Source organism: Rattus norvegicus, chromosome 5 (assembly GCF_021556685.1).
Source record: "Rattus norvegicus strain SHRSP/BbbUtx chromosome 5, alternate assembly SHRSP_T2T, whole genome shotgun sequence".
Classification (NCBI taxonomy): domain Eukaryota; kingdom Metazoa; phylum Chordata; class Mammalia; order Rodentia; family Muridae; genus Rattus; species Rattus norvegicus.
This window is the reverse complement of record NC_141538.1, coordinates 164,719,889-164,841,307: the sequence shown is the minus strand read 5'-3', so window position 1 is coordinate 164,841,307 and position 121,419 is coordinate 164,719,889. Positions and strand designations below refer to the sequence as shown.

The following is a 121,419-nucleotide window of genomic DNA, read 5'->3' as shown; positions in this document are numbered from 1 at the left end:
GAGTGTGTGTATGTGGTGTGTGTGTGGTGTGTGTGGTGTGTGTGTGTGTGGTGAGTGTGTGTGTGGTGAGTGTGTGTGTGGTGTGTGTGTGTGAGTGTGTGTGTGTGGTGAGTGTGTGTGTGTGGTGTGTGTGTGGTGTATGTATGTGTGGTGTGTGTGTGTTGAGTGTGTGTGTGTGGTGTGTGTGTGGTGTGTGTGTGGTGTGTGTGTGGTGAGTGTGTGTGGTGAGTGTGTGTGTGGTGTGTGTGGTGAGTGTGTGTGTGGTGTGTGTGTGTGTATGGTAAGTGTGTGTGGTGAGCGTGTGTGTGGTGAGTGTGTGTGTATGTGTGTGTGTAGTGAGTGTGTGTGTGGTAAGTGTATGTGTGTGGTGAGTGTGTGTGTGGTGAGTGTGCGTGTATGTGTGTGTGGTGAGTGTGTGTGTGGTGAGTGTGTGTGTGTGGTGAGTGTGTGTGTGTGGTGAGTGTGTGTGTGTGTGTGGTGAGTGTGTGTGTGTGTGCACTATGTGAAAGGCTATCTTGTCACCCTTTTCCTCATTGCTCTGTCTCTCACTGAACCCAGAGTTTATATAGATTCATCCATACTACCCGGCTCTTGGAGGCTCTGCCTGTCTCTACTCCCCCTTCTTGGTGACAGACATGTCTAGCCATGCTGTGCTTCTTACGTGGTGCTGGGTACTTGAACTAGGTAATCATGTGTACAGACCAAACCCTGTCATACACTCCGCTATCTCCCTCGAGTTCTGGAGCTGTACTCTGCGAAGGGAACACTGCTTCCTGCCCCTTCCAGCTGGGGCTGCTCCATTCCTTGGCACGTGGGTGTATCCCTCTGTGTGTGTTTCTGAGGCATCTCCTCTGTGTCTGCCTTCTCTTGACTGCCTTGATTCTTCCTCTCCCAATTCTCTCTTAGAAGGACATGTGACTTCGGTCTTGGGTTCAGATCACCCAGGGATGCTCTCCAGCTCTATCAGATCAGGGATGCTGACATGTATCAGAATCCTTAAGTTTAATCACAGCTACAAAGACCCTTTCCTCAACACGATGAATCACTGACTCCAAGGTTAGGATGTAGGGATGTGTTTTGGGGAACACCACTGAGCCCCGTTCAGACTTGAAGAGTATCCCTCACTCACTGTAGCACCACCATGGTCCCTAGCATGTTCTTTTACAGTATCATTTCTCACTTTTCTTCAGAAAAACATCTCCCAGGGTCTTCATTCAGCAATGATGTCCCTGGCTACCTTCTTAAGATTCTGTCCTGTTGCTGTGATTGGATACCTGAGAAGAAAGCAACTTAGGGGAGGAAGGGGCTTTTTTATGCTTCTAATTCCAGGTTACAGCCCATCATTGTAAGGAAGTCGAAGCAGGAATTTCAAGCAGCTAGTCACATCACACACACAGTCAGGAGCAGACAGAAATGAATGCATACTTGCTTGTATGTCCTTAGCTTGATTTTTCCACTTTCACACAGTTTAGAACCCCTGGCTAGGGAATAGTGCTGCCTATGGTGGGCTTGGTCTTCCCACATAAGTTAACTCCCTTAAAGCAATCCCCCTGCAGGACAACCCAATATAGGTAATCCTTCACAGAAGCTCTTCCTGGGTGGTTCTAGGTTGTGTCAAATTGACAAAGCCACCATCTCTCCGTTCTTTACCACTCGTGCTTCATTTTCCCCAGCACATTCACTGCCTGTTAGAGAGATGGCTTTATTTGCTTATTGCTCCCGCTGTCTGGGAGAATGAACCTCCACCAGGACAGGGACTTCGTCTATTTAGTTCATTGATCTGACTCTGTTGTCTACGATCGAGCCTACACATACTAGGTACTCAAAAAACATTTGCTGAGTGAATGACTGAGTGAGTGAATGAATGAATGAGTAAGTGAATGAATGAGAGTGAATGAGTGAGTGAGTGAATGAGTGAGTGAGTGAATGAATGAATGAATGAGTGAGTGAATGAATGAGTGAGTGAGTGAATGAATGAGTGAGTGAGTGAATGAGTGAGTGAGTGAATGAATGAGTGAGTGAATGAATGAGTGAGTGAATGAATGAATGAGTGAGTGAATGAATGAGTGAGTGAGTGAATGAATGAATGAATGAGTGAGTGAATGAATGAGTGAGTGAGTGAATGAATGAGTGAGTGAGTGAATGAGTGAGTGAGTGAATGAATGAGTGAGTGAATGAGTGAGTGAATGAATGAGTGAGTGAATGAGTGAGTGAATGAATGAGTGAGTGAATGAATGAGTGAGTGAATGAATGAGTGAGTGAGTGAATGAATGAACGAGTGGACTAGAAGAAACAGAGCGAGGCCCTTGGGGCTGATGCAAGGAGCTTTCTCTTCCCCTCTGGTAAACTTGTGGCTGCAACAAGGCCAAGAGGTAAATGAGATGTGATTCAGGAATGTGACTTCCTGTCTGTGCCAGCTGCCACTTTACTTATGGCGCCCGGCGCTTTGCAGACGCTTGGCAGAGATCCGTTGAATGAGTGACTCACCCTGCACAGATAATACAAGGTCCATAAAGTCACGTATGTCAGCGTGCCAGGGCCCTGTCCTAAGTGCAAAATACGGTGCCTAGGTACCTCTTTGCACCACAAAAGCAAACCCTCCTGAGAAGTACCTGTGCCACCAGCTGATGTCCCCCCTGGGGAATGCCAATGACTATGCAGCAGCCCAGACCCTCCTCTGGGCAAACCCCCAACACCCAGGCTTCTGTGGAGATGGTCTCTCTGTTGGGCTGGCGGGCAGTACACCCACCCAGCCAAGAGGACTATCGTAACTGTGGACTGCTCCTGTTCAGGGGACAGCACCATGACCTGGATCAAGAAATCAAGAGGCACATTATTCAATAAGGACAGAAGTTCTCAGGGATGCACGGACCACCAGGTCACCTGTCACTTTTATGCCTCCTGGGATTCCCACCTGGTGCTTCTGCTGGCAGTGCTGACCCCCACAGGAGGAGAGGACAGAGAAGTAGGGTACAGTCATGGCGTTCTCTGAGGCTTCTCACGAGGGGTATGTTCTCTGTCCTCTCCCAGGCTTGTATTAACACCGATACCCAGAGGAATCTAGACAGGGCCATTGATCAGAGACACCTGGGACTGAAGCCAAGAGCCAGCCTGGATGTCGGCTCCTGAAGGTACTGGGCCGGTGGGTTCCCAGGCTCGTTCCTCTTCTCAGAGCCTGTCTCTGGGATAGAGGCTCCTTCTGGCTGTCTGGTGGCAGCAGGGGTGCAGACTTCACATGCACTTGCCCACCATCATCTGCCATCTGTCTTGTCCCTGTGTGTCCCAGGTGGGTGGGTACTGCAGGTTAACCTGCTAACCCACTGAAACCAGCTTGAACCCAAGCGATAACTGTCAGGAGAAATTTCCCAGTGGAATGAAATAAGGAGCAGGAGGGTGGAGTGAACAGGAGCTGTCCGTCGGAAGCTCTCTGTAGACATTCATTCATTCCCGTCAGGAACACAGGGGGTTTCTTGTCATAGGAACCATAGCCTTCTCATGCCTGAGAAGGCCAGTACAGTGTGAGAGACAGGAAGATGGGGCTGGGGACTCTTTCCTCCCTCCCTTGGACTGTCTCTGGAGACACTGTTTGAAGCTTTCCTATGGCTTAGGACCTCCCTCCTTCCCTCCACCCCAGCCAAGTGGTTTCATGCCAGGCCCAAGGATTTAGAGGATTTTGTCCTGGACCCCTAAGGGCTTCTTGTGGATTAAGGGATAAATCTCGGGGACAAGTGTTAAGAGTAGGGATGAGCACAAGGAAAAGAATTTTAGTCAGCTCCTGAGATCCTGTCTCTGCCATCGCACCTCGGCCTCCTCTTCTCCACTTCCTTCCCCCTTCCTGCCTGACGGCATGGGGTTCCACTTCTCTGTGAGATGTTCTCCCAGTGACGGATGTATTGTGAATGACTGTCCGAGGAGCCCCTCCCACCTACCCTGCCAGTCCCATGTGCTAGCCGTGATTTCTCATCCATTGACTGAGGGCGTTCCAGATGGCAGCTGACGGAATCTAGCAGACACACGTCCATAAGCGCACCCTTTATGAAGTGCAAGTGTCTTTCTAGCTTGAAAAACAAACAAACAAACAAACAAACAAACAAACAAACACAGTCTTATGTAGATGGCCAGACACTTCTTTTATCTAATTTACAGGTCATTGTGAGTGGCACACGGAAGGACTCCTTGTCATCAGGCTATGGCCTCTTGGGATCTGTGGCCAGCATGGGTCAGGAGGGAGTGATGAGGCTGGCCCGTGCTGTCAGTTGGTGTCTGGGAAGGGATGGACGGCTTCAACCTGCAGTGTGACCATATGTTACATTACGATTTGCTGCTGGGGCTGTTGTTTGTTTTCTGCCTGTGATTTTTATTTATTTATTTTTTTGACAGGGTTTCTCTATGAAGCTCTGGCTGTCCTGGAGCTCACTATGTAGACCAAGCTGGCTTCAAATTCAGAGATCTGCCAGCCTCTGCATCCCCACTGCTAGGATTAAAGGCATGTAGCACCACTGCCAGGGCTTTGAGTGACTCCTGATCTCTCCCTGGCCTCTCTCTGTCTGTCCTTGGGGTGACCTGACCAGGAATCCCCTCAGTCATTCTCTTACAGACTACTCATGTATAGGTTGGCACAGATGAGCTGCCTGGACTGAGGAGACAGAACGAGGGCAGGGAAAGCATGATGCTTAATAGAGGGAAACAGGGTAAGGCTAATGGCCAAAAAGTCATAGAGACGATGCCTTCCTCAGTGTTTGACTAGGGCCGAAGAAGAACATAGTCTCTGTGGCAGGCTCACCAATCTCACCCCCTCCTAGAAAAGAAAATCCTGTTTAAAGTGGCCCTAGTGGAAGGAGCATCCTAACACCAAATGGCTTGCGGTGCTATCCAAAACCAAAACCAACCAGACAAAATAACCAAAACTGAAACATCTCTTGGTGCTGCTTCTCAAGATTCGTTCAGCCCCTGCCTCTTTTCTCCATTCTACTTTTTGTTTGCTTGTTTTTCCTATTTCATGAGATTCTCCCTCCTGCTGAGGCAACCCATATTTGTTAGAGCAGAAGTAGATGAGTGAGAGGCATCTTAGAACCTGCAACTGATTGGTTGCAGGTAGACTGGGAGAGGGTGTGAGTGTAATATGATCTTTGGAGGAGAGAGGGCTATGATTGATTAGTAATGTCTGCTGTGGACAATAGAAGTAATGGTGCGTGTGCTATATATCTGCCATACCAGGTTGGAAGCTCCTGAAAATAAGTTAGGACTTCCTTGAACTGCTTGCAGAGCCCTGGCAGCTGGTATAGGCCAGCTGTCTCCTCATTCTTGATGTTGGCTGACTAGCCAATTGGGATGGCTCTACTTTGAGGACTAGGCTCATGAAGAGACAGGAGAGAACATCTAAGCCATTAGTTTTCAATTTTTCAGAAAAATCCTCAGTGTTCTTTCTTCAAAGGACATCTTACTTGAAGCACGGTATATTCTCAGATGAAAGCCAAGCAGAGTTGTTCTGGCCCGAGTGGGGGTTGGGGCTCAGAACCTCAAATGCTTGCATGTCCTCTACCAAAGGTTTCTCTGAGATACTGCAGAGGAGCACCATAGCTCCCTAGAACCCAACCTGGGAACCATAGGGGAGGAACCCAAGGTCCAGAAATGGGAAATGACTTTGCCAAGCTCACACAGTAACTAGAACAATACAACACCAGCAACAGGGTCCCAGATCAGAGCTCCTTCTGTTACAGACCCAGAATCTCCCTGAGGTAGGCAGCCTTAGCCCTAGCCTGAACATTGAGGCCAAGAAAAGGGATCTCCCATCACCCCCACTCCTTGAGGTCAGATGCGAGTGGCCACATCACCCAGACCCTGTGGGAGGGGCACCTGCCTGTCTTGACTGGTTATTTTGCTCTTGGAGCCCCCCTCTTCCCCGGGAGTGTGTTTTTATTAATTAAACATCCTCTCTGGTAGCAGCTGCTTAGAAAGCTCCCTCGAATGTTTAATTCATCAGTTTTCTGAGCTGGTCCTCCCCCAACTCCCCCCCTCAACCCCAGACATCCCTCCTTCAAAGTGCTTTCCCGGGGAAACCCTCCTGGCGCATGAGGTCTGCTGCCCTGCTTCCCGCACCGCCTTGCTGCACACTGGTGCCCCTCCCAGCGGCTGTGGTGATCTGTTAGGCAGCTGGAGACATCTGTAAGGAGCGAGCAAGCGGAGTGCCTGGGTGCACGCCTTGAGTTGCCTCCCTCAGACGCTGTAAAAGGCGGTGATTTGTTGAATTACTACAAGAGTATTTAATGACTGTCTTCCCTGGCCGCTTACAGGCGAAAAATGAAGGCATTGATTAGTCAATGATGCTGATTAGAGGCTCAGGCTTCCTGAGGTGGTAAACACACACACACACACACACACACACACACACACACACACACACACACACAGACTCCATAGGATTCTGCAAGGGGATCCAAGGCGAACCCTGCCCTCTTCATGACCGTCAGAAGAGAAGGCCTATCATCGAAGGGCTAATGGGGCCCCGGAGAGATAGATGTCTTTTCTTACATGGGTGCCTGTGGACATCAACTCTCTTAGTCCGTGAAATCTCCAAGGATGGGCTTGTCCGAACGTGGAACCTGGCCCTACTCCAACTTCCTGTTCTCTTTGGGGACCCAAGTTGAGTTTAGAGGCTGATTCAGGCTGGGAGAACCCCTTCCATTTTCCTGGCTAGTTCTGCTGTGCACAGGGAGGAGAAGCCCATGTCTTAGCCCTGCTGTCTTTACAGTGATCCCTCTCTGTCTGTCCCATCAATGTATTCCACAGCCACATCCAGTCTGAAGTGTGTACATCGTGACGTAAACCGGAAGCAAATCCTGTGTACTGTGGGAAACTCAGGGTTATGTCATGAGGAACAGACTTCCTGGAAACAGCAGGGTTTTGTACCCTGGGGTCTCCTGAATTGGCCAAGCTGTCTCCATGGCCCAGTCACCTATCTCGGTTGTCACCACCTTCATTTCTTTTTTGTGATAAAATACCCTGACAAAAGCATCTTAAGGAAGGAAGTGCTTATGTTAGCTCGAAGTTCAAGGGTCAGTCCCTTGTGACGGCAAAGTGGGGCTGTGAGGGGGGCGGGAGCTGCAAGAGCTGGTCGTGTTACATTAGCAGTCAGCAATGCATGCTGCCGCTACTTAGCACACGCTCCAGGACTCCACTTAGGGAATGGTGCTGCCCATAGTGGTCGGTTTTCCTACATGAATTAACCTGATAATCCCCCATGGGCATGACCAGAGGCCCATCTCCTAAGCTGATAGTTGACCCTTTAGAGTAGCTTATCCCCGCCCACTGACCTGGTGATTCTACCCAGTGCCACTCAAAGCATCATCACAGCGATGCCATGTCCCTTAGGAAAGGTGGTGAGAAAAGTCCTTGCCCACTGACTGTATGTAGGTGACATCCAAGGGAATGGCTCCTTGACTCCTCCCCCACTTAAGGGGAAGGTGCCATTTTCTAGATAAGTAAACCGAGGTGGGTCGGTCAAGACTTGGTAACTGCTCAGAGTCATTCAGGATTGGGTAGTAGATGTTTCCGGATGAGTCTGACTGACTCCAGGCCAACAGGGACAGCACCACCACAGCGGGGCATGGTTAGATCACTCCAGCTAGACAGGGTCTCAGCTGCTAGGGCCCACCATACCCGAGCAGTGTTGGGGTAATTCAGATTGGCCTCAGGCCTCAGGCTTGTTATCCATGAATCACCCAAATGGACAAATCCCAGACTCGGTCTCATAGCTGGAGACAGGATATACATACTGAACAAGACGATGGCTTGCTGTGTTAAAAAAAAAAAAAAAAAAAGAACAAGAGGAAGAAGACACGTTAGGAAGGCCCCGAGGCTGGCAGCAGGCTGGGTCGCGTGGGTGTTGTAGCTGGAGCAGCATGGATCGCAGGATTAAATGAGAGAGGGGCTTGGGTAGAAGGCGGGTACTGGAGGTGGAGTGGGAGGTAGAGGTCTGAGGTTCACATGGCTGAGCCTGAGAGCCAGCGTCCTCAGAGATGGAGTCAGGCAGGCTGGGGTGGGCTGGGGGCCGGGCTTTTCTCTGAGCGCAGCACTGTGCCTGTTGCATGTTTGTTATTCCTTCAGGGTTTTTTCTTCTGTAGTCTGGAAGAAGGGCCTCTACTTGCTCCAGAAACAAACATTGCCCAATTAGATGCTTGCCCCTGCTACGGGAGTTCCTTTTCCTGTTTTTGCCATGGAGACGGGCTCTTTGGTCCTGCTTCCCCCTGAGAATAAGTACATTTAACAAAGTGAGGACTCGAGCAGGAGTAGCCTCTGGGCGGGAGGAGGGAGGCAGAGGAGAGAGAGAGATAGAAGAAGGAAAGAGAGGAGGAAAACAAAGAGAGCAAGCTAGAGAAGGAGTGAGGAGAGCCAAAAGAGGAAAGGAGGGAGGAGCAGGAAAGGAGTCAGAAAAGGAGGCGACATGGAGAAGCAGGGGTTGGGGTGGGAGCAGAAGGGGAGCACCACAGAAGGGGAGCATCACAAGAAGGGGAGCACCACCAGAAGGGGAGCACCGCCAGAAGGGGAGCACCGCCAGAAGGGGAGCATCACAGAAGGGGAGCATCACAGAAGGGGAGCACCATCATGGGGCCATTATCATTCAGCACCCTCCCTCAGCTGAGGATCTCCATGTGTCCCTCTCCCCAAGGAGCTTCTGTGCAAGTGTCAAAGAGGCGGTTATTTCTGGTGGCAGCGTGATTGGAAGCTTGGAAAGCAGGAAATTGAGTGGTGATTAAGGTTGTAATAAGTTGACAACATCAAATATCATTACCCCCCAGAACATGCAAATGATCCCATCTTTGCCGGGATTTGCCGTGCAAATACCAATTAGCAGGGAAAGTAGCCGGCTCGATGGGGGGTGGGGCGGCGGCTGGCTCTCCTCCCAACACACCTCTGATGTCTCCACGGGAAGGTAAACAGATAGGAGAGGACAGTTCCTTACAGACACCAGTGGAGGACAGAAGATTGTGGGGCTTCGCCTGCACAGGAGCTGGGACCAGTGGCTTAGAGGAACTCTGCCCTCGGTGGCTCTGACTTCTGCGCCACAGCTCAGAGGCTGCTAAATGTTCCTGCACGTGTTTCTCTGGGTGCTCTTTACAGTCTAGGATAATCAGTACCAAAAGCTCACGGTCTCAGAGCTTGGGGTCTCGTCCCTACCCTCCTGCATTATGGCTATCGGCCTTGAAGGCTTCAGTGCAGATGACAGAGAGCCCCTGGGACATCTCCTTCCCTTTGACCGGATTTTATCCCCCACCCCGCCATACTGGCACAGAGAGGGTGCTGGTGCACATGCACGCACACACGCATGCACGTACACGCCACACCGAGAGGAAGATGCAGTCCCTGTCCTCACGAGTCCCAGGGTCCCTTACAGCAGAAGTGGCCAGGAAGAGATGAGGTGTAGCAGCATCAGGAATGGCTCACACTGCTACAGAGGAGAACTCGCCATTTGCCATGGTGGCACGAGGCGGTGGCAAGGCGTCTGTACTGAACCTGAGGGAGTCAGAACGGGAAGGGGATGGGGGTGGAGGGCCTGATGAGAACAGAGACTTTGGAGTCCAGAAGACACGGGCTGTGCACTGGGAACCAGTGAGCTGTGTCTGCCCATCCTATGTCACTATTCACCTCATCCTAACCTACTTATCCAGATCTGCCAGTTCACTCACAGTCACTAAACCCATTCACCCACTACCCCAAACCAGCCTCTTGTTTTGTAACCTATCCACCATTGCCCCGCCCACTTCCTGTCTCCCTAACACAAATCATCTCTTCCTCCCACCACTCAGCCCATAACCCTGCTTGGAGCATCCACTCAGGAGTGGGGAACCTGGTCTCCATTCCCGACGCCACAACGTCCCCTGAGTCTCCTCATCTCTTCAATTCGTTTTTTTTTTTCTTTCTGATTCTGGGTTGGGGTCTGTTTGTCTGGAATGAGTTAAGATGCTTCCAGCATCAAAGGCTGCCCCATGTCGTTCCTGGTGCGCTGTCTGGGATTGAGAGAGCATGGTGGTACTTGTTATCTAGAGTAATAAGGTTTATTCCAAAAAGCCAGAGGGGTTCCATTAGGCGGAGGGGAACTGAGGTTGGAACTGGGAGGCAGGCGTTGGCCCTCAGGGAGATGTGAGTAGGACCAGAGTGGGTAGAGTCCTGGACGGGGGTCCTAAGTGGCCATTAGAAGGGGGAAGATGGATGGACGATAACCTTTCTGTCATCTCATCCCTCCATCTAGTCTCAAAGGAAGGACGCACTAGGGAAGAAGAGGCTTCAGTTCTCAGCAGAGGTGGGGGTGGGACTTTTCATTAATGCCCCATCCTTAATGCCGGTTGCCTTTTGATGATAGCCTGTAGCCCCAGAGAGCCATCCAAGGCTGGGCAGTGGGGACCAAGTCCCGATAAGTCCACAGCTCTTTGTACATTCTTCAGAAGCCCCAGCTCCCCTGTCTCTCCTCCTACACAATTCTACCAAGGCCATACACAGAGAGGTTTTCTATAGCCCTATCCTGCCAGAAATCTCCAGTGGCCTCCATGCTCCTGCCTCAAGACACGTTTTTTGATCATCTGGATCTAGCTTATATCGATTGGCCAAATCCCTTAAATTTCCCGAGCCTTTTTCTCTGGTGCTTAGTAGAGAGCCCTCTCTGGGCTCCCTAGAGCGTCCTTGTCTGTGGCTTCCCAGCTTCTGGGCCCTGGAACCGCTAAGGCTGTGGGAAGTGGCTGAACCTGAGAAAAGGTGCCACACAGGAGCCAGCAGTGTGACCTGTCAGACTGGGTGTCATCTGGGTGTTGGAGTGCTTGCTCTGTAGTGCAGGGCAGGGTGGGGCCCGAGCTGGTGGGCTATTAGCCCCGACCGCCCGGCTGGCAGAGCTATTACAAGGCATAGTTCAATTTCATGCCCTGTTTCTCTCCTCCTTGGTCTGCAGTTTCTGCTCTATTTATCCACAATGAACAGAGATGAAGTGAGATGAATTACAGCATTCGTCCTCCTGGCTGCTCTCTCCCCTCCGCTTGCCCACAGCCTCCTCGAGAGCCCCCGAGATCTCTTAGCCCGCCTCTGCTGCTCCCACCCAGGGCCCTTGAGCTCTGCTTTAGTGCTTCTCCACACCGTTCCATTAAAATACAGATTCTTAGCCAGGCGTAGTGGCTCATGCCCACGGTCCCGGGTACTTCGGAGGTTGGAGTAGGAGGATCTCTGCAATCTAAAAATTAAAGGTCTGACTGGGTCACACAGTGGGGACCCATCTCAGAAAAACTCAACCCTGCCTTTGCCACCTGCTACAGTTTGAATCTGAAATGCAGGAGGTGGGGCATGAGACAGAGAAAGAGAAATGGACACAAAGAGGCAAAGACAGAGACAGACCAACAGAGAGACGGCGGGAGGGGTGAACAGAGGGGATAGGAGGGGTGAGGAAGGGGGAGGTCCACACGCAAGGCAGGAAGACCATGAAAAGAAGCTGTACCCCCTGTCTAGTCATCAGCCATTCAGTCCCCTACTTCCCCCTTCTCGATCCCATAAGGAACCTTTGAAATTGTCTAACAATTCCCTTTCTCTTCAACCTAGGAGGGCTTGTGGCCCCAACGTTAGTGTCTTAACGTGACGTTGATTCCCTTGATCTCACACAGGGGACACAGCTGATGCCTGCTACGGGGACCCCGCACTGTCTCCCTGTCCCCCTCGCCTGTCCCTCTGCCATCTCAGTCCCAGGCTCTCGTGGGTTTTCCCAGTTCACACAGTGTCTTCCCTTTTCAGACTCTAATCGGGCAGGTCTCATCTGGCGTCCAGTATCTCTCGGCACTGCTCATGCGGAGTGCTGGGCCTAAGGTTGCAAGGCAACGTTCTTAACCAACATGGATAGCAGCTTCCTCACTGCTGCATAGATGGAGTCCTCTTCAGTTGAGCTCCCCCAGCCCGATGTTCTAGCCCCTCCAGAGTGTGTGTGACTCTGTTAGACAGGTAGCTAACGTGGACAGAGGGGTGGTTGTGCCCTGGGAAATGTCCACTTCCAGTTTGCCGGCGTCCTTGTTCCTCCCTGTTATCTCCAGGAGGAGCGGGTGGATGCTTTAGTGAGGGTCTAATAACCCTGCCCATCCTTGTCACGTCGTGTGAGGAATGTGCACAGGCCACAGCCACTCTTGGTGGACGCTTCCAAGTAGGTACAGATGTTGTCACCCAGACGATGGCAGTTCTGCTTATGGGAACAAGTTCTATGACAGTCCACTGGGTGCCACAGTGGACTTGGTGGGGTGAGCTGCGGGACCTCTCAGAAGCCACCAACTCCTGAGTGAAATGGAGAGTCAGAGTCAAGCAGGTGTGATGTCCCGTGGGCAGAGATCCATGTAGGGTGTGACAGCTAGCTGGACCGCATGGGGAAGGGGGAGGGAACTCCAGCAAGTGACAGGTCATCCTAGACCATATCGTGTGTTCCAAGACAGCCTGGGCTACTGAGTTGAGACCCTATCTCACAAAACGTCAAGAGGGCCAGAGGGCCTGTCCCAAATGCGGGGAGGAGATGGTAAGGGGAGGGAAGGAGTTATTAAGGCAGGCTCCCTCCCTGGTATACTTTTGGGGCTCCTGGGACCTGGCACTTAGCTTTGTGGCCCCACTCTTTTTTGTTGCTGAACTCTCCTAGTTTTAAGTCAACAACCTCAAACTCAGACGCTGATGACAGGAACCACGCACCAGGGCAGAGCATGAAGGATCATGATGGAGGTGACAAGGAGGAATGGGACAGTGGCAGACTGGAGGTGGACATTTCCAGGGCACGGCCATCCCTCTGTCTACGGTCAGCTGTAGGACGGTGGCCTGGCACGGCCATGTTTTCTTGTTGTTCAAGAGAGGTGAGAGGGAGCTAGACAGGTGGCTCAAGGGTTAAGAGCATATTGTGGGTCACAACCACCATCCATAATTCAGTTCCGGGAGAGCTAACAGCCTGGATGTACCTTCTGGCCTCCATGGGTACCAGGCACACATGTAGTATGTAAGCATTCAATCCTGCAAACGTTCATGCACATTTGAAGGGGTAGATCTGGGTCGTGTGTGTGTGTGTGTGTGTGTGTGTGTGTGTGCGCACACACACACATACAATATTGTTTTGTAGTGTTTGGGGTTGAGCCTGGGGTGTCATGTATATGAGGTAAGCACTCTGCCACTGAGCTACAGCCAGTCTTTGTTTGTATCCTTCACAGGGAAACATGGCAAAGGCTAGAATTTACGAACAGGTCTAGGGACCAAATTGGGCCCCTGTGTTGTCCGTGTGTAACCCTTCCTCTAAGGGCCTAGAGTTCTACAAGCTCCAGAACTCTCCAGGGCATGAGACCTTCCCCTCTGTGCATCAGCATTCAGGATGGATGGATCCCATTTGCTGGGCCAAGACTATTTCCACATCACTGCCTTCGACACATGGGTAGTAATTACACTCCGACATTAATATTTAAGCCACAAACAGAGTTAGTGTGCTAATACCATCCCTGAAGGCTTCCGACTCATTTGCGTTTCATTCTTAGGAGACTTAATTATTGTCAGTAGTGAATCCTACAGGGCTGCAGGGTTAGGCGAGGCCAGGAGATGGGCAGAGGCCTGAGGCAGGTGACCTTTGGGACTGGGACCCAAGATGTCCCCAAGATCAAGAATAAATGCCACAGGGCAAATGAATCATTAAAGAAGCCTGAAGGGTAGACTGCTCAGCTACCTGCACCAACCTGCCATCATCAGGGGTCTTGGTGCTAATGCTTCCCAGGCCTAGGATAGAGACTTCAGCACCTCAAGCCCTGACCTTTGACCCTTTGGCTCAGGACCCAGGGAGAGAAACCCTAACCCACTTAGGATATATGGTAAGGAGGAAATAAATGGGCAGTTTATATTTCCTATGCTTGTCTGGAGAAAAGGATGGGTTTGTGAGGCAGAAGGTAGATGGCAGAGGGCAGAGGGCAGAGGGCAGAGGGCAGAGGGCAGAGGGCAGAGGGCAGAGGGCAGAGGGCAAGGTCAGCGGTGTCCTAGGCAGTGGAAACAAACTGCACCTTCCCAAGCTGGATTCCAGAACCTCCTATGGCTCCCACCTCCTGCCGGGGTCGGTAGGTTTCATCCAGTTGATGATGTTTCTGCAGCGTTCACCTGCTGGCGGTCAACAGCCCCTCCCCTCAACACAGCAGGGGCTCACAAGCTGTGTGGCTGTGAGGAGCAAGGAGAACTGTGAGGAAACATTCTGGAAGCTTCCAGTCCGTCCGCCCGCAGTGTGGGAGAATGGCCTTGAGAAAGCGGGTCTGGGTGAGGAGGCCAGGGGGGAGAGAAATGACCAAGGGGTGGAATTAGTTTGTATTCTGGGTGCTTCTGTTCATTCTCTCGTAGGACAGGGTTGAGACACGGAGCCCGGGGACCCTAGGTCAGATTAAGTTCTGCCTGCTTACCTAACCTGCGGTTGTGATGGACAGGCTTCAGAAGCCTTCATTTCTTGCCTTGTAAAATGGGCTGTCTTCCGGGGTATAGAGTTTGGAGGAGAATTAAATGAGGAGATACATAGGGGCTGGAACCAGGGAAGGCTCAGTGAGCATTCCAGAGGGGGGGGCTCACACTTTATTGGAAGCAGAGCAAATAGGCTGGGGTCCTTCCCCTGAAGGCCCCTGGGGTTCACATGCTGGCTGGCCCCACCCTAGCCTGGTCCCCGTTGTCTTCACACAGTGACCTGATGTCCTCCCAGGCCAGTAATGCCTCCCATTCCCAGCTTGCCCTAAAGAGCTGCAGGCTGTAAATTTTCTCCATTTATCTCAAGGAAAGAAAGGCCCGAGATAAATACCCTTGGATAAATCCGCCAGAGGACCGTGCAAGCTATAATTCAGCCAGGGCCTCCCTTGCAATCATGGGAGCCGTGGGCTGCAGGCTTTCAGGACCGGCCGTGGGGCTGTACCAGCCAGCCAGACAGGTCTTCGGGCGTAGGGACCAAAGTCTGAGAAAGGCAGCTATGTTCCCGGGAGGGATGGATAGAAGCCAAGCCAAGCTCTCTAAAGTAGAGTCGGGAGAAGCCAGTTCTGACCTAGTCTCCAGGCTTCTGTCTTCTGTCCTCTTGGTGTGTCCTAACTATTCCTACCATGTGTGACGGGGACTAGAGGAATCTCCAAGGATGGGCATTGCAATTCTGCTCCAGAGGCACATTGGGTACACAACAGACTGGAGACTCTGTGATGCTGGGATATCCCACACAGTCTTAGGGATCTGAACGCTTGGTCCCCTGTGGGTGGCGTTGTCTAGGGAGTTTAGGGTATACAGCCTTGCTGGAGGTTGACTTTGAGATTAAAAGCCTCATACCACAAGCAGTTAGTTCTCTCTCTCTCTCTCTCTCTCTCTCTCTCTCTCTCTCTCTCTCTCTCTCTCAGCTTCATGCTCATGGTTGAGATGTGAGCCCTCACCCTCCTGTTTCTACCACCATATCTGTAACCTGCTGCCCACGCTCCTCTGACACGATGGACAGGTCCCTCTGGAGCCACAGGCCCCAATAAATTCCTCCTTCTACAAGTTGCCTGAGTCGTGGTGTTTTGTCACAGCAACAGAAAAGAAACCAATATAGATGCCCCTGTGGTGGACTGGTTACTCAGCTGCACATCAGAAAGGAGGTAGAGGTGGAGAGATAGGGCACTGAGTCTGTAGGAATTGTGACCAGGGTCCTATGACCAGGGAGGCAGGGCTGAGAAATGTCTCTGCAGCTGTGCTGAGCTCACAGTGCTGCAAGACACAGCTGAGGACCACGCGGGGTTGAAGGACAGACCTCCAGAGCCCTCAGATGCACACAGCTCACAGTAGGAAAGAGACTTCTAGGGTGAGGGAGGGAGAAGTTAGTGTTGAGGCAATGGCACAGATCCAGCTTGGAGAGATGAGAGGAACCGGAAAAGGATAGTGGCGAGGGCTGAGAAACCACAGACTGTCCATAGTCCACGGTCTATGGACTTAAGAATGGTTAAAATGGAACTAGGGGTGACTGAGTCAGTTAAAGCACTTTCCATGCAAGCACGAAGACCTAAGTTTGGACCCCCGGAACCCCAGCATGTGGTAGCATGCATCTGTAACCCCAGCTCTATGGCGAGATGGGGAATTGGGACAGGAGATTCTCGTAGACTTGTGGACCAGCTAGCCTGTCTCTAATATAACAGAAGGCTTGACGGAGAAATATTTCATCTCAGTCTGAACTCCTTTTAGGGATCTCAACTTAAAACTCACATCCCAGTGTATATTATTTTAAAATGTTGTACTATGGAGACCCTCCATATGGCACATCCTGCTCCGGGCTGGGGTAGTAGTTCAGGAAGGCCAGACTTTGATAGTTTGGCACAAGATAAATGTTCTTAGAGCTGATGTTTGCTGTGTGAGCTGGGAGGGACCTGAGAAATCTCTGGTCGTGCCTCTCTGGGATTTAAAGTTCCATGTATGCAAAGAGGAGGCTTGTGCTGTCCTCCTGGCAGCAGCCATTGATTTCCCAGCCATGGTTAACGGTCATCAGGGCACGGTTGAGCAGGACGAAGGCCAACGGGCAGCAGTTTGGCAGGGCAGAGCATCCTTGGGGGTCACGTGGTCTGCCCTCTGTCTGGAATGGGCAACAGCCTCACTGACAGCTCTGATGAGAAATCACAAGCGATCTGTGATAGCCGCTGCTAGCCAGCGCCTCTCCTTTCTAGCTGACTCCTTTAAGCCCTGCAGCTCCTGCCAGGTCACATCTGTCCCTGCCTTCCGCAGCAGACACTGTGCTAGAAGCAAATTCTACCTCAAGTGGAAACTGTCATTTTTAGTTTCCTGGCAGCTCCTTGGGGTTGGCCAAGTAAAAGCAGGCGTCCTTTCCACAGGCCTGATGCTGCTGGGGGTGTGCGTGTCCTCCCTTGCAAGGACAAAGTAACGGGAGCTCCGAGAAGGAAGCCATTTGTCCTAGGTGACCCAGTTATATAGCAAGGATGCTGAATAGAGCTCTGCCCCCAAGATCGGGGTGATGGCATGCAATGGCTGTTCTACCAGGACAAGGAGTGATTGGCAGGCTGATGGAGGAGGTCAGGGGAAGGAGCTTCAGCACTTCCCCTGAGAGACAGACAACTGGGGCTGAGAAAGATGGCTGCCTCTGCTCTGCCTCAAAGTCACTGCTGCCCACTGCCTTGGCCTCCTCATCTGTAACCTAGCTGCAAACTCGGACCTCCTGGTCAGAGTCTGTGAAGTTAGAATGAGTGATGGCCAGGGCCGGGGCACCCTGTGCTCCTCCCTCCCGGGAGAGCGCTGCCAGAAGCTATGATTGAGACTCCCTGGGTTGCCCCTGGAAACTATGGATTTGGTAGTGAATCTGGAGAGATGGCAGGGCCTGGGATCAGGCTGGGGTGATGGTGTGACAGGGGCAGCTGGGAGAATGGTGGTGAATTTGACTCTTGACTTAGGGGCATGATCTGGAAATGGGTCTCAGGGACCCTCATCCTTCATGGGTGCCACCCCTAGAATGGATGTTACCGCTCTCCCTGGCCCTGTTTTTCTATCTGTCCTGAATTGTCCTCTGTCCCCGGATTCACCCCCTTTCCAGGACATCTGCATAACTCCCCCCTGGAAGAGTTTAAACTGGAGGGGGGATTAATTGGTAGGGAGTGGGGGCCGCCTTGCGTGCTGCGGTTAGGAGCTGCACCGGGAACTGGCAGACAGGCTGATGGCTGAGTGTAGCTGCTGTGCTCAGAATCACCAAGCGCCCTGGCCGTCTTTCCCCTCCCAGTATCCCGCTTCGATTGCAAGAGAAATCTCAGCCTAATGACAGACTCGGCTTGCAGCTGGCACAAGCCCATAGGCAAAAAGCAGCACTTGGTGAGCTGAAGGGGAGAGAGAGGATGCCAGGGCCAGGAGCCCCAGCTTCCTCCTGCCATCTCTCGGAGCCTTGGCAACTTAATCAGGGATGGCGACTGGGAGGCTGCTCACCAAAATCATCATGGAAGGCGGGGTGTCCTCAGGGGAGCTGCAAGGTCTTGTAAAATAGCAAAGTATGTCTCCTGAATGACTGCTACCACAGAAAGCAGCTAGGGGGAGAGGAAGCAGACTCCACAAGACAGTCCCCGACTCTCCTTACTGGCTGGCTGTGCCTGGACCACATGGGCCCTTGACCTAGATTCCCCTCCTAGAACATCGATGGCAATGGAGAAGCCACAGTTCACACCTAGGCGGTGTCACCTGCTGTAAAACCCTGGAGGGGCCACTCTGTGTGAATTGATGTGAACCGATGCCCTCACCATTAACATTTTATAGATAGGTGAATGCAGGAGCTGTGAGAGCCCAGTGGCTTGCTCAAGGGCCTTCGGGAAGTGGAAATTGCTGGGACTTGTACCTTGGTGGGTCCAACTCCAGAAGCTTGGCCAATCATGACTGCATCTAAGCAAGCTGAAGGAAGTGGCAGAAAGAAGGCTGAAAGTGACAAGTGTCCCTATTCCCTAAATCTGTTCCGAGCCACATTTATCATTGTCCCAGCCCTGCTGATTCATGACTCCTGCCCTGTTCCACTGGATGTTGAGAGGTTTCCTGTGACAAGGAATGAACTTTGGTGTGGGACAGACCAGGCGTTCTTGACTCCAAATGGCAGCTGTGATCTTGGGTGGCCTCTTCTTGACCTCACTTTCCTTATCTGTAAAATGGGGGTTGTGTCCTCAGCTCAGAGGGGATGGTAGTTCCAAGTGCTTCGGAAGGAAAATCATCAAATGCTCACTGCGTCTAGCAGTTGTTGTCAAAGGGCCACAAGTCTCAAAACCACGACTGTGTGTAGGCAAGGGGGAGAGGCAGGACTCTGGTGAAGCCCTGTGGTTGTAGTGTAGCCTCTTCTCCATGCTTGGAGAGGGAGGCTCACATGTAGGCTGTCCTCAGATGGCCAATCACTTTTGCTGACTCCTGCCCTGAGTCTGAGCCTGAAGCTGCTTTGACTTCTTGCTGTTTTTCTTGTTGACCAGTTTCCCTAGGCAATTTCAGCCTCCCAGTCATCCTGCCTCAGCCTCCCAAGTATTAGGTTTGCAAATCATGCCAGGACAACTGACCCACTGTCATCTCAAACCCAGAGTTACCCTCTGTCCTGTAGGCTCCTGAACTGGTCATGGAAAGAGCTGGAAGGAACAGGGTACACAGTGGTAGACTGCTCATTAGCTCTTGCCTACCTGGTACGCCAAGTTAGGGAGATAGGCATGCGGGGTCAAGCTCCAGTCTGACCACTATCCTGCCAGGATGGCTGGACTCTGCTCTTCTGAGCTTCAGCTGAAGACAAACCTAGGCAGAGCCTGCATGCAGTGGGCAGCTGCCCAGAGAGCTCACTGCTGCAGCCCCTTATCTGGAGCTCAGCAGAGTCCCAAGCTCCATTGCTCGGAATTCTCCCTCCCACCCTTTCTTGCCACCGGCTCCACATCCCTCACCTGCCCAGAGTCTTCCGCACGCTGGGAGTTCCAGACAGAGGGAGAATGCCCACACTGGTGGGACCGCATCCTCGGAGGGCTCCTAGAGAACTCAGGAATGGGGTGAGCCATGTAGCTGGATGGTGGCCGTGGGAGGACTAGCCGACCTTACCCAGACATCGCAACCGCATAGCTTTAATTTATTTAATCAATTCCGGCCCCCAGGCTGAGGAAGGGAAACGGCAGGATATTAAATCTGTCTCTCTTGCTGATCTGTCATAGGGATGTCAGCACACATTGATTCTCCTCCTCCTGCTTTTATTAACTGTCTCCTCCAGGGGCTGCGGGCACCACCGGTCCCAGCCTAGACCCTGCTGGGAGCAGGGAACAGATTGCAGGGGGAAGGAGGGGCGTGGAGGGGGCTGGATGGGCCGTGATGATCTTTTAGGGGGCAATTACAAGAAGAAAACTTTCGGTTTGTAATCTATGCTCTTCTCTTGACAAAGAAGATGTGGAGTTTAGAGAGCAGTTGGGGAGCTGGTTGCATTGCTCAAACCCCGCAGGAACAGAGCTGACACTTACTGTTCGTTGGGCACTGGATTAGGTTCTGCTGGCTGTTGTAACCAATTACTATAAGCAGGGTGGCTTAAAAAAACAGCACGGGTGAAACATGGCCTGGTGTCACACAACTGTAATCCCAGCACTCATGAGATAGGAGGAGGATCAGGAGTCTGGGGCTAGCCCGGGCTACACAGCCTGAGATACAGGAGACCTTGTCTCAACAAACTAATACCTGTTGGCCAAGAAGATGGATCAGACCTCCCCTGCATACAGGCAGCAATCCACGGGAGATAAAAAAAAGCACTAGCCATAGAAGGCTGAGGGCATTGGTTAGATCCTGAGAACTCACAGGAAGAGGCAGATACAGAGGCATGCATCCGTAATCCCGGCGCTCCTGCCGTGAGATGAGATGAGGGCAGATACAGGACAATAGTCTGGGAGCTCCGAGCCAGTCAGCTTGGAGTGCACTGCGGCAGAAGAAATGAGGAGACAGACTCTGCCTCAATAAGGTGGAAGGGGAGTGCCAACTCCTGAACATGCATGTACATGCATGCATAACACAAATACGTCCCCAGCATAAAATGAGTCAGTAACACAGCGTTGTTCAGCAGCTCTGGGGTCACTAGTCCTAAGTGGGTCTTGCTGGGTTGGCATTAAGGTAGGGCTGTACTCCTGAAACGATCCTCTTTGTGAGCCTGTTTTAACTTCTAGAGGCTCCTTGTATTCTTCGGCTCATGGTCCAGTCCAAATTCAAAGTCAACGAGGCTACTGAAGTATATCTCATATCCAGTACAAACTCCTCCTCCCGGATCCTCACCTACCCAGAACCTCTCCCCATCTGAAGGCTCATTAACCTGATCCTTAATTTCATTGGCAGCCTTGATTCCTCCCCCTCCCTGCACCACCCCTTACATAAAGTGACATAAAGTATGATGTCCACAGGTTTCAAATGTGGACATCTTTTGGAGACCTCACTGTGGGTCGTACACTGGCAGGAAGTCTCCCTCCTTCATACCCACAGCACCTCCAAAAAGCTATGTCCCATCATGCAGTAAGAGCACCCCAGCGTACATATGGAGAGGCTGAGCTTGGGCAGGTGGCGGCTGTTGCCGGGATGCAGGAACGCAGAAGCCAAGCTCCTCCACTCAGCTGCCCTGGGGAGCAGGAGTGGGGAGCCATCCAGGAAGGGGGACCTGGAATTACATGCCAGGGATCCAATGGAGGAAGCCAAGAACCTGTAAGTGACCTTCCCCAGCCTTAGCCCATATGACAAAGCAAAAGAACAAGAGTGTGCTTTCAGAAAGGGGGACTTGGGCTGGGTGGTAGTGGCAATATTGCATGCCTTTAACCCCAGCACGTGGGAGGCAGAGGCAGGTGGATCTCTGAGTTCAAGTCTAGCTGGGTCTACAGAGAGAGTTCTAGGACAGCCAGGGCTACCACACAGAACCCTGTCTATGCAGTCCTGTGTAAAACAAAACAAAACAAGAAGAAAACAAAACAAGAAGAAAAAAACCAGAAGTGGGTGTAGGGGACTTGAGCAGCCCCTCCAGACTTTGGGAGGAACTTTCTGCCTTTCTGCTCTAAATAACTGAGGCCCTGCCCGGCTCCCTCTTCTCAGCTCATCTCCTTCAGACGATTTATTTGCTCATAAAATTGAAGGCCTTCTTTGGCACCATTTTCTGTTCTGCTTAGACAAATATTTAGCAGCCAGACCTAACCTTAATTTCCTTAAATATCAGGGAAGGGGGGTGGTAGAAGATGGAGTGGTTTGCCCGGCTTAAGAGGACATGTGTGTCCCGGGCAGAGCCAGGGTGGGGAAGCTGCATCAAGTCTAAGAGCTTAACTACCTCTCTCCCTGACCGTCCATGTCTCCTCTCCAGTGCTAGACTCACAGGGGTTCCAGGAAGAGCAGGGAACAGGTGGCAGAGTGCCAGGTATTTTATACCCAGCACAGCGGGCATTCTGGGACAGTCCTTATTGTAGGCGATGGCAGAGCAGTCACGGATCCCTCCCTAACCCCTGGGTTCCTTCCTCTATACAGAGAAAGACTGGTACACATGAGGCAGAAGCAAGAGGCCGGAGCAGCTAGCAAGGGAAGGAGGGTCTGGTGCCAGGGCTACAGGGACTGGTAACCCTCTGTGTCTCCCACGAAGATGTTCAAGGACTTACTTCATTCACGGATTCTTGGAGAGAAAGTCAAACCTGTGCTGAGCCCTGGGGCTAGAGAAAGAGTCCAGGGACAGAGGGAAAGTCCTGCCTCAGAGAGGCAGAGGTCTAAGAGGCTGACGGACGGAGGAAGGACTCATATGGGGGGAAGAACAAAAGTACAGACAGTCCTCATAGAAAATGGGGCACGGGCAGATGGGTCCCAAGGACAACAGGGTCCCTGGAAATGGACAGATGGAAGGTCAAATGGTTGGCGTCCTCCGAGCCAGGGCAGAGACTCCTAAGTAACAGGGACTCCCAGGCACCAAGGAGCCCCAGGTGCTGTTGCTGTCCACCCCGGCCTCTGTAATTCCCTCCATCTCACCCCTCCTCCCATGCCTGTCTCTCCCTCCTCCACTCTCTACCTGTGGGGGTACGGGGAGCAAGCGGTGCCCTCCCAGACACCCAGGCAAGTAAGCATTCCGTGTCCTCTGATAAATGGTAACAGCCACCCTGCTCAGCGCTTCGGGCACATTACCTTATTTAATTCTCACAGCGGCCCCGCAGGGGAGGCAGTGTGCGTTCCCCACGGTACAGAAACCAGAAACCAGGGTCTAGAGATGGAATTCACAACACCAAGTCAGCCCAGCGGGTTGGATCACTGAGCTTTTGTGGTGATAGGGGAGGGGGGAGGGGGGAGGTCCTCCAGGGAGGGGTGAAGTCTCCGGAAAGACCCAGAGGTGAGTGGTGAGGTGGGGCACACTGCAGAGCAGAGCAGAGAGCCTCTCATCAGATGACACCTGTTATGAAGGATGACGGCCTTTTAGTCTAAAGCTGTGGTCAGCTTACTTCATCTACTTTGGTCCATTGTGCAGAAAGTCACCCAGAGAGGTGAAGATGGGGCCCAAGAATGAATAGCTGAGACATGTCAGACTTGGGTCCTATCCCTCTAGGGTGCTTTGGAAGAATGGCCAAGACAGCAGGAAACCAGATCTGAGGAATCAGACCAGGAGCCCTTCATGGGGAAAGGGAGGCAGAAACAGTAGCAACAGAGTTACTGTTCTGTTGCTGTGATGAAGTACCATGACCAAGGCAACTGACAGAAGGAAGGGTCAGGGCTCCAGAGGCTTAGAGCCCATGATGGCAGAGGAGAAGTGTGGTGATTGGAGTGGGAAGCTGAGGTGTTGACGTCTTTAGCAGCAAGCATAAAGCAGAGAGGGCGTCCAGGGAATGGCGGGTGGCTTTGAAACTTTGAAACCCACCCCCAGTAACATACTTCCCCCAGCAAGGCCACCCTGCCACATCTAACTGACCACTGACCCTGAACCTGCCTTCCCTTTAACTGTATTACCTCCAGGAAGTGACTTTGGTCCCACTCTGGCCCCAAATGCTTGCAACCACTCCTCATTCCCACATCTTGCTAATATGTTCCATGACTATATTGTACCTTTCTGGACCTATGTCTAATATTAGCCACAGGCATATGTACATGTATGTGCACATGCATGTATACATATGTATATGTATGTGCACATGCATGTATACATATGTATATGTATGTGCACATGTATGTGTATGTGTATGTATGTATATGTGTGTATGTATATGTATGTCAATGTCTATATATAACTGTGGGTGGAATCCAGGGCCTTGTGCATGGTAGACAAGACATCTACCACTGAGCCTCACTCCTCCAGCCCTAGCTCTGTGTGTGTGTGTGTGTGTGTGTGCTCTCAGTGGTGGTTTGAAAGAAAATGGCCTCTATAGGCCCATAAGGAGTGGTTCTATTAATAGGTATGGGCGTGGGCGTGTCCCGGTTGGAGTGGGTGTGGCCTTGTCGGAGTGGGTGTGGTCTTGTTGGAGTGGGTGTGGCTTTGTTGGAGGAAGTGTGTCCCTAGAGGGTGGGCTTTGATACTTCAGCTGCTCAAGCCAGACCCAGTGTGGCACTCTCTTCCTTCTGCCTGCTGATCGAGACGTAGAATTCTCAGTTCCTTCTCCGGCACCATGTCTGCCTGCACACCACCATGCTTCCCACCATGATGACAACGTACTAAACCTCTGAAACTGTAAGCCAGCCCCAATTAGATGTTTTTCTTTAGGAGTGTTTCCGTGGTCATGGTGTCTCTTCACAGCAATAAATGAGATACTCTCTGAGCTTCAATTTTCTCACCAGTAAAATGGGTCTGTAACGCTACCTGCCTCATCTCTGGTGTGACAGTGTGATCATCGAGGTCACAGATAGCTCCTAGCAGAGGACATGATGGACGGCAGTGGCCCGCCAATCAGTGTTAATCAGTTGTTGGTTATGGGTTGAATTTTAAGTGTCCTGAGTCCCTAATACCAGGAATGGGACTGGATGTGAAAACATGCTTTCTGTAGACGTAACCAAGGTGACGTCACCATATGTCAACATAGTCTTAATCCCCTGACCTCATAGAAGGGAAATTGGGGCTCAAACAGCAGCATACAGTGAGAGCAGCATATGAAGGTGGAGACAGAGATCGCAGTGACACAGTACCAACCCCAGGACACGGAAGGATTGTCACCTTCACCAGAAGTTAAAGGGATGTGTGCAATAATCAGCCCCAGAGTCTCAGAAAGTTGTGATCCTGTCAACAGCTAGGCATGGGGCTGACAGCCAAGGAAGGTTACAGAGTATCTCCTGTTCCTGCTGACTTATTGTGGCAGCCCGGGGAAAACCAGAGACCTACTGTGTGAAGCAGTAAGACTGAGCAAAAGGATACAAGCTATGGAGTACCGGAGACAGAGTGCTGCATATGAGGTACTGAGTATGAAGTGCTGGGTACAAGGTGCTGTATATGAAGTACTAAGTATGAAGTACTGGGTACAAGGTTCTAGGTATGAGGTACCAAGTATGAAGTACTGGGTACAAGGTACTGGATATAAGGTACTGAGTATGAAATGCTGGGTACAAGGTACTAGGTATGAGGTACCAAGTATGAAGTACTTGGTACAAGGTACTGAATATAAGGTACTGAGTATGAAATGCTGGGTACAAGGTACTAGGTATGAGGTACCAAGTATGAAGTACTGGGTACAAGGTACCGAATATAAGGTACTGAGTATGAAATGTTGGGTACAAGATGCTGGGTATGAGGTGGTTCTCACAAAGACCCTCTCCCTTCCTCACCTGGTGTTGACCCCCGCCTCTGTACTTGTCTGTACATCAAGTACTTACACCCTCTCTCCTCCCTGGCTCTGCTAGCCAGTCCAGTCCTGGCTGGAAGATGGCTGGGCCAGGGCAGGTGGCCAGAGCTGCTTCTTCTGGCTGGGGGCCGAGACCTGCAACACCTCATTACCGGACAGAATGTAATGCAATTTCACCCTTGGACAGCGATGAAAGCCAGGCCTCTGCTGGCCGAAAGATGGGCCAGGAGCTGTTCTGGGGGCCTCCTTTTCCTCTCCTGGGCGGGCAAGTCTCTGAAGCACCCAATTGCTGGCTCACAGTGAACTCCACAGCTGAAGCAAGCAGATAAACCTTGCCAGCGTGCTGGTGTGCGTTGTCCTGGAGCAAACACCAGGAAATGAATGAGTCTTTTCTTGAGCTGCTCCCACCCCCACTGCACACTGCACCTCTGCCTGCTGCCTCCCCTTCCTGGGTTTTCTTTCCTTCCTCCCTTTGTTTCCTCTTTTCAATAAACGTGATTCATACCAACCCCGGCTGGCCCTGTCACCAGCCCAAGGCCAGCTGTAATTCTCAGCAATGAACCTGGGCCACTGTTAAAGCTATGGCCCGAGGACCAAGGAATCCGGGCTTCTCAGGAAATGGTGCATAGGTTGAAGGGATTTGGGTAGCCTGGGCAGGTGGGCTGGTGCCGGATCTATGAGACGCCACTGACCGCTAGGCATCAGAGAAGCAACTATGGCAAGAGCCTGTGGGTCACCCTCCTGTCAACACTGCTTGTCTGAGCAGCAGTAACAGGACCTTTTAGCCTCACGGGAGCCCCTTTCTGGGCTCTTCTACTCCTCCCAGGCCATGAACTCACAGCTAGAGTGGTTGGGGCCTCTGCCTGCGTCTCCAAGTGTGGACACACAGTGCTCACTGAGGGCATGCTTGACTGAAGGGAGAACCAGCATTTACTGAGCACTTACTGTGTCCTGCTGCCAGGCACTGTTCACACAACTCCAAAAAGCCTCCAAGACAAGAGCCGGTGCCCCATCCCCTTTTCCAGATACGGAACTGAGCTTGGGTTATGGGTCTGATGATTGACAAGCCAGATGGCCTGAGGCTTGAGTCAGGCTCTGTGAACAATCCCGTAAAGGGCCATGTAGTCGAACGGCAGAGACAGCAGCCTCCCAGCCTCTGGGAGCTGGCACCAGGGTCCGAGGAGCTGCTAGAGTGACCATGCTGTGCATGCAGGGACCTAGATGTGAGGCGGATGGGGACAAGCACCCTGCCTCTCCCTGTGGGGTTCTGTCAGAGCATTGCCCACAGAGGTCACAGCCTGGCTTCTAACCCCTGTTCTGTGGCCCACCAGCCACGGGATGAGGACGTGTCGCTTCTGTCCGGACTTCTGGATCTACCTGCATCATTCTGGGGCAGCTTCTCAGTGAGGCTCACAAGGAAGCGTGATCCAACTTACCATGGCTGTTAGCAGGGGACATGACCTTGGAGACGAAACGCCTGGCTTCGATTGTGACACGGCGATGTACTGTCTGTGCAACCTTGGCCCAGTGACTTGAGCTTTCTGGGCTCTCGTCTCCCCCCTGTGTGTATGATGGGGAGGAAGAGAAGGAGGCCACGCCAGGCAGAGTCCAGAAAGCCAGCAGGCAGTGGCTGCCATTGTGCGTCCCTTCCCCTCCTCCCATGCTGTCCCCCCCCCTGCAGTGGCACACACAGCTTTTTAACTCCCCTGTATTTAACTCACCCGCTTAAATTTTTAACAGTTTTGTCTAAGGAATGAAAGAAAACACAGATAAAAAGCCATTTAGAATCATGGCTCCATAATCCAGGAGTTCCCTACCCAGGCAAGCTGTTCACTAGTTATCATGGGCGGGAGAACCTGGTGTGTAAACTGCAGCCTGCAACCTCCCACAGGGAGGGGAGCCCAGCCCCCCAAGACCGCCAGTCTCTCCCTCAGAAATGCATTCATGTGCCACCACTTGGGAATGTAACACCCCCAGGACTGCTGGGCTCCTGGACAGACATCTAGGGTGGGTAACGGAAAAAGAGAGCCCACTTGGGAACAAAGCTCAGCTATGGTTGGCAGAATGGCTGTGGGGGTCTCGGAGGAACTGGCATGATCAGGGGCCTGTCATTAATCTAGGTCACTCACCAGTGTCCCTTGGGATGCCTGGGCTTGGGGGTCACCCTGTAGCTCTCTGAACCTGCTGGCTGTGTGACTTCGGGTGGGACCCACAGGACTCTTAGAACCCCAGTTTCCTGGACTATAAAGTGAATAGGTCCCCCCTCCTACCTGATAGTGTGAGGGAAGCTCACGCTGGAGAGCAAGCATTCACAGAAGTGTCAGAGCTATCTGGACATTCTGCCACGGGAAAGCAGAGGGCGGGCCAAGGGCAAGCCAAGGCAGAAGGCAGGCTCAGCATGGAGACAGCATGGCCTAGGAACTGGGCTTTGGTATATAGAGGAGGAGGTGGATCCCTAGAGGAGAGGGAGGTCAAAGCATACAGCCATGCTTCTGAAAGGCCTGTGGAGGATTTCCCTCATGTGAGAGTCTCACCCAGGCCTCAGTGTACACTGTGCCTCCATCCTCGTTCTCTGCTCTTAAGGTTCAGTAAGCAACCCACAGGGGCCTACACACAGTAGGTGCCCTATCCATATTCCCTGGGGACCTGCACATAGTAGGTGCTCTCGTATACTGTTGTCACTCAAAGATTGCATGGATGGTATACTAAGTATACGGTTGCCTTACACAGGACAGGATGTGTCCTTGGGTTCGACACAGATGCGTCTTTCTTCTTCATTCCTTTGGGAGCAGGGTCTGTGCCTCTTTAAGGCCCCGTGGCTTCTTGTGTTCGAACACACAGTAGGGGCACAGTAAATGTGGCTGGAATGGACTTCTCCCATCCTCTTTCCTGAGCGCAGTGGGCGGGGGTATGAAGGGGAGCAGAAAAGCAGCCTCTTCCTGTCCTTGAACTCAGTCTGACACAAAGCATAATTACAGTCCTGGTCTGACTACCCTACCCCCAGGGGTCCATTGACTACAGTTAATGCCTCACTAACCTGCTTGTTAGCTTCCTGCCGATGGCCATGGGTCTGCTGCAGCTTCCTGTCTCTCTGTGTGTCTCATTATCTCCTTGGGAAGGAGCTGGTTCATGTGCAGGGCACCCAGGCCGTGCAGGGTACTCAGGCTGTGCAGGGCACCCTGGGAGCCTCCGAGTCTGCACTTCTAATCCATGGCAGGACCAACATTGGACCCAGATTGATAGGTGGGAGTTCGACCAACTGCCAATCAAGTGCAGTGTGGGTGGCGCCATTACCTTCCATTACCACCCCCTTCATCCAGGCATTCAAACCGTTCTGTCTGTCTTCACCACTGGTTCTAGTCCGTGTGTGTGTGTGTGTATGTGTGTGTGTGTGTGTGTGTACGCGTGCGTGTGCATGTGTGTGCTAGAGCATGCACTCTGTCATACAGGGAGGCCAGAGGACAATCTCGGATCTGTTCTTAGGAGCTGGCCACCATGATTTTTGAGACAGGGTCTCTTACTGGGCCTGGTGCTCATCAGTTTGGCTAGGTTGACTGGCCAGCAGGCCTCAGGAATTCACCTGTCTCTACCCTCCCTGCACTTAAATTACAAGTGAGCACCACCGGAATTTTTACGTAGGTACTGGGGATGGAACTCAAGTCTTTATACTTAAGTGGCAAGCACTTGACCAACGGGAGCCTTCTTCCCAGCCCCTGCATTTGAACAAATGCCAACAAGTTGCTGGTGTTACTGGTCCATGCGATGCCCTTTGAGGAACAAGGTCCAAAGGAGAGAAAGAGATTTCTGTGTCATCTCCAGCCTGGCATGTTTTTACGATCCTGCCATAGAGAGTCCCGTGTCAATGTCAGTATTTGCGAGACCTCCCCAGATGGAACTCCCAGAATCTCTGGCAAACACTCTCTCTGTGAGCCCTGAGCAGGAAATGCGGGGAGCCTCTGGAGCACACCACCCAAGCACAGTCCCCAAGGACCTCGGCTGCCTTTGCAGGCAGGAGCCTAGCATGCCAGCCACTGCTGAATGCCTTCATCTCCATTCTGGTTTTTAGATGTTTTGCATGCAAAGCCAACCCTTAGGCTGGTAATCGACATCTCGCTTTTTGCTAGTACTTCCCCCAAATCCCACTGTCACTCTGCCTAGGATTCTTCCTGCCCAAGTTGCCTATAGGGCATGTCAGTCAATCCACGCACTTACTGAGCACCACTGTGTGCGAGGGAATGATAATCTGCCCCAGCAATAACAGCAGTAGGGAAAGTTTGGCTCTCCACATGCACAACGAAAGCTCTTCCCAGCCCACTCCCCCCGCCCCCAGATAGGTTTAATCGCTCTGGCCTTCTTTATCTCTTGGACACAACAAACTTACGGTTTGTCTGGCTCAGGTTGTTCAAAATTTTATGATGGTATCGTTGTGGACTACGGTCCTCCAGGCAGGGCAGATACTCCCTACAGTCTTACTCTGAGCAGCCGAGACTCCCTGCAGGAGACCCTCAAAAATGGAGGTGCCCCATCTATGCAGCTATGGGGAGACTGCCTTCCGTGCTGGGATGAGACTCTCTTTGGAGATGTGGCTGATCTGGGATCGCCAATATAAGCAACCCCTCACCCAAGCTCCTGTAAGCAAGCCCAATAAACTAACCGGGTTGCTGATCTAGGCTTGGGTGGGATCCTTTCTCTGGTCTGTCATTGGCGCCCTATCTGGAGTGACCAGACTTGTGTTCTCGTCTCCCCAGGGAAAGGTAACACAGGAAATGGGATTTCAAGTTTATTTAAACAGACCCTGTCAGTTGTAAGACACAACGAAAAGCTCAAATGTGGAGCCAAGACTCCAGGCATAGCTTGGTCCAGCCCTTCAAACTACATCTTTCTCTGCCCCTCAGTTTGTGGTGCCTTTATTCTTAGAACCGATATTGTGTTCAGAGAAAGCTCATGTCCTCTTGGAAAAATGAGAGTCTCTTGCCAAAATTGATAATGACATTAAGATTGATTACTAAACTGAATTTGCTACCAGGCCACAATGGCCGTGAACCACACACAGTGGACAGGGGGATAATAGGCTACTCTGATTGGCTTATCCTGACCCCAAATGCGTGTCTCCATCCAAATCAAATGGCTAAAACGGAAAAGACGATTTAGAAATTGAGGGAAAGGGGTGGGAGTCATTTCCTATCAAAATTGGCTGGACATGGCTGTGGCAAGATGGCTCAATGGTCAAAATTACTCCCTGCTCTTCCAGAGGACTCCTGGGTTCAGTTCCCAGAACCCATATCAGGAAAGTCCCAACTGCTTGTAACTCATGTTCCAGGAGATTCCATTTCTCTAGCTTCCCCGGGCACCTGGACTCATGTACACAAACCCACACAGAAACATACTCAAGCACATAATTAAAAATAAAAATAGATATCTTTAAATGGAAGGTAAACAAATATAAGAAGGTAAAAATAAAATCCCGAGTTTCTCAGGCCACACTGAGCAATGATGCTAAGAGAACATCGGGTAAAGCTTTTTTAAGCTTATTGCCAGTGTGTGGTGTGTGTATGTGTGTGTGTGTGGTGTGTGTGTGTGGTGTGTGTATGGTGTGTGTGTGTGGTATGTGTGTATGTGTGTGTGTGTGGTGTGTGTGTATGTGTGTGTATGTGTGTGTGTGGTGTGTGTGTGGTGTGTGTGTATGTGTGTGTGTGTGTGGTGTGTGTATATGTGGTGTGTGTGTGTGGTGTGTGTGTGGTGTGTGTGGTGTGTTTGTGTGGTGTGTGTGTGGTGTGTTTGTGTGGTGTGTGTATGTGTGTGTGTGGTGTGTGTGTGTAGTGTGTGTGTAGTGTGTGTGGTGTTTGTGTGGTGTGTGTGTGTGTGTGGTTTGTGTGTGTGTGTGGTGTGTGTGTGTGTGGTGTGTGTGTGGTGTGTGTGTGTGGTGTGTGTGTGTGGTGTGTGTGGTGTGTGTGTATGTGTGTGTGTGGTGTGTGTGTGTGGTGTGTGTGTGTGGTGTGTGTGGTGTGTGTGGTGTGTGTGTCTGGTGTGTGTGTATGTGTGTGTGTGGTGTGTGTGTGTGTGGTGTGTGTGTGGTGTGTGTGTGGTGTGTGTGTATTTGTGTGTGGTGTGTGTGTGTGGTGTGTGTGTGTGTGGTGTGTGTGTGTATGTGTGTGTATGTGTGTGTGGTGTGTATGTGTGTATGTGTGTGTATGTGTGTGTGTGGTGTGTGTATATGTGGTGTGTGTATGTGTGTGTATGTGTGTGTGTGGTGTGTGTTGGTATGTGTGTGTGGTGTGTGTGTATGTAGTGTGTGTGGTGTGTGTATATGTGGTGTGTGTGTGGTGTGCGTGTGTGGTGTGTGTGTGTGGTGTGTGTGTGGTGTGTGTGTGCGTGTGTGTGGTGTGTGTGTGTATGTGGTGTGTGTGTGTGTGGTGTGTGTGTGGTGTGTGTGTGTGGTGTGTGGTGTGTGTGTGTGTGTATGTGTATTCGTGGGCAAGCTTGAGCATGCACATTACACACAAGATCATAGCATAACTTGTGAAGGTTGGTTCTTTCTTATGTGGGTCCCAGAAATCGAACCCATATCATTGAGTTTGGCAGCAAGTACCTTTATCTGCTGAGTCACCTTGTCAGCCCAACTTGAGGCCTCGAAAGGTCCTTAAAGATCCCAGAATTTGGACAGCAGATGGTGCCAGAAGGTAGTGTGGTAATGGCCCATGGTCCCAGCTCTCTCCCTCTTCAGAAGTGAGCAGGCACCCGTTCCCCCTCTCAATGTAGAGCTGCTGAGGTTGGGGGGTGTGCTCTCTCCATGGATCTGCGGATTTCCAGCCAGCCTGGCTCAACTTCCAACGGGGAGCGTGGGAATGAGCGAAAGCCTCTGTAGGTAGTAGTTGTAAGCGGGAAACTGGGGAACTTGTCTAGTGGCTTAGAAGGAGCATCTAGCTATCAGTTTCTTCTATAAATCGGAAGAGAGGCATAGATACAGTGTGGAAGATTGCTTTTCTGGTCTCTGTCCTTGGGTCTCTTGAGGTGATGTCTGACATTCCCACACACCCTTGCCAAGGCCACAGCTGGGTGGGGCCTACCTCCCGAGAGCTGTAGCTGAGAGCAGCTAAGTGTGGGCACCAGGAACTCAGCTCTGAACTGTCTTCAGCAACAGTGCCGGGTGCTTTCAACCTCTGAGCCGTCTCTCCAGCCCCAGGATAGGTCATATTTATGGGTCCCAGTTGGCCTAGTGTGCTTTCCCTAGCTTAGTGAGAAGAGGGATGTAGAATTACCTCAGACCCTTCAAGGACACCCATTGCAGAGGTGGCCTGACTCAAGGCCCACAACAGAGCTCCCAACCCGTCTTAGAGCCAAACAGAAACTTCTTGTCCCATGCGTCAGTGGATTCTTGACGCAACATTGCACCACGTTTCTGGAGCCTCGTTAGAGATGAGGCAGTAGGATCTCAGGTCTGTAGTACTCCACAAAAGGCACGTGATCACAGGACAGTCTAAGAAACGTCCATTTTCCCCTCACCTCAGAGAGGAGCTAACCTGACTGCGGAAGCCAGGTGGTCCCACAGCTCCAGGTTCTGCTGCCCACGGTCCCCCTAAAAACCTTCCTGGAACCCCTGCCTGGGAAGTGGCCCCTGCAGTAATTTAAGAGCCCTCACATTTAAGGAACAGCCTCCATATAGAACACAAGTCAGGCTGGGATAAGTGCAGAAATAGATGTGTGAATTTGTTCCGGGAGCCAGGAGGGGGTGGGGTGGCACTCTGGAGAGAAAAGGTGCGGGAGGATGGGGGTGGATTCTCCAATGATAGAGTGAGCTGGCCCAGGGATGGATGAATGTCCTGGCAGTGAAGAAGGAGAAGGGCATTTCATGTGGAGGAAGGAATGTGAGCCCAGCCGGAGCACCCAGGAGCCCGACCCACGTGTTCGACAGGGGCCTGGTGAAAGCTACAGAGGACTACAGGCAGATTATAGGCTAGAGTGAGGTCATGGAGGAGGAGAGGGCCAGGCAGTATGGGGCTTGGAGCCTCTGGAACATGGACTCCTCCCCGTCCCCCAGACCTCCAAAAGACAGGGTAAAGGGAACTGTCCTGGCTCTTGAAGTTCCTCTCACCAGGTCCAGGTGGAAGCAAGGATTGGGCTCAGGGTTCTGTAGAGCCCTTGGGACCTGCATAGTAAGCAGGCTTGGCAGGTGGGAAGACCCAAGGGAGCTGCTGCAATTAAGAAAGAGGGAGTGTAGTTTACATGAACGATACAGGGTAAAGAGTGAGCTGCCAGCTAAGGCAGGGTGACTGGAAGCAAGGGGCTGGCACAGCCCTAGAGGAGCCATGGACTCCTTCCTGCTCATACTTCTTGGTGTGCGGCTGCTGTGTGGAGGGCATAGGCCTGGGAGCCAGTCAAACCTGGCTTCAAATCCTGCGCTCCTACAGTTCTATCATCTACTAACCATGTGACCTTGGTCTAGGGACTCGATTTCATGATTACCTCTTTTGGTTTGGCGGTGGTGGCGATGGTAGTTTATTTTTCGAGACAAGGTCAGATGTAGCCCAAGCTGGCCTGACACTTGCTATGTATCCATGGCTGACCTTGAACCTCTGATCTTCCTACCTCCATTTCCTAACTACTGTGGTTACAGGTCCCATGTCTGGCTCTGTTTTCTATAAAAAAAAAAAAACCTTCTAGGATTGTTAAGAGGGTAAATATGAGGCTAGTCAACGTTTACTAATCATGCCTCTATCTTCCACACCCCTCGCACAGCCTCAGTCAGTAGGCACCGCTATGAGCCCCCTTTACAGATCAGAAAATTGATGCACAGAATGGTTTGGTGACCTGCCCAAAGTCACACAGCAAGTAACTGGAAGAAGTGAGACTTGAACTCAAGTCTTCTGAGTCCAGGGCTTGAGTGCTGAGCCTACACACCCTCTATGAGATGTTGATTAAACTCATGTATCACGATTTGCTTTCGAGGGCCTTGTTATCTGAAACCTACGTAAGAAACAGATGAACACTGAGAACAAGCAGATAGCTGTGAGGCAGGTCCTGCAGAGAGGTCCCTGGGAAGTTGGGATTTTGTCCGGAGTCCACTGTCAGCACACCGCTGTCCTCTGCACCTGTGAGGAAGCAATGGCAGTGCCTGGGATCCGCCATGCATCAAACCACTGTATTGTTCCATTTTTATTTTATTTACTTACTTTTTTTGAGGCAGGGTTTCTCTGTGTAGCCCTGGCTGCCCTGGAACTCACTCTGTACACCAGACTGGTCTCAAACTCCCAGAGATCCTCTTGCCTCTGCTCCCATGTGCTGGAATTAAGGACGTGCGCAACCACGGCTCAGGGTGTTTGTTGTTTTAAAAGACAGCACCTCAGTATTTAGCCCAGGTTAGCCTAGGGCAAAAGATCCTCCTGCCTCAGCCTCCCGAGTTCTGGCATCACGGCAGCTGCCATGCCTAGGTACAGCCGTTTTATGAGGTAGCTTGAAGGTGATTTCAGAGCGGCAAGACAGTATTAAAAACAGCTTCCAGGAACAATGTAGCTATCAAATTCACTGGGCACCAGTGCTGTGGTCCAAGCCACAGACCACATATCCTGACCACTTGAAATGACAGTCGCACAATATCCAGGGAGGCAAAGTCCTCTGCATCTGGGTCCCCATGAAATAGTATCTCTTTCTGATTCCATTTCTGTTTCTCTGGTTTTGTATCTGACAAGTTTCACTGTCCTGGGCAGACCGGGAGTAGGGGTTGGGAGCTGGGGTTCAGAGACTCACAGTCTAGGCTGGGTGATGATATCAACTCTAAGCTTCAAAGGAGACACAGCCTCCCAACAACCCATCAGAGACCAAGGGAGAATGGTTCACCATTTCTGGCCTTCCTGCCCTACAGGGTGCCACCAGCCCCCAACTCTTGGGAGAGTAGAAGCCCATGGGCTGGGCTTGAACTCCCTGGGCCTTACAAACCTCGACTTCTACATTACATTTATCTCCCTAGAAGGAAGATAATTATTCCCTCAGGGTCATGGGAAGATGAAGAAAGAGGGTAGTGGATTATTGGGACCAGTATGAAGGGAAGAGGTCAGGGAGTGTGGGAACATTGGACTAGACAAAAAAGGAGAAAGAGGAAGAGGGAGAGAGATACAAGAAAATAAGAGAGGGGACACCATTAAACCAATTCTTCAGCCAGAAGCTTTGGCTAGGCTGCTCATACACACAAACACACACACACACACACACACACACACACACACACACACACACACACACACACCCTCGGGCGCATGTACGCGTGCTAAGGCTGCTCACACATTCCTTCTGCGTCCTGCAGACACATCTGCCAGATGTGGCTTGGGTTGCCAACAAGAGCAGCTGTCCCCCAACGTGCTCAGATGCAAAATGAGGGCTGAGAGATGCCAGGAAGGACACAGAAGAGAGGTGGCCAAAAGGACTGCAACACCAGGGAGCAGACACCTGTCCTGGGTCTTGGTTTTCCTGTTTTCTTGAAGAAGCTAGATGATTTGAAGACCCGTGCCACAGGAGGCCAGTGCTGTGGTGTGTCTGAAGCCTTTATTCCTGCTCCCTGGGTCCCTAGGAAGACTGGTTGTGACTCCGCTTCCTTGGGGCTGGTCCTTGTAGTTTCCTGAAGCAGGTTTTATCTAAGGCAATCTCAATTTCAGTCTCAAGTTGAATGTGAACTTTGCCTTAGACCAAATGACATTTTTTTTTTTTGGTGGGGATATGCTTAAGACCTTGTGTGCAACCTGAAGTCCACAGACCCGGAGCAAGCAGGCAGGGTTCCCAAACATGTGTTCACCACAGAGAGGTAGAGAGGTGACTGTAGCAGACCTCGGTTCGAATCTGCTACAGAACCTACCATGTCTGTGCTCATGAGAGAGCCATCTCTGACTCTGTTTTTACAACCACTGAGTGGGAAGAATGTGTTAATGAACCTGGGCTACAGAATCAAGTTGCCTAAATTTGACTCCTCAGTTTATCTCCTTGGCGACCTAGAGCCATTAATTACTCCTCTGAAAATAGATTGATAGAAAGATGCACTTCCTGGGTGGTGGTGGCAGGCGTTGGGTAAAAGCACACGCACACAGGGCCTGGCACCAAATCCATGGCAGCCATTGATCAGAATCACAACCGATATGGTTGACAGCATCCTTGCTGCCTAAAGGGCATGTGACCTAATGAAATTCAGATGTGACCACCAGCCCTCTGCTCCAGCTCAGTGCCCTACCGCTGTGTTTTTGGCACAGAGTTCTCTACACCCTGCTCGCACAGTATGTGCAGGAATAGAAGCTGGCACTGGGGGGCAGCCCATCAGAGCCACACAGATTCCTCACTGGGGATATGCCAGGAAAAGTTCTTTCTTGCTGTCACTTCAGAGTTCTGGATGGGTCCTAGTGGCCAGGGTTAAAATTGGCCTGTCTCCTGGTGCCAGTGGGCCGCAGAGCTGGGTGGAGTATTAGATGCCGGCCAACTTGTATCAGGATGCTGAGGACAGACAAAGGCAGAATGGACTAGAGTTCCAGGCTGAGCCACAGATGCAGGATTTCCAGGAGCCTTGAGTACCTCTAAAGGGGCAGAAGGCAGGCAAGACCTCTGCCCTCTCAAGGTTTGGGTGACCTCACTGAGCACTCGTAAGCCAGGCAGCACAAACTTACACTTGAACCTGAGCACTGCTCAACATCACACATTCCAAGCCTCATAGCACACCCAAGGTTTAATCTGTTTAAAAACTTTATCCAACCACGGCAGGTGCCGGTCACTGTCCGTGGTGCTGAAACGGCCCCTGAGCTAGGCTGTGTCTTTGGATTCCTCTCTCGGGAGTCAAGACCAGGGGATAATTTTTATTTCCTAGCTTGATAAAGAAGTATATGGTTTCTTTTGCTCTTGCATAAACATGGGTGTGTGAATTTGCTGAGAGAGTCTGTGTGCTTAGCCTCATGTTCTCTGGATCTGCATTTTGCTACCCCTGCCATTTGCCCTTTTGAAATCAGAGCCCTCCTATTTCCTCTGATGCTGTGTGCCCACTGCACGTATATCGGTCCTCCCACGCTTTCCTGGGATACTCCATCAGGGCACCTCTGAGCACATCTATTTTGGTATTCTCACTTGGCAAGCAGGAACAAGGGCCCTGATGCAAAAGGACACTAAGCCCAAGAAGTGAGTTCCAGCAAATCTGGGGCCAGCACCTAACTCTTCTTACTGCTGGTCTGCCTCATCCCCATTATCCCACTCTTCTCTGGGGTCATGGTCTCTCCTTTAAGGTCCTTTTTTCTATACAGAACAGAAGCACCATCTTTATTTCCAGGTCATCACATATCACTTGCTGGACGTGTGTTTTGCTTGGCCTCTTCTGGAATCACCCTTTACGGGGGCCCAAGTAAGAATGGAAGCCCAGAGATGGGAGATGGCTTTTACCACAGCACAAAGCAGGCATGTGACTGGACTGGAATTAAACTGGACTAGAATTTGGTCTGGGGAGGTGGCTCAGTTATCAAAGTGCTTGTTGTGCAAGTCTGAAGGCCTGAGTTTAGAAACCAATGGGCTGGACTGAGAGTGATGGTGTACACTTGTAATTACAGCACTGGGGAGAGACAGGAGGATCCCAGGAGCTTGCTGGACAGACAGTGGGAGACTATATCTCATAAAATAAGGCAAGGGGCTACAGAGGAAGACCCCCTGATGTGGATGCTTGGTCTGTGCATGCATCCAAACCCATGCACAGAAATACACGTGGTAAAAGCTCTAGAACTTTGGGGATGTCTCTTACCCACCCACCCCTGAATCCATTAGAGCAACAAGAGCACCAAGGGATCTATTTGCAGCCACAACCTGGAGACTCTATGATCCCCCACAATGTGACTGTTCCAGTCAAAAACACTCATTTAGGTCTTTGGCACAGTCCTTGTCTTCGCTCTCGGTGCTACATGAATATCTCTCTGGGTCTGGTCCTCAGTGACATTTATTCTCAAAGGTATCAGCAATACCGGGTCCTCTGAAGGTGCTGGGAATCAGAGCAAAGACCCCCCACCCCCAGAAACACGGATGGGGGCTGTGGGGTATCTTGTCAAGAGATGATTACGCGGCAGCGTGAATATTGATGGAGCTGTAATTGGCTCCCTCTTTCAGAGCCCGGGCGTCTGCAGGCCCAATGCTGGGGCTAATTGTTGCAGGCAATTAATAACTTGGATTGTATTCACTCTGGCGCAGGCTGCCTGTTTCCTTGGAGGAGGCAATTGAGGCTGGGAAAGGAACGCTAGGCCTGGCTGCTTGCAGAAGGCTGGGGGAGGAAGGGAGTACTGCCCATTGGCCAGCCCCCGGCCCTGTGCAACCCAGACTGGAGCTGGCTCTGTCGTCTCCCCCAAACTTCTTTCTTCTCCTAAATGATAAGTTCAGCTACTCTCTCCTTATGGGAATTCTAGAAGCTCAGGCTCCCAGATGGAGCTTTAGGGAGGAGAGAGCTGGGCAAAGAGGAAAGAGGATATTTCAGGGGAAGTGCAAACCTGGACCCTAGAAGGCCTGGAATTCAACCCGAGTCCCCCCCCCCCCACACTAACTTGTTACGTGACCTCAAGAGGACAATTTAGGGAAACTCAGGTTAGTTTACCAAGCTCTTTCCCGAGTAATCCGACAATTGCTAAAAGCGCAACCAATCATTCTATTATTTATCTTTCTGGATGCATCAAATTAAACTCTGCATAAGACACTATTGAACAGTTGCCTAGAAACACATCCTAATCTGTCATAAAACCTGCTGCAAGAGTAGAGGAGGTGGAGGTCCTTGTTAATCCCATCTTGCAGATGGGTAAACTGAGGGTCACTGAAGCAAGCTAACCACCCAAGCTCACACAGTTAACACAACACACATGCACACAAACTAACCCCAGCATTCCCCCAAAGTCACAGTGTTAGCAGAAAAAGAAATGAACTACTTCCAAAGGTATTTATTCCCTTCCACCATGCTGGGACAACATGTTAATGTCCCATATTTTTAAAGATAAACACTCCCAACCCTCCCCATATGCTTAACCCTCAGCTGCTCAGCCATCTGGTGAAATAACCTGATTTGTGCACAATCTTCCTCACCGATGGAGCAAAGAAACAGGAGGAACTGGCATCGGGCTCTTTTTTAGCAGGAATCTGAAGAAGACCCGGATGTTTGCCCAAATCCAAGCCATGCAATGTGCTACATGCTGCTTTTCCATAGAGATGTTCTCATCTGGTAAACCTTGATAGCCCCTGGTGTGAGGCAGGCACTTTCACTCCATTTTATAAATAAGAGGGGAGGTGGGACCTCGGCAAGGGAGGTGATTTCCCCAAGGACACACCGCAGCTTGGAAGGAGTGGACCAGGAGAGTAGAGGTAGGCTGGAGGCTTAGCTCTGAGGCCCTGCTTGTGCATAGCTGCAGACCAGACAGAAGGAGCATTAAAGGAAGAGATCCGAGGACAAAGTAACCCTTTATGGCTCCCATCCCTTTCAAAAAAAGACTTTTCAGTTAGCCAGGAAGACAGAGTACAGGGGAAGCAGCCCCTGGGCACCAAGAGATGTTTAAATCTCAGGACTCGGGATACACTTTGGCAGAGGGAATGATAGGGAACTGTGGAGCCAGAAGGTTGAATGGGGAGTTGCGGTCTCTTCTACCTCATCATGGGGCCACCAGAGTCATCTCTGGGGAGCTTCTGGAGGAAAGGGGTTCAGGGAAGTGCCTGAGATGGGACAATGATCTCAGACAGAGGGATCAGACAGGGAGAGAAAGAGCTGAGATCGGCCCTAGAGAAAGATCCTCACAGCTCTCCACACTTTGACCTGTTCCAGTGCCACGGCAGGCTTCCCTTTACCGCAGACATATTTCAAAGGCCTGGTTCTATTTGCATTTTAAAACCCTGCTGATGGCCTGGGAAAATCATATCCTTTCAGAATTTCTGAACATCACCCTGCAAAACACACACACACACACACACACACACACACACACACACACACACACTCCACGGTCTAGCCCCTGCTTCTGTGCATCCCCTTTGAAGGAGGTTGCCTTACCAAAGGCAAAACTAGTCTTGGCCCTCTGGAGACTACCTGGACATCTAGAGAGGGGAGAAATGACTTTAATGAAAGTAAGGAGAGTGCAATCAGGACCCTTATTGGATCTCCTAAATGTAGCTCCCAGGAGAATGGAGGTCATATCCACAGGCGTGGGTTGGTGGGAGGCCCAGCACCCCAGGAGCACAAATAGGGTGCCCTGTGATTCAGTCACATTGCAGGGAACAGCATGAGGACTTTGGAGGAATCCTTAAGGAGGTTCCTTGAAACAAACTGAAAAAATACCAAGCCATTCACCAAGAAAAGCAGCCTCTGCTCTCCGCTGGGCATGGGAACACACTTTGTGTCTCCCATTGCTCCCTTAGAAACAAATATTTCCCTGGTTCTCCTTCCTCCCTCCCTCCCCCATGGCTGCTCTTTCTCTGCCTTCCCCTGGGATATGTTATGTGGAGCTGGACATTTGTAAGGCACTGCAAGGCTGTTCTACCTAGAGTACCACATTTGGCTTCTGCTCTTGTGACGGCAATATACATAACCTCCATTTTAGGCTTTAGTCTCTGTCTGTCTGTCCATGCATCTGTCTTCTCTCTCTCCCTCTCTTGGATCCTTCCTGCCAGGAGCACTCCATAATCCAAATGTCTTCACGGTGGTATGAATTCACTACATATCTTCAGACAGATTTGATGGCTGGCCAGTGTGTCCCCCTGACAACCATTTCAGAGCATGTGGTGCAGGGACAAGAATGTCAGGGCAGGAACATTGGTTCTGGTCATTCACATCTGCACAGATGAATTCTGGGGCAGCCAGGATCATAAGCACCTAAATATCCACCTGGCAGACAGCCTGTGAGTGCAGTCCCCAGGGATTGTGTCCAGAAAAGCTAACTGGATGTTGCAAGTGAGCGACACCAGGATTTTACTGCAGAACCCCGAAGTGAGAGGGGTTCAGAGAACTCCCACTTTGTCTTCTTAATCAAAGCTTAATTATTTACAGTATGTATGCTTGGAGGGGATTTACATGTGTACCACAGTGCATGAGTAGAGGCCAGAAGACAGGACACAGAAGTGGGTTTGCCCTGGGGATCCAACTTGGGTTGTCAGGCTTGGCAGCAAACACCTGCTAAGCCATTTCGCAGGCCCCTAGGTTTCCTCTTTCAAGAATACCGATGGGCTACACAGCAAAGAGTTAGGTGTGGGACTTTTGATATTTTTATTTCATAATGATCCTGCATTCTCTCATATAAAATGGGGTCTCCTTGAGGGCCAAGATTGTAGCTCACTTGTTTTTTTTATCTTCCTGGTTCTCCAAAAGTTCGCATTCTTGACTCGTGTCATAATCACCTGGGTGACCTCTTAGCCGGCAGTGGCGTCCCACCTGCAGCAGGAGGCTGGCGCCAGGTCCGTTTGAGGGTTCCCTTGGCTCTCCTTGGGTGACATCAAGGCCAATGCCTTTGGAGCACTGAAAGAGAAATGAAGCTGGAGATAGCCTTGGTTTCTAGGTCCTTTCTTCTTTGGGTATCTTTTCAGCAGGGGGTGTCAGGCGGACCTTGTGCTTTGCTGGACGAGTGCCTGGTCCAGGGGCTGGCAGGGCTCTGGGCTTTGCTGCCAGAGAGGTGAATAGAGGAGGGAGGAAGAGATGATGCCAGGCGCCTGGGCTTGGCAGCCACCTCCGGAGGGCACCCGGGGATGCCCTCAAGTGTCCAGCAAGCTGGTGAGGTGCCAAGGCTGGGCAGATGGGGCTGAGAGCCGCCAGCCGGAGCGCACGCCTGGGAGAGACCTGGGCACCCGGAAATCTAGGGGGCCAGTAGCGGGTATGGTCAGGTCCGTTTGCAGTGACTAAGACTGACCCCCAGGGGTCGCTGCGCTATGCTCTGTCCCTGCTCGCCAACTCGGGGAGCTGGCTGTACCACCACGCAGCTCCCGCAGGGGGAGAGGTAGCCAGGGCGGCGCCTGGCGGCGGGACCGGGAGACAGCAGCGCGCGGCGGAGCGCAAGCCCTAGCCGGACGGTGACGCAGAGCCCGCAGGCGCTGATGCTGGAGGCGCCAGTAGCCGTGGGGCGGCGCGACTCCAGAGGCTGCCCGGGACACCCCCGCACCCCGTGGTAGGAACCGGGACCCAAACAAAGGCGGGCGGCAGATAAAAGGCGGCGGCGGCGCCGAGTGCTTCGCGTGCGCGCTGGGGACGTAGTTGTCACGGACCTGGCCGTGGTCTGCACGCCGGCGAGCGGAGCTTGGGGGCCGCTGGCCTCCTATAGCTCTGAGGACCTTTCCTTCTGAAATTCCCTACAAGGGACAAGTGTTCGAAGCGGGGTGGTCGAAGTCCCTTAACCCCTGAGGCACCCGTGTATCAGCCTAGCTCGTCTCGGACAGCGAGGTGAGTGTGACGGCCGCTGGTCGCCATCGGGACTGGGGATGCGCTGCTCCGAAGAGGTGAAGGGTCTAACGCGCCACACGTGCCCCAGCCTGCGCGGGGAGGAGGCGGGGGAAGTGCGGGAAGTTCTCTCGTTCTCAGGCCACCCCGGGCAAGGGCCTCAACGCCCAGGAAAGCCGGCTGATGGGGACAGAGTTCCCATCTCAGAGCTTGTCCCTGCGCCCCTGAGGCTTGCATCAACGCGTTGGGGACCAGCTGCAGCCTCGGTCTGCGGGAGCGCGTTTAATGTCCAGAATCATCCTGGTTCCCTATCTCCTGCTCATCCCTGCTCGTCCCAGTGGGTGTCTGTCTGGGTCCATAAAAGTTGAGTGTCAGCCTGAAGCCATCCCAAATCCGCTGTCCGCTAGGCTTCAGAAGAGGGAGGGGACAGGAAAGCTACAGCCTCTATAGTTGCCCCCTACTTGAGCGCACTCACGCGCTTGGCGGGACGTTCTTTGAGTCTTGGGTTGCGGCTAACCCGCTGCAGGTGCCGCTGGGTGCCAGGACCTCTGGGGCTCCGGCAGGCGATGGAAGCGGAGCGCTAGAGGATCCTTGGGTCAGCCCAGAACATCCGTAAGGACTGTGATGGGGTTGGCATCTGAGCAGCCGTGGAGCACAGTCGGGGAAAGATTACCAGCACGAGTGGCGGCGAGTCCGGATGGCCAGCCCTGCCGCTGGGAGAACTTTTCCCAACTCCCTTGGGAGACGCCTCCCTGGAGTCTTCCTCTGTCCCACCTCTGTTCGGTCCACGGATGCTTCCTGAGTCTGGGTGCGAGTCCTAGTCTGGTTGCACTCTAGGTCAGCACCGCGGACAGCGCACTGAAGCCTACAGCCCCAAGCACCATCCATACGCAGGAATGAAGCACACGCACGCACTTGATATAGAGCACTCACGAACACTCCACTCACAAATTCACACTCCTTTCTGGTAAATATATTCCTATATCGTGGCTCATAGGCTCACACAATGCACACAGAGACCCAGGATTCACACCCACGTGGACAAGCCTCGTCTTCCCACAAGCCCCAGTTCGTGGGCCAGGACTCATCCCACTCAACGTTCGCTCTCGCTGGAGGATGCTCAAAACCCCCAGACTCCAGAGACCGCTGCCTAGGACCCCGCACTGATACCTCACGGTATACAGGGACTCAGGCTGTGGGTACACACACGAACACACAGTCTCGATCAGCCCCCCCTCCCCCTTCTACTGCAGACCTAGAAGCAGCTGTTAGGCTCAAAGGAAGCTCCGGGCAGCAACCCAGCCAGGCAGGCAGGCGCCTCACAGTCTTGGTTGGAAGCTCAGTGTCCATTTCGGACTCTCCACCCCCATGCCCGCTCAAGCCTCTTCCTGGCATATCTTCTCCCTTCAGGGTCTGCAGTCTTTGCTAGCACTCTTTGTTGGCTGTTCTCCTTCCCAGGGTTATCTTTCAACTGCACACCCTCTAGTGCTTCCCGTCCATCATCTTTTCTGACTGTCTTCGTCTTTTTTCCTGACTTCCCTTCACTGGAGACTGATGTGGTCTGCACTCTGCTACCCGTGCTGGTACCACTGGCCCTTGGGGCACAGACTCTGGCTTGCTTCCTCGGCTGCAGTTTCCATTCACCCATTCCTGTCTCTTCGAGTATTTGCCTCTCTCTCTCCTCAATAGCTTCAGCAGCTTTTACTGACAATCTTGGGAAATTTTTCAGGGTCAGAGCCTCAGAAAAGTGTCTCAAGGGGCCCCTGAACCTGGTGAGCGGGACAGTTCTGGGGTCACGGGAAGCCTCAGTCATCCCTCCCCCCTCCTCCAGAGCTGTCGTTTGAAGGGATCCAGACCCAGGCCTCAGCTTGCCCTTTGAGACTGCCTTTAAAATCCTGAAAAGGCTTGAGAAAATCCTTATAGTAGAGGGAGAAATGAGCCTGAAACAGAGATTCCTAGTCCCTGGTTTTAATTGGTCACAGGTGCCCCGTGCTCCCCTGGATAGACTCTCGCCATACTCTGGCTTTGGGCTTTCTGTTGTAAATGGGCAGGGTTGCCCGTGAGATTGCTTTTCGGATGTGATCGTGAAGAATGTTCACTCTATAGTGAATGTCCTGACTTGCACAGGATTGAAACCATGGTTGTAACTCACAAAGGTTATGGTGCTTCCCGCTGCTTCCTGAGAATCCCTCACTTCTGCTAAAGACACCCTACTCCCAAGTGAGGGATGCTCAGTTCATTTTCTTAATAGGACCAGAGATGCCAAGTAATTTTCTTACATCACACAGCTCAGGCCCAGTTTCCATGGAGGCAGGCACTGATGAAGTCCTCGCTTCTGGTGATGAGGACCCCCCTCCCCCCTTTCTGGCACACCTGGCCAGAAAGGCAGATGGAGTTGCTAGGTTGACGGTCCTTGTCCCCAGACACATGGTTTCACAGAAGGGACTGTCCAAGATATATCACCAGCAGCCTCAAGTCTCTAGGACTCAACCAAGCAGGCTGGTCTTGATCTGTGTGTGCACTGAGGGAGGACAGGCCTCAGCACCATTTGACTAAGCTGTTTCTCACAGAATCCTGATTTGAGGGCTGCAAATCGAGGTGCCTAGAGATATGGTGGGCTCCCCCAAGGGAACCACCAACCAACTATTGGTTGTATATAGTCACCCCAAGATGATGGTCACAACAATGGCATAGGAACTGATCGTAACAGTCCTGGTTGATAACTGATAGCCGCTGGATTTTAATTGGAAGCTTGTCTCTCTATCTCTAGTTCCTCCCCTTTGAAATCATCCTCTCACCAGTACCCCCCTCAGTGTTCCCTTTCCAGCATGCTCAAGTGTGACCACCACTGTCCCTGTCCTAGCTCAGCGAGCGAGGGAGCCAAGGGGCTTGTCATTTGAAACCCTCTCTCTCTCTCACTGCCCACCCTCCCCACCACGGGAGCCTGTTTCTGCCTGTGGAGCATGAGAGGCGTCAAAGTCTGTCAAAACACCCTCCAAAGCTGGATTCCAGAGCACCAATATCCCGGGGAAAATAAATAAAGAGAACAGCAGCAGCCCGGAATAGAAACACGCACCCAGTCGCAAATACGCATGTTTTCCACGAGTCTCGTTTCACGGGCAGGCAGTGCAGCACGAGCTCCAGCTGCTCAACAAAGGCCAGAGGCAGGGACGGTACCGTTCCAGTCCAGGGAAGCCAGGGGACTCTTCCCAGCCAGCTTGTTCCCCACACTGGGAAACCACAGGCCACACTCGACACCGGCTGCCCTGGCTGGAAGGTTCCAGGAAGGGGATGGTAGTTGATAGGTTCCTGAGGGTTAGTCACTAGCTCACTGGGAAGGGACATGCAAGGCTGATGGCCTCACGTCCCCTGTTTACCATGAGAGGCTGGCAATGGCAGCACCTTAACAGCAGTGGCTGGTTGGATGCCTGCCGCCTATCAGGCAGGAAGCACATAAACATGTGGTCGTATTTAAGCTTCTCGAGGCATGGGGTCATTATCCTCAGGGGATTCGTGGGAAAAAGAAAACAGAGAGTCTATCCTGAGACCTCACGACCTGAAGAGTCCAAGTTGGACTCTTCCTGCCTCTGCCTCCCGAGTGCTGAGATTAAAGGTGTGCGCCGCCATACCAGACAGGACCAAATTTTGATCTGAATGACGCAGAAGTCTCCTCCGTGCCCAGGATTCTGCGCTGTCGTAGTTATTTCTTTCGTGTTTATTTACTACGTTCCGTCAAGAGAACCAACCACTCGTGCTTGGTGTAGCAACTGAGACTCTTGTCTCAGGAAGCAAATAAAATGAAAAAACAGACCCACCTATGTGATCGTTAGCGTGATCAAATGTGTCTCTAAGTGGCCTGAGTGCACTGGGTAGCTGGGGTTTCTGAGCCATGACTAGGCTGAGACAGGGTCTGAGTGCCTCACTGCTGCATCTCAGGCCCCGTCTCCTGCCTTGGGAACCCAACCACAGCCCTGAGACGGAGTCCCACTGTAGATCTTAGGCTAGGAAAGACAACATAATTCAGAAGAGGTCAGAGCCAAACAGACTTGGCGAGCAGGGAAGTGACTTCAGAGAAGGCAAGTAAGTTCCCTAGCGTCACACAGCATTCTTGCACCAGAACCCGAGTCTCGAAGAGGCTGGTTCTGGAGCAGTCTGGTTGGCTCTAGGGAACTGAATTGATACAGGCAGTGAGTCTAGCCATGTCCCTTCAAGGGCAGAGATGAAATTCCTGTCATTGTTCAATCCATCCCTGCATCCCTGTTGATGTCAGCCTGAACCTCTTCTAACCCCGGGCCTACAACAACCAGCAACTGAGGCAATACAGCATGCCAGCTCTTGCTAAATATCCTTTGTCCTCTAATGCCCACAACCACCCTGAAGACAGGCGTTCTTGTTCTAATTCACAACGGGAGGAAGCAGGTGAGACTGGAGAGGTTGGGTCGCTCGCCCAAGGTCATATCACTAGTTAAGGAGCCATTGGGGTCCAGCAGAGCCCCTGCCAGAAGGTTCACTGTGAGAATGAGGAAAGGGAGGCTTTGGGACCAGAGCCAGGGGGAAGGTGCAGCCACTGGGCAGCTCCAGGCTAATTCTATGACACCTCTCCAGCCTTGTCTTGATTGCTGGCACCGGCAGCTGCTGTGCTCCTGCCAATCCCTGGAAGGAGGAGACCCAGGGAAGCATCTAGGACAAGCCATTGCAGGATGTCACTAGAGGGTCAGGGCAGGAACATCTTAGGTAGTGAAGCAGCTAGATGAGGACACCATGGGATGCAGTCCCTAGATTCTGGCACCCCACTCCCTCCTTTCAATGCCTCTCTCTAAGGAAGCGAGCCTGGGAACCTAGGAAGTCTGAAGCTGCGTTGGTGACAGGCTCAGGACTCAATGTACTGCAAGCAAGAAGGTCAGGACATGGGGCTGGGGATTTAGCTCAGTGGTAGAGCGCTTACCTAGGAAGCGCAAGGCCCTGGGTTCGGGTCCCCAGCTCCGAAAAAAAAAGAACCAAAAAAAAAAAAAAAAAAAAAAAAAGAAGGTCAGGACAATGGAAAGATCTGTATGGGTCCTGATGTTAGCCTCTTTCATCCGGGCCCCCAACAGAGGGCAATTTTTAGAACCAGGCAAGACTATCCTGGGAGAGAGTTTCAGGGTCTTAAACCTCCTGGGAAAGGCTTCTTTAATCCCCTGCACCCCTGAGTGTCCATGCACAGCCCCATGGTGTGCCAAGCACTGGGCATTCAAAGAAAGATCTATCTGGAGCCCTGTAGAGTACCATGGAGTCCCCTACCCCGTCCCTGACTCCTGCCCCGAGAGCAAAGGTGATCAGTGATCCAAGTGATTGCTCTCATGTCTCTCCAGAAACAGAAGAGGGACCCAGTATTTTCTGGAACTGAGGACCTAATCCAAGCAAGCGGTCTTCTCCAGTTCCGGCAGTAAATTTCCATAGGTGCTATAACAACCAGCAGGCTACTCAGCTTCCTGTCTTGGTGGCTGTGGTGGGAGGCGCCATGGGGCCAGTTCCTCCCAGATGACATGTGGTCCTGATATCCAGCACACATATGGTACCTTGGTCAGTAGGAGAAGAAGCATGGCAGGCAATGGGCATCCAGATCTGCCCGAAGGACAGGTAATACCTTCCCGACTCTGGGGAAGATACACACACGGAGCCCAAGGGCAGAAAGACGGCGCTAAATTGGGACACTGGGAAGTGACGTTTCCCCATTGTCCTGACCTTGGTACCGAAGGGCTTCTTAGGAGCCTTGCTGGGGTTAAGCTGCAGAGAGGTCAGCCCAGTTATAAGAATGACTCTGAGAGCAAGCAGCACACCTCGTGGTTTTAAAACTTTATTTTGTATGTATGAGCATCTTGTTCACATATGTATATACGTGAACCACATGTGTGCCTAGTGCCCATGTTGGAAGAGGTTGTTGGTACTGGAGTTATGGAAGTTGTGAGCCACCAGGTGGGTGCTGGTCCTCTTCAAGAACAAATGCTCCTAACTGTCGAGCCATCTCTGCAGCCCCAGGCAGCAGACTTTGAATGTCTGCTCCACGGGTGACATTCTGTAGATCTTGTCAGTTAGCTGGCATCCTGTGCTCACCTGGCAACAGGTGGCACCTACTGTGTCCATCATAAGGGCAGGAAGTGGGAAGGGCAGAGAGAAGTGAAGCAGGAAGCAAGAGAGACAGGATTTGAACCCAGACAAGGTGATGACAGGCCACTACGACAGGATGAAGTCCACAGTTTGGCCTTCGCTCACACAATTTGTGGAAGCACCTTTTGGATCCTCAGTGATTGGTGGTTTGTATGTCTGGCTCGGGGTGGGGACTGGCCGTTTGTAGTTCTGACTGCCAAGCAGCAAACAGATCACTTTTCTGATATCCAGATGCGGACAGCATCTGGCTGACTGACAGGCCATCCTCTGGCTTTCATCTGGATAGCTTCCCATTTCCACCCGTGGTAGACACAGGTGGGCCCCAGGTCCCTCTGAGTATAGTAGCATCTGGGGGTTCCTGGATGAAAGCCTTGGTTTAAAAGCTTCATTGTGTGGTTCACAAAAAATAGGACACTGGTTTTGGTTCTTGCCTGCAGTCCAGACCTGAGAGAAATTAAACCAGAAAGAAATCAGGCTTTGGAAAAGCATCGGCCACCAGATAAAACCCTTCCTGGTCTGGCTGGGGGCAAGTACCACAGTAGCAACTGCTACCTGCTACCTGCAAGGCAGCCTGATTGCCCTAGCAAGTCTGACAGAGGCTTGCAGCAGACCATCCGAAGTAACAGCTAAAATCTACGATACACAAGGAGATGTCAGAATCAAGAGATATTTTTTGGGCATCAGAGAACGCGAGAATGGGTCTAGGGTGAGAATTTAATGAATCTTTTGGAAAGAAGGATTTCACAAAGTCAAGATTAGGATGGTTTAACAAGAATAACAGTAGAAAGTACCAATAGGGTGGAATGGATGCATGGGTGGATGGGTACGTAGACGGTTTCATGCCTGTATGGATGAGTAGGTGGGTAGATGTATACATGCATGGAGAGATAAGTGCATGGATAGATGGATGAATAAGTGGATGGATTTATGCATGCATGGATGAATGCATGGATAGATGGATGGATGGATTCCATGATGAATGGATACATATGTGAGCAATGGATAGATGATTGCATGGATAGGTGAATGGATGGATAGGTGATTTCATGAATGGATGGATACATGGATGGATGGATGGATAGATAGATGGCTGTTTACATGGATAGGTGATGAATGGATGGCTGTCTACATGGATGCAAATATGCATCAATGAATGAGGTAGACACATGAGTGGGTGAGGAAATATGATAGGTGGATGGATGTGTGTGTGTGTGTGTTTATGGCTACATGAATGCATGCATGCATAGAAGAATGGGTAGGTAGGTACAAGCATGGCTGGGTAGATAAATGATGGATGGATGCATATATACGTGGACACATGAATAGGTGATTGCATGGATGGATGGATGGATGGACAGATGGGCAGACAGACAGATGGACAGATAGATGAATGATGGATGGAGCTAAAGGGCTTTCTAATTAGCTTTTATAATCAGGGTTTTGACTGACAGGCCCCCAACCCCCTGTACTGACAAAGGAAAGACTCTCTGTCCCTATCCCCATCTTCAAAGAACTTCCCTTCCTCCTGGAAGAGTTGGCCGTTACTAGAGGAGGCCCCTGAGTCTGGGAAGCCTGGGGAGGGATCTTTGGCTCTAGATTAGAGATCCTGACAGATTCCTCTCCTGGAGGGATGTATAGTAGATGAAGCCAAGTCCAAGCCTAGGGTCCTGGCAAGGCCTGACACAGTGGGGTGGGGAGCGACTGCTTTCCTGTTACTGCCAGTTTAGCCAGGGGCAGCATCTGAATAAGAATCAGTCTGGTTTGTTTGCCTTCCCAGAAGACTGAGTGGATTGCCCCTTCCTCTGCAGTCCTCCATCAAAGCATGCCTAGACTCCTGCTCATCCTGTGGGTCTCCTGCCCTGAGGTGATGTGGGGCCTGCAGACAAGGTGATTTGATCCCGTGAGTCTCATTCTCTCACTCCATCCTGAAGGACCCTCCGTTATGGGATTCCCTTGGCTCCTGGCTGTGGAACCCCAAGTTCTCAGGGAATCAACACCTCCCTTCCCAGCTAGCTCCGTTCTTCTCTCACCACCTACGTCCTGACCCTTTAGGGATTTTGGAAGACAGAACTGGGTTGTCTTTGAAGCTCATTAGATTCAGCCTTCCTGCTGACAGAGGGCAAACAGGAGACAGGGATGAGACTTGGTAACATCTCAGTGATATCAGGACAGGTGGGATGGCTGTGGAGGAGGGACCAAGTGCCTCACTGGGTCTCTCCAGATCTCTGGGACTGGAAGCAGCAGTTGTTAGCCGTAGAGCCCTGGATGTTCTCAGTACCTTTGTGATAAAAATTGCAGAGTCAAGGCTAGACTCTCGAGGTTCCACTCTCCAGCCATAGCCCCTGACCCCAGCTGCTCAACTCTGACCACTCCTGCCTATCTCAACAGACAATGGACTCATCACAGGGTGGGCTGAGAATTAGAGCACTGTCAGACTCCTAGCTCTGCTGGGGACCGAACCCAGGGCCTTGTGCTTGCTAGGCAAGCCCTCTACCACTGAGCTAAATCCCCAACCCTCCACTGAGCTAAATTCCCAACCCCGATCCATGCCAATCTTAAATAAGGAGGACTACTAGGTGCTCCTCCAGCACTGACCACACTCCTTACATGTATGCTGGAGCTGCCAATCACCAATCACTGGGAAAGCCACTGACTTGGACACTGAAAGGAGAATTCACCAGGACACCCTCAAGGCAAAGCAGGATGTCAGTCTCTAAGGTTGAAGTTTCCACTCACCTCTCTCCTGGGGCTGCCGTTCTGCCATCTCAGCAGAGACCCTGCCGAGATTGCCCCTAGAATGACGGGGGTTGACACTGGGTGCGCACACCAGCCAGCGCGCATGGCGCGTATCTGTGAACAGCACACACCGGTGAGGGTCAGAAGGGCTGATTTTAGAGCCCAGCATTTTCAAACATTTCAAACTCAAGTAAAACCTAACGGTGAAAAGTTCAGGTCTAAACAAGCCCCAGTAGTCCCTTAAAAGATGCAGTTTTCTGCTTTGCAAATTGGAAATCATTCCTTGGGGGTGGAAAACATGAGACCTAATGGTCTGCAAGCCGGAAACTGCTGCAGAGCCGCAGTGTCCGAGTCCCCTAGGTTGGGAAGACTGAGGACGGGCAGAAAATGGCTCCAGCTTGGTAGATGGAGCCTGGGTAGCCTCTACCGTTCTCCTGCCTCTCTCCTCTGGGACTAGCCTCCTTTGTGCTCTACGAGCCTAAGTTCTCCAGGGGAGGGGCTCTGGTTTAGTCACAGTGCTCCCCCAAGGCTGGAGCACCCTGCTTTAGCTCCTGACCATCTTAGAGCCTCTCTATTCCCTCCAGTTTCTCTCTGAGAGGCCACGGGCTTGGACTCATGGGTGGGATCGAGGTGTATCTGAGGCTTTTCCCAGAACTCGGCTACATTGTGTCTCAGAGGAGGTAACAGTGTCCAGCACATACCTACTGGCTATTCAGCTATCTCGGCTACGGCTACGGCTACGCAGTCTGATGTTACTGCATTGCCCTGGAGGGCCACTCCCTCTACCCCATTACATAGTAGCTTGTGATGGGCATAAGGGCAGACCTCCCCCGGCACTAAGCTTCCTTTGCCCTGCTCCCTCCCACTTACATTAAGATAATTCTTCCCACTCAGTATCTGGTAGGTGGGGGACATACAAGCTCAGAGATGGTAGATGACCTGTTCTAAGTCACACAGCAGGTCTGTGGCAGGTCAGGACCCTACTCCAGCCCCTGGCCAATTCTGCTGCTGCAGGCGCCCATCACCTGCCCCTGGGCAAGCTCCAGGAAGAGCTGCCTGGAACCGGGGAAGCAAGAGTGGTTTTACATATTTGCTAATCGGGTCTTAGAGAGAGAAGAGCCCTGAGCTCATCAGCCAGGAAGGAATCCAATTTGGCTTTTATAGCCCTGGTTATTCACCCTCCATTGTGGGTTCTTCTCTTTTTTATTAGCCCAATCTTCTCTGGGGCTGGAGAACTGACTGCAGAGGCTGCTGAGCTCTAGGGGTCCCAGGCTCCAGAGCCCCTCATGGCATTCTAGACAGTGGTCAGGATGTGCTGGGAAGGGGCGACAGGGTGGGGTTTTTGGAACCTTCTGCTCCTCCCACCAGGAGTACCTGGGAGCGTGTTCTAATTTCTATTTCTATTCATGCTGCTGGCTACATTAAGCTTTCATTGTCTTGTTCTCTGTGATACCGAGGCTGCTGTAAGGGCCCCAGAGTCTGGGCTGATTGATGGGTCTGGAAAGAGGCCTGAGCTGCACAGGTAGGAAAGAGGAAAAGGAGAGAGAGAAGGAGAGATCAGTGGGTGGAGTCCCTTTGGCAGCGGAACAGGGTGCCTAAAAGGACGGTTTCTGCTTTCAGTCTGCAGGAACTCTAGCCGGCCCTACCCTGCGGGCAGCTAACTGCTCTGTGAACTGAGAGCAGATGAGAAACGGAATAAAAACCGGTAGGGCTCAGCAGCTAAACGAACGCGCTTGCCTCCAAACCTGAGGGCCCCAAGTTCCAGCCCTAGGACCCACGTAACGAGAGGAAGTAACTGACTCCAGCAGAGTGTGCTCTGACCTCTGCACGCATACAGACGTGTGCACACACAAAATGAATAAAATGTACATCTTAAAGAGCAGGCCACACAGTAGGGCCTGGCTGTTGGTAAGCATCCCACCATCCAATCAATGGAGAAGCATTCGTGGCCCCAAACGCCCAACTAGTGGCAGTGTCAGGACTCGAACCCAGGTCTTTCTAACTACACGGCCTGTGCTGCTCAGCTCACCCTTCAGCCCTGGAATCAGACCCTGGTTTTAAGTCTCTAATAACCTCTTGCTGTCAAGGGGAACCACTCCCGTCCCACGGAGCCCACCAGAGAGAATCCACAGAATGGCAGAAACACAATTTTGAGACTCTCTGGAGACTCCGGGACAGTGCCCTTGGCTGATATACTGCCCAGAGCAAAGCTTGTTTGCCTGATATATTTCTAGCCTGTTCAGTTTTACGAGTCAGCGCCCAGTTTCCTCAGCAGCCACCAGCTTGGGGAGGATGGCCGTCCCTCATCTGCTCTGCCTCAGCAGCCTGCACATCTCTGAGAAATGAGGGGCTTGGGCAGGCTTACCACAGCCCTTTCTACTGCCCCTCCATTTCCTCCTCCACCTCACCAAAGCTCCCAATCAGTAAGCCCAGGTCCCGTTGAGCCAATAGGATAGTACTTTCTGGGAACACGCCTCCTGCAGGAAGTCTAAGTGACTATCCCAGCCGGGCACAGCTAGCATTGCCCCAGGATGAGCGGAGAGACCTAAGTTCATGTTTTCGGAGGAAGGGAGAGAGTTCTGAGAAATACTGTCTGCCTTTGTTTGTAGGTCTGGGGGCCCCGGCAGAGCATTTGCCAGTTAGAATCTGTAATTTCCTTATTCTGGTCCTGGGGATTGAACCAGAGCCTTACGCATGCTAGGCAAACACTCTCTTGCTGAGCTGTATCTCCAGCTTAGGACCTGGATTTCTTGAGAGAAAATTCTAGAACTGCCCTAGTATCGAGTTGCTCCTGTGGGCACCCCCACTTTCTCTCTGCTTCTTATTCCTCTTGTATTAAGAGTTTTCTAGGGGGCTGGAGAGATGGCTCAGTGGTTAAGAGCACTGACTGCTCTTCCAGAAATCCTGAGTTCAATTCTCAGCAACCACATGGTGGCTCACAACCATCTGTAATGGAATCTGATGCCCTCTTCTGGTGTGTCTGAAGACAGCTACAGTGTACTCATAAATAAATAAATAAAAATTTTTAAAGAAATCTTTAGAGAAATAAAGTTCTTGCATATATATGTATATATTAGATTATAAAGATATGAATGTAGATAAGGATGAGATACATAGATATAAATTAGATACAGATATGATATAGATATATTCTTTGTGACTTTTTTTCTCCTGTAAAATGGGGATGCTCACATACGTTTGTTGCAAGGTTGATATGAGGCCGACAGAGATGGGTTAAAAATCCTCTCTAGCGCGGTAGAACCAGAACTAATTATGATGTTATAATTATCTTAACGAGCATCAGAGATTCTAGCTCAGCTAGCCAGGATTCAACTTTACCCCATATGCATGTGATTTTGTCCCCCATCGAGCACCTAAGCCACCGCCAGTCTCCTAGTTTGGAATGGAGTTTCCAAGTCATAGAAAAGTCCTGGAATGCTGACTAACAGGCATGTGGTGGGGCATCGGGAAGGCAGAACCAGGTCTCAGGACAGCGGTACCTAGGAGAGCCTGTGAGCTTCCCTTCGTTTCCCTTCCTTCCCCTTGAGCTAGACTCTGAAAGAGGAAGGACCCACAAGCAGAGAGAGGCAAGGCCTGTACCCCAGCGGCGGCAGCAGCAGCAGCAGCAGCAGAGTGGAACCACGTAACTCAAAACGTCTCAGTTTGAACTTCTGCCCAAATCTTTCAACCCCGATGTGAGAGGATTCTAAGGGCTCTGAGCTGTTCGTGGACCAGAGCTGAACCAGGGAAGCAAAACACAGCGAGTCAGGGAGAAAAAGCTGATTAGCTCCTAATTGCCGTTAAATTATATATATACATATATGTATTTTAAGTAGAATCTGCATGTCTAATGTGATTTTTTGATTACATTTTAATAGTCTGGCTGGGATGAGGGAATGACGAAGGAAGGAGTCTGTCATCCCTGGCTAGGAAGAAAGTTGCAAACAGAAAGCTTTGGCCTCGGCCTCCAGCATGGGCACCGCATGAAGGACAAGTAGGAGCCTGGTTGGGTGTCAACACCACCTCCCACCAAAGTTCTTTCCCTGTAGTCTTCAAACACAGCTTCTCTATTTTGAATGTGCTTATCATTCTAGACCTGCGTGTCCGCTGGGGCCACCAAAAACGCTACTCCAGAATCTGGTGGCAAAATAGAAAACTTCCAGGCAAGAATCCTGGCCCCATACTGCTGGAACGACCCCTTGGGTGTTAACGCCGCTGCTCACTGGGTCTCAGTTTCCCCGTGTGGGCAGCAGAACCGCTGTGTTTGATATATTTTGTTTTGTTTCTCGGGACACAGCTTTCTATAGCCCACACTGGCCTCAAGTTTGCAATGGAGCTGAGGATGAAGTTTAAGCTCCTGGTCCTCCCCCGCCTCCATTTCCCGAGTGCTGAGGTGAGACGTATGCACCACCATACGTGGTGTATGGATGCTGGGGACGGAAGCAGGGGATCCATGCATGCCAGGCAAGCACTGTACAACTGAGCCGCTCCCCCAGTTCCTTTGCTAAAGGTTTGAGGGTGGTGATTTACTTCCCCTTCCTTTTAAGACTGTCCCCTCTGCCTCAAGGGACTGACAGTGTCCACACATCTTCCCTCCTTCCCCCAGCCCAATGTTCTGCATTCTCACTACTATATCCTGGTTCCTTGGTTTGCTTCTTGGAGGCCAGCACTTTCCTCCCTACCCCCAACACCAAGTACACCATGACTCCTCAAAGAGGTAAAGACAGCTGGTAAAATATGCATGCCAACACACACACACACGGTCTAAACAGCATTTATTTCTGATTCCAAAAGTAAGACTGTACCTGATCTTTGCAGAAAATCTGGAAACAGACAAGCATGAAAAGAGAAGATTAAAAAAAAAATCACCCATAATCCTCCGAAACAGTGATAGCCCGTTCCCAATGGGTTGTATTTTAAAAATATATATATGTATGGAATTCCTTTCCCACTCCCTGGTTATAAAAGTGGAGTTTTGTTTTGGATATTGGTTTGAGTCACAGCAAGAATGACCTTGAAACTGAATGTATCAGTCGGATAGGTATGGTAGTTCCTGACTGGCACTCCAGCACTTGGGAAGTAGAGGCAGGAGGATCAGGATTTCAAGGTCATCCTCGGCTATATGGAGAGCTTGAGGCAAGTTTGAGGCTACATAATATCCAATCTCAAACCCTGAGGGCAGAACTGCAGAGCTCAGTGGTCGAGAGCACTTACTGCTCTTTCAGAGGACCAAGGTTCAGTTCCCAGCACCCATACCAGGAGAACACAACTTGAGTTACTTGTCTGTAACTCAAGGTCCGGGGATCAAACACCATTTGACCTCGTGGGCAGCTGCACACACACACGATGCACATACACTCACGCACACACTGACCTAAATTCAAACAGAAGGAGTGTTGGTGAGATGGGGCAGAGGGTGAAGCAAGCCTGTAAGCTGAGTTCAATCCCTGGGATGCACACAGTGGAAAGAGAGGGCTGACTTCCGTGAAAGGGTCCTCTGAATGCCTTGTGCACACCATGGGTGGGTTTATGCACAACTACACAGAGCAGGGAAGAAGAGAGAACAGAATGTAATAAAAAGGCGGGAAGGAAGAGGGGGAATGAAGGAGGGAGAGAACTTTTCCTTTCTTTCTCCGCATTAAGGGGTCATTATCTTGACTTCCCCCCTTCTTTCAAGTCTTGGACTGAGTCTCCTCAGCCATTCTTTGTATTGTGTCTGTCTCTCCTCCACCCCACCTCCCATTATCCCACTCCCCTGCCTCACACACGAACCTATGGCCTTACTCCATTCTCTTCCTTACTTTCCCTGACTGACAGCACTCTCTTGTTCCTGGGTCGCCCGGCATATTGAAGGGAAAGGCTCCAGACCATGCCAGTGGAAAGTGCGGCATCCTCAGTCCAGCTGCCTGTTCCCTTTCCGCCTGGTGTCTAACTGGATTAGGAGTCTCCCTTCATCAAGGGGCTGGCTCTCCCAGGGACAGTGAAGGTGGCCTTTGGGCTACTCGGTGGGAGTCCTCACATCTCACTGGGAGATGCCTAGCCCCTGCCTGCGCTCAGAGGGCTGCAGTTGCTGGAACCGCATATTAAGTGATCTAAGCTTGACAAACACAGCGGCTGCAGCTGCTGCATTTAGGGAAGAACTGAGGATGTACTGAGGGCCCCCGTGGCAGACACCTAGCCTTGGCACAGTCCCCTGGGCAGTGGCTGAGGGTCTTGTGCTTCCACAGGGGAACAAAGGAATCTAATTGGCTGAGAGATGATACTTAACGTACTACGTGGACTGCAGGAACTTCCACTTCTGCCCCAGAATCCTTTGAGGCAGGAATGGCTGCCTCATTTTATCGTGGATAACTCTGAAGGACAGAGTGGCTCCGAGTCTTGCCAATGTTCCAGTTGTCAAACCAGGGCCTGTCTGACTGCAGAGATCATGTTCTCTCCCTACTCTGACAGACTCCTGAAGGTGCTTCTCGGTTGCTCATTATATACAAGCAGTTGCTACGGAGCCACATCTTCTTAACGTCCTACAGAGCAGCCTCGAGTTCTAAAGTGAGACCGAGAACGCAGTAAAGATTGAAAACCCACACATAGCTAGAAGTCTTGCTGGCTTTTACCCACCAGAAGAAATGTCTTGTCTGTTGCAATTGGCTTATAGGTCCCCCCCCCCCTTTTAAAAAATGTTATGCACATGACTATTTTGTCAGTATGTATGTATGTGCACACATGTGTGCCTGGTGCCCCCTAAGGTCAGATCCCCTGGAACTAGGGCTGCAGGCAGTCGTGGGCTGCCATGTGGGTGCTGGGAATGGAACCTGGGTCCCCTGCAAGAGCACCAGCGTTCTTAACCACTGAATCATCTCTCCAGCCCCAGTTCTCCCTTTTCTTTGAAAAGACGAAATCACCTTGCTGGGTTTAATGCGAAAGAACAATGTGTTTTTTTCTGGTCAGAACACATGTTGTTGGATTCCCTAGAGCCTCATGAGCACATGATGCATCTCCATGATAGAACTACTTGTGGTACCCAGGCTGGGCAAAGCCTCCCCTCAAAGCTTCTGACCCGTCCTTTTCCCCTAGGGTATGGACTCAGAGGATGACCCCCTGCTGCAGGATGTATGGCTAGAAGAGGAACAGCAGGAAGAGGAGACTTCAGATGAGGCATGCAGGGCTGTCCCCGGTCCAGGGCTGCACTCCGGAGCACAGGGCTGCTGGCGCCGCTGGACACTGCCCTCCAGGCCCCCGACCTTGGGGTTCTGGAGTACCCTGGGCTGGGCCTTCACCAACCCATGCTGCGCAGGGCTGGTGCTGTTTCTTGGCTGCAGCATCCCCATGGTGCTGTCTGCCTTCATGTTCCTCTACTACCCGCCCCTGGACATCGACATCTCCTACAACGCCTTTGAGATCCGCAACCACGAGGCGTCACAGCGCTTCGACGCCCTGGCCTTGGCCCTCAAGTCCCAGTTTGGATCTTGGGGGCGCAACAGGCGCGACCTGGCGGACTTCACCTCTGAGACGCTGCAGCGCCTCATCTCAGAGCAGCTTCAGCAGCTGCACCTGGGGAATCATTCTCGACCTGCGTCCCGAGCTCCTCGCTCAGACCCCAGGGACACTGCTGCCACTCAGAGATCAGCAACCAATACGAGGGAGCGACGTCGCAGAGAGGCTCCGCCTCCGGAGGGTCAGGTAGCCAACCAGAGCCGAGCCCGTCGGGGCGCCTCTCGCTGGGATTACTCGCGTACCTATGTGAGCGCCAACACCCAGACGCACGCCCATTGGCGAATCGAGCTCATCTTTCTGGCGCGCGGAGATGCGGAGCGCAACATTTTCACCAGCGAGCGTCTGGTGACGATCCACGAGATCGAGCGTAAAATCATGGACCACCCCGGTTTCCGGGAGTTCTGCTGGAAGCCGCATGAGGTGCTCAAGGACCTGCCACTGGGCTCCTATTCCTACTGCTCACCACCTAGTTCACTCATGACTTACTTCTTCCCCACTGAGAGGGGCGGAAAGATCTACTACGACGGCATGGGCCAGGACCTGGCAGATATCCGAGGTGAGCAGGTGTACTGAGGAAATGGGACTATGCTGAGCTAGGGCATGACCAGCAGGCAAGGGGTCTGTGGGATGTGCTGCTAGGATTGGATATGAAGAGGGAGAGAAAGCAACAGACTAGGGTGCCCACTGGGATTGTGGGAGTTAGGTTGAGTCCAGAGAAAGTATGGCTGGTGTGAGACTTAGGGGTGGGGTTGGTTTAAGGGTACCTGGAAGGAAATTTGTCTTAGTTAGGTCTCTATTGCGACCAAGCCACCTGAAGAGCAAAGGGTTTATTTCATTATCCACATCAAAGGAAGTCAGGGCAGGAACTGGAGGCAGGAACCTAGAGGCAGGAACTGAAGCAGAAGCCACGGAAGGCAGCTGCTTACTGGCACATTTGCTAAGTTTTCTTTCTTAGTGGGAACTGCCTGCCCGGGAGAGGAAGCTGTGGCTTCTCTGAGCCATTCCTCTGTCCCACATGGTGCAGCAGCAGAGGGATTGGTGGGAGCTGGGCACTGAGCTCTTTGGGTTTTTCCTGTCGGCTGCAGGCTCCCTAGAACTGGCCATGACTCACCCTGAGTTCTACTGGTATGTGGATGAGGGGCTGTCTGTGGATAATCTGAAGAGCTCCCTTCTGCGCAGCGAGATCCTGTTTGGAGCGCCACTCCCCAACTACTACTCAGTGGACGATCGCTGGGAGGAACAGAGGGCCAAGTTCCAGAGCTTTGTAGTCACATATGTGGCCATGCTAGCCAAGCAGTCTACTAGGTAGGAAGCCCAGCCACACGGCTGTGTGTGCCTCTGGGGGTAGGCAGCAGGGTCCCTCTTAAGCCCAAAACCTCCTTCCTCACAACCGTAACCCCAGGAAGTCTTTATCCCCAAATTTGGGCAGAGTTAGGCACATCCTCCCGGTCCCTCCTAAAGGCCCCTTTTCTTGATCAGTGCTAATGGTTAGTAGGCATGACAGCTTTGAAGGAGGGAGACAATTTCAGAACTCTTGCCCGGAGGGATTGGGTGTGATAGGCAAGAAAGGAGGCGGCTCCTCTCCACCTCTAATGCCTAGAGTCTGTGGGTTTCTCTGGGCCTGAGCGTCCCTACTTGTGAGATGGGACTGTGGTTTCTATTATTCTGGCCATTAAGGAGAGAGAGCAGGGCTGGCGAGGTGGTTTGGGAGTTAAGAGCACCTTCTGCTCTTGTAGAGAACCTGGGTTCCTTTACACCAGTGGAAGCTCACAACCGTCTGTGATTCCAGGTTCAGGGGATCCTATGCCCTCTTCTGGCTTCTGCAGGCACATGGGATGTGCATGGTGCACACACCATCACCCAGGCAAAACACGCACGCATATAAAATAAATGTTTCTCTTAAAGGAGCTAAGGCCTGCAGAGATGGCTCAGTTAGTGTGTGCTTATCATGCATAAAGATGCAGGCATGATGATGTGAGTTCACATCCCCGGGACACACATAAAACCCAGGTATCATCCCAGCATTAGGAACTGTAGGCTTGCAAGCCCCATCTCTGATCCATGGAGTTTCCAGGGGGATTTGTGTGTGAGTGGGGGCTGAGGAGAAGACTCATTGGCTGAGACTCAGTGGATTAAAGTGTGATGGGTGTAGGACTGAAGAGTGCTTGCTGCCCTTCCAGAGGACCTGAAGGTCTGTCCCCAGCACCCACACCAGGCAGCTCTCAGCCGGACAAGAACACACACATAGATATAAATAAAATAAAACTGATCTTTGGTCTCCAAACACCACACATGTACACACACACACACACACACACACACACACACACACACACACACACACATTGAAGAAAGATCTGGTTTGGAGATGGGCTTGTTGTTTCTGGCTCACTTCTGTAAGTTTAGGTCCAGCATGGTGTCTGGAACCACTTGGTTGGTCTAAGGCATGAATGCATGGATGGACGGACGGACGGATGGATGGATGGATGGATGGATGGATGGATAGATGGATGATTGATGGATGGATGATTGATGGATGACTGATGGATGGATGGATGGATGGGTGGATGGATGGATGGATGGATGATTGATGGATGGATGATGGATGGATGATTGATGGATGATGGATGGATGGATGGATGGATGATGGATGGATGGATAGATGGATGATTGATGGATGGATGATTGATGGATGACTGATGGATGGATGGATGGGTGGATGGATGGACAGATGGATGATCGATGGATGATTGATGGATGATTGATGGATGGATGATTGATGGATTAATGGTTGGATGATGGATGGATGGATGGATGGATGGATGGGTGGGTGGATGGATGGATGGATGGATGGCAGTACCTCAAGCAAAGGCAGATGACAGGAGCTGACTGGAGACTGCTTCAGATACCAACACTTACCTCAGCTGAAATGTTTGGCCACTAAGTTCAAGGCCTTGCCCTAGGGAAAAAAAGTCAGTCTCCCTTCTGTTAACCTGGGGCTCTCTAGCAGGAAGTAGAAGCCGCACCCCCTCCCAGGACGTGATTTTGATGCCTTCTTTCTGATTCACAAAACCCTTTTCATTGTTGTATTATCATCGGTGACTCGAGAGGAAAACACACCTTGACTTAAGATGGAATTATACGAGTCGTCCCTTTTACGGCTTCACTGATCACACCAGGGACTGAGAGCACCTGTGTGACATTTACCATTCTCCGTCCCCTTGTGGGTCGGCGGTGTACACTTTTAATTGTGTGCACATTTTAAACCCACAGCCCATTCTGTCTTGCAGGTTCTGCTCGTTCCTGTCGATCTGCGTCTTTACTTTTCCTGTTGGTCTTCATTACACTCTGTGGCTTCCCGCCTCCCTCTGGGACCACTTTCCTCGTGTCTGTAGATCTCTCTTTAGTGTTCTCTGAGTGCTGGTTTGCTGCTGGTGACTTGTGTTTTGTTTGCCTGGGGGAAAAAAATCTTTATTTTACTTTCATTTTTCTGATCTGCCTTACTTGTGTGACGTTCCAAATTGGCAGCTGTGTTCCGTGACTGTTTGAAAAGAATCCGCTTCACTGTCACGCGACTTCCATTGGCTTCTGCAGAGGAGTCAGCTGCGGATCTTCCTTACCTCTCATTCTTCTTATTAAAGAGTTTGCTGCATTTGTTTATTTTGTGCGTGCACATGCGTGTCACTGTGTGCGTGTGGAAGTCAGAGGACAACTTGCAAGAACGTGTTTTCTCTTTCCACTGTGTGGATTCCAGAACCCCTGCTGTCTGTCTTGGCAGCAAGCACCTTTACCCACTGAGCCATCTTGCCTACCCGTTGTTGCTCTCTTAAAAGGACTGTTTTTTCCCCTCTCCGGTTTTAATTCGTTTGTCTTTTAAAGATTAATTTATTATTTTATGTGTGGGAGTGTTTTTTCCATATGCATTTCTGTGCATCGTGTGTTTATTATGTGTGGGTGGCAGCCACAGTGGCCAGAAGAGAGCTCGAATCCTTTGCAACTGGTGTTGCAGACTAGGCTACCATGTGGGTGCTGGGAACTGAACCCAGGTCCTCCACAGTTGCAGCCAGTGCTTTTCACCCTTGAGCCATCTCCCCAGCTCCTTTTCCCATAAAATACTCTGTAAATGGTATATAAATTAACATTTATGCAGGAAATGACTGATTTAACGTTCAGCTTTTTTATTCAAAGAAAAGTCATCTAATCCATCAAATTCTCTAAGACAGATCTTTTCTTCTTGGCCGTTGAGTATGAGGTTGAGAAAAATAAAACATTTGGTGAGGTGTGATTGGCACACGACCAACTGTGTGTACTTAACATTTTAAAGTTGATTAGCACTGACACATCCACTGTCAAGATCATAAAGTCCCAGTGCGTTTCCTTATGTCCACTGATAACCCGCTCAGACCGAATCCTGCTTCCCGGCCCAACCCTGGCTATCCCTTTCCAGTGTTTTGTTTTGTTTTGTTTTGTTTTGTTTATGTTTTATGCACGTGAACGTTTGCTTGTGTGTATTTAAGGGCACCACATGCGTGCAGTGCTCTGAGAGGCCAGCGGAGGGGATCAGACTCCCCGGAATTGAAGCTGCAGACAGCTGTCAGCTCTGAGGTGGGTCCTGGGGATCGAACCCAGGTCTTCTGTTGGAGGAGGATGTACTCTTTATCTCTCCAGGTCCACGTTCTGCTTTGTAGCATCCTTTTTAAGAGCTCTGCATGCAAGGTATCTTGTAGCGTGTTCCCTGTTGATGGAACCCGTCCGTTCCTTCCAGCCTATTTGAATTGTGTCCATGCTTTATCATGTATCGACAGTTTATTGTTGAGCACCGAGTTGTGTTCACTCACTGATGAGTGTTTGCATCACTCCCAGGTTCCAGCTTCACCGATCAAGTTCCATCGAGTGGTTATGTGTAACTTTCTGTGAGCAACTACTTGGGCCTCAGGAAAAAAGCCTCGTGGTAAAATGGTCAGGCAAAAGTTATCACTTGTTTGACTTCAGAGACTTCCTGAGTTGTCCATATTGCTTGTACTCTCTTGTGTTCCCGGTGAAGGTGAGAATTCCAGGTCTCCTACATTCCCCTCTTAAACTTGGTGGGGGTGTTCTAGTTTGCTTCTCTATCACCGTGATAAACACTAGCCCTAACCAACTTGGGGAGTGACATTCCATTGTGGAGGGAGGCCAAGAACCTGGAGGCGGGAACTGGAGCAGAGGCCATGGAGTAGCGCAGCTTCTTTCTGGCTCATTCATGTTCATCCCCCTTCCTCATACCTCCCAGGCCTTCCCAGCGGTGACACTGCCCACACTGGGCCCTTCACACTAGCAATCAAGAAAACACCCAAGGACCTGTCTGTAGGTCAGTCTGACAGAGCAATTCCCTCAATTGAAGTGCCCTCTCCCAGGTAACTCTAGTATGTCGTGTTGGCAAAAATTAGCCAGCATATATAGGTAGTGCAGTTTTTAAACTGTTCTTTTTTTTTTTTTTTTTTGGTTCTTTTTTTTTTTTTCCGGAGCTGGGGACCGAACCCAGGACCTTGCGCTTCCTAGGCAAGCGCTCTACCACTGAGCTAAATCCCCAACCCCTAACTGTTCTTAATTTAGGAAAGAAGGAAGAATGGATGAATGAGTGAATGGTTGAATGAATGAATGAATGAATGAATGAATGAATGAATGAATGAGGCTATTCTAATAGGTGTGTAGTAGCAACCCTGCTGTCTCTGGTTTGCATTTTTCTAATGGGTAATGGCTTGGACATCTGTCCTCCGATTTCTAAAGGAGAAAGGATTCATTCGACTCATGTTTAGTCTTTGGCCTCTTCCAGTCCCCTTGGTTTGAGTCTGTGGTTTGGCAGAGCCCTGTGCCAGAAGCATGTGGTAGGGGAAACTGCCCACCTCAGGGTGATGGAAACCGAATGAACAAAAGGCCCATGAGCCTTTTTTGCCATCCACCTAGTTTCTTTGGTGAATTTCATCCATGTATGTGATGTGTTTGATCACATTCTCCCGGTCCTCCCCTAACTCCTCCCAGACCTCCCCCTCCTCCTCCTCCTCCTCCACCACCACCACCACCACCACCAAACGTAATGTCTTTTCCATTTCATAACCTACTGAGTCCAATTTGTGCCGGTCATATATTCATGGATATGGGGCCATCCTGTGAGTACAGTAGACCTACCAGGGGCCAAACCCTGAGAGAGAGAGCTGACTCTCCTCCCCCAGAAACCGTAGCTTAGCCAGGACTGGGAACTCATGATCCCTTCCCATTTCCAAGCTGAAATGCTGACTGGCTTGATCCCGTGCAGCTCTGCAGGTAGGCACGGCCGCTGTGAGTCCGTGACTGCAGAATCCCTATCGTGTCCACAAGGTACTGTTTCCCTCTGGTCCTCCTCGACTTCTTGTCTTGTACAGTTTTTTCACCTCACTGGAGAGACGGCTCAATGGTTAAGAGAACTTGTTGCTCATGCAGAGGACCCACATGGCTGCTCACAACCATCTATAACTCCAATTCTAGTGGTTCTGACACCCTCTCTAGCTGCCATGGGTTCCGCACACGCATGGCGCCTACACATACATACATACATACATACATACATACATACATACAGGCAAAACACTCATACACACAAATAAAAAGACTTTTTTTAAAGTCTTCCCACCCCCTTTTTCCCCATCTTCCCTGACTCTTGTTAGTGTTGTCCTGTTTGTGGCTGACACTCTACAAGTGTTTATTCTCAGTGCATTGGCCAAGTGTGAATTTCTGTGTTCGCGGCTGCCCACTTGTGCCTTTTATTGATTGGGTTTTTCCGTTCCATACTACGACATTCATTTTGAGTTCGCTTTTGAGCCTGGAGCAAGATATGGACTGAGGCATATTATTTTCACAATAACCCCAGTGTCACTTGTTGGAAGGGCTCATGTTTCTCTGTGCCTTTGCACCATGGACAAAACTTTCTGTCTACAAATGTGTCCATTTTTGAAACTTCTGTTCTGTTCCATGGATGGGCACTTTAGAACTACACAGTTGTGATTATAACTTCACACCGAGGTTTTGTTTTGAATTGAGCCCAGGGCATTTCTCATCTTAGGCAAGCACCCTACCACTGAGATGCATCCTTCCCTGTCTGTCTTCAGATCATTTTTAGTGGGTTTTGTTTTGTTTTTAGTTTGGTTGTTCTAGATCTTTTGCATTTCTAGGTGAATTTTAGAATCAGCTCCTTTATTTCTGAAATAGATAAATGACCAGATCTGGCACAAATCTGTAGTCCCAAGATACCTGAGAGGCTGAGACAGAAAAATAATGGTCCAGCCTGTGCTACAGAGTGTGTTTAAGGACTGCCTGGATAATGTAACAAGACCCTGTCTCAATTTTTTTTTTCCGGAGCTGAGGACCGAACCCAGGGCCTTGCGCTTGCTGGGCAAGTGCTCTACCACTGAGCTAAATCCCCAACCCCCTCAAATTATTTTTAAAAATTAAAAATACCCGAGGTCGTTGCTCAGTGGTAGAGCCATGTGCTTCCCATGTGTGAGGCCCTAGGTTCAAGTCCAAGTACCACGAGACAGGAAAGTCAATCTCCTGGTATCTTGAATGTGATAGACACCTTAAAATGTTGCGTCTTTGGTCCCATGAGCACAATTTCATTTTATCCGCAAGCATTTCCTATTTTCACTAAACATTTAAAACAGTTATATAATTTCTCCAACTGTTAATTTGAATTTATAATTTCCTTTGTGCCTTATGACCTCATTAAACTGAGGGTTTGTCGTTGCTGCTGCTTTGAATTTTTATTTCTTTTAGATTCCATTGGATTTCCCACACAGGTAAGCATTTGCTATACTGATAAAGAGAGATCTGTACCTTCTTTTTCCAGTAGAGACACACTTTGTTTCTCTTTTTCTTGCCCAATCTCACTGGCTAGCACCTCTAGACCCTTATACTGAATAGATAGGATGGAGATTTAAAAAACAAACTCTTCTGGGTGGATTATTTCTTATGCTTTTGTTTTTCTTGGTAGCCGTGAGTCTTAATGGTTACTTTAGGATTTGTACTCTACCTCCTTAAATATCACAGTGTATCTTTAAGACGGTACCATCTCACCCAGTCACACTCTTTCGTGTTTCCAGTGGCCTCTACACCACTATGGTCCTCAATCTGTTTGCGTTTAAGTAGCCAGTTTCCTTTTGTAGAAGTAAATAAAGGCATTGCACGTTTTACTCGTGGCATCTCCATGTACAGTGAGCGTTATCCATAGTGTCTCCTGTACACTGCCGTCTTCCTTCCACCAGAGGGGCCCCCTTAGCACCTTCAGTGTAGCAGAGGTAATTTCGGGCTCGTCTATCTAACAGAGTTTTGATTTTTGCCTTTGCTTTGGAAATGGGTTTTTCTGGGTAGACAGCGTTCTGGGTTGAGCTTCCCCTGAGTGTCTGGGGATACGGCACTGCCGTTTTCTGACAAGAGCTTTGTCGTTGTCCCAGCGGTCTGTGGCGTGTTTTCCCCCTGTCAGTCTTTCTCCTGGTGAGAGTGTCCAAGCGGTTCATCTACGGTGTGCACTGCAGTCTCTTCAGTTGTTTAGCCTTTGGGTCACTGGGTCACAGTTTTCATGGAGTTTGAGGGATTTTTCCAGCTGCTGGAGAATCTACTAAATGATCTGCGGGGCTATCCTGGGTCCAGCAACCCCATCGAGGCGTCAGCCCTGGAACCCACAGTGTCCGGCCTATTCCTATCTCAGAGGATTGCCCTCCTCTGTGTTCTGGTATCCAGAGTCCTGTTTCATGTGGTTTCTCATATCTAGCCAGCCAGGGATACGTAGTGAGACTCTCCCTCACAAATATGTATATTACAGTGTGAGAGTTAGGGTTAAGGAGATTGCACTGTGGTTAAAGTATTCATTGCCTGAGTGTGAGGACCAGAACTCAGGTCCACAGAACCCATATAAGTGCTGGATCAGTGTGGCTGTCCACCTGTCATTGTAAATCTTATGAAGTGGAGATGGGGCCCCAGAGTGAGCTGGTTAGCCAAACTTGCTGTGTCTGAGAACTCTGGGTTCAGTTGAAAACTGCCTCAATGCAGAAGTTGGAGCACAACAGGGGGACTGTCTACATCGACATTGTGCCTCTACACCCACACAAATGCAAGTGCATGCACACACACACGCACACACACACACACACACACACACACACACACACACACATATGAACAGGTATGCATACACCACATACACATACACAGGGAAAAAAAACAGCCATCCCGGCTGGGTTTCTTGAGGGAATAACTTGTCTTGAGCACACACTGAATAGCGGCGTGAAACAGGGTTATCAGGAACCAGTTTGATTGACTGTAGACTGCTGTGGACAGTTGAGAACCGGAAGAGGAAGGGCTGATTATCGTTGATTATTATCAGTGTAGAACGGTCGTTCTCAGCCTCAGCTACACGTTGAATCACCTGGGAGATCTGAAGGGGAAAAAAAAAATACTCGGTTCAGCTCCACCCGAGAAATTATGACTTAATTTGCCTGGCATCGGGCCTGCATATCAGGACTTTTGGAAACTCGAGTGATTTTGATGAGCAGCCAAAGTAAAGAGACGCTAATGAAGGGCAGGGCTCTGGCTTTCAAGTGTCCGCAGTCATCTTTAATCCCCTTCCTGTCTTCCTCCTTTTCTCCATGGCCTTCCTCACCCAGCAAAGTCCAGGTCCTCTATGGGGGGACAGACCTCTTCGACTATGAGGTACGCCGGACCTTCAATAACGACATGCTCCTCGCCTTCATTAGCAGCAGCTGCATCGCTGCCCTTGTCTACATCCTAACCTCCTGCTCAGGTACCGCATCTCCGAAGGCTCACGTGACCCAGCGCCTTCCCTCCCTGCGGCACGCACCGGCCTGTTCAAGGATGCCGGGATAGCCTTAAACGCAGCTCCTTAGAGCTGGGCCAAATGGTGCTCAAACACCGTGGTAACGTGTGTCGGGGCGTCTGGAATATTTTTAGACTGCTAGGGATCACTGAAGAGCCTACTTTATATAACGAGCAGCCGCCCTTTTGCCCACAACTCACCTCCCGGCTGCGTCACCTCCTCACCTGCGCTAGCCGCCTCTCACTGCTGCTTGTATGCAGGACGCATGTGCTCTTCTCGCCCAAGTGAGCAGAGGTAGAGAAGTGCACAAGACTGGCAATCATCCATGCAGCAAATGTTAATTGGGTGCTAGATAAACTCCCAATGTTCAAACTCACCAGAATCCAGTGGTGAACTAGACATAGGTCCTGCACCGTGGGACCTCTGGTCCCCTCAGGCGACGCACAATATAAAACACTCACGATTCTCTCCCTGTATGCAAGGTAGTGGGACCTGGAAGAACTACCATGGGCATCCTGACCTCGGGTGATTTCACCTGTGACACAGGCTTCCTGTTCAGCCTCTTCTCTGGGGACGAAAGGCTTCAAATTTTCCAAACTGTCCCTATGTATGGCCGGGAGCAGACAGGGCGGTTCAGGGAGCTCAAGATGGGGGCCTGAGGTCAGGGTCACTGAAGACGGGGTGTTCTGTGTTCTGCGAGGGCCCTCCTCATGGTCCCTTGTGCTCCTTGCCCTGCTCAGTGTTCCTGTCCTTCTTTGGGATTGCCAGCATCGGTCTCAGTTGCCTGGTGGCACTCTTTCTCTACCATGTGGTCTTTGGCATCCAGTACTTGGGCATCCTCAATGGAGTGGCCGCCTTCGTGATCGTGGGCATCGGTGAGTTGTCTCCCAGCCACAGCAGGGGCGACAGCCACTTGAGAACTCTGTCTCTTCCTGCCCCTCCTCAAGAAGGCATTCTGGGCGATAAGGAGAGTGTTAGGGAGATAAGAAAGTAAGCTTTACAAGAGGGGTGGGTGGGGCCAGGAAGCTTGATGGACGGGGCTTGAATTAAGTCATTGTAGCCAAGGAGGATAGTGAATGGGACTTGGGACTTTGTGGGTGGGTCTTGGAGACAGTGAGTGAAGCCAAGGGACATGCTGGGTGATGCTTGGCCACGATGGGTGGGGCTTGGAGAGGCTGAGTGAGGCCATGATGTCTGGTGGATGGGGCTTGAAGACTTAGTGGGTGGAGCTTGGAGATGCTGGGTGCAACCAAGAGTCTGGTGGGTGGGGCTTGACCTCAGGATGGAGCCATTCACTGAACCACCTGGCACCGGATCTAAGGCACACAGAAGTGGGACCTGAACTGAGCTGCCCCCTCCCCACGTCTGTCCTTCCTGCAGGTGTGGACGATGTCTTTGTATTCATCAACACATACCGCCAGGCTACACACCTGGAAGACCCCCAACTGCGGATGATCCACACCATCCAGACGGCAGGCAAAGCCACCTTCTTCACCTCGCTGACCACTGCTGCCGCCTATGCGGCCAACGTCTTCTCCCAGGTGCGAAGCCTGCCCGAGGTCCTTGTCCCGGCTTCCCATCCGCCCACACTTGGGTGGCTCCTGACCCCAGCCCCTTCATCTCAAGGTCCTTGCTGTGACCCTGCAGTCTGTCTCTGTGACTAACCAACATGTGGGGCGGTTTCCGCAGTCCAGTTAGTGAATGTGCCCTCTGACTCTGCCCCGAGGCATCATTTCCAAACCTCTTTACCCTCTGGTCTGTACAACCCAAGATAAGAGTGTCACCATCTCTATCTTCCTAGCACGGAAACTGGGGCCCAGAAAGGTAAAGGCCACACAGCTGGCAAATGGCGAGCCCAACAGTCTCCTTCCTCCTGGCCTGAGCTCTTCATACCACTACATGCCCCATTTTGATCTCTTGTACAGTCGGTCTGTCTGTCTTCCTTTCTCCCTCCCTCAGCCTCTCTTTCCTCTCTCCGCATACCCACCTCTCCCACTCCCACTTCCGTATTCCTCGGTAGGGCTCTGTATACCTAGGACCACATTTTTGAGGGACTTTGTGGCCTGGCCTCATAGCTCACGTAAACCTCTCTGGGCCACGGTTTCTCAGTGGATTATTCTGGGTCTGAGATGAGCAGATGGTGAAGTGATATCACAAACTTCAGGCCTGCCTCCTGGTTGTCGAGGGTTTCCTCCAATCGCCACAGCCCTGGGCAGGTGCCTGTGAAATTTCCGGGGCTCCCTTCTTCCCCTGTTGGGTACCAACCTTCCCTTCCTCTTCATCAACCTGCAGCCTGGGTTTGTGTGATGTGTCTTGGGTAATGGCCTCTACCAGCTGCTTACTCTGGCTGTCCCAGACGACTGCCGGTAGACCAGAGCCTCCGTCCTCAGGTGGAGCAAGCGCTTCCACTGCCGCTGTGTCCAGCACAGCTTCTGGCATCCTCCACGCCCAATGCTCTTGTCCCGCAGTCCTTCCCACTTCAGCCTGGAGAGACCCAGCTTTATGGTTGTCTCTGGACATCAAGACAGCCAGGCCTCACAGCGTCTTATCCCCACTGCCTACATACAGATCCCAGCTGTCCATGACTTCGGCTTGTTCATGTCCCTCATTGTGACCTGCTGCTGGCTGGCCGTGCTGTTCACCATGCCTGCGGCCCTGGGCCTCTGGAGCCTCTACATGGCACCCCTGGAGAGCTCCTGCCAGAGCAGGTGACATTCCCTCCCCCTTCACCCGCCCTCTCCAAACCCTCTGGGGTTCTTGTGTGACTGGTTCTAGACAGCCAGGGACGCCGTTGTCCAGCAGCAGTGTATAGTCACAAACGAACAGGCCATGGGTATACTTACACACATCCTTAAAGCCGCTGTTTCCTTCAAGGATCCAAGGACCTGTGGCCTCTCCCTTTGCATTTTATGCAGAACCCTAACCTAGGGGATCACAGGGCAGCTTTCTCACCTCCTGTTACCCTTTATGTCCCCGGAGGAAGGGTAGCAGCTGAGGGCAGATGGTTCCAGAAGAAATCAACCCTGGCTCTTGTCATCAGTGCTGCTTCTCCTGGGAGTCAGGAGCAGCCGTTTGCTGCCTGGGCTCGTACCGTTTCCCCACCCCCGTCCTCTCTGGGTGCTCTGACTTCTAGCCTCATGCCTGTCCACTGCCCTCCACAGCTGCCACCAGAAGTGCGGCCGCAAGAGCTCCTTGCATTTTCCTGGGGACCTGTTTACAGCTCCAGAGCGGGCTGGGGGTGGCCCTGCTCAGGGCCCCCTACCCTACCTGGATGATGACATCCCCTTGCTGAACGTGGAGGATGAACCAGGTGAGAGCTGGCTGGCCTGAGTGGGGCTGGCCTCCAGAGGGAGGTTCAAAGATAGGCTGGCCCCAAGGGAGCCATGCCTGTGGAGACCCTCACCTAGTGTGTGGGCTTTGCCAGTGCGGGTGTGGGCCGGAGCAAGCTGTGGCTCAGACTCTGACTGGCTGCCACTCTGCCTGGCAGTATCTCTAGAGCTGGGAGATGTATCACTGGTCTCTGTGCACTGTGAGGGTCTGCAGCCCACTCCTGACGGGAACAGCAGGGGCCAGCTCCTCGCCCAGCTGCAAGAGCTGCTGCACCGCTGGGTCTTATGGGCAGCTGTCAAGAGCCGCTGGGTGATTGTAGGTGAGTGTGCCCCAGTCCCTTCCTGAAGGCAGACACATGCACATAGTCCACACCCCACAGGCAACAGGCACTGGGAGTGGAGTAACTCTCAGAGGTCTGACCACGGCCTCTTCTCTGCCTCTTCCTCTCCCTGGGTAGGCTGCCCCTGGGCCTCCTCAGCCACTGCCTACAAGCCGCCACATGCCAGGCAAGAGAGTAGAGAGCTCGTGCTTGGCCCTGGGGTAGACTAGCTGGCTGAGTTTGAACCCTAGTTCTACCCTCTGCCCTTGGCTGTGCCAGCCAGTCTCACACTTGAGTTCTTGTTCTAAAAATGAAGGTGGTAGCAGTGTCTGTGGCTAGGGCATAGCTCGGCAGTACCAGGCCTGGGTTCTGTCTCCCCAGCACCAAAACCAAATAAGGGTCTAGTAAGAAAACTGTAAGGAGTTTGCTGCATATCGAGGTCTCGACCTGGTCAGGGCCTGCCAAGCGCTCGGCACGCAGGCAACACCATCACTGTCTTCAATGGCTCACCAGAACTACTGCAGTCTTCAGGAACGGCCAGATACTCTGAGACACCAGCTAGCCCTTGTGGAGGAGCATCAGCTTGTAGCTTATGTCAGGCCCCAGCAACGACACAAACACAATCACCGTCCCTGCCTCTGGTGGTGGTGCTATCTCCCTCCTCCTCTCCCTCCTCTCCCTCCCCTCCGCCCTCCTCTCCCTCCTCTCCCTCCTCTTCTCCCTCCTCCTCTCCATCCTCTCCCTCCTCCTCTCCCTCCTCTCCCTCCCCTCCGCCCTCCTCTCCCTCCTCTCCCTCCTCCTCTCCCTCCTGCTCTCCCTCCTCTCCCTCTTCCTCTCCTTCCTCCCCTCCCTCCTGTCCCTCCTCCTGTCCCTCCTCCTCCCCCTGCTCTCCACACTGACGATTCTGCCAGGGTGGGGCGCCAGCCTTGAATCCTTCACAGGGCATCACCTCACACGGCACTCCCTCACAGGGCTTTTCGCCTCCATCCTTATCCTGTCCCTGGTGTTCGCCAGCCGGCTCCGTCCCGCCAGCCGAGCCCCACTGCTCTTCCGGCCTGACACCAACATTCAGGTGCTGCTGGACCTCAAGTACAACCTGAGTGCGGAGGGAATATCCTGCATCACCTGCTCAGGTGAGGGTCCCCGACGGCTGAGCCCGCCTCCTGTGGGCCCACTGCTGGCCTGAGAGACTGCAGAGGTGCGGTGAGCAGGGAGTTCGGACACCCTGGGCTCAGGGGCTCCACACTGCAGAGTCCGGGACAAGCTGTTACAATAGCGGACAGCAGCCTTCGTGGGGGGAAGGATCGGGTGCTCTGTGGGCATGGATACACTGGAAGGCTGCCCAGAAGAGTGTGTCTAAGCAGATACCTAAAAAATAAGAGGCATCAAAGGAATCGAGCGAGAGAGGGAAAGAGTACGTTAGACCCAGAGGAGAGGGAGAGAGTCAGTCAGGACAGGCTGACAGGGACAAGGAAGGAGGGTTGTAGGCTGAGGGCTGTGACAGGGAAGGGCAGAGCCAAGACAGAGGGGAGGGTTTGGGGAGCTGATCAGGGTGGATCAGGGTTCTGCGGGGTTGCGGTTGGTAGACCAAATGGACGTGGGCAGCAGGCTGGTGCCATCTCTACAAGAGTCATGAAGGAGCTAAGGAGTCACAGATGTGGGGATGATTTAACACCTGTAGGATGCTGACAGGGACGGTGTTGAGAGGAGCAAGATGGGGGGAGCAGCCCTCAGGGTGTCTGATCTAAGCCCTTAGGGCAGGGAGAGTGGGGGCAGAGCAAGGGTGGACAAGGGTCAAACCACTCTTCTCCAGTGGGTAGAAGGAAAAAGAGACGAGGCTTAACTGAGCTGAATGCCTGCAGCTCCGGAGAGGAGCCCCGCTGCCACTGCCTAATTGCCTTCACTTAATCGGGGCGTCGTTCCCATTAACCCAGCCTTCCCCTTGGTCAGGGCAGCAGCTGAATGCATGATAAGCAGACTGGAGCTCTGACAGGTACCCAGAGCCTTGCATCTCATAGACAGCCCCAGCTCGGGTCCCCAGGTCTCCACTGAGGCTCCAACCTGCTCTACCTGTTCACAACACACACTCCCAGGGACCCCCCTGCCTGTCCCTTGCCACCTCCACTTCCCAGCTGGACAGACACCAGAGCAGCCATCTGCAGGAGAGCCACCTCATTTGTGTACCTATAATGCACTCCGAACCCCTTTCCAGGGAGACCTTTGGGGTGGCAGCAAAGAGGGTGGCCTCTCCTAGACACCCCTCACTTCCTGGTCCCTGCAGTCCCTGGTTCTCAAAACCGTAGCTCTCTCCTCTGCCAATGAGGTCGATGACCCCTGCTTCAGGATGACGATGAGGGCTGCTGTTTTTTTTTTTTTTTTTTTTTTTTGGTTCTTTTTTTTCCGGAGCTGGGGACCGAACCCAGGGCCTTGCGCTTCCTAGGTAAGCGCTCTACCACTGAGCTAAATCCCCAGCCCCGAGGGCTGCTGTTTTAAAGTGTGACGTTTCTCTCGAATAGACAAAAACTTCACCTGTAGCACTACAAGTCAGGACATTTCCCGACCTCACACCCACCCAATAGAACTGGGAAAGCCAGGCACAGTGGGCACACAGGGACACCGCCACATGTCCCCCTCCAGATGGAGACATAGGAAACACTTGATGTGTTCCTTGGTTTTCTTGAGTCTCCTTCAAACCACTGATGTCCGCTCCCTCTAGCCTCTGACCGTTCATAGATCCTGGTTATCCTCCTTGCCTACCAGGAGTGGCCACAGAGGCTCCCATGTCCCTGACTCTGTGGGGCCATGGGGGGGCAGGTCTGTTCCAGGAGAAGCCCCACAGCCTGCAGAACAATGTCAGGACATCCCTGGAGAAGAAGAAGCGAGGTTCTGGGGTTTCCTGGGCCAGCCGGCCTGAGACCACGGCACAGGGTAAGTGGGATGGCGTCTGTCGATGCACCCTGGTGCTCTCACGTCTGACTCTACGTGGAGAGCGGGTCGCATCTAGAGCCTATACTCTGGTGGGAACAAGAACCTGTGTCCTTGGGTCATCTAAGGGACATCATATGTAAACTTCAGAGTCCTCACATCATCTCAGCCGCCCACCCTGACTAGAACTCTATCCAGGCTTCTACCTACCACAGACTCCATGAGCCTGCCTTGGTCACCATCATGAGAGTCAGTATGGGGGTGTGCTGAGCCTTGGCTCACCTCTCCAGGAGTCTCCCTTAGAAAGATTGCTGGGAGAAGTACACAAAGGGAAGTAATCCCAGTGGACATCTATCCCTGTCACCCCACAGTATTGTCATCGTGTCATTAACAGACCTAGCCCTACCTTTCACACTGTCCTGTTGATGTCAACACTACCCTACTCCATTGCTGATATCTCTCACCATCATGGGTGTGACTCTACCTGTGACCTCTACCTCCTCCCATCACCTGGCATTAATTACCCCATCCTGTCATCACCACCTGCCACCATCCCCGTCACCGTCCCGCCCCATGACCATCACCTCCCACCATCCTTCCTATGGACCCTTTCTAGTACAGAGGGACAGCACAGCACCTGGGCATGAGCGCTCAGCTCCTCGGCTGACAGAGCTAAGGTGGGCTTCTCCCAAATCCTGAGGCTGGTTTGGTCACCGTCCTCTCTTCTTCCGTCCCTTGCTTATCCTCAGAGTCCATGAGCACTGTGTACATCTCCAAAGTGAAGAGCAAAGGCCACCCAGCTGTCTACAGACTTTCCCTCAATGCCAGCCTACCAGCGCCCTGGCAAGCTGTGTCCCCTGGAGATGGAGAGGTGCCCTCCTTCCAGGTGAGCCCAAACTGCCATGGAACTAGTACTGAGGAGGGGCCATTGGTGCCATCCCGGTGGATACTGGCCATGTAGGCAGGGAGTGGGGCCGTTGAAGGTGCAGCTGATCCAGGCACGTGAGGGCCTGTCGCAGCAGTCAGATGTGCGGCGGGGTCTGCAGACAGAGCTAGGTTTGAGCCCTAGCTCTGCCTTGTGTGACCTGGATGTTGTTGGTGATTCAGTGTCTCTGAGCCTCGGTCTCCTGATCTATGAAATGGGGATATAAAAGACATGGTTGGTTGTACAGGGAACGAGCGCTCTGTACCACCTGATGGTGGAATGCAGTAACTGGCCACAATGGCAGCCCATAGTTCATCCTATAACAAAGAAATCTCCCAGAAGCACAGCCTCCCATGGCTACACCCAGATTCAGTGTTCCCTCAACAGAATCAGATTTGTCCTCTCCCACTGCAAACGTCACCCCTCCCTCCACAGCCCTACCTGGCCTCCCTTCTCAGGATGCCCTTCTCCCTGTCATGTCTCTCACATGATGGTCCTCCTGTCTGACTAAATCTGGCCTAGCCAGAGTCTGACACCATCCCCACTGCCAACTCCATGAGGGCAAGGCCTTGCCCATCCTACCTAGGCTCAGTCCTTAGATCCAGGCACAGAACCTGTCCCAAGAAGACACCTAGTGTCCTAGTTTTTCTCTTGCTGTGATTAAAAAAAAATACCCCTGATGAAAAGCAACTTAGGGAAGAAAGAGATTTACTTCAGCTTATAACCAATTCTAGGTCATGGTATGTCACTGTGGGGAAATCAAGGCAAGAACTTCAAATAGCTAGTCCTATCACATACACAGTAAAGAACAGAGGGAAATGAATGCATCCATGCTCAGTCGCTTGCTTGTGCTCAGCTCTGTTTCTCCATTATTAGACAGTTCAGGAGCCTAGGGAATGGCACCGCCCACGGTGGGCTGGGCCTTCCCACATAGGTTAACTTGAGACATCTTCCACGGGCTCTGGGAACCAGGACAGGGTGGGAGACAGGTCAAGGAGGGAGGGGACAGACCTTGAGGCCGGGCAGGCCGAGGCAGCCTCCCCGAGTCACGTGTCTTGTCTCTGTCAACCCACTGCTTAGGTGTATAGAGCGCCTTTTGGTGACTTCACCAAGAAGCTGACCGCTTGTATGTCTACAGTAGGGCTGCTCCAGGCGGCGAGCCCCTCCCGCAAGTGGATGGTGACGGCTTTGGCCTGTGATGCCAGGAGGGGCTGGAAGTTTGACTTCAGCTTTTACGTGGCCACCAAGGAGCAACAGCACACTCGGTAAGAGCCGTGCAGACGCGGCGCCCAGACCACCATGGCTTCGCTTCACTTCTCTCTCTAGTAGTGGGGATACTGGCAAAGATGACTGGCCTGCAAGCCCCACTCCCATTTGCCACTTTTCCTGTCAGCACTGCAGGGTCACCATGGCCATCTGCTTCTACCTCACGGCCTTGACAGTCATCCTCTGTACCCAGTACCTTCTGCTCATGCTCTGGAGCCTTACACCTCTGGATTCAAGTTTCTAACCTAATGTCGCCTCCCAGGGGAGGCTCTCTCTGTACAGAGCCCCTGCCCCAGCCAACATCACCCCATTCTGACTCTCCACCTGCTGCTGTTTCTGCCCCCAATTGCCACCTGCAGTCGTGTTGGTCTGGCATGTGACCGCTCCAGCCCCAGTACTGTGTCCCTCAGCGCAACAACTTCGCGTGTTGTTTGTCACGTGACAGGCTCTCAGTAGGTCTCTTCTGGCTGGATGAATGTGTGCCCACACTTCCTGTCCAAGGCTCTCACCCACTCTTAATAAGCAGACGGCTTCCCATGCCCCTTTTCTAGATTGTTGGAGAGTAGCATGGGTTGTATCTGTTGTAGCTTCTACTTCAGTCTCTACCCACCGGTGTTCAGCAAGTGACTCATTCTTGCTGAATGAGACCATCCTTCTCCACCTCAGGGTGTCCCAAGTCCCCAGGGCAGTCTTGTCCCAGGTTTTATACCCTCGTGTTATGAACACAGCCTTCTTTATCAGGGAGGGCTCCCTTGGCCCACATATCCAGCCATTCATTTTACAAACACCCAGTGTGGCTATGTGTCAGCGTGCTAGGGGCAGGATGGAGCAATGAGCACCTCCCCCCCCCCCGGGAGACAGGTAGCCACCCTCGGGAACAGGGGCAACTCAGCTCCCATTTCGGGAGGACATCTCAGTGCCAGGTCTATACTCCATGTGCTACATGGAGACCGTGCTCTGATAAGGAACTGGTTTCAGGGCATTCAGCTCCCTGACCCCAAAAGGTTGATTTCACTTGCAGTAGGGAATGAGGAGAGGAGGAGGAAGTGGTGAGGTGGCTCTAGCTGGGTCCTTTCCACCCAAGCATCCCCATCTCAGCGTAGACTGTCTGCTCCCGAGTCCAGGGCCAGGCACGCTTTGCACCAGAGGTACAGCTATGATCTGGGGCTCTGCAGTTCCCTGGATGAGCAGTCTAGAACTAGAAGTCAGTGGCAAACTCAAGGTGCCTTGACTCCTCAGGTTCAATGGGTCAGTGGGTCAGTGGGTCAGTGGGTCAATAGGTCAATAGGCTACTGATGGGAGACACTAAGGTTTGCCCTGTGTCCTTCCTGAACTCTGGGGGGACAGTTTTAAAAGCAGACACTTGTGCTTCCTCCCCTCTTGTGCCAGGGCGAGAGACCGAGAGCCAGAGGGAAGAGCCTTGATCAGGATCAGTTTGGTCTTGGCAGAGGCAGAACTAAAACAAGTCCCCAGTCCCCAGCCCCAAGCCCCCAGCCCTGGGCACCCTCTGCCCCTATGCTGGGCTGGGGAAGCTCACTCTCCCTGGCCCCTGAAGTGACCTCCTTGCCTCGCCTCCCCTGACCTCTCCTGGACTTCTTAGCCCATCTTCCTCACCCCACCTCCTTTGACTTTTCTTGGCCTTCCCAACTCAGCCTGGCCTCCCTGCCTCCACAGGAAGCTGTACTTTGCTCAGTCTCACAAGCCCCCCTTCCACGGGCGCCTGTGTGTGGCGCCACCTGGATGTCTGCTCAGCTCCAGCCCTGACGGGCCTACCAAAGGCTTCTTCTATGTGCCGAGTGACAGAGGTACTTGGGGTACATCCCGAGGGACCTGGGGGTGTCAAGGGGAGCCTCAGAAGCCTGAGCCTACCCTCGGTGTTGTCTCTGACTCCCCTCCTTCCTGCAGTGCCCAAGGCCCGCATCTCTGCCACCTTTGGCTTCAACCCCTGTGTGAACACGGGCTGTGGGAAGCCTGCGGTGCGGCCGCTGGTGGATACAGGAGCCATGGTCTTTGTGGTGTTCGGTATCATCGGCATCAACCGCACCCAGCAGATGGACAACCACGTTATTGGGGACCCGGTACGGCCACTTTGGGCAGATGTGGAAGGTCACAGCTGCAGCAGAAACTTGGGAACAGGCACTAGTGCATGGCCGAGCAGTCGGGTCCCTCACATACACTCTTGACTCCTACACAGCTCTTCAGCCCACACAGGACCTCTACGGGCCTTTGAGGGAGCATTGTTTCCCTCAAAGGGGGAGAACTGATTGAGAATTACTCAGAAATATGGGCACATTTGGGGACCCACACTGACTGCCTTGTCTTCACTGGGGGCTGGAACAGATGAGAGGAATCCTGTGTGGGGCCTCTCCTCCTCTGGGTGGGCTCTAAATGCTGACATCACTGACCATGTGTGACTGAAAGACCTGGCAGGGTCACTAGAGGTCACATCCAGGTTGGGCACAGGCATGGCAGTTGCAGCCTCTCAAGGAACAAAAGGAGGAAGATGAGGCTTGTCTTTCCAGTCAGAGGGATACTGTCCACATTCAGAGCAGGGGTAGGGGCCTGAGGAGGAGGCAGGCAGGCAGACAAGATAGAGCTGGCTGGAAGCAAGGGAGAAAAGCATTAAGTTGAGTTGAGAGGAGGAACGGAGGTCTGATCAGGGGGCTGCGGGGTGAGCTGCTCTTGGAACAGAGGTGCCAAAGGCACAAGCAAAGGGAGCCATGGCTCCCACTTGAGGGTGTGATGTGGTGGCAACACAGGACAAGGGAGCTGCCTCAGGGCCTGTCCCCCACAGTGGGGAAGGGGAGCCTGGGACTGAGTCCGCAACTCACTGAGTGCCCGGGCCGGTGTGTCTCCTTGGGAAAGGGCAGCGTCATCTACGACAGCAGCTTTGACCTCTTCAAAGAGATTGGGCACCTGTGTCGCCTCTGCAAGGCCATCGCGGGCAACTCGGAGCTGGTGAAGCCAGGCGGGGCCCAGTGCTTGCCCTCAGGTATGTGCTGCCATGGTCCACTGGATAGCACTAGGTAACATGCCCCTAGTGTTTGGGCGTCTGTGCTGGAGTGTGCCCATAAGGCACTTGCAGCTCTGCACAAACGTTTTTCAAGTGTGCACAGGCTTGCAAGAAAATCCGAATGCTGTGGGGGTGTGCTAGTGAGCTGTACAGATAGGTTACCTCCGGGGCGTGGGGGTGGGGCTCTTAGAATTGAGGGCAAGTGGCTGGCTGGCCCAAAGGCTACTTGACTGCCATGATCCAAAATGTGGCTTTCCACCTCAGTGGCAAGTACAGGTTGTTAGGCCTCTCAATGACACTGCCCAGTGTTTGCAACCACATTAAAAGCTTGAGAGGCGGGGTTGGGGATTTAGCTCAGTGGTAGAGCGCTTGCCTCGCAAGCGCAAGGCCCTGGGTTCAGTCCCCAGCTCTGAAAAAAAGAAAAAAAAAAAAAAAAAGCTTGAGAGGCAGGTGAGAGTGTGCACCCAGGTATGATGTGTAGGATTGGCCGTTCTTCCTGTCGCAACCTCCTCTTGCTTCCCCCCACAGGGTACAGCATCTCTTCCTTCCTGCAGATGTTGCACCCCGAGTGCAAGGAGCTGCCTGAGCCCAACTTGCTGCCAGGGCAGCTATCCCATGGGGCAGTGGGCGTCAAAGAGGGCCGTGTGCAGTGGATCTCCATGGCCTTTGAGTCGGTGAGCCTGGGGGCCCCATGTAGTGTTCTTGAAGACATGTCCCCATCCACTCCTGTCCCTCAGCTCAGACCAGAGAAAGATACAGAGGCTTTGGCCTGAGGTCACAGCCAGCAGTTGACAATGTCAAGCACCACCCTCTCTGACTGCACACATTCATCCTTTCTAACACCTGTAGGGATAAAGGAGGGACAGGAGACTCTCCACTGTCATTCATGATCCCTGTCTCTTCCAAGGGAGGTACAAGAACATGTGTACACAGACATGCATGTACTTACACACATAGGCATATCCCGTGACCTGGCCTCCCTGAGACCTGGCACTTTAGTCTCTCGGATTTGACAAGATGTCCTCTGCCTCCATGTGGAAACCAGGGGTCCAGGCTTTACCTGATCTTGGTGTGATTGACTGATGTCGTGGATCAGATCCCCAGTTCTCTCTGGCCTCTATTCTCCACCTACAAACCAGGATTTAAAAGCCTTTCCCTAGCTGGTCAGTGGTGGTTCACACCTTTAATCCCAACACTCAGGAGGTAGAGGCAGGCGGATCTCTGGGTTCAAGGCCAACCTGGACTACGGAGTGAGTTCCAGGACAGTGAAGGACACATGGAGAAACCCTATCTTAAAAAATATAAAAAACAAAACAAACAAAAAATGCCGGAGAGATGGCTCAGCAGGGAAGAGCACTAGCTGTTCTTTCAGAGGTTGTGAGTTCAATTCCCAGCACCCACAATCATCTGTAATTGCAGTCTCATGGGATCAGATGACCTCTTCTACTGTACAGACAGATATAGACATGTGGATTAAAGCCTCCATGTACAAAAAATAAGTAAATCTTTTTCTTTTCTTTTTTTCTTTTTTTGGAGCTGGGGACCGAACCCAGCGCCTTGTGCTTGCTACGCAAGTGCTCTATCACTGAGCTAAATCCCCAACCCCATAAGTAAATCTTTTTAAAAGTTTTTTTTTTAAAGCCTTCTACTGCCCGGTCTGGCTGCTATGGAGAAACACACTTTGCTGGGCGTGGCAGAAATAGAGACGAGGTGACAAATTTAGGGGAGTGCCTATTCTCAGACCCCCCAACATGGTCTCCCATGGTCCATGTTACTTGTAGTACAGACCACGATGCCTCTGATCCAGGTCAGGTGGACTAGAGACTCCTAACCCAGTAAGGACAATCCCAGGCTGAGTCCAAGTTGCCTTTTTTTATTTTTGGCAAAACACTCTATAAAACTTCCTATCTATACTAGTTGGCATTTCATCGCTGATACCAAAAAAAGGGAGGGAAGGAAGGAAGGAAGGAAGGAAGGAAGGAAGGAAGGAAAACAACTTATGAAAGAGATTTATTGTGGCTCATGGTTTCAAAGGGTTCAGTCCATTGTGGAAAGGAGGATGTAGCGGAGAGTGGAGACCACATCTCTGTAGGCCAGGAAACAATGTGAAGTGATGAGAATGCCACCAGTACTCCACCAACCTTTTCCTCTTTTGTTGCACCTGGGACCCCAGTCTGTGGGACACGTTTTCCTCCCTCACTCAGTACTTTGTAGAAACCTACAAGTTTTCCTTGCTATCTCCTAGGTTTCTCTAAATATGATTCCATTAACAATAAAGATAATGTGTTGCAAGTCAACCCCTTGTCCACTTGACACCTACATACATCAGTTTAAGCCATAATCTTCTACCCCTGGTGCCCTCAAAGGCTCATGTCCATCTCACAATGAAAATGGATTCTTAACAATTCTGACATTTTTCAAAAGTCTTGACTTCAGAGTCTGCTCAGAGACTCAAAGGAAGGTCTTAGCTGTGAGCCCCTGTGAAATCAAAAGGACATCTACAAGCTCCAAGATCTCTTTGCATCCTGTATTTATGCAAACCAACACTATATTGATTAAACCAAGGTCTGACACTAGCCCTTAGACTATTACTTCAGCAGCCTCTGGTGCCCAGGTAGCTGAACTTGGGAAAACACTTCCCTGAATGGCCCCGTGTTTGTCAAGGAAAAGTCTTTCAAGTGAGTGATCATTTTCATGCAGTGGAGTCTACAGTGAGTGGAGTCTTAATTCCTCAGATGGACTTAAAGCTTTTCCCCCTGTCTCATTTCAGAGTGCTTGGGTTTTCCTTAATAGTGCTAATCTATTTAACAACCCTATGGCTTTCAACTAGCTTCCTTTGTCAACAGACTGCATGTTTTTCATAATCCTTCTATTATGTTTTTGTTTTGTTGATCCTCATTTTTACTGTAAATCTGGCTAAATGCAGGTAGCATTGACCCTACCACAGCCACAGTGTTATGCTGTCTTGAAACTTCCTCAGCCAAATTAATCCTTCACCTTTAAGTGCATCCTCTCACCATGTTTTGAGACTGTCTTAATGTCACTTCCAGTTGCTATTTGTCCTACACAGAGTTTGTATTGCTGCAATGAAACACCAAGAGGAAGTCAGAGCAGGAACCTAGAAGTAGGAGCTGATGCAGAGACCCTGAAGGGTGCTGCTTCCTGGGCTTGCTGTCCATGGCTTGTTCAGCCTGCTTTCTTATAGAAGTCAGGACCACAGCCCAGAGGGCTGAACCCTCCCACACTGGTCACTAATTAAGAAAATGCCCTCAGATGAATCTAGTCTGTGTCAAGCCAGCATAAAGCTGTCCTTCACACTTTTATAATTTATCCTGACAGAAGCAACTCAAGAGAGAAAGGCTTTACTTTAGCTAATAGTTTGAACTATTTTTTTCCTTTTCTTTTTTTTTTGGAGCTGGGGACCGAAAGCACTCTACCACTAAGCTAAATCCCCAACCCCAATAGTTTGAACTATTAACAGTACATCCCAATAAGGAAGTCACAAGAGCTTAAGACATCTGGTCAACCTGCACTTGTAGTCAGGAAGCTGAGAACAGTGAATGCATGCATGCTCTTTCCACTTCTTAATAATTTATTATTATTATTAATAGTTAATTTTGTGTATATGCCATTTTCCCAGCATGTATGTCGGTACACCGAAAGTATTCAGTGCCCCCAGGGGCCAGAAAAGGGCATCAGATGGTTGTGAACCACTATGTAGTTGCTGGGAGTCAAACCCAGCTTCTCTGCGAGAGCAGCCAGTGCTCTTAACCACCTAGCCATCTCTCCATCTCTTCAGCTCTACACTTATACAGTCAAAACTTCCCTAATCATGGTGCCACCTCCAGTGAGTACGTCTTATCTCCATTAATGTACTCAAGATAATCCTCCCACAACATGCTCACCTGACATACGTCCCCACTGGGAGCTTCTTACAGGTGATTGTAGATTATTTCAAATTGACAATTAAAATCATCCATTACAGGGATGTAGACAATGTAGACAATGTGTTGCTGTTGTTGTTGTTTTGCCAGAATATAACATGAATGAACTTTAGTCTAATTCCCAATAGATTAGTCTATTCTCAATTAGACTTTAGTCTAATTCTCTAGTTCCTTGCTCCCATCTGAAATGTCAAGCACACAGTCTTTACCATCCACATTCCTGTCTGTATTCTGGTCTTCAAAAATCCTACCAAAATGTCCAGTAAGCTCTGCTTAAAACATTCTAGAGTTTTCCTAGCCCACAGCTCCAAGCTCTCCCAAATTTCTCCTACTAGCTCTAGGGACCTAAGAGCTGCACAGTCAGACTTATTACAGCAACAACCCCACTCCTGGTACCAATTTTCTATATCATTAGTATTTTATTACTGTGATCTAAATGCTTGACTGGGAGTAGGGAGGAAGAGTTTAGTCCACCATGGCTGAGACAGTGTGGTAGAACAGAGTATTTTCTGCCATGGTGAGCCAGGAAGCAGAGAAAGAATGTTGACATTCTAATCGTACTTTCCTTTTAACATTTTATTCAATTTAGAACCCCAACCTGTGAGATAGTGCCATGCACATCTGAAATGGGTCTTTTCCTCTCAATTACTCTAACTCCCTGAAAATACCCTCAACATATCCAGAGACATGTCTCAACAAACCCTCGTTGATTCTAAATCCAGCCAAGTTGGCTACAGAGATTGATCACTCCACAAGACCGTAAGGTCCATCAATACTGTAGCATGTGGTGGAACCGCCTTCCTTTTCTTAGGCTGGTGCCATAGTCAACTTGAAATTAGAAATGTTCTTAATCATCTCAACCATCCATCATAGCGTTGCCTACCAAGCTGACCCTCAGTGCACTTGTGCGCGCGCGCTCGCACACACACACACACACACACACACACACACACACACACACACACACCTGTGCATAAACAAGCTGAGACTATTTCATAGCAATAACTAAACTGAATTAGTGAGGCAACATAAAAGAAAGTCCCTTTTAGGACTGTGAACTGTATCCCAGCCGCTGCCCGAGACCCTGTATGCTTGCATTCTCCAGAGGCAGGCATCTGATGAGATAAGCTGAGAGCTATGAGGAAGTCTGGGTGATGGGGGTGGGGGAGGGTGTGGCTTAAGAGCCCAGAGGAGGCCCATCTTGAACAAAAGGGAAGCTCCTCACAGGAGATGGACCCTAGCCAGTTGTAGGGTCATGTGGAGAGGCTTCCTGAAGAGCCAGAGGGTGGCATATGGGAGCATGGTGTATTCTCGGAGTATTACATTGAGAAAGCTCCTGGCAGCAGACGGAATGGCTCAGAACCCACATCCTCACAGGGCAACCTCCACTGGTGCCACAGAATAGCCGTCCTTAGGACATGCAAAGCAGACCCACTAGGCTCACCAGCCCGTGTCCCCTGCAGACCACATGACTCACCAGCCTGTGTCCCCGCAGACCACGTACAAGGGCAAGTCCTCCTTCCAGACCTACTCGGACTACTTGCGTTGGGAGAGCTTCCTCCGGCAGCAGCTGCAGACCTTCCCTGAGGGCTCAGCCCTGCGCCGAGGCTTCCAGACCTGTGAGCACTGGAAACAAATCTTCATGGAGATCATAGGTGGGTGTGAGCCCACCCCTCCCCCAGGCCAGGAGGCAGGCAGCCAGCCACACAGAGGCAGCTACCCACATCAAGAGCACAGTGTGGTCTGTCTGTCTTCCGTTACCCCAAGCCCTGAGTCAGAACCTCCAGTGGATTGCCATGCAGCAGCCACTGACAAGAGGCCAGGGTGTGGGTCCTCTCCTACTGGTTGCATCTGTCCACGTGTGATCTTGAATTTGGACACCAGTTTAGTGACACTCGGGCCAGTGAGATGGCTCCGTGGACAGAAGCGCTTGCCGTGCAAGCCTCCGGGTCTGAGTCAATCCCTGAAACCCCATGGTGGGAGACAAGAACCGACTGCACAAAGACCTCTGACCTCTACATGTGTGCTCACGCATGGGCATGTGCATACACACACACTATAATTTTTTAAAAGTATGTCATGGCCCTTCCTGGGCCACTGCTCTGGGGGCATGTTTAACACCTCAAAGTCCAAATGAAATTCACCTGTGTGGAGCCCACGCTGTGGTAGACAGACTCAAGGATGGCACTGGCCTCAGGGTGGCCAAGCTGTTATGACTGCCCCTTCATACAACCCTAGCATTGGGGGAAAGGGGAGCTGCAGTCTCCTCACCCTACAGCCCCACCTCCAGTCCTCCACTCTCCTACCTTGCAGGGGTACAGAGTGCCCTTTATGGCCTGGTCCTCTCCCTGCTCATCTGTGTGGCCGCGGTGGCCGTGTTCACCACCCACGTCCTCCTCCTGCTGCCTGTGCTCCTGAGTATCCTAGGTACGTGTGCCCAGGGTGACCGTCGGTGCACCAGGGATGGGATCAGCCAGGGCACATGGCAGGAGACAGCAGACCAGGGGTGTGTATGTGGTTGGTGGAACAGTGGGCCAGGCTGGCGGGGGGTGGGGCCAGGTAGGGGCCTACCAGTCCTCAAGGCCACGACGTTCTCTGAGCCTCTGGCCATCCAGTCTTAGCAAAGGCCCTTGCTGCAGTTCTCACCCCTCAAAAAAAAGATGCTCAGCTTGACCTTGTGTGACAGTGACACACAGAAACTACCTGTCTGTGTTCCCTGAATGGAGCCAGGTATCTATCTGTCTGTGGCATCGTTTAGGTGAGTGGCAATGTTGCTGTACCTGTCTCCTCCCTCCTCCCTCCCCTTCTCTATGCCACTGAGCACCAGCATCCTTCTTGACTCCAGATGTCTCCGTTCCCCAGGGATCACACGGGCAGGAAAAGGCTATACCCTGTGATCCCTCTTACAGGCATCGTCTGCCTCGTGGTGACCATCATGTACTGGAGTGGCTGGGAGATGGGTGCTGTAGAGGCCATCTCTCTGTCCATCCTGGTTGGCTCCTCTGTGGATTACTGTGTCCATCTGGTAGAAGGTTACCTGCTGGCTGGGGAGAACCTGCCCCCACAGCAGGCTGAGGTAAGCAGCCCTGTGCACGCCTGACCCCTGACTCAGCTCCCACCTTGGGGCAATGGGGGGCAATGGAGGGGGTCCCATAGAGACAGATGGATACCCCGTACTGACTGCCCAGGCAAGTCATAACCTAGGAGCTCTTCCTAAGACTGCAGCGTTTCAGTCGTCAGCCCTAGGTGCATGAGGTGTCTTTCCAGTCATGTGACTACAGCCAGTGCTTGCCCTGGAGCTAAGGCGGGGTTTGGGAGCAAAGTTGTTCCAGTTAAATACCTATTGCCGTAATAAAATAACCCCCAACAAAAATGAGATGAAGAAGGGTTTGTTTGCCTTCTAGTATCACTTTATAGCCCATCATTATGGGCAGATCAGGGCAAGAGCTTCAGACAACTAGCCTCGTACTTCTTCAGTCTGGAGCCGAGAGAAATCGGATGCATGCTGTCTTACTCGCTTGCTGTCTTGCTTGCTCACTCACTCACTCGCTCTCTCGCTTGTGATCAGCTCGACTAATCCACTGCTACACAATTCACAGTCCCCTGCCTGGGGAATGGTGCCACCCATGGTAGGCTGTGTCTTCCTACACTTATGAACGACCCCCCAGCAACCCTACCCAATGTGTTCAACCCCTTACTGGGATTCTTCTCCCAGGGGATTCTAGGTTGTGTCAAGGTAACAACTAAAGCTGGCTGTCCACAGTTTCGGGGCTTTTTCTTTCCTGGTTTGATAAAAAAAAAAAAAAATTAAGACTGACTAAAATTAAGTCATCAACAGGTTTAATCACTTTTTGGTTAGAAAGATAGAATAACCCCAGTCAGAGCTCCCATTTTTGAGGACCCACTATGGTTACCCTCCTGTCCTACAACCTATCAGCATGGGATGGGAGCTTCTCGGGCAGAGCCAGCCTGGGGCAGCAGTATAAACCCTACAGTCAAGCCCCAGGCCTGCTGTCCTCAGTGGTGCTTAGCCCTAGCTCTCACTCTCCTGTCTTAGGATGCCAGCTCTCAGCGACAGTGGAGGACATTGGAGGCCGTCCGGCACGTGGGCGTGGCCATCGTATCCAGTGCACTCACCACCGTCATCGCCACTGTCCCACTCTTCTTCTGCATTATCGCCCCGTTCGCCAAGTTCGGGAAGATCGTGGCGCTCAACACGGGCGTGTCCATCCTCTACACACTCACTGTCAGCACCGCCCTACTGGGCATCATGGCCCCCGGTTCCTTCACCCGTACCAGGACTTCCTTCCTCAAGGCCCTGGGTGCCGTGCTGCTGGCAGGAGCCCTAGGGCTGGGCACCTGTCTCGTGCTCCTGCGCAGTGGCTACAAGATCCCCCTGCCCAGCGGGGCCACGCTATAACTCTGTGCTTGCGTCCTGACTCATACACCTTGCCCTGCAGCAGGGGATGAGGGGATCTGAAACGCAGGGACTCTCGGTTTTCTGGCCCAGTTCCAGGTAGCTCCACTCACAGGTTTCATGGAACTGGGACCCCGAGCTGTGTGGGACACACCCCCTTCAGCCCAGCTCAGACTGGAAGTCAAGTCAGATACCCCCACACAATCTGGGCCCCCTCGCTGAAGTCTGCCTGGCCCTGGAAGATACTAACCATCTTCCCATACCTGGTCTCCACCAAGCAGGCGGCTTCTCTCCTCTCACACTGCTTCAGTGTCCGTGACCTGCTTGGGCCCGCATTTCAGGGCCAGCCACTCTACAGATGTGGAAACCAGGGCACCAGGAGGCAGGAACTGCCCTGTGGCTGGATCAGGGCGGAGCCAGAGTTGCCTCATAGCACAGGCCTCCCTATGGAGGGAAAGAGCACAGCAGATCCAGGACAGGGGGCCCACCCACCCCCCAGCTCTATGCAGCCAGTGTTTGTTGACCCTGCTGTTGCGGTCCAAGCCAGCAGAGACAGAGGCATTTCTTGGGATCGTGCATGTCCTAGCCCCAGCCACAGCCTCCGGGGCACCTCAAAAACCCCTCCCTGGAGCTGCGGCATCCCCAACAGATCCAAACCTCGTCGCCCCCACCTGACTGAGAGCGGATGACTGGTGTGTGGCGGGGCGCTACACACATGGGGAGGAGCCGGCCGTGCCTGCCGCCTGCCTGCTCGTGGCAGATGGTCCCTATTAAAGTGAGACGAAGCTGCAGACCGCTGCCATTAACACAAGCATTTTCAGCCTGGCTGGCTCCATCATTTTCTTAAAATTGACATAACTAAGTGTTCACCCACAGCCTGATACAGAGGGTGGCACCGGACCCAGACGGACACACGAGTGGGTAGAGGGTGTCCAGTACAGAGGTGGGAATACTTGGGCTCAGTGTGAGGCCGGGGCCTCCTAGCGGGAAGTGGGAGGGGCCCTGGAGACGTTTGTGCCTTTACGGAGCCCATTTGGGCCCCACCGTTGGGCATTTTTGAAAGCTTAGCATTGTGACAGCCACCAGACTTCTTTCCGGGCACAGACGTTGTGCCTTCTGGGTCTTATAAAGCTGGACATAGATCGAACAGGACAGTTCTGAGATCAGGACAGATCCCTGAGGGTGAGGAAGGAACCCGAGGTGGTCTACACACCCGTTCACCTGGTCACTAGTAACTATGAAAGGGAGGGCTGGGGTGCAAGACAGAGACCACTGCGTCCTTGCCCACATATTCCTGGTGTAGCCTGATGCCCAGTGCTTGTTGGGGAAATATCAAACCTTTGGACCCACCATCCACCGTGAAGAAATGAATCGATCAGGCGGGTACTGGCTGGCATGTAACACAACAGACGCCCTTCTCGGAGTTGGTGTTCATTTCCTGGGGCGCCACGATGGCACCACAGATGTCTGCAGCAGAAGACCCTCAGCTCTGACAGCAGGGTTGTTCCCTCTGGGAATCCAAAGAGGGGAATCTGGTCCAGGCCCGCTGGCTGCTGGGCATCTGCTAGTCTCCGTGTGTCTGCCATTTCATGTTCGCATTCCTCTAAGAGCGACATCTGTCATGCTGGAGTTGGCCCCACCCTTATGACCTCATCCTAACCTGGTTGGCTGCAGAGACCCCGCCCCAATGAGCTTCTGTCCATGGAGACTAGGTGTTAGGACCGAAGTATACCCCGTGGGGGGGGGGACGACACAGGGTCATCACAAACACAGGAGTCAGATTTGTGTGTGTGTGTGTGTGTTGGAGGGTCAGTTTGAGACTGGGTTTCTCTGTGTGGCCTTGGCTGTCCTGGACCCTGCTCTGTAGAGCAGGCTGACCTCAAACTCAGAGGACTATCTGCCCCTGTGCTGGGACAAGGCATGCATCACCACGCTGGGCAGGAATCAGCTTTTTTTCTAATCGGTGTAGATGCATGCAAGGGACCCAATGCCTGAGTCGTGGTTTTTTTTTTTCTGGATCCTGAGCCCAACCTGGAGCCCAGTTGTGTCCTAAAAGCACATTCTCAGCCACCAGGACAACTTTTCACAAAGGCAGATAGTGTTACTAGATGGTTGGAGGCTGTAGTCAGACAAGGGGCCTGTTCTGGAACTCCTGAAGCAAGTTCTTAGATCTGCCTAACCAACTCTTCACTTGGTAACACTGGAGCCCTGGGACACTTGTCACTGCGGGAAAAGTCTCAGGAAGCAGGCTGGCTCTGACTCATGACCTCAGGATCCCATGTGAAGCAGTCGTGTATGCGGGGTCCATGTAACCCTTGACCACAACATAGAGTGTTAAGAGGTTAAGGGAGCTGGGGAGGGGCCTGGCAGATTGACAGCATATCTCGGGATCGGTGTCTACAAGATCTTGTGCTGAGATCTTCCCAATAACTCAGATAAACGTAGAGCTGGGTCATTTGCATGCTGTACGCATGATGCTTGACTCAGGGAAGTCGCTGCTACTTGGCCCGTGGGGGTGTAGGAAGGCCAAGGATTGAGGAGACTCACCCGGGCTCACCAGCTTCTGGGCAACTCTGGTCTTTGGAACTCCTGTAAGCCTCCAGATTACAGATGAGTCTGGTTATCAGAGAGGGCAAGTGGATGTGCACACTGGCCTCTGGTCACGCTCACTGTCTTGTGCCTGAATGCCTACAAGGATGGCATTCTTAACACAGGGTTTGTATCTTCTCAGCCCAGCTCCTCTGCCTTCCTTCATGGAGGCCCTATGTGGTGTCTGATAGACTTAGTTCCCACCTGGAACTCCCCAGGGCAGGGACAGGCCTGGGGAAAGGAGGCGGTGACAGTTTGGGTGCCCTAGGGAACTTGGGCCACACAGCTGTCTGCCTTTTTGATCCTCTTCATCTTCTTCGGCGACTGTTGGCACTACCGGGTCCCAGAGGCACCAACTCCGTGAATAGAAGCTTGACCTTCCTTTGACGCCGATGTGGGCTGCAGTCTTAATGAGCTTCGCTGAGCTTAATGAGGTCTCTGTTCACTCGAGCTCAGCAACCAGCCTGGGGACCCCTGGATGTGCAGGCACAGGCATGCCAAGGTGACAGTCTTTGTGTGGAGGAGGAGCCAAGGGTATGAGAGGGGTCTGAGGGAATGAAACCCCTTCACCAGCCAAGGACCCCTGTGGCTTCACTTCTCCACTGAGATAGATGTCAATTGGCAGCTGCTTTTAAGAGGTGACTACTCTGCTTTTAAGGGGTGCCTCTAACCCCCTTAAAAGTCCCCCAGTGTGCCTCAAGAAAGTGTCTTTAGTCATGTTCCATTAAGGAAGCTGCAGCCAGAGACATGTTTCTATCCTCCTGAGTCGACCACAGCTATGAGATAGGCAGGACTATGCCCACCTCCACACCTTCCAAAGGATGCTGTGTTTTGTCCTGGGGAGAATGGGGGTGCAGTAACATGCTTTTCCGAACAGAGGCCACTCTCTATGACCGGTACATCTCAAAGTTTTGTGGTGAGGCTACAAGAAAGCAGGTTCTCGGGCATCTCCTGTTGGAGCGTTTAATCTGCTTTGTAGCAGAACGATAGCCGGACCTCCCTTTGGACCCAGCTCCCTTGCTCCCGCACATTGAAGGGTAAACTTTATCCTGGCAGAATGCAGAAGGCATGCATTGAAAACTAGTTCGACTTATCCAAGAACCAGAGACCCACACATCCGTCAGCACAGGAACAGGGGAAGCGAGTTACACAGGTCTGTGCTCTGCGGCTGAAAATGAACAAGGGCGCTTCCTCTGTGGGGGGATGGAAAAATCGCCAACAAAGATTAAATGAGAGAGAGAGAGAGAGAGAGAGAGAGAGAGAGAGAGAGAGAGAGAGAGAGGGTTGTAAAACCGTGCAGCTTATGTGTTTGAGAGCTACCCAAGCAGGGGCGAACCCGTGCTCACTTTTTGTTTGCATGCGTGTTAAATAATTCTGGAGAACACTATAAGGAGTAACCGCCACAGTGGTTACCTGTGTGTTCAAGGATGGGGGTGCTACTCTGAGGCGGCCAGCCACAGAAGAAACCTCTTCCCATAAATCTCTGTGCGCTCAGGTGTTCTGACTGCAGGAATCAATCATGGAGATGATTTTCTTGTAAAGAGAGGGGTGGCTGACACTGGCTTCTTGGGAAACTCACTCCAGCAGCAGGAGGAAGGAGAAGAATCCCCCTCAAAGGCTTTAACAAACACGAGCTGACATTTGGGGCATCCAACGCCCTTCCAGGAGTTGGTAGCGGCAATGCCAGCTACCCTGCCACCTTCCAAGCAAGGATGGGGTTGGAGCTAGAGAGAGTGGTCAAAGGGACAGTGGCCTGATACAGACCCTGACCCAGGTGTAGAGGAATGGGCAAGGAGATAGGCAGATTAGGCAGCCCTGGGTAGCAGGTCAGCTGGGCTCGCTGCCCCCTGCATGTTCTCACAATGACACCTTCCTTCTGCCTCTGCTGGCCTTGTGTCCAAGCAAGTCACACGTTCTGTCTTTACCTGCTTGCTCATCCGTTAAATAGAATAATACCCACTGAGTGCGCGGTCTTTGTGTTTTAATAAGATGATGTTTGCCTAAGCGGTGGCCACAGTAATACCTGTCATGCCACCCTCCCTGCTGTCTCTCTTATCAGACAGGTCTCTCACAACCCTGAGTAGATGGATGTGCTTAGCATTCCAAAGCTATCCCCCAACCCCCGAGCTGTCCCTCTGACTGGGGATAGTCTTTCTTGTCCTACCTGTTGGACCCATGCTATTCAGTGGGATACGGTAAGGAGGAAACAGTAAAGTCTTGAAATATTGCTGGTGCTCTATGCTTCTGTCCTTCTGAGTAAAGGACATGGCCCCCAAACTTACTGGTGTCCAGGAAGCTGAGAAGCCCGTGGGGCCAGCTTGGCACCATGTCTGGCTAGCAGTCAAGCCGTGATCAAGCGTAGATCAGACTCCCCGCTGACAGTAAACAATTAGTGTTGGGGGACCCTGTGTTTGGGGATGTTTGTTATGCGGCAGTATGGCAGCAGTAACTCACTGAGGCACTGCCCGCAGCCCCTCAGGAAGATGAGGGTTCCTCGGGGCTCTGCAGGCTCTCACTGATCATGCCCCCATCATCATCTGAAGCCACGCCCTCCATTTTGGCTCTGGGGCCTCTGAAACCAAACTTCACCCCTAACCCGTGCAGTGCTGCGACTCACCCCAGGCCTTCGCACAGCTGTCCTCATCTTGAACACACTGCACTAGGTAGTGCCTTCTTGCCCTGAAGAAGTTGGCTTCCCCTCAGAAGCCTTTGTGGGGACCCTCAGGTGTGGGTTAATCACCACACGGCACCTCCTCGCCTTCCCCTTGTGATGTCTGTTGTGTCCTGCTACTTGGCTGTCTACCCCACGATGAGGGGATGTTCCATGCAGGCAAAGGAGGGATAGCTAAGCTCTCACATAATGTGTTCCTTGGAGCAGTAGCTGAGAGCTTACATCTGACCCTCAAGCAGGAAGTAAAGAAAGCTAGACTGGGTCTGGCGTGGCCTTTTGAAACCTCAAAGCCTACCCCCAGTGAGGCCACACCTCCTAATCCTTCCTAAATACCTACCAACCAGGAACTAAACTCAACTGTGTGAACCTATGGGGACCATTCTCATTCAAACCCCCACAGGGGCAGGGTAAGGTTTAGGGGTTGGAGGGACCGCAGTGTCTTCCACCCCTCACCTACCACTCTCTACTCCTTTTTGTTTTGTAAGAAGAAGCTAGCTACCAGGTTAGCTCCAAACTGCCTGTGTTCCTAAGGACAACCTTGAACTTCTGATCCTCCCTCTATCTCCTGAGTGCTGGGACTGCAGACTTTGATCACCATGCCCAGCTTCTTGCTTTGACTCCTGCCGGGGGTGGGGGAGGGGGCTCAAGAATGTTTCAACACTGCTAGATCCTGAGGTACAACCATTTGGCTCCTAACTTCAGTGCTTTGACCTTGAACATGTCCCTGTGCCTCTGAGACTCTGTGTATCCGTTACTTCTTGGTGCCCGACAAACTTCTTCAAAGTCTACTGGCTTAAAACAACTACCCTGGGCCAAAGAGATGGCTCAGCAGTTAAAACCACTCGCTGCTCTTACAGAGGACCCAAGTTTGACACCCAGTACCCATGTTGGACAAGTCACAACTGTCTACGACTTCAGTTCCTGGGGACTCAGGACCTTCTTCCAGCCTCTGAAGGAACTGCAACACATACACAAAAATACACACACACACACACACACACACACACACACACACATCATTAAAAACAATAAAAATATTGTCTACAAAAAGTCATGCTTACCTCATGACCCCAGTACCACATAATAAGCCAGGCTCTTCTGGGCCCCTCTAGGTGGTTTTGTTACCCTAGTGGGGTTCTTTTATAAATCTGCATAAAGCTGTAGGTTAGCTGGATAGCTATATTTTGGGGGGTTGGAGGCTTAGATAGTTCTTGGACTGAAAGATGATGGGTCACTATGCCATGGGTCATCCATCATCCAGCTGTCAGGCTTGCTCACAATGCCAGGTTCCCAGAGGGCATAGGAATGTACACACACACCCCTTTTATGAACTGAACATCCCCCCCCAAAAAAATGATACTTTGAAATCCTGACCTCTGGTGTGTCACCATGTGACCTTGTTTGGAAACAAGCTCTTAACAGATTGAACCAAATTAAAGTGAGGTCAGTAGGGTCAACTCTGCCTGAAATCAAGTATGGCCGGTGCTTTGGCCTGAACTGTGCCCCAGCCCAGCCCAAAAGTCATATACTTAGGCCCTAATCCTGGAGGCTCATGTGTGACTTCCTTGGAGATAAGGCCTTTAGTGACGAATCGTCACAGGGCTGACGCAGAGGCCCTGACCTAGTCCGGCTGCCATCCTTACAGTAAGAAGATATCCGTGTGCAGATATTGAGATCAGGTATCAAAATCGTGTAGGACTGGTCACGGAGGACACAAGGTGAAGGTGCCATCTGCAAGCCAGGCAGAGGGGTCTCGGCAGAACCAGCTCTGCCAGCACCCTGTCATCAGTGTCTGTTGTTGAAGCTCCATTCCGTGGGATGTCGTGGTGGCAGAAAAGGAATGCAGCTGATGCCCTATAAAATGACCTCTGGGGCTGGGCGAGGTGGCTCAAATGACACATAAATGTGAGAGCCTGAGTTCAGATTCCCAGAACCCATGTTGTCAGGAATCTGTGAACTTAATGCTCTGTAGAAAAGTCTACAGATGCTCATGGGGTAGCTACCCCAGCACAGACAGTGAAGAACAAATGGGGGACCCCCATCTCAGAGAGGTGGAATGAGAGGCCCAACCTCAGAGGCTGTCCTCCAACTACAAATGCACTGTGGCACACAAACCGGTGTTTGCACACACGCATGCGCACCCTCACACACAGAGAGGGGGTTGTTTGATGAAGGGATTGGAGTGTAGACATTTACATGTCCACTTTTGGTGCATCATTAGGCCAGATAGGCGAACGAAACACCAGCATTCTCCCTGCCGCAGAAGGGACACTTGCATCTGACGCAGGCCTGGTGTCAGGTTCAGATGGACCAGGAAGTGGGGGTCCATCGGGTCAGATGCCAAGCAAGGAATGCTCTCTGTCCATCCTGCGAAGGCTGAAGAGTCCCCCGCCGCAATAGATTACAGATTCAGAGTCTGTGAGAGAGTTGAAGACTTCCTGCAGCTCACAATCAACCACTCCCAGGGCTTCGTCTGTTGAACAGGGCCAGGATACACCCTGCACAGCATTGTTGCAGACGGATCTCAGTAGGGCCTGTGGCACAGAGACCACAGCACAATGAATTGTTGGAGTCAATATTTTTTTAAGCAAAAATCTTTATTCAAACTTTAACTGTAATTTCCAGAACAGCGCTGGCACGGAGCAGAAAGCCAGAGACTAATGAATTCCAGCTGGCTTGACATCGAGGTCCCTGCCTGCCCACAGGGGCCCACCTGATGCTACCTCCTATCCACAGGTAGCCGAGTCCACAGGAAGAAAGCCGCCTCTGACGGCAACAGCCTCATTCCTATGACAACTGCTGTGGGAAACCCACAGGCCATCAGCCACTCTGAGCTCCCTCATCGCCAGGATCTGCTTCACAGGCAGTGCCCCTGCCTCCCGGTCCAGACAGAGGCAGTGACCCCTAGTGAGTAGAGCACCGCACCTGCCACTCTGAAGCGGGCAGAGGCAGCTGAGAGGCGGGTCAGCCCCGCTCTACTCTACCCTCCTGACAGAGCTGTCACTACTGTGGAGGCAGTGGTGTACGTTGGGCTTGCAAGCGCTCGCCAGAATCCCTCTCCTGCCCTAATTATCTTAAACACTCAAAAGCTCTCAAGTAGCTGCAGGTCACCAGTTCAAAAGCACAAGGTAGATGGCCAAGCTTCGTGCCAGAGTGGAGCCGGGAGAGCGGCGACACCCACACTCGCACGGGCCAACCCCAAAACCCAATTTATGAAATGAAAATCTGGTGTGACATTCAACTAAATTAACAATTTATAGATAATTCACAATGCTCATATCATTAAGCAAATGCACTTTAAATTGATTTCAAATTAGTGGGCTAATGATTTCCCTCGGGCCCAGTCTCCTCCAGCCCCCAGCATGGTGTTTCTAATAAGAGGTAGGTGTGTGATAACAGCCTCTTTATTCCATAATTGAAGCCATAATTGAACTCGAGGTCACATCCAAGGGCCCTATTGATCCTCACAGAGAGGGAAAGTGCTGACAGTGACCATCCTTGGGCCAGCGGGGCTAGCCGGGCCACAGAGACTCCTGCAGTTGTAGCAGATTTGAGAACATTTCCTGTATGACCTGCAGGTAACCTGGATGGCTGACAGGAAAGTTAAATACCCTTGAGACAGAGTGTTTCCAAACCCAGATTCAGAACATTCCAAGAAGTGTAGAGAGAATCTACGGGAGCCTCCAGTGTAGAAGAGAACCCACAGGTAGACATGACCTCAGGGTAAGCACTACATCCTACCATGCTATACCTTGAGTCCTTTAACTCTCACCTCAGCCCAGCAAGAGCTCCATGGGTGTCAACTAGGAGAGACAGAGTCAAGAACGCTGCTGACCCATCCCTGGGCCAACATCGCATAGCACAAAACATTGCCTGTCTCCACTGCTACTGCTGAAGGGTCCGTGAGCATCCTCTGCGCCATCTCAAGAGAACTCGGGAGATTCACTTTATTCTGCACTAGCCTTTTGGATATTTTGAATTGGAAATCTTTTCTCCAAAGAGTAAGTGAGGGCAGGGGAGTGAGAGGAGAAACAGTGGAGAGAGAGAAAGGAGGGCAGAAGAAAGGAAGGGGGAGAGGGAGGCCAGAAACCCAGTGAAGAAAGGGGAGTGAGAAGAGAAAGGGAGACAGGCATGAGACACACAGAGACTGGGAGACGCAGAAGAGGTGGATACAGCAGCAGGAAGAGCAGAAGCATGCAGACAGACACACAGATATACATATACACACATATGGACAGACACACTCACATACAGATATACACACCCATAGATGTAACACACAGACCAGTGTGTCTCAACCTTCCTAATGTTGTGACCCTTTAATACAGTTCCTTATGTTGTGCTGACCCCCAACCACAGAATTGTTTCATTGCCACTTTCATAAGTACAATTTTGATACTGTTATGAATCATGATATAAATATATGATAGGCAGGATATCTGATATGCAGCCTTGTGGGAGCTGCAACCAAGGTTGAGGACCACTGATATAGACATAGCACCCAAGCATATGCACATATGCAGACCTATGAACACACACAGACACAGACACAGACACAGACACACACACACACACACACACACACACACACAGAGAGAGAGAGAGAGAGAGAGAGAGAGAGAGAGAGAGAGAGAGAGAGAGAGATGAACCGCAGATTGGTTTCACAGAAAAGTAACTGCAGTGTTGAAAACCTCATGACTCCAGAGTCAGAATGTCCAGTCACTAGGGTAACAGGAACAGGGCCTTCAAGGAAGGATCAATGTTGAGGACAGTGTAAAATGTCGCACGTGTGTCCTTGTAATTATTACACTACGGCACAGATTACAGCTTGTGCCTTAGCCTTACCTAAACTCAGAGGCTGGGTGATGGCTTAGTAAGAGCACTTGCAAGCGTGAGAACCAGACTCAGAAGCTGGTTGCAGCCTCAAGCACACCTCTCACCCTAGTGCTGGTGGGGTCAGGAGGAACCCCGGGGCTTGATGGCTGACAGCCAAGCTCCAGGTTCAGTGACAGACTTTATCTCAGGGGAAGAAAATGGAAACTGGTAGAACGAGATGCTCAGTGCCCTCCTCTGTGGTCCTTGTGTGCACACAAATGGATGTGCAAATACACACACACACTTTCCTGGGCACAATGCAACAGCAGTCAATATATCACCCATGGATCTCACAAGACTTGGAGAGAACTGAAAATAACAGTAAAAATGTTTGTACACTTCTCTGCCTCTGTCCCCATCTTGATTTTGGAGCATGAAGCCCCCTGCTGATTTTAAGTTGTCTTTTCAGTGCTCAGGTGGCTGTCAGGGTGGAGACCGAGGCCCGCTTGGCTGAATTCTTCTCTCAGTCAAGATCTAGCCCCGGATGTGGAAGGTGAAGAGAGGGCATTCACTGTGGGCCGTTTATTATCTCATTTAGATTCCATTACAGAGCGGGTCATGTCAGTGATAGAGAAGAAGGAAGGTTCATGGAGATGTCTCTGTTGCAGGCAGAGGTTAGCAGGGAAATCATCTAATCGATATTGATCAGTAAAGTGTCCCAGAAAACTTTCAGGCCTCAATTGTCCAGACGAAGACTTCAGAACATCTTCTCCCCTGGTCAGGAGATGTGGAAAAGGCAAAGCCAGGGAGGAGGAATGAATTTTTTAATGACTGCTCATCAATGTGACCGATTTGAAAACAAATGTCTGTGCCATGACCCATCCATCCCAGTCCTGAATACATATCTGGCACATCTGTGTGTTTTTCCCATCCAAAATAAATGTATAAAAACATCCTTAATTCTCTTCCAAATGGCTCGAACTGGAGACAACCCCACTGTATATCAATGATGATGCAAATGAATTACTGTGGGATTATCACACGCAAAAGTGCCATACAGCAACAAAAAAAATGAACACTGGTACCCAACGTACCAGAACTGAAGATCGAAGGAAGGAAGTGAAGCTGGCTGTGACCACATGGTGCCCAGGGCAAGGCCCAGGCACAGTAGGAAACGGAATGAGGCGTTTCAGCACGTTGGACGATGTCATCTTGGAAAGTCCATGACACGAATATTCAGCACCGTGGACAGTGACCCGCTCATTATCTGGCTGTGGAAACTGGCCAGGTCAAGTTTGCAGAGAGCAGTCTTCTCACTGTTTGCTATTTACACGCGGCGCTGCTGTCTCCAGCTTTTTATGACAAATTAAACTCTGACAGTGTTGAAAATGTGTGCATAATGAGAAGATTGTCTTGGAAAACACCCAAATCTACCTCCCACTGCCATCTTCTTCCTCCAATCCAGGTCTCTCCCTAGGTTCCTACATGTCAGGAGATGCTCTGCTAAATTGTGTTCCCAGTAGCTAGAACTATCAGAGTACATGCAAAAAAAAGAACAGGACCCTTAGGACTCACCACCTTTGCCCAAAACCTACACTCAAGAATACGTTCCCGGAGAGTGAAAGGAGAGGCTGTTTTAGAACAGTCCTTTAAAGTTTGACAGGGGGCTGTTTCAAAAGATGGCTCCGTGGTTAAGAACACATATGTAATGAGAACCCGAGTTCAGTTTCCAGCACCCACATCCTACAGCTCAGAACCTCCTGTAACTCCACTTCCAGGGAATCCAATACCCTCTTCTGAATTCTGATGATACACACACACACAAATACACACAGAGACAAATACACACACACACACACACACACACACACATAGTGCACATAAATGCATGCAGGTGCATACATGTGTGCATACACACACATCAAACACACACACACACAAACCATCAATTCACACACTGGACTCTTTCTTAACCCATGTTTTATCTTTATTTTTACATGTATGTGCTTGTGTGTATGTGCACCTCATGTATACAGTGCCCAAGGAGGACAGAAGAGGGTGTCAGAACCCCTGGAACTGGAGTTACAGGTGATTATTAGCTGCCATGTGTGTGGATACTGGGAACTGACCCTGGGTCCTTTGGAAGAACAGCCACAACTCTTAACTACCGAAGAATCCCTCCAGCCCCAACACACTGAACTCTTCTTAAAGTCTACGATGTGCCAGGCACTGGAAATACAGTGGCTAGCCAATGCGCTCTCCTACCCTCAAGAAGTTTGCCTTCCAGTAAGGGTGAAAACATCAATATAAGCCACAGGACTGGGACAACCACACTTGGCAAACCCATGCCAGCTATAAAGCAAGGGACTCATTTGGACCTTGTGACTCTGTAGCAGTAGCATCTGTAACTCTGCAAATGGCTCCTGACCCTACATTCTGGCAATAATTGGTCTTCACACCTGTGTGTCTCTTGGGGTCCTAAAACTCTCAAGTATAGACTGTATGTTTTCTGCTCATTCACCTACCACAGATTGGATGCAAAATGTCTACATTTGGTCCTCAGCCAGTGGCTGTTTAGGAGGTCTTGGGACCTTGGGGTGTAGGGCTTAGTTGTAGGAAGCGTATCTCTGGGCTGGGCCTTGAGGTTAACAGCCAGGTCCCGCTTTTGCATCCTGTCTCTGCTGGATCCACCAAGATATGAGCAAGCTGTTACACGTTCTACCTGCTATGAAAGCCAGCCGCTCCCATGGCTACATCTCCCCCGTCATAACGGACTGTACCTTTAACTGAGAACCAAAATAAAACTTGCATCCTTGTCAGAGGCAAGGCTGCAGAGACAAGAAAACTAACATGGTTTTCTAGAACACTGTTTTACAGGCAGGGACAATGAGTCCTGGAGGCCTTGTGCGAATGCTCCCAAGATTTCTGCTGCTTCAGCTACAGGGTGCTGAAGGAGAGTTCATTATAGCTTGTCCAGACTCAGTGATGTGGAGGGCACCAACAGTCTCCCTGCCTCGTTTTCCAGATGTCCTCTTCCCCTCCTCCCAGCCCCTTCTAATCCTTCTCAGGCCCTGGCTGGACTGCAAAATCCTGGCTATCACCAGAAGGCACGACAGGGTTGGGAAGCTGCCCTTGCCCCAGGCATAGCAGATATTCCTTTCAAGGCCTTCGTTGGAGCTCATCACACAGGCCTTTCCACCGTAATTGTTGTCTTGGCTCATTAGCATGGGGAAGAGGAGGAGGACACTGGGTTCTTCCTGAAAGTATTCATTCAGAATGTATTCCCTGCCAGGCTCCTGGGTTTGGAAGGATGATGTTTGTTATGGAAATCAGCGCTCACCCATTCATGCAAATCTACCGCAGATCATCTTACCAGGTTCTGCACAAGAGGACTCAGAGTCCACACTGGGCTGCAGACACTGAGGTCTCCATCTCTGAACTGGCATGGCCTGGATCTCGGTGACCAGAAGATCCCAGGTCACCCAGGTTCAGGTCCCTGAGAGTTTGTTGTGTGCCTTGTACTACAATTGGCTTGCGCTTCTGGTCTCGTTTAAAAATTTTATTTATGTGTGTGAGAGAGAGAGAGAGAGAGAGGGGTGAGGAAGCTGGAGGTACAGGGGTTGTGAGGACTGTGATGGCTAGTTTTATGTCACCTTGATACAAGCTATAGTCAGTTGAGAAAGAATGGCTCCACAAATTGGCCAGTAGGCAACTCATGGTCTTGGGTGCTATAGGAAGGCAGGCTGAGCAAGCCATGGGAAGCAAGCCAGTAAGCAGCACCCCTCCATGGCCTCTGCCTCAGCCCCTGCCTCCAGGTCCCTGCCTTGTTTGGGTTCCTTCCTGACTTCCCTGAATGATGAACTACAACCCATAAGCTGAAAGCCCTTCCTTTCCTCCTCCCCAAGTTGCTTTTGGTAGTGATGTTTTATCATAGCAGTGGAAACTTCAACTAAGGCAGAAACCAAACCCTGGTCCTCTGGAAGAGCAGCACGCACTCTTAACAGCTGAGCCTTCTCTCCAAGCCACAGCAAGTGTGTAAGGACACATGGGTGTGCTAGTGTGTGTATGTGTGTGTACATGTACGTGTGTGTGTGTGTGTGTGTGTGAGAGAGAGAGAGAGAGAGAGAGAGAGAGAGAGAGAGAACACATGAGAATGTAGCAGTCAGGGACAACCACAGGTATCATTGCTTAGGTGCCTTTCATCTCTCCCCCAAACCTTTTTTTAAAGATGGGGTCTCTTACCACCCTGGGACTTGCCACATAGGCTAGGTTAGCTCAACAGAGTCCCAAGGCCTCTCATGTTTCTGCCTTCCCACTATTGGGATTTTTAAATACCCAGATTTCCTGTTTTTAAAACATGGCTTCTAAGGATCAAACTCAAGTTCTTATGCTTGCAAGGCAAGCACTTCACCAACTGAGTCATCCCCCCAGCCCCAACTGGGACATAAAATCACACCGGAGAGAAGAAGGCATAGGGTGGTGATATGCTGTGGATGAGAGAAGAAGGCATAGGGTGGTGATATGCTGTGGATGAGAGAAGAAGGCATAGGGTGGTGATATGCTGTGGATGAGAGAAGAAGGCATAGGGTGGTGATTGCTGTGGATGAGTCCTCCCCTAAACCATCCCTGGGCCGTTTCTCCCCTGAATGATGATGTGCGTCCTCTTCAAGGATGGCTTGGTGGTGCAGTTATCTCTGCTTCCTGCTCAACTGTTAAGAATTATTGAGTAGTGGACATGGTTCAAGGACAGCCAAAGCTATAGAGACCCTGGAGAGAGAGAGAGAGAGAGAGAGAGAGAGAGAGAGAGAGAGAGAGAGTGTGTGTGAAAGTGAAAAGAAAGAAAAGAACGAAAAGGGAGAAAAGAAATATTACTGTATTACCAGGCAAAGTACTACCTGGAGGGTCAGATAGTGTGCAGACATCTGTCTGTCCAGCGTTCAGGCCTACATATTTGCTGTACATCACCTGCTGCCATGGGCATTCCAGAGGGTCACGGGCAGGCCAGACTCACTTTTTAAGAACATTGCTCTCCCATGTCTAAGGGCCCACTTGACCCATATGTCCATCCCTAATCATGACACCATTGCCAGAGGAATGGGTAGCATGATCAACAAAAAAAGAAGCTACCCCTTGGGGGGGACAGAAGGGTACCCTTTAGTGATCACCACACCAGTCTTTCCAGAAGTGTGTGAGGTCAAGATGGAGCCCCAACCCTTCTGCCCTGTGTGCTTTTCTTAATGTGTGGCAGGGATACTCAACAGAACAGATTGGTAGCTAACCTTATACTGGCCTGGAGTAAAATAGCTGAGGGTATTGGTGCCCTAGGAAGATGGGCATGACATCTTCAGTACAGAGACACTGCCCTGGACAGTTGTTCCCCATTCTTCCAGAAACAGTCTTCAAACCTTTAGTCCAGTGAGTCATGTTGCCTCTGAGATATAAGAGGTGAGACAGGGTTTTCCAGCCTTGGTCCAAGTGGAACCCAGTAGTAAGGGAGAGTTATATACATTCATTCATTCATTCTCATTCATTCATTCTCATTCATTCATTCTCATTCATTCATTCTCACTCCTCTCTCCCTCCCTCCCTTTTCCCCTTTCCTCTATCTCTTCTCCCTTCCCTCACATCATTGCCCCCTCCAAGCCTCCCTGCTTTTGATAGTGTAACCCAGGCTGGTCTCAAACTCATGATAGAGCCTTAAACTTCTGACTCTCCTGCCTCCAACTCTCTAGTGCTGTAATTAGTCTTGTGCTACCCACCATGTCTGCAGGGCTGGGGAATCAAACCCAGAGACTCCTCCATGCTAGGTAAGAGCTCTACCCACTGACCCACATCTCCAGCCCTTTTCTTTATCTCTTTCTTTTGCCTTACAAAGTTCTGCAGATGAGGTCAGAAGTCCTGGGCTGGTGCTATCCTTCCATCCAGGGTCATAACACTTGGTTTAATCTCTTCATGGTCAGATTGTCAACTTCTGCCCAGGGATGCACAACACATCAATGCGGGCTGCACACTGGGCACCAGCCTTGTTGTCTGGTCGGCTTGGCGGAAGGTGAAAACACTGAGAATCTTCTCTGAATGTTCCTTTGTCATTCACTGAGGACCTGGACAATCTTTAAGCCTGCTCTTTCCAAGCAAGCTCTGCACCCTACCCAAGTCCAACTCAGTCCCCTGAGCTGTACCACACCACTTGGCATCAGCCTTGAGTCCCCTCTCACCCTACAGAACAACATCGTTTATTCTCGAAGCACCTCCTTCACAACTCTCCGTGTCCTGTCGTCTCCTGTGCCCACCCCACCTCCGCCACCTGGCCCTGACCTGAGTGAGAACCCTCAGTTCCTTCCTGTGCTCTGAGCTGCTTCTCTCTTCCTTCCTGGCTGCCAAGATCCTGCTGCTGGGACTCCCCCTCCCCCTTTCCACCCGCTGGATTCCCCAACAGGCTCTGGCTTCTTCTTTCGCTGCTTCTCAACTCTGCAAACATCGCTGCCTTTCTACCCAGCAGCACGGCCCTACCCTCCGTTAGCAGGGTGGCCTCCGGGTCGGCCTACCGTGCTCCACCATCTGCCAGCCGCGCAGCCTCTGGCACTCTGTCATCTCGGCTCTGTCTCCCTGTCCTGTCTGAGGAGGAGATACAACACAGAGTCCATCCGGCTGTCTATGGAGATCTCGAGATCACGGAGCTTGTGGTACCTGTGGGTCCCCTGCGCTCCAGCTCCTGCTTCAGATAGGAATCCCCAGGATTCCTTTTGCTTTCATCGATACCCGCGGCTCTCCTCTGCTTCCGGGACCACTCACAAAGAGAAAGGACAGTCACTTAAAGGGCGATAAATTATGCAGGCAAACAATCTACCGGGATTATTGAATTTTGTTAAGAGTGAAGAGTCTGCCTGGGAAACTCATCTTCGGAAGTGCATCTGCAAGCGCGGGTTTTTCTGAAGCTGATTAAAATCGGCTTCCTATCGCTGGAGGGAAGGCGGAGCACTTGTCCTGCATCTTATCTCACTGAAATGCATTTATAGAAGTTGTACAGAAGCAACACACCTGGATCAAGTGGAAAAAAAAAAATCTCTTAGGCCGTACGGATGGGAGGCAGGAGGATGGACGCAATCTGATGAAGTCAAATCTTACACTACAAAACGGGAGAGGAGAGCTTGGAGATGTGGCTCAGCGGGTAGAGTGCTGGAAGCCCTGGGTTCCAGCAACAGTACCGTGTAAGCTGGGCATGGTGGTGCACACCCGGAATCCCCCAACTTAGGGATGGAGGGAAGGAGGCCAGAAACTCAAGGTTGTCCATCTTCAGCTACATAGTGAGTCTGGAGCCAGCCTGAGCTATGCAACCTTGTCTCAGAAAATTAAAAATTAAATAGATAAATAAAATTGAAAGGGCAAATCGGGTTTCATCCCTAACCAGAGAAGAAGACAATGAAGAACAGAAGAGGGAGGAGGGCAAAGAGATGGAGCAGAAGACAGGAAATACTCTGCACATAAATAGTCATGACAGTACTAGTGGTAAAGTACCTATGCGCTTAAAATCCAATGTCAGTCTGGAATATGGCTAGGTGACAGAGTACTTGTTTTACATTCATGAGTCTCAGTCCTCTATACTACAATCATGCATACATGCATACACATGCACATACACACATACATGCACACATGCATAAACACACATGTACATACATGAACATGTGCAAACATACATGAACACACATGCATGCACACATGCATTCACATACATACACATACACACATACATGCATGAGCATATGTGTACATGCATATACATGTGCAAACAGACATGAACACGTGCATACACACATACATTCACATACACACATACATGTGTGAGCATATGTGTACATACATGTACACATGCAAACATACATGAACACACATGCACACATGTATACATTCACATACACATAGGCAAATGTATATGCACACATACACAAAATTCCATTAACTGGACAAACAAGATGCAGACTAGCCATACAGTGGAATATTATTCAACAGAAAAAAGGAATGTGTCATTGATACCTGGCATGATGCAGGTGAGCAGGCTGAAGTTGGACACTGGAACCACATGTCGTGTGGTTGTGTTTATATGAAATGTCTAGAATGAGTAAAGCCAGGGGGACAAGACGGATCCGTGGTTTTCAGGGGCCTCAGGGTGGGTGTTGAAAACCAGTGCTGAGGGGACTGGGGCTGCCTCAGAGGCGGCTCTGTCGCAGTGTTCAGCTGTCGAGTGAGGAACTATATGACAAAAGAATCACACAGCCAAGTCCTGAACTTAGAGCAGAGAAGCAAGCCAGAGCCCCATTGGTTCATGCTCTCCCTCCAGAGGAGGGTCAGGGAAAGGCAGGCATCCTGGGTGTCCCCTCCCAAGCCTGTGTGGTACCGCTGTACCAGGCCCCATCGAAAGGCCTGAACTCACATCCTTCACAGAAGGGTGAAGACGAAAGGCCCCATTTCCTAAGCATAAGGGAGCTGGCTGAGTACCCTGCAGGAAGCTCGGTCAGTGAGGGGGCAAGAATCACCCCTTCCCAGAGGACCCGGGTGCAGAGAGACTGATTCTGAGAAGGTGCTGTCCAGAGAGGGGGCTTCTGGGCCAAGCTTTGTGGGGGCCCCAGCCTGGGTCAGTGCTTCCCCGCATAGTCTGACAACTGATCAAGTCGGGATCCCACTCAAACCCCGGAGCCTTGCTCTATAGTCTGGGGACCAAGGAGTCCACAACATCCTCTGGATAGGTCAGCTGTTTTCTGGTGTAGAGAAGTATATGATTGGGAAAGGAGAAGGAAAAGACAAGGACAGGAACCCTTGAGAGGTCCAAAGCACCGGGCTAAGGAATCTGAGACTCAGGAAGCACCTACTCCATCAGCCCCACTGTCCTGCAATGTCCTGGCTGCTGTCCTGAGAGGGACCAAGCATTCAGGGGAGTCCATTCTCTGCTTCCCCAGAGGCTGTTGCAGGCAGCTTTGTTGTGCACTGCGTGTCCAGTCAAGAGCAGCGCCCAGCTCCTCCCTCCCAGCGCTCCTCCGTGGGTCCCCAGAACACTGGAGTGTCTGTTTACAGTTCATTAGCTACTTGACAGAGAAGCTCCCAGATCGAGAGACATAAAGAGGAAGTGTCAGGGCTGGACCACTGCAGAGCCATCAGAAATGAAGATAAAGCCACCCGCCGGGAAGGAGGGCTGACAGCAGGGACCGTAGCTCCTGCTGGGCATACAGCTGTGCAGATGGCTGATGACCACAGCTCAGGCAGATTTTCAGACACACTGTGCCCCCAGCTCTGCGGCTAGCTCTTCCAGCTCCTCAAGCCTGCTCTGACCACTGCCGCCGTCCTGGAAAAGACCATGACGTCCGAGAGCACTGACTAAGGCAGTGGTTCTCAACCTTCCTAATCCCGAAATGCCTCATGCCGTGGTGACCCCCAACCATAAAACCATCTCATTGCTACTCCAGAATAGCAATTCCGATACCGTTGTGGATCGTAACGTAAATATCTGGGTTTTCTTGTGGTCTTAGGTGACCCTTGTGAAAGGGTCATTTGACACTCAAAGGGGTCACGACCCACAAGATGAAAACCGCTAGTCTAAAGCAACGGCCCCACGTTCACCCTGTGACATTATCTGGCCATTAAAAAATGGCATCTGTGAAGACTTTTCCTCAGGTGGGGAAACAGGCTAGAAGAGAAAACAAGATTCTAAATGAAAGCAAAATGAACCCTGTGAATGAAAGTTACACATAGGAAAAGAGTAGCAATGCCATGGCGAATGCCTGTCATCCCAGCACTGGGAAGGTAGAGACAGAAAACTGGGAGTTCGAGGCCACCCTCAGCCAGTTAGTGAGCTCTAGGCCAACGTAGGCTACATAAAGCCCTATCTCAAAAAACTAAACACGGGCTGTGGAATGAGATTCCCCAGCCCCCACCAATGACGATTGCCACTGGGTGGATGGGACAGGCGAGACTCTATGTCCCTCTCCTTCTAGCTCATTGTCCAAATCCTGTGAGCTTAATAGCTAAACGATGCTTATTTTAAGAACAAAAGACTTGACGCCTATCTCCATCTGTGTTCATCCCATCCTGCTACCCACAAGCAAAGACAGGCCCAAGAAGACAGGAGGCTTTCTCGCCTAAGGTTCTGAGGGCCATTATGTCTTGACTCAAGTTGGGAGAATCTCTGGCATCCACCTCAGAGCTTCCTAGAGGAATCGACAGCAGAAGCTGGGGTACATTTCCACATTCGTCCCTCCAACAGCATTTGGAGATCCAGGAGCTTCCTGAGAGCCAGCCATCACCTCACATGGTACAATCTGACGTCCTCATTGGTACTCACAGAGAGGAGCCCACTGTGGGTACCTGCAGGTTGCCGGGTGTCTGCAAGTCTTTAGCCCCACGATCGAGAGATGGAGACCCAGAACAGAGCCTGTGAAGACTGAAAGTCAACGTCATGTATCTTCCTCCGTCGGTCTCCTCCTTAGTTTCTGAGGCAGGCGGACTCGCTGAACATGGAGTTTACTGAACATTGTCAGCCAACATGGTGGCTAGTGAGCCCAGGATGCTCCCATCTCTAGCCCTCCAGCACTGGGATTGGGAGCGCCCACCGTGAAGCGTAAATTGTTTTCAACGTGGGTTCTAGGGATCAGATTCAAGTCCCGTGCTCGTGCAGCAAACACACTGTCACCGGAGCCAACACTTCAGCCCACAGTCAAGCATCTTGTGATGAGAGTGTTCTGTATGAACCCTGCCAAGGGACATGTATCCTTACCGGAGACAGAAGAGGATCAGACAGAAGAAGATCAGAAGGTCAGGGAGACAGGGATGGAGACAGGCATAGCTGAGAGATAGTCACAGAGGGTCAGGGATGGCTAGATGCCACCAAAGCCAGAGCCCCCTACACACACACCCTCCCTCTACCACAACCCCACCTGAGCCTCCTGAAGAATCAAACGGCAGGTTGTGGCCAAGGCCTTCTTACCATTGCTTTGTCTAAGAGCCTAGTTTCTCTCCTCATCCTCACCTTAGAGAGATACAGAAGCTGCAGTTCAGAGAGCATGGATAACTGCTTTCCAGTGCTTACACAGCTGTGATTACCTAGACAGAACTGCCAGGGTCCCTAACAGTAGCAAGACCTGCTAGACTGCCCAGGTCTTATGTATGCCGTGCGATCCCCATCTAAGTTACTTTGTATCTCTGAAACTCAGTTTCCTCGGTTACAGATTAGGAAGGATATCAGAGATGACTTCGAGAGATGTCATGAAAATCTGAGAACCGAGGCAAGATTTGCTGAGGGAGAGACCCTACCCTGGGGATACCCTCTGCACCCTATCTGCTCTGGAGACACCCCCATGGCTGCAGGAGCCCCGCCTCGCTCTGCCAGCTCCCAGTAGTCTCCAGCTCACTCGGTCTGGCTCTCACAGGCAGCCAGGACAGCACCAGTTCTCTCAGCCACTGCTCGTGCTCATAAATTAGGCTCTGGCTAATTGTGGCTTTACAGGCTGGTGGGAGACGTGCGTTTAAAAACGTCAGTAAACACACAGCGGCCCTGCTGAGTGAGTGCCTGGCTGTATAAAACTCTGTTAGGCAGAAACGTATGAGCTGCTCAGAGCTGGCTCTCGGGGATGGCGGCTCATCTGTCATGCTTTCTCCTCCCAAGCTAAGTGGCACGCAGGAAGCTGCTCCAACCAGCAGCCCTGCCACTGCGTCCTCAGATCGATCCTGCCTCACGCTGTCTCCAGCACAACACATGCAGAGGGCACAGGGGCCAGGGGCAGTTGGGTCTGCCTCCTGCAGGGCCTTCCTCTCATGACGCTGATGACACTGAGGATGTCTGCAGAGGAGATCCGCTACCGGCCCCCTTCTCTCCATCCCAAGACTGTGCCCCAGGCCCATCTTTGTCAAGGTTTCTATTCCTGCACAAACATCATGACCAAGAAGCAAGTTGGGGAGGAAAGGGTTTATTCAGCTCACACTTCCACATGGCCGTTCATCACCAACGGAAGTCAGGACTGGAACTCACACAGCAGGAGCTGATGCAGAGGCCATGGAGGGGCGCTGCTTACTGGCTTGCTTCCTCTGGCTTGCTCAGCTTGTTTTCTTGTAGAACCCAGGACCACCAGCCCAGGGATGGCACCGCCCATAGTGGGCTGGGTCGTTCCCAACTTGATCACTGATTGAGAAAATGCCTTACAGCTGGGTCTCACGGAGGCATTTCCTCAAGGGAGGCTCCTTTCTCTGTGATAACTCCAGCTTGTGTGAAGTTGACACACAAAACCAGCCAGTACAGCATCTATACAGGGAACGAGGCTTGAGGCATCCACAGAAGGATGGCCCATGTTGACTAAGACACTGGAAACTGGCCAAAAGGATAAGAACAGACCTTATCCCTCCCTCTGCTGGGCAAGACTGACACTTTCATGTTTAAGTTCCAAGCAGTGCTCACAGGGCGTTTGCTACTGCAGTCCAAAACTAGTGCGCAGAACCTTCCAGAAATCACTTATAAAAGCTCCAACTGTAACGTAGGATCACATGTGGTCTGTGGTTGGGTTCCTGTCATGCCTAGTTTCTGAATTAAACCTTAACTAGTGTGTCTGCTCACAGAGGACTCTGTGCTCTGTGGCTTCCATTCTTCCTGTTGGGCATGGAGCTTGCCCGAATCCTGAGCAGTAGGTACTGACTGCGGCCCTGTTCTGCAGATGCGGAAACTGAGGCACGAGACAGCTGTGAGCTTGCCCAATGCCAACTGCAGAGTGTGGGAATAGGGTCCAAACCCAAGCACCGATGCCAGCCATCCTCCAGCTCAGTATAACAGCTGTGAACTAGCCTGAGCCCCTGTGAAGGGAGTCTGGCCCTCATCTGTGCTTATAGAGCATCGTTGGAAGACAGTTGTGCTTGTTGGTTTATGCTTCTCTACAGAGAGGAGCTGAGTAGTGGTGGTCAGCAGGGGAGGGGGAAAGGAAACAGGGGAGGGGGAGAGAGATCAGGGGAGGGGGGAAAGGGATCAGGGAAGAGGGGTAGGAGGGAGCAGGGGAGGAGGGTGAGAGAAAGCAGCGAAGGAGGTAAGAGAAAGCAGGAGAAGGGTGAGAGGAAGCAGGGGAAGAGAGGTAGGAGGGGTCAGGGGATGGGGTGGGAGGGATCTGAAGAGGGGGGAGAGGAATCAGGGGAGGGGGAGAGGGAGCAGGGGAGGGGGAGAGGGAACAGGGGAGGGGTGAGAAGGAGCAGGGAAGGGTGGGAAGGAGCAGGGAAGGGGTGAGAGAAAGCAGGGAAGGGGTGGGAGGGAGCAGGGGAGGGTAGGAGGGAGCAAGGGAGGGGTGAGAGAAAGCAGGGAAGGGGTGGGAGGGAGCAGGGGAGGGGGTGAGAAGGAGCAGGGGAGGAGGGGTGAGAGGGAACAGGGGAGGGAGTGAGAGGGAGCAGGGAAGGGTGGGAGGGAGCAAGGGAGGGGTGAGAGAAAGCAGGGAAGGGGTGGGAGGGAGCAGGGGAGGGGTGAGAGGGAGCAGGGAAGTGGGGGTCACAGGGAGCAGGGAGAAGGGATGAGAGAGAGGAGAGATGGGGGATGAGAGGGAGCAGCAGTAAGCCCTGGCGATCCACTCCATTGGAGCCATAACCCTACGAGAGGCTTTTCTGCCATTCACACTGAGCTGAAAGTGTCAGCTAGCTTTCTCTACAAACTATGGGTAGCTTTTCAGGTGAGGGGACACATGTCATCACTACCACTGGGGTGTGTGTGTGTGTGTGTGTGTGTGTGTCTGTGTGAAGGTGCCCTTAGAGGGCAAAGGGGGGCATTAGTCCCCCTGAAACAGGTTTCAATCTGTCAAGCACAGGTGCTGGACCATACCCAGGCCCTCTGGAAGAGCAGCAAGTGCTCCTAACCCCAGTCCCTAGAAAACTTCTTGTTATAATGTGTACTGGTGTTTTGCCTGCATGTATGTCTGTGTGCCTCGTGCATTTCTGGTGCCCAAGGAGTTCAGAAGAGGATGTCCAATCTCCTAGAACTGGAGTTCTATATGACTCTGAGCCAGCATGTGGGCTCTGGGAACTGAACCCCGTGAACCCGGGTCCTCTGCAAAAACAGCCAGAGTGCTCCTAACCACTGAGCCAACTCGCTACGCCTAAAAGCATTTTTTAATTAGATTACATGTGTGTGTGTGTGTGTGTGTGCATTTGTGTGTATGTGGGTGTATGTGCACGAGTGCACGTGTGTGTTTGTGTACATGCGTATGCACACAGGCATGGGAAGGTATGCTGGTTGCTACAACTAGAACTCAGTGGACAACACACAGGCTGGTTCTCTCCATCAAGTGAGTGCAGGAATTGAACTTGGGTCTTCAGACCGCATCAGGTGTCTTTACCCTCTGACCTATCCCACAAGCCCTGGAAATCTATTTTTAAAAGGGAAATTTGATATCCTATTAAGTCTCCAACGGTGCGGCCACACACACGCCAGAGAAAGTCACTAAGTAAACAGCAGCTAATTTGCACAGGGTTGAGCCCTGACCCACTTTAAGGTCTAAACAGCCTCTTTATGAGAGTCTATTTATCACTGACCCAGTTTGCTTCCCTTTTTACCAAAGCTCGGACTCCTCAGCCCTAAGCGAAAACTCAGTTTGTTATTTAAATGATTTGGTTTGCACGGCCAAGCATTTGAACTACGTTATAGTTACAGCTGCAGCCCGTTGTTAAATACATGATGCCCCCAGACTGTCGTGCACAGCCGTGCTGACTGTGCACTGCATAGAGCTAAGGACCACTGCTTACACTGTGCTCCGGGGTTCGGACATGAATTAGGACAGCTGTCTATCAAGCGGCAGGAGACCATCTCAAGGAAGGGATGTGGATTTGCTCAGAGGACCTTGAGCCCGGTGTTGAGGAGACAGCTGTCAACACAAAACCCAGAGTCACCATTCATTCACAGTTTGGTTAAAAAAGAAGTCAGACAGTTGGAGAGGTGAGGACAGGGCTGGCCCTGGGAGGACGGTGGTAGGGGAGCTATGGGAGTCTGGCTATGGAACTGCAAGCTACAGAGATGAGGTAAGGGACGGGGGCAGGAGTGGGGAGGATGTTGTAGCCTAGAATGCAGTGGCAGTGTGAGCTGAAGGGGGTTCTGCCTAACTCATTCCCCTTAGCACAGAAAGCTTTCTATTGGGGCGAGTGCAGCACACCGTCTCCCTGACCCACTGGGAGCAGGGACAATACCTCCTGTCCAGTGGGAGGATCTGGGATGCTGTCTTTCCTCTTGCCTGAGGCTTGCCAGGCAGAATCAGCCAGGAGAGAAGAACATTTGGTGCCAGGATTTAGTCACGGGTTCGGGGGACCTGGAACATTCTGTGTCCGGAGAAATGAGCCCTTGGCTTGGCCGTCACTCAGCTGCCAACTTGCTACAAACAGAACCAGACTCACAGGGGCCTAGTGTGAGCAGGAGTCTAAGGCTTCCATTCAGCTCATCCTGGACTTCAGACTTGACTTCATCCTGTCTGAGCAGCCTCTGGAAACCAGGGACGTCCCCAGAGGCTGCCTCTGCAACCAGGGACGTCCCCAGAGGCTGCCTCTGTTCAGGCCATGCACCTGTCATCTCTGAATTCTGTGGCTCTGGGTGAGTTACTATACCTCTCTGAATCACTTTGTGTTTCCCACCCATCTCACAGGGTTCTCCCTCCTTTCAACCATTCCCTGTAGACCTTCCCCGAGAATCCTGGTGTGCAGGAGGCTTGAAAGCAAAGTTGAGCAGAGCATCCGTGCATATGCAGAGCTTGCAGTCCTGGGCTGGAGCACAAGACTGCAGAGCTGAGAGCTGAGGTCTTAAGAATAATGGGGCTGGGGATGGCGGAGGTGACAATCCAATGGGGACACTGGTTAGAGAAATTCCTCTCCATATGAATGTACACACAGCCGTACAGTGGCCTGGGAGGCTGGGCTACTACTCCCTCAGCCTAAGAGAAGGTGGAGAGCCTTGAGATTTGGGGGATCACTGGCCTTTTGGAGACCTGGAGCTGGGCCACGTGTGGAGGGTCCTAGGGCAGTCACTCTCAGCTCACGCGTCTGACGAAGTTGCACTTCTGACACAGGCTTATCCTTCCATCCTCTTGGCTACAAATATCTGTTGGTCTGGGCGTCAGTTACTAGACACCAGCCTGAAAGATGTGAAGTCGAGCTTCCACATCCTTGTGGCTGCCATGAGGAGAAAACCCATCTGAAGGTGATAAAGAGAAAACCCTTAGACACTGGGAGCCTGTGAGGACAGTGGCTCAGCAGCCAAGGGTGTGCTTAGCATGGGACAGGACAGGTGGGTCTCTGACCTCATTATGGGGACCAGTCAGATAGTTCCCCGATTGTTCTCGGCTGCCTGGACCCTGGTGTGGGGAAGGATGTTGAGCTCGGTGAGGGATGCCAGGGAACCTCCCGAGACCGTTTCCTGGATTCAACCCATATGCGGGGGAGGGGGGGGGGAATGGAAGGTGCTGGTTACCTGCTGGGTGTTCTGTTTCAGACACATTGGGCAGAAGTAAGGGACCTGCAGCCACAGCAGAGATGGGGCAAAAGGCCAGGGAGCCACAGGGGGCACCACCCAGAGTGGCAGCTTGACCATAATCTCTGGAGCAACATTGCGAGGGTACAAAGAATAGAACCCCAAGAAATACACTGCACAATGCGCCACCCGGGTCTGTGCAGGGATCCCCCTCCGAGACTCAAGCTACTAGAATTCTCAGGGTGGAAACCTCTCTAGTCACACTCAACAGCCATGAGGGCTCCCTTAAACAACTGAGGAGACAGGAGAGACTGGGTATGGAAACAGGGCAGGGCTACTACTTGAGCTCTCCAGCTGTTCCTCACAGAGACCCTAATGGAGCTGCTGACCCAAGACTCTGGCAAAGAAGTACCTGTTGCCAAGAGCAAATGGATCCCAGGAGGGGCCCTGTGTGCAGCCTAATGGTCTAGCCTGGGCTCACATCAAGAAGAAGGGATATGACAAGCTTGAAGCCTCCACCCCAACCCCATAGCCACGGCCAAGGCAGGACTGTGGCCTCGCTCCAATCGCCGTCGCCCCGAATCAGGTCCGCCTGATCCGTTGAGGGTTCAGGTCTACCCTAGCCCCTCAGCCTAAATGAGCTCCTGAGGACTGACTCCCAGACATGGCTCCCAATTAAAAATACATCGATCGCTAGTGTGGGACATGGCAATTAAATCTGTTCTCTACTCCCAACACTTTGTTGAGTTTATCTGTGTGGCTTGGGAAATGACCCTAGCTCACGCAGAAGGAATTGTCCCACGTACCAGGCACTCTGCAAATCAATTCTAGATCATGAACTCTTCACAGCCAATCTCTGTGGGTCAGGCACAGCTAAAGCAGTGCAGGAGCTAGGCTGCTGTGAAGTCTGACTGCAGAGCTGGGGCCTGGGTCTCTTCCTCCATTCTGCCTTGCCAATATGGCCGCCGATCTTCAGGCTTCACAGTCAGTTGCTGCTTTAGCCGCATGTTCATGTGTCCCCTCTAACAGCTGAGACAAGGGTCTTAACTCTACGGCTGAAACACACCCCACTCCCATCCTATCAAAACAGTTCCAGGAAACCTGGTGGAGCCTTGAATCTGTTCTAGCTCTCCAAAAGACAGAGGTGTTTGTGTCTCACCTGTCAGCTCTGAGAATCACGTACGTTTGTTTGTTTTTGTTTGTTTCCAGACAGGGGTAGCCCTGGCTGTCCTGGAACTCACTGTGTAGACAAGGCTAGCCTCAAACTCAGAGATCCGCCCGCCTCTGCCTGCTGAGAGCTGGGATTAAAGACGTGTGCCACCACACCCTGCCAGTACGGAGAATCACATTCTAACAAGGTCCTTACACAGTGGGGACAGGAACTCAGAGTGAAATCCATCCCAAAGAGCACAAGGCTGCCATCGGGTGACGGATACATGAGTGAGTGTGGAAGCAACCTAGATAGAATGAAAGAGAGGCCGGAAAGATGGCTCGGGGGCTAAAGGTCTTACTGGCGAGGCTGAGGGTCTGAGTTTGATTCCTTAGAACCCACCTGGTGGAAGAGAACTGACTCCCACAGTTGCCCTCTGAGCCCCGCATGTGGGCTGCTGTAGAATGCATGTGAGCACACACGTGTAATTCATTCGTTTTTAATGAGAGAGGCTCCGACAGAAGGCACTGGCAGGGCCAGTCTGTGTCATCAGGTATGACGGACTGATAAATATTGTAGCGCTAGAGTTGAAACCTCGGATCCTGGTCTGCTGAGCACAAACCACGCCCCGAGTGAGGGACAGACACACCTTGGCTTCTGTCTCTTTTGGAAAAGTGACATGAAGTGCACGATCCAGAAAAGCACGGAAGTAACCCCCTCAAAAGAGGGAGATCAGGCCGGGACTCTGACATCAAGTAACTGGGAGCTGGTCTCAGCTCCACCCTTCCTGGCTGTGTGACCCCAGCCAAGTCTTTCAACCTCTCTTGTTTACCTCTACAGAACGCAGGTGTTGTAGACATTCAATAACCCGGTCTTTACCTACTCCCCCTTTTTTTTCTATAATTACATTTCATAGTATATAAAACCATATGCCTACATCATTCAATATACACGACGTAACACAGACACCATTTCAAATACGCATCAGGCACGCCGCCAACGATAACAGCTATTACCGCTACTGCTACACTTACAGCCATAATTCTATCGCAGGGAGCACTGTTAGAGAGAGACAGCCAGCCTGGGCTTGATGAGGGTTCTGGCCCTGGTGGACAGTGGAGGACTTCCTTCAACACCATTCAACACACGAGTGACTGGGGGCTCTCCAGCCACGGTAATGAGGACCAAGGCTGCTAACACAGCTCACACCTAGGTTTGCTTTAATCAAAAGCAAGCTGAGGCCGTCGCTCGTCTCAGGGTCCCTCGGGCTCATTTCCTCTCCGCTGGGCTCGGCAGGCAAACCCCCGCCAAGTGGGGAAACGACAGCTCAGAAAATTGCAGGAGTCTATGATTGAGGGGACCTCGCTGCACTGGAGGTGAACGAGCTCGACTTCCCCTGTCTCCTCACAGTGCTGCAATTGGAAGGAGGACCACACAGGGGAAGCAAGCCCAGCTGTAGTCAGCCTGCCTGGGTAGGATCAGTGTCCTGTACCCTTGGAGATCACCCTCAGCCGGTCATTTGACCAGTGGCAAGGGAGGGCACAGTCTCTCAGAGATGGCTGGGAAGCAATAGAGAAGCATGGGCCTCCTGGTTCCTCATCCAGGGTGACAGTGTTCCAAAGGTCCCCAGAACAAAGAGCCCTTTAGGATTGGTGGGATGGGTCAGTGGTTAGTGTTACTTGCTGCCTAGCATAAAACAGCAGGAATTCGATCCCCAAATCCCATGTGGTGGAAGCAGAGAACAGACCCTGCTAGCACGCGCACGCGCGCACGCGCGCGCGCGCGCGCGCGCACACACACACACACACACACACACACACACACACACACACACTAAATAAAGAATTTGTTTTAAGAGCCTCCAATCCCAGGATGGTTACCTGAATATCACACACCCAGACTAGTGTCTCTTCTCCTAACTGCTGTCTGCTGAGATCACAAAGGAAATTAACATGCACGTGTATCCCCTCAGCCAGTAACTAGAGAGGTCACCCTCAGATGGCTCGGCTGACCTTTGCCTTGATGACAATCAGAGGGGACATTAATCAGGGGAGACCCTGATCCCCACAGACATCTTGCTAAAGCTGGATTGAGCCGTGGAGGTCACCCACAGACCTTTGGTTTTTTTCCCCCTAAATATTGATGGAATAAAACAATAAGTTGTCTAGACCCTGGCTGCAGTAGAGACATGATTTCTCTACTGGAGTAAGCAGAGAGGGAGACAGCAGCCATCTTTCTCCATCTCCAGGATATGTGCTTTCTACAGCAGCCTCCCCAGGCTCTTTTCACCGGCTCAGGCTTCCTCAACCATGCAGGCAAACTCTCTGAAGCCACATGGGTGAGTCCTCTAACAAACAGCTCTGTCTGTCCTGGCTGCTGAAACCTGATGGAGCCAGTCGGACTTTTTGTCACCATGACTAAGACCTGAGAGGAACCATCCGAAGAGAGAGGGAATGGTTTCTTTGGCTCCTGGTTTCAGAGGTTTCTGTCCATAGCCTGTGGCTCTGGGGTTTCTGGGCTGTTGGGAGGCAGAAGGGCATAGCAGAGAAAGAAAGAAATGACAGAGACAAAGGGAAACACAGGCGGAGCATGTCCTTCTACAGTGCACCCTAGTGACATGCTCCTTCCAACCTAACCACCCCCTACTCTCCCAACAGTACTTACCCCCTCCCAACAGTACTCCCAAAACCTGACTCCGCTGGTTGATCAATGAAGTCACAACCCTCAGGATCCGGTCACTGAGAGAAGACTGGATCCAGTGCCAGTGACCAAGCCTCCAGTGACAGAGGCAGCACCTCATGCACAGACCACAGCACTGACCAAACCATCATCACTCTGTGATCACTGAGACAAAAATGAGTTCTAAGCATTGCAGGGGAATTTCCCCCTAATTAATTGATTGGCTCACAAAGACTACAAGAAGCCAATCACTGGGTGAAAAGGAGGAGGAGGGCTTCCAGGTCGAAGAGAGGAAGAGAGGATGAGGGAAGAAGAAACAGCTCTTTTTACAGCAAGGCAGGGAGCGAGAGGGAACAAGATGTAACCGGGAACTGTTAGACCTGATGTCGGCTTCTGCCACAAGGTTTCCAACATAGAATAGTTGATGAGTTTAGGATGATAGATTACGCACCCAACCTAGCGGTTGTCATCTGTTGATTTTAAACTAAGACTGTCTGGTGTTTTCCATTCTCAGTGACTCAGGTGAACCGGAGGGAAAAACAGAGATGGGATGGAATTCAGCCAGGCTTTGGATGGGAAGATTGAGCAAGGACCAAACTCCGTGGGAGAGTTGAACGCAGCGGACCGCGGGCTGGCATGAGTGCACCCAAGCTTGCCACAGAGACCAAAAGAGAGATCTCAGGGCTCTGGAGAGACAGAGCTGGTGTTTATGGGAGAGGCATTGGCAAGAAGAAACACCGGACTAGGAACAGACAGAGACCTCCAATGCCAGTGCTTAGCCAGTTAGCATGGTTTTTTTTTTTTTTTTAACTACACACTACCATGGGCCACCCAATGTGTCTTTCTAGGGAATTTTGAAACAGTCATAATTGAACAGGGAGGAAATAGTTAAAATTGATTACGTAGCCATAATCTCATTTGGTTGAAATCTTTATAATTGTTACAAAGTTGAAGTTTTAATTTTTTACATTGGTATAAAATTTATTTTGATACAGATTTAATGTTTTCATGGTATGAGTTTCTTCTTTCGATACAAAAATTTAAGAATGCAAAGCTTAGACGCAGTCCTTCTATAACTACCATTAGAAACTGTTTCTAGATGATTAAACATGGAAGTTAAGGGCCAGATAACAAACTCCTGGTTCTGAGTTCATTGTAAGGGTGTTTCCATGATATTTCCATTAGAAACAGCTGAGAGTGGTTAAAGGACAACAGTCCAGATTACTTTGCATAGAGAGATAGTTTTCAAAAAGTCAGAAACCCACAGAATGTGACCTTTGATGTTATTTAACCATTTGTTGTTGAGACATGGCCGTTCCTGACAGCTCCCCATTCTTGGATTCAAAGAAACTGAGCATCTTTACCTCCAGGTGAGGTTGTACATCCTGACAAGGTAGCCACCGCGCAGAAACTGCCTATTCATCCACAGACAAAAAAGTTGACTGATAATCTCTGCCAAGACAGGGTAATCTGTCCTTCTTAATTCTGCATCTCAAAGGTCTGTCAGATGATCCTGGGCCAAACAACCACAAGCTGATGCTTCAACGTGTTGAGAAACAGAGGACTGTGTAGACAGGCAGCTGTCTCTGCAATTTATTTCAGTTTGGGAAGCTATGTTAGTGCTTCCTATATTTTCAGGTAAATTTTATGTCGCTCTTGGAATTCTGGTGGGATTGAAGACTAACCATAATCTCTTAGCCAACCCAAGCTATTTAACATTGAGGAAAAAATATATATATATGGTTTTCATATAGTATAAAGCTAAACCAGGACATAACAGGTGTAGAATTATAAGCCTTTTAAAGTTAGATAGATGGTAGAGTGCTTTATCTAAATTGACAGATTAATGAACTAGATGTCATTTATACCTCACACCATATAATTTACTTTGTTATGATTTTTTTCAATGGTATCTGGGAGAAGAGTTTTGTTTTGCTTTTTGTTTTTTTCTTGGGTTTTTGTTGTTGTTGTTGTTGTTGTTGTTGTTGTTGGGTTTTTTTGTTTTGTTTTGTTTTTTTGGTTTTTTTTTTTTGACAGAAAAGGTGAGATGT

The 121,419-nt window shown here is 51.4% G+C and overlaps 1 protein-coding gene and 1 long non-coding RNA gene across 5 annotated transcripts; both read left to right on the top strand.

The window, feature by feature from the left end:
• Nucleotides 1–42,447: 42,447 nt before the first annotated feature.
• Disp3 (dispatched RND transporter family member 3) lies at nucleotides 42,448–91,043 on the top strand. Of its 4 annotated transcripts, none has more exons than XR_015619761.1 (21): nucleotides 42,448–42,654; nucleotides 58,606–59,581; nucleotides 60,111–60,330; nucleotides 68,697–68,833; nucleotides 69,607–69,741; nucleotides 70,247–70,407; nucleotides 71,435–71,574; nucleotides 72,028–72,176; nucleotides 72,354–72,515; nucleotides 73,487–73,648; nucleotides 75,330–75,443; nucleotides 76,190–76,326; nucleotides 77,446–77,630; nucleotides 79,306–79,436; nucleotides 79,537–79,709; nucleotides 80,502–80,623; nucleotides 81,173–81,318; nucleotides 86,084–86,243; nucleotides 86,902–87,015; nucleotides 87,498–87,664; nucleotides 88,646–89,830. XR_015619761.1 is itself a non-coding variant. In NM_001107992.2 (21 exon segments), coding segments are annotated over 20 exon segments (4,056 nt in total). In that variant the 5' UTR covers nucleotides 42,448–42,654; nucleotides 58,606–58,608; the 3' UTR covers nucleotides 89,009–91,043.
• A 23,324-nt stretch (nucleotides 91,044–114,367) lies between these two features.
• On the top strand, nucleotides 114,368–120,499 carry LOC108351059 (uncharacterized). The gene is made up of 2 exons (XR_015621463.1): nucleotides 114,368–114,666; nucleotides 119,883–120,499. It is a non-coding gene; the product is annotated as an uncharacterized LOC108351059 (long non-coding RNA).
• Nucleotides 120,500–121,419: the final 920 nt, after the last annotated feature.